Genomic DNA, 144,179 nt, shown 5'->3' with positions numbered 1-144,179 from the left:
AGCTCATATTATTATAAGAATAGAAGCCCCCATATATACGACCACATGTCAAATAGATAGTCAGTGGGAAGCTGCTGTGTATGGCCCAGGGAGCTTAGCTCAGTACTCGGTGATGACTTAAAGGGGTGGGATGGGGAAGTAGGAGGGAGATTCAAGAGGGAGGGGATGTATGTATACATATAGCTATTCACTTTGTCTATAGCAGAAACTAACACAACATTGTAAAGCAATTATATTCAAAAAAAAAAAAAAAAAAATAGAATCCCCCAGGCAAGGGAGCCTGGTAGATCAGAGTGCACACCAGGGTGATAGCCTATGAATGGTCAGGTTTTACAGCCAAAAAGGAAAAAAGGCTCCAGTGAGTTTTCTCCCCATTTTTTCAGTAAAATAATATGCTCCAAGCCTGAGACCTTTTTCCTCCTGTCTACTGCCCCAAACTCATTTCTCCAACAGAGATCTGAGCCACCATAAATCCCATCAGGGGTCAAGATGGCTGACACAATTTTAACTATAAGAGAGCACAGCATAAATGCATCATTATTATCCCCAAGGGCTGCTCTCTGCCTTTTCCAGGGGACAAAAGAAAAAGTCATATTTTTTAACCTGGAAATATATAGCATTCGCACATTTTTGAGGGACAGATCCGAGAACTCAGAAGCACAAAGGCTGTTAAAGCAATGTATGACCAGACTTAAAGGGAACAATCTTTCTGTCTTTTAAAAAAACCTCTCTATTGCCATCCCACCAAAAAATCTAGAGACACTGTTTCTGAATAAAGCCAGTTCTGTCTCCAATTGCCTCTGACTATATAGTCGTTTCTATGCCTCTATGTTCTATAACCACATCCCTTTTAGACATAGGGTACTCAGCCTCTCCGAGTCTGTTGCAGGAAAGAGGACCTCTTTCAGAGCCTGAAACTGGGCTTTTGTCTAACACTCAGAATGAATTGTCTGAGGAGATACATGTGCTGCCAAAGCAAGAGATTTTACTGGAAAGGGCGCCCGGGAGAGAGCAGGAGGGTGAGGGAACCCAGGAGAACTGCTCCGCCACGTGGCTCGCAGTCTCACATTTTATGGTGATGGGATTAGTTTCCGGGTTGTCTTTAGCCCGTCATTCTGACTCCGAGTCCTTCCTGGTGGTGCACGCCTTGTCAGCCAAGATGGATGCCAGCGAGGAGGATTCTGGGAGGGGGTCAGACATGTGGTGTCTCCTTTTAACGTTTCCCGAACTCTTCCGGTGGGTGGTGGCTTCTTAGTTCCGTGTTCCTCACCAGGACCTGCTGTCATAAAACAGCTCGTGCCAATGGTGACTGTGGTGCCTGGCCAGGGTGTGCGGTTTCAGCCAGTGTGCTCCCCCGGCAAGTCTACACACTTCCTCCCAGGGAGGTGTGATATTGCAGTGCAATTCTAATACCCACCACTCAGAGTTAGCTCCCTTCATGAGCTGAGGGCAAGTCTCCAACAAGGCTGCCCTCAATTCAGACAACAGCCGTAAGTTCAGGGGTCCCCAGGCTGCCTGTGTTTCCGACCAACTGGGTTCCCACTGCCAATGGTTCCCATAGCTCCCTCGGGTTCAATTATTCAGAATAACCCATAGAATTCAGGAAAGTGCTTTACTAACAATTCAAGTTTTATCACAAAGAATACAACTCCCCAGGCCAGATGAACATAAAATGCCTAGGCCGCGGAGGGTTCTGAAAGTGAAGTTTTTTTGTCCTCCTTGATGGAAGCAGGATGTACCATGACCTGGGCCCTCAAGTCACCCTGGCAGAGATCTCACCAGGACTGATCAGGACACACAAGAGTAAAGACTAACCCCAGTACCCAATCACCAGGAGATGAATCAAAGTGAATTTCTAATCCCCATGTTCCTCCAGTTTGTCCAGGGATCACAGAATCTGAGTAGGCAGAGCCTCAGCTGGCTTACACACCCACTATCCAAAGCAAGAATCCTTTTCAAATGGTCCCTGCTGCTGCTGTTGCTAAGTCGCTTCAGTCATGTCCGACTCTGTGCGACTCCATAGACAGCACCCCACCAGGCTCCCCCGTCCCTGGGATTTTCCAGGCAAGAACACTGGAGTGGGTTGCCATTTTTTCTCCAATGCATGAAAGTGAAAAGTGAAAGTGAAGTCGCTCAGTTGTGTCCGACTCTTCGCAACCCCATGGACTACAGCCTACCAGGCTCTTCTGTCCATGGGATTTTCCAGGCAAGAGTACTGGAGTGGGCTGCCACTGCCTTCTCCCTATGGTCCCTGACAACACTGCGTACTGCTACCGTGTGGGCAGCACAAGGCCCTGACAAACAGGGGACGGAGAAACACACAGGGAAGATGCCCAAACGTGCCAGCTCTAACTCAAAATTCCTCCAGAGCGTGGGTCAAAAACCAGGACAAAGTAACGAACACTCTTCTGCATCTTCTTCCCTCCCCCACAAGGACTCCTGTTCCCTTCCCAATGAAACTCTTAGCAACACATTTCTTCAGCCAAGCAGAAGAAACTTGACCACTCCATGATTAAAGGAGCATTTTCAAGTAGATTGTGTTCTGGGTTCTAAAGACTTCCACTTGTAAATTTCAGGCTCACAGCTTATTGGTATGAAGACTGACAATTAAACCAGGTTTGAGAAAATGTATTAGTTTCAGTTTGTTTTGTTCAAGGATCCTATCAATCGAGGTAGTGTGGCTTACACATTCTGCCAATAAAGATGGATTCACAAAGCTTCCCTTCCCTTTATAAGCTGTAAAACCTCTTTCCCTGATGGTTGCTCATCTTACAAAGAGCTGCATGCCCATCCCTTTCTGGATTCCACCCAGCGCCCTTCTGAAATGGCTTGGGAGATGTCAGGACCCCATGACCACAACATCTCGTAAGCTTCACTGCAGACTTTGGCCCCTAACTTCAGGCTTATTGGAGTATTCCCTGGTGGCTCAGACAGTAAAGAATCTGTCTGCAATGCAGGAGACCCAGGCTCAATCCCTGGGTAGGGAAAGATCCCCTGGAGAAGGGAATGGCTACCCACTCTGGTATTCTTGCCTGGAGAATTCCATGGACAGAGGAGCCTGGCAGGCTACAGTCCATAATGTCCCAAAGAGTCGGACATAACTGGGTGACGAACACTTCACTTCTCAAGAATCAGCGTGGAGAAAATGGCCATACCACCCTGAACACGTGCCATCTCATCTGATCTCAGAAGCTATGCAGGGTCAGGCCTGGTTAGTACTTGGATGAGAGAATGCCTTGCCCTGCAACACTGTAATGCATCTTTAAACTCTCTCTATGCCTTACCTTCCTCTCCCCAGGCCTTGCTATAGAATCTTAAACTCAGATTGATCTGTGATCTCGGTACAGCTTTCCATTCAGATTTCCGATGGTAGATTTTCATCCTCTTTACCTTTTTGCTCTTCTCTCCTTATCCGAAAAGAGCAATAAAAGGAATCAGAGAAGAACTCACAGTTTCTCACCTTGTCTTGCCTCAGTCTAAACAAGAAACTGTCTTATTAAAAAAAAAAGGGGGGGAGTGGGCTGGGGGGAGAGAAAGGTGATATTTAATTTTATTGGGGAGAATGGATCATTGCTGGAGAATGCCTGCGGCTAAATGAGACCATCAAACCAAGAGCAGAGCGGCGAGCCGTGCGCACAAATATGAAGTAATATCTTTCTACTCCGGGGGAAACTGACACTCAATTTCAGAAGCTTCAGGCAGGCAGCTCAGAGTTGGGTGAAATCACAGACGCCTTCTTGGAATCATTTACAAGGCTTCTACTCTCTGCAGTGAAAGCTTAAAAATGCAAATGAAATGGGGCCATTTAAAGAAAAATATCCCTGCTAACTGTGCTCTGGGAAAGAAAAAAAAAAAAAAAAAAGCCTATAGCTCAGAGGGCAATCTTAAAGTCAATGAAACTCAGCAGGGCTGGATGACGCTTCATTCTGATGGATAATGTGTGCTGTGCTTCTCCCTCATGAGTTTAGAAGTATTTAAAGAAAAGGCGGAAAATCACCCTGTTTAGGAGATTAATTTCTTTTCTGAAAGAAATGTCTGTTTTTGCTGTCACTTTGGGTTTGATGAAGAGTAAAACCAGAGCTTATTTTAAATGTTTGCTGCTGAAAACTACCGAGGTGGGAGGCCTGGGAGAGGGGGGACCCTGAAGAGGTTAAGTCCTGCCCCATCTCCCCAGGCAAATTCATGTTTAAATTATCCAAGAAACCATTACAGAAGTATTTCATCAGGAATACAGATTCTAATAATATGTGCAACACTGCTGAGCACTGAGTGCCAGTGATTGAGCTTAGCACTTTGACATGAACTATCTCATCTCCTCAACCCCCCCTCCCCACACACACACATGCAGGAGGTCGTATTACGCTAGCCGTTGTACAGGCAAGGCAACAGAGGTTACGGAGATCAGATAACTTGCTTGGAGTTTCATAGCTACAAAGTGGCTGGGCAGGATAGAATTGAAGCTCAGACCAAAGCCCAAGCCTACACAATGCTTTGTAGCCCACAATACTCTCTCATGGCCAATTCATTTCAAAACACTTGTAAGTCTCATCAAACAGTGACATTGCTACAATTTAGTAAATTATGTCTTGCTTTGAAATTTCTTTCTTTGAAGACTGCATTTGGAATATAAAGTCATCAGTACTGGATGAGCAGGCACTATAAACCCAGGGCTGAGGAACCAAGCAGCAATGGCCAGCTGATTTTGGCCTTTCCTGCCCTTTGTGTGCTGAGGATGTAATTGGAAGCCCATCTCTCTTAAACCATTGAACTCAGAAGAAGAACTTACACTGATTCGGAACCAAAATTCTTCTTGGTGCAACTCAAGTACATTTTCCCACGTGATGAGGAGATATTAGAGCCAAGCTGTCTATCTTATCACCTCTGTTATTCTTGGGTAAAGACTGTGGTCTATGAAAAGATGCTTAAATCACTAATTATTAGAGAAGTGCCAATCAAAACCACTTCACACCAGTCAGAATGGCCATCATCGAAAAGTCTATAAACAACAAACACTGCAGAGGGTGTGGAAAAAAGGGGTACCCTCCTACACTGTTGGCGGGAATGTGAATTGGTGCAGCCACTATGGAAAACAGCATGGAGATGCCTTTAAAAACTAAAAACAGAGTTGCTCTGTGATCCAGAAGTTCCAATCCTGGGCATATATCCAGACAAAAGTATAATTAAAAAAGATACATGCATTCCCATGTTTCTAGCAGCACTATTCACAGTAGTCAAGACATGGAAACACCCTAAATGTTCATCTACCGATGAATGGATAAAGAAGAGGAGGGACCATGGAATATTTCTCAGCCATAAACAGGATGAAACAATGCCATTTGCAGCAACATGGATGGACAAAGATGATCACATTAAGTGAGTGAAGTCAGAGAAAACCAAACATCATATGATATCACTTATACATGGAACTAAAAAAAAAATGATACAAATGAGCTTATTTACAAAGCAGAAATAGACTCATAGACATGGAAAACAAACTTATGGGTACCAAAAGGCAAAGGGGGAGGGATATATTTGGAATTTTGGATTAATAGACACACACGACTATATATAAAATAAACAAACAGCAAGGACCTACTGTATAGCCCAGGGGATGATATTCATGAATTCATTGTCTTGTAATAATCTATAATGGCAAAGAATTTAGAAAAGAACGTATATCACTATTTTATATATTTATATATGTATATATCACTTTGCTATATACTTGAAACACTGTAAATCAACTACACTTCAATAAAATAAAAATGAAAAAAAAAGACTGAAGTCTGAATCAGACATGTACATGAAAATATGAGAGCTGGTACACTGCTGGTGGTCACGTAGATTAATACAATCATTACGAAGGCATTATCTTGAACATTTGGGGATGTATGTAGCCTGCAACCCAGAATTTTTATTCCCAAGTACTTTCCCTAGACAGCTTCTAGTACACAAGCACGGGAAGTCACACATGACTGTTCCTAGCAGCAATGTCTATAAAATCTAAAAGCTAGAAACAGCCCAAATGTCCATTAACAGCAGAAATGATAAATAAATGGTGGCATATACACACAAGGGAACAGTCTGACCTATTGAAAGTGAATTAATTATAGCTGCGTGCCTGTATCAACATGTAAATCTTATTAGCATAATAAGCTAAAGAAAAAAGTAAAATAAAAACATGACATGCATACCATTCAAAATAGACAAAATTAAACTATGTTATTTAGGAAAGCATAATAGGTAATCATAGGGCTTCCCTGGTGGCTCAGACAGTAAAGAATCTGCCTGCAGTGCAGGAGACCCGAGTTCAATCCCTGGGTCGAGAAGATCCCCTGGAGAAGGAAATGGCAACCCACTCCAGTATTCTTGCCTGGAGAATCCCCCAGACAGAGGAGCCTGGCGGGCTACAGTCCATGGGGTCACAGAGTTGGACAGGACTGAGCAGCTAACACTTTCACTTTTCACTTTCACTTCACTTTTCAGTAGGTAATAAAGCTATTTTTAGAAAGGTAAGGAATAAGTCATCACAAAAATCTGGAGAGAAGTCATCTTAGGGAGGACAGAAGGGATGTGATTGGGAAAGGGTACCTGGCACATAAGATCCTGGCAATGTTCCAGTGTTGAAACCGGATGTGGGCTAAACGGGTATTCATTTTTAAAACATTCACTCGACAGTATATATTGAAAAGGATATTTGTTATAAAACATGGTCTTATGTTTGTATGATGTATTACATGTGAGTACTCATGCGTGTCCTTCAGTATTAAGACGGTATGCAATCTGACCCAATCTGTGTCATGGAGAGTTACAGAAGCTCTGAAATCATTGGCATTGATCCCCTAGAACCATGAAATTCCCTCTAGAATATGTGACATGAAATTGTCTAGCCCCCTGCTTGGCTACCTAGAGTTATGGGAAGCTCTGTACCTCTTACGAGAGCCCTTTCATTCTTTGTTCTTTTAGGGTTGCTTCTGTAGGCAATGGAGCTCTTAATTTGGTTTGTTTTTTGTTTTTTTTTTAACCATGGTAACTGCAGCCATGAAATTAAAAGATGCTTACTCCTTGGAAGAAAAGTTATGATCAACCTAGATAGCATATTCAAAAGGAGAGATATTACTTTGCCGACTAAGGTCCGTCTAGTCAAGGCTATGGTTTTTCCAGTAGTCATGTATGGATGTGAGAGTTGGACTGTGAAGAAGGCTGAGTGCCAAAGAATTGATGCTTTTGAACTGTGGTGTTGGAGAAGACTCTTGAGAGTCCCTTGGACTGCAAGGAGATCCAACCAGTCCATTCTGAAGGAGATCAGCCCTGGGGTTTCTTTGGAAGGAATGATGCTAAAGCTGAAGCTCCAATACTTTGGCCACCTCATGCAAAGAGTTGACTCATTGGAAAATATTCTGATGCTGGGAAGAATTGAGGGCAGGAGGAGAAGGGAACGACCGAGGATGTGATGGCTGGATGGCATCACGGACTCGATGGACGTGAGTCTGAGTGAACTCCGGGAGATGGTGATGGACAGAGAGGCCTGGCGTGCCTTTGCGTGGGGTCGCAAAGAGTCGGACACGACTGAGCGACTGAACTGAACTGAACTGAAGATATACAAAACATAACATTCACACTTAACTGTTTTTAAGTGCACAGTCCTCTGGCACTAAGCACATTCACATTGTTTTGTACCCGTCACCACTACCCATCTCTAGAAGTTTTTCGCCTTCCCAAACTGAAATTCTATTAATATTATACCCACTAAACAACTCCCAATCCTCCGTTCTCTCAGCTCCTGGCAACCACCCTTCTACTTTCTGTTTCTATGAATTTGACTACTCTATATACCTCATAAAAGCAAAATCTTACCCTATTTGCCTGTTTGTGTCTGGCTTATTTCACTTTGCATGATGTCTTCAAGGTTTATCCATGCTTTAGTGTGCATCAGGATTTCCTTCTTTTTGAAGACTGAGTAATATTTCATCGGGTGTATATACTCCATTTGTTTATCTATTCAACCATCAACGGACAATTCAGTTGCTTCCACTCTTTGAATTTGTAAATAATGCTGCTATGAACATGGGTTGGAAGCCCATTTCTTCTCAACTACCAGTAAGGGTTTCCTTAAACTCAAGTTAAACAGTTTTCTTGTAACTTTTGCCCATCAGTTTACATTTTAGTCAGGGACTTCCCTGGTGGCTCAGATGGTAAAGACTCTGCCTGCAATACGGGAGACCCAGGTTCAATCCCTGGGTCGGGAAGATCTCCTGGAGAAGGAAATGGCAACCCACTCCAGTATTCCTGCCTGGAGAATCCCAGGGACGGAGGAGCCTGGTGGGCTACAGTCCGTGGGGTCGCAAAGAGTCAGACACGACTGAGCGACTTCGCTTCACTTCACTTACATTCTAGTTAAGTTCTTATAAGGTGAACCCTCTCCCCTTTACCCACAAGGAAACCTTAAATATTGGAAGACAACCTTGACGTTTTGGTCACCTCTTCTTTAACCCAATTATTACCCCCCCCCCAAAAAAAGTGTTAGTCGTTATTCAGTCATGTCTGACTCTTTGTGATCTCATGGACTGTACCCTCCAGGCTCCTCTGTCCATGAAATTCTCTAGGCGAGAAAACTGGAGTGGGTAGCCATCCCCTTCTCCAGGGGGATCTTCCTGACCCAGGGATTGAACTCAGGTCTCCTGCATTGCAGATAGAGTCTTTGGCATCTGAGTCACCAGGGAAGTCCAGTTATTATAAGGGCTTTGTCATTTCAATCATCCCTTCACAAGAGACATTCTCCAAGGCTCTCATCAAATTAATGTGCTTGTCTGGAGTATTTCAGATAACAATAATTTTTATGGAAACCACATCCCACTGATGTTTTATCTCCTGTTTCTTGTCCAATAAAAAGCCCTTCACCTAGAAAGCCCTCTTCCTTTTGATGTTAAAATCTACAAAAGCAAGCCCTTAATTCTGCGGCTATGCAGTTGATTTTTTGTTTCAATACAACAGATCAACATTTGTATTTGGTAAATCTCATCTCCTCAAATTTGGTTCGGACTCCCAGGCTACTGGGGTCACTTTAATGTTACCCCATATGACTCTATATCATACAAAGAAATTTGAAATCATACTTATTACTGTGTTCCTTCAAAGTATTGATGTATGGATTGAACATGACATGGTTAAGGCAAAGGTAAATCGCTGACTTTCCTTCCATATTATTATTTGTTAACATTCTTTAAATATTAATACACAAACTGAACCAACTAGAAATTCACCTAACTACAATACTTCTTAATAAACCTACGGTAGTCTTATCCACCAGGAGAGCATGGAAGATTCTGTCAAATGTTGTAGAAATCAAGACGTCCTGGAACTTCACAGGTTTGTCAAAGTAGTTGCCCAAACTGGTTCAGTTTGCGGTGCCGTGCTTAGTGGCTCAGCAATGTCTGGCTCTTTGTGGACAGGCTCCTCTGTCCATGGGGTTTCTTCCGGCAAAAATACTGGTGTGGGTTGCCATACCCTCCTCCAGGGGATCTTCCCAACCCGGGAATAGAACACAGGTCTCCCACATTGCAGGCAGATTCTTTACCATCTGAGCCACAGGGAAGCCCCATTTTATGGTAGTAGTATCCATATTCGCTGCCAGAAATCACCTCATTTTCTTCTAAGTATGCATAAAGTATGAGTTTAATGTACTGTTGAAGAGTTTTATTAGATGTAATGTCAAGTTTCGTTGGAGTTAGGTTCTAAAACTACTTTTCCTCTCTTTTCGAAAATTAGAAGAATATTTTTCTATTTCTAGTATTTTCTATTTCTAGTATTCTGGGGACTCTCCCATTCTTTATGATTGCTAAAATTTGAGATTTCATCTGCAAATGTCTTTAATACATGAGGGTGAAACCACCTGGACTTGGAACCTGTGATATGGTTTTGAGTGACTGCGTGTCACTCTTTCCCCACCCACTCTTAACTCATATTTTAACATCTCTTCTTTGACTTTCCTATTCTTGATGAAGACAGTACTTAAACTCCCACTGGGCTTCCATCGCATCTCATTCATCTACTAACATTACAGTTTTCTCAAGTTCAATCCATTTCTCAATAGCTCATCCATTCCTGGAAACTAATTTTCATCATTTTTGCACTTTTAAGCCCATTTGTTGGTTAGGAAAATAAGGTTTGTGGGCCCCAGTGGATAGGAGAGGAAAAATTAGGTATCCAAATACTAAAACTTAAACCAGGCTTTGATTGGTTCTCTTATTATATAATGGAGAAGATCTTTTCACATTAGTGGTACAACTATTGTTCAAGCTGGCAGCAGGGAATAAAGGGAACTGGATCAAATCCAAGCTAGATCTGTAAATCAGCCCCGTTCATTGTCATTTTATTGACTTGGAGGATATCAGACCTTAGTAACATTATGACTTAAATCATGAGCTGGACTCAGTGTTTTAAGCAGAAGCATTCCTGCCATTTTGAACAAGGAAATTCTCAACTCTGTGGAACGTCACACCATATAGCAGGTAAGCACATGGAATGCTTAGCATCCGTAATTTCAGAACACTAAATTTAATTATGTGCCACAGTCATAGCCGTCGTGACATTCCAAAGCAACCAAATACATTTCCAAGTGCCCTGGTTGAGACTCACTGAAAGATATCTTTAAAGCCTCTTTCAGCTGTGAATTTCTGAGTCTATAATTCTTTGCAGACAGAGACATTTGAAACTCTCAAATCATCAGTAACTTTATGTTAAGTTTTAGTCAATAACACATTACACCATTGGAAGTTGTTTTCAAGATGAAATAGAAACAGTCTGTTCAATTTCAGCAGACACGTAATATTTATCCAATTTTTTTTTAATTACCGGGAGTAACTAATTACAAATCTGGACATTCAGAAAAACTAGTACACAATGAATCACTTTAAGTCAATTGGAGGAACAGCCTAGATGAACAGAAATGATGACAAGTTCTTACCAGAGTATCACAATAGAGCTAAGAAAGCTGCTAAATCTATATGTCATTTTCCTTTGTTTTAAGGGAGTGAAAGCCTAAAAAGCTTTTTACTCTCTACTGTACCTGAAAATTCTCCTGCAGATCAAAAGAGTTTCTCCCAATCCCAGAGAATTACCTCCCTGCTCAGAACTTGTCTCAGAGCAAATAATTTCGCCTATCAACATTGTGCCTTCCAAGAAGGCTTACTTTTTATCCTTCCCCTTTACGATGCCTTCCTGTACCCACCCTCGCCCCCAACACACACCAGCCCCATCCTGCACCCCCCATCATCACCACCACTGGCACAGTCAGCCTCACCACCCAAGGAGGGCCAGAGCCTTGGCCAGCTGGCTTCCCTTCAGCAGAATTGACACAACTACTCCAGTGCAATGAGGGGTCTCTGCAGCCAATATGTGCAGAGTTTTCCTCTCCAAACAGAAGGCCACATTCCTACAGAAATATCTGGCACCTTCCAAGGCTTCTAAGCTAGTCCAGACAGAGAGAGATAGTTATGAAACTGAAGACACCTTTTTTTTCTTTTTCCCTTGGTAGTGGGTAAAAAAATCGGGACGGTCAAACAATGCATTACGTCAAGGCTTCCTTTCCCTTCCCCACGGTTCTAGGATCTAGCATCAGCAAAACATGTCAGATCACGTTCTGGTGTGGAAACAAAGAGAGAAGAGTATTCACTTCACAAGGGTGGGGCTTTGAGACTCTCGGCTTCTCTTACTGTATTGCTATCTCCTTTCTTCCCAGATTTGGGGAAAAGGAAAAGACTGCGAAGGATTGGGGAACCTGCCCAGAAAAGAATGGAGGGACAGAGTGTGTGAACAGCTGAGACACACACGGCTACCATAAAGACATCGGAAGTTGAGCCCAAACCTCAAATTTAGTTTTGTTTTTCTGTTAATAGAAAGCCAGCCCTGGAGCAGCTCTCCTCCCAGCAAATGGATTCAGGTCTCCAGCCTGGATTGGAACCAGGCTTTGGACAAAGGCTGTATAATCCCCATAGCTGCTTCAGCCTCGTACAAAAGAAATGGGATGAGTTATTCTTCCTTAAGGACAGAGCCAGTGAAAACAGGTTCATACTGTGGCAGATGGGATCCAGCTTAGATAAGGAAGTTACTGGCGATGAGTCTTGCAGCAGAGGGATGTTATGGAACGTCTCATCCGAGGTCTTAATATTTGAAGTCCCTCATCTCCCTCTTGTGTTTAGCCTGGCTTTTTCAGGAGACAGTAGTTGGTAATAGCTCATGTGTCTTTCCTTCCGTTCTCTGATTCGTGATTTAGCCAACATTTCCTCCACATCTACTATGCCAGTCTCTGTGCTTGGAACTGGGTGGGGGCAGGGGGTGGGGGGAAACTTCTTTTGATTCCAATCCAGGTGATTCACACCTGTTGTCTGCATCAGTGTGGTAACAATGAGAATGGACAAAGAAGGTTGGATTTAAGACCTATTAAGGTGATGAAATTGACAGGTTCTGATGACCTAAAGAGTAAGGGGGAAGAGAAGAATCAGGGGTGACTCCTAAATTTCTTACATGAGCAACTGGGTGAAAGGTGATGCTGTTTATAGAGAAAAGGAACACAGGAGTGTTTGAGGGAACAAGTTTGGAGGGGGTGGAATACGATGAATTCAATTTTGACATATTGACTTTAAATTGCAGATGCTCAAGAGAAAGTTGGGCTAACAGGTCTTATGTTTAGGACAAAGATCTGGGCTAAAGACACAAAATAAGGGAGGCATGCCTTAAAGCAGTTTGTGAAGTAGGGAAAAAGGAAAGGATGGAGAAAATATGTGTATCTTCCCAGCCTCTAAAGAGAAGATTCAAATAGAAATATCATGAGGCTTTGGGAATTGATCACTAGCCTAGATTTCAAAGAAAGATGCTGAACTAGTGGAAAATCCCATAAGTCACTGAAGGCAGCCTTGGTTGGCCAAGAGACTCAAGCATCTTTCCACAACAGGCAAACTGATCCTTGATTCTTGGGCAGATACAGCTGGACAAAACCTCCCTTTCCACTCTGCCAGGCCCAGCCAATGATGGCATGACCTTTCAAATGACATAAGATCCAGGTAAAGAAGACTGGACAAGCAAAGCCCCCTGGGCTCAGCTGAATAGCACCACCAAACCCAGCTTCCCAAGAATGGATTCACAGGGTGGGAATTTACCAGCCCATTCAAAGGTTTTTGAAAATATTTTTCAGGGGAAGTTAACTTGGTTTTATCTCAAGAGCTTTGAGATCTTCCCAATCTGTCCTGGATTCATCTCCATCCTTGTGATGGCACCACAATAAGCAGAGTTTCTCCCCAATTCTAGCTCCGAGGTCCCCAAGGGAGCATTTTAAAGGCATAGAACCTCTGGAGGTGCCTTGAAAAGAAGGCCGTTAGTAGGTGGGGTGGGGTGGGGTGACATGGCAGGGGCCAAGCTGAGCATGGAGAAGGGAGAGGGCGGGGCACCTCAGTGCCTGACCGGAGCCAGGGCGGGGCACAGGCTGCCTGCCAAGTTAGGAGCCTCCCTCCATTCCAAGCTTAAATGTCAAACCAAGCCCACCCCTTCGGGGCTAAAGTCTGTTTATTCTTGGCTGAGGAAGATTTTAGATTTTCAAAAAAGAGTGAGGAAATGAGAAATCAGAAGAAAATCCTAAAGGTCTTATTAAATGACATTCAAATTCTTCTGTCAACATGGAAAGCACCAGAAACACACAGATTTCTTGAAATATCCCCCTAACAGCACAAACAGGTTTTTAAATTACCAGAAAGAGTTTGTTTTTGTTTGCTTATTTTTACAGAAGTGGCCTTTAAAACATTAACTGATAAAAGAAAAAAAAATAGCAAGTTCATTTTCAAGGTTGACTCAAGATACATCTCATCCCAATTTTCTCACCAAATCAAGAAAACACACCAGGAAGGGGCTCTTGGCCTTTTCTAAGGACAAGAGAGGTTTTAAGAGAGTAAGACCTGTTTTTTTTCTCTTTTTTCTTTTATTTTTGGATTTTTAGTAAACTTTTAATTTTTTCATTTTAGAATAGTTTCAGATTTATTTTCCTCCTTCTAATATCCCACATTACTATTTAAAAGAAAATCAAGTATTGCTTTATCAACTCTGATGAAGGATATCTAAGAACCACCAACAGGGCTAACCATGAGGAAACCTGGATTTCAAGGAAAAGCTTAGTCTGACACAAGATACCAGCTGCAAGATTCATATGGATGTTTGTGGCTTCTGAGTCAGTTGAAGCTAAACTCTGGGTGTCTTTATAGCTCAGAATTGATACAAAAATATTCCTGCGCTTTCAGCACTTTATGATTGACCAGAACTTCAGTTTCAGCTCACAGTTCTGCTGGGTTACCGTGCTGTGTTACGGATAGGCCCAGAGAGGCAGAGAAACTCAAGCAACACTAGAAAAGGCCAGAGCTAGGACTAAAATATGGGTTTTCTAGGTCCAAGCCCAGCTGTCATACCCCCAGGTGCTGAAGGGGTCAGGAGACCTGCATGACGGGGCAAGAAAAGAAACAAAATGGAAAGCACATGGTCTAGTGGAGCCATTCTCCTAAGCCATCAGCAGTGAGCACGTCCGCACTAGAAACACAAATCCCTCTTTGAGATGCTGTGTCTCCAGCATTTCCAAACTTGGATCCTGCAGGACCAACTGGTATCCCTTCTAGGTCCTCCTCCCTAAGCCAAGGACTAGCCACACTGTTTCACATTTCCCCTGGGTGGGGACCTCTAACGCACTGAAACATAGGAGTCTCAAGACAGAGATGTGACGCATGCTTTCAACCCACTGACCAGCCCCACGTAAGATGATGAAAGACACGATACCCACTTGGTGCTTGTGACCCCCTAGCTGTGTGTACAGACCAGTGCTTCTCAAATCTGAGGGTCTTGAGAATCTGAGGATGTGAGTTCTGATTCAGTAGGTCTTGAAGAAGACTTGAAACACTGCCTTCCTAATAAGCTCCCAGGTGCTATTGCCAGCCCAAGAGCTACATTGTGAGGGGCAAGATGGTCACACCGAGAAGGACCATTGAGCGCATCCTTCTCAGTGCTCTTCAAACTGGGTTCCTGGGAAGTTCAGATGATGTATTTTGGGGGGATGATTTGAAAGACCAGAAGGAAACAAAGAACCCCTCTGCACCCCAGCGTCAATCAGAATGACTCTGCTTCTTTGTTATAGAAAGTGAAATTCTTCGCAAGATTTCACGTGATAAAAGTGCTGCTTTGTTTTATAAATTCGAAATCTACTGCTTTACTCTGCCTACCTCACTTTACAGAACAGGAGTTTGAGAATGAGAGACAATAAGTGACTCACACAAGATGACACAGCAAATCGCTGGCCCAAGCCAAATCGGAGCCCTGGTCCCTTCTTCCCCACCCTACTCTGGCTCCCTTTGGAGGAAAACTTTTTTTTAAAAAGCCATGACTCAGTGGTTTCTCTTCTTTCTCCTGGGTTTACCAAAGTAAACCCAGCAGAATCCCACAGTGTTCTGGCTCTCAAAGCAAAGAGTCCCATCTCTCCCCACCAAGGGCTGGCTCTTTGGAGTTGCCCTGCCATCCATACCTGACAAGTCAGGGCAGTCAGCTGAAGAGGGAAGCAGCTTACTGGAGCAAGGTAAAAGTAAGGAGTGTTCCCAGAGGCAAGATGGGGGTTGGCTGCGGAATCGTTCCACAGATGGGCAGGCAAGTGCCTGCAAGACCTCAGAATTCCTTGTCTCCAAGGAGGGGCCCAGTTGACTCACCAGGGCACTTACAGACAGCTTACTTCAAGCTGATTTGCAGCAGGCATGCTAGGGCAGCAGCAGGCCACAGCTGAAAAGGAAAGTTTGTCATGGGCAGGAGCAAAGCGGGAGCTGGGGGAAGTGCGTGGAGGCAGGGGGGATAGTCTCCTACAGAAATCTGTGACACTCTGAGGCCACCGAGCTTGGGTCAGGGGGTGATTCAAGAAGACATGGTCCCTGGCTCCAAGAATCCTGCAATCTGGAGAGCTTGTGAAGAGGTAAAAGAACATCGTGAAACACCCAGACAACAATACAAAGCAACATGGAATTGAAAGCCGGATGGAAGGGTGCAGAATGTAACGGCCACAGCAGGTTGCTGCCAAAGAGATCACCATGGGTTGGAGCAGCTGGAGGAAAAAAAAAAAAAAACCATGATGGAGGCCATTCAGCAGCATATCGGAAGGGTAGAATAAGACAGGGGGAGAGAAATTAGTCAGGGATGCCGGTTCATGGGGTCAGAAGGACTGTGGGTGCTACACGCAGCATCTATAGAGCCACAGCATGAATACCTCTGTAAGAAAGCAAGGGAGGGCATGGCTGGCTTGGAATCAGAGTCCCAGCAAAACCACGACCAATCCAGCCTAGTCTAGACCAATTCAAGTCTGCCTCTCCATTTCCACAGGGTTTTCCTAATTTCTCAGGTTGTTGGGTAAGTCCAAGAGCTCTGTAGGTTACAGGCAACAGAAGAAATGCCAAGCTCCAGTTCTAGTGGTCCTGAGCCAAGTTCAAGGTCACGTGTCAAAAGAAAGGTCAATATCCATGCACTGTCTCTGGCTCTGGCTCAAGCCGCCCTCCTTGAAGACTTGGATATGCTCAAGGAACAGAATCGGATTAGCCCTAAGAAGGACATCAAGCCCAGAGATTCAGCGTGACTAAATGGTGTGCTGGAAACCACTCAGTTATGAAAGAGAAATCCATCACCTCCTTCCTCCTTCCTCCTGTCTTTGGTCTGACCCCAACTAAAGAGCGAGTCTTGTTAAAATCTCATCCCTGACTCACACACAGTCTTCCCGTATCTACATTTCTGAGGTAGGTAAGTTTGAGTGAAACCCAAAGACTCACTGCTCAATATCTAAACCTAAGGATGGAATTGCAAAGCCTTCTATTTGCTACCTCACCAGCTCACCATCCCACCACCCACCTCCAGGGCGCCATCTTCGGACCCCGACACTGTGTTCCACCAAAACAACTTAGCAGCCTGGCATTCTTCAAGCTCACTGGGATTCCCAAGAATTGTAAATAAAAAACCATGGAATCCGATCCCTTGAACTTTGTCTGGCTCTGGTGCGTTCTAGGGTCATAACCTTCCTCCTGTCCCTCAGAAACCTGATTTGGATTCTTTCCAAAGTCTATCTTCAACCTTTTGAGGAGTTAAGTTTTACATTAATAGTCATCTAAGACTGTTGCCGCTGAAGGGAACCTGAGGAGTTTGTCTTTCTACCTCCATCACTTGACATATGAGAAAACTAAGATCCAGAGATGTGAAGTGATTTGTCCAGGGCCACACAGATCCTTGAGAGCAAATGTGGGGCTGGAATCCTGGTCTTCTAACTCCCAGACCTCAGGGAGTTTGAATCACTTTATGAGAAGGTGGCATTATTGCCCAAGACCCTACCTGGCCTCCACTTAACTATATCTCTGGGGCCATTTGCAAGTGAAGACACGTGTCTGATGGCCACATGTCCCAGGGATCTTGGTGGTGAGAAGGAGAAGAGCCTGGGTCAGCTATTTGATATCATTTTTACTTCACTTTAAGACACGGCCAGAGATGGTAAGTTAAGGTGCTGACCTAGATGACACACCTTTATTGCACAGTCCCCTCAAAAAGGAAGGTAAGGCAACCGGCATCATTAAAGAGTGAACTGGCAGAGCTTTAATCGTGTGAGTAATTCAGATCCACTCCCTGATGCGTCTTTTCAGACACTCAAACCACGCATTGTCTGCAACCGTTTTCTCAAGCCCCGAGCAACAGAAATCCCACGCTCACTCCATCCTCGATTCTGCTGGAAAGAATCTGTGTGGGTCTGGCAGGCTGTCTCCAGTGAAATGAGCCCTCGGCTAAGAGCCCAGGACACCTGAGTTTACTTGTTATTCACTGAGTAACCTTGAGCAAGTGGGTTTGCCTCTCTCTGCCTTTCACCTGCGTGGGAGAGTTATGGCAAAGGCAGAGAAGAAAATAAGACAGACTTCCAAGATGCCTTTCAGTGCAAGGAAGTCTGTGACATTGGCTGATAGCAATAGCCTTCTCTGTTTCCATTTAGGGCAGAATGAGAGCATGGGAAACTAATATTTACTGGCCATTCACCATGTGTCAAGGATTACACTAGAGCTTACACCTGTGACATGGCATCAGGTAAGCCCCAGATGTGGAAGCAGTGATCAGAATGTAAAGTTGTTCACCCAAAGTAGCACAGTTAATGAACAAGGGAGGTGGGGTTTTAATAAGTGTCTCCAACCCAAAAGACCTTATTTTTGGCATTACATCACACTGCTTTCAATAAAAGATGATTTCATGTTACTGAGAGATGGAGGGGTGGGGTGGATGCAAATTGAGAGAGGGACCTCAGAGACCCAAGGATACAAATCATTCAAAAGCCATCAGTCAAGAAGGTTAAATGAGTGATGTGGACTGGAGGGTGAGTGGTAATCTCATTGCCTTCTTGAAAGGACCTGAGATTCAGTTCAGTTCAGTTGCTCAGTCGTGTTCGTGTTCGACTCTTTGTGACCCCATGAATCGCAGCACGCCAGGCCTCCCTGTCCATCACCAACTCCCGGAGTTCACTCAGACTCATGTCCATCAAGTCAGTGATGTCATCCAGACATCTCATCCTCTGTCATCCCCTTTCTCTTCCTGTCCTCAATCAAAGTATAGTAAACAAGGGCTTCCAGCCCAAAATTGACAGATTTTTTTTTTTTCAGGAGCTGAAATGTGGAATTTTATGTGCAACCACCTTATTTACATCTGTAGCCCTAACCCATTCCCAGGTTCAACCCACAGACCCCAGTTTATAAATTCTGGACGTTGAGATTAAACTCTTCACCACAGGAGTGAAAAAGACCAAATCATTTCACTTTGGGACCTTATAAAGGCCTCATCTCTGATTTCCTTTTCAGAGAAAGTGAATCTTCTGGAATGTTCAGAGCTAGGATACAAGGGCACTGTGATTCAATCAACCCCACTAAGTCGCTGGGCTCATACCAGCAATTGCTTTCTCCCTTGGGGAGTCGAGGGGAGCCATATACGCCACTAAAACCAGTACGAGTCCCCTTTTTTTCTAATAAGCAACAAATTATTTGAAGAGGACTTGGTTGAAAACTAGTTCTACCCCTATAGTTAAATCCAATTATACCATAATTACAGGGAGTCTGCACACATCAGAGCTTAGCTGGAAAAGAATAGGAACACTGCAGGTCTTCAAAACACTGGCCGGAGGTAAGCCTGTAATTTCACCTGCCGTCGGCCTGGCAGAACCTTCATGGGAAAGACACACCAGCTCTTGACTCTCCATCAGAGGAAACCCAGTGGGTGCCCTCGGCCCCTGTGCGGCCTTGGCTCTCATAGTCCAGAAAAGACAGGAGCAGGGAAGCGTTTCTATTTCCATTCAAACTGGCTGAGGAATAAGCGTAAGACACGTATCTTCAGGCCCAAACAGAAAGAAGCACTAGGCCTATGCAGAAATAGAAAAAAATCTCATTGTTAAATCATGACCATTCCCTACTTTTATTATGTTTTTTCCTTGCAGTGGAGATGAAGGGAACCCTTAAATACACAAAGAAAAAAATGAAAAATAAATAAATACATCTACAAGGAAAACCTTTGGAAGCGCCTCTTCTTCACTGCAAAAAGTCCATTTCCTTGTTCACTTTCATTCCCACATGGACCCCCCCGTCCTCACATTTAAGGGAAATGTTAAACTGCTGTCCTGGCCACAACATGATCAAGAGGCGGAAGACCTTTACTGCAGCTTAGACGGTCTGACACGGGCTCTATAACAACAGCACATTTTGTTAATAACATTCTTCCGCTGCACGTCCACAGCTGTGTGTCTCTGTGGAAACCCTTTCTGCAGTCTTCACACACACTCCAGGCTTCACTCTGCAGGGAACTTCTAGCTGAGTACCCACGGGGCGGGGGCTGGGGTGGATATGCTCAGGACTTTGCTGAGTACAAGGTTGACTCTGTAGAAGTAATACCATGCCATAATTCCTCCCTAATCCCCACCTCATTTTCATCACAAAAGATGTGACTGAGAGGAAGGAACGTTTCAGTCAATTCATCACGCAGACGTTAAACCCTGACACCGTACAGGGCATCGAGCTGGGTTCTGTGGGGAAGAGGAAAACGACATCGAAAATGTTCCCTACGAAAATGTGCTGGGAAGAGTAACGGCAAAGCCCTGGCCCCACGCCAGGAAAAATCTCTTCTCAAATCTCAGTCCTCACACTCCCCAGTTAGGTTACCTCATATGGCCTGCTGAACCTCAGTTTCCATGTCTGCACGATGCCTGTGCCGTGTGGACTAGAGGCAGGCCTGGCATAGTTATCATAAGAGACTTATTCATGGAGGGAAGAGTGTGATCAAAAGCACAGAGTTAAACAAACAGACATACGGACGGCCTCCCCTGGAAACAGGAAGCAGCCCAGGGGAACCAGAGCTTGGATCTCAGGACCACAGCTGGGCCCCCTTCAGGGCCCTCCCGTCCCTGCGCCAACGTGCTGAGCGTTACTGAGGAGAAACTAGGCCGGGAAGCTGGCCTTGGGGAAGTAACACGGAGAACCACTGAAGAGGGAAAGGTGGGGTCAGGGATGGGCTGGGAAAGGCTTGACCACCAGCGCCCAGGAGCGATTTGTAGCATGGTGTCAGTCCTCCCACTGCAGCTGATTTCAAGCGACCAACACACCCAGATGGGAAACTACTTCCTGAAATGCTAACAACTGGCTCTTACAGCTGCGGTATATCTCTAGGTCGAGTTGAAAACTGGGGAATTCCCCCTGGGTCCTCCTCGTCTAACACGGAACCAGAAACAGGGTCCACCTGGCAACTTCCTGAGTCCATACCACTCTGCCTTTCAACGCTTGGGGACCTCAGGTGTGATAAACACTCTTAATGATTCTGAATTCCTTCGTGGTTTCAGGGAAATATTCCCAGGCCTTATCCAGGCGTCACTCTTACGTCCTTTTTACAGGTCAGGAAACAAGAGTGACCTGTGATTTGGGTAAATTGCACAGTTAGGAATGAATGGAGTCTGACCCCTCTGCCCACCTCAGAGGACCTGAGACCTGGTTCAGCCCACTTCAGTAAGAATGGGTCCTTCTCCAGCTCCTCCCCATCCTGCGCTTCAAATGAGGCTGAATAGACTTAGGTCATCCATTCTCCTAGCCTTTGAAAAGTGAATCCTCGGGTTCCCAGTGGAGTTTGGGCTCTCTGCTTCCTCATCTCCCCCTCATCCGCCACCCACCGCCCCCCCCCCCCCCACCCCCAACCAAGTGTCATAAACCCTGAGCTGCTCACATGCTTCTCTCCACCGGGAAGGCACTGCAATCGCATCACCTCCACCCAATTTGATTCAGCCCTGCCACATGTTCCTGCTCATTAAATTGTAGGATTATCCCCCTCTGCTGCAGCGACAGGGCTCCCGGACTGGTTTATTGCTCTATTGCTCAGAACTGCTGAACTCAGCACTGGCGTGGGCTTCTCCAGCACTCGGCATGATAGACGAGCTGGCACCCGCCAGCTTCGGGTGAGAGCTGAGGCCTGTGCTCTGAGCCCCCAAATGACTCCCCAACCTGAAAGGTTGGTCTCTTAATTGTTTTATCTAAGAATTGCAGGTATGAGAAGAGAGACCCAAACTTGGCTCACCACACCCTCGAACAACCCAGCGAAGGTTGGAACCTTTCACAGAAAAGTTTTGCAACTGTCCAATCCTCCCCCTCTTTCTACCTCCTTCATTTTGCCCTCCTAATCGCCTTTCTGTGACTAGTACGTAAACCAGGCTAAAATGCCATGATGTTATTAATTGGCTGCAGGTACCTGTGTGCACACACACACTTATGCACACACTAACCCTTCCCAGTGCTGAGCTAAGCATTCTAGAGGCCTCAGGTCTCCCTGTCTCCATTTACCAGCTCACCAGTCAGTTTCCTTCCATTAAAATTTACCCCTCTCCTGCCAATCTTCCCTCTTTATTTAGCAGATTCTAACTGGCATCTCATGAAACATACAGAAACACGCACTGAGGCAGCCAGCGGAGATTGCCAAATTTGATTACCTGCGTCGATCCATCTCGCTGAGGTGCTGATGAAGTTCAGCTTAGATTTTTTTTCCTCCTCTACAGGGTGGGCTCTTTCAATCCCCTCCCACCCTTCACTCCAGACCCCCCAGGTAGTAAACCTGCTGTCTGGGCAGTGACCCAGGGTACAGCTTGCACTTTTTCATCTTTTACTTTAGGAGGAAGGCAACCTGCCCACGCCTGCTCGGCTCTGCTGCCCCGAGGAGTCCCCACACCAAATCCTCTCTTTTCTCCAGTTGGCACGTGTCCTCTTGCATTTCTGAGCTCACTGGGGTGGCACCTCTCTGTGACATCCTCCTGATCTGCTAGTCAGGGGCAGAGAGGCTCCTCTCTCTTGGTTGCTACTGGCTAATGCAGGGGCTCCGTCCTTGCCTCTCCCTCCTGTAGCCCAGATCACCATGCTGGCTCCCTCACTGCACTGGAAAGCCTTTGTGTCCCAGGGCTGAATCTGAGTCATCCATCAATCTCCAGCATCTGATGGAGTATCTGGCACATAGTAGGTGCACAATAAAGGTTGAGTGAAGATCTCAATTAACAAATGACACCTGTCTCTCCTCTGGTCTTCTAACCCTCTAATTCTCCAAATGGTGAGGGTCAGGAATCAAGGACAGAGGAAGATGCGAGCTCTCTCTAGCTCACTGTTTTTGGATTCCCCTGTTGGTGTCAAGGGGCTTCTCAGATGGTGCAGTGGTCAAGAATCCACTTGCCAACACAGGAGACGCAAGAGACTCAGGTTCGATCCCTGGGAGGAGAAGATCCCCTGGAGAAGGAAATGACAACCCACTCCAGTACTCTTGCCTGGAGAATTCCATGGAGGGAGGAGCCTAGAGGGCTACAGTTCATGGGGTCGCACAGAGTCGGATGTGACTGAGCACGCACCGCGCTTGGTGTTGAGTAACCTGAACCTCTTTAGCTTATCCAATCCTGTTCTATTAAGAATGCTCCCCCACCCCTCTGCTTTCCTAAAGTAGTATTCAGATGTTGACAGTAAAATAAAATCTCCAACAAGCATTCTCCAGGGAAATGGAATGTCCCCCAACCCACAAAACCTCCAGGCAAGTTGGAGAGATGATTAGGGGAACAGATAACTGTAGAAAATGTCCAGAGTGGCTGCCGTGCTGCGCTATGCTTAGTCACTCAACCGCGTCTGACTTTTTGTGGCCCCACGGACTGTAGCCCGCCATGCTCCTCTGTCCATGGGATTCTCCAGGCAAGAATCCTGGAGGGGGTTGCCACGCCCTCCTCCAGGGGATCTCCCCAACCCAGGGATCAAACCCAGCTCTCCTGCATTGCAGGCAGATTCTTCACTGTCTGAGCCACCAGGGAGACAACGACTTGGCTCTCACCTGCTATAATGTCCCCTGGGCCCCCTCTTCTGCCCAGTAGGGGTACAGGGGCAGGCCTCGAAGTCAAGTCTCTCACCTGAAGGACTAGATTAGGCCCTGGGAGGGAGGGGTCTGGGAGAGGAGACCCCACAAAAGACAGGCTTCACCCCCTCTCCAATCTCTGGAGAACACACCCACCTCCAGAAGGAGGGCCCTCCAGCCCAGAAATGGAAGAGTAGCAGCAAGCTGTCAGAGCCCCCAGAGCAGGAAAAGAGCTGGTCCTGAAACTCTGGGACCATACTGAAGTGAAATCCAATACGGTTCTGATCCATACTGGAGTGAAATGGGGGCAGGCGGGTGGGGGAGGGGTGTTAGCTCGGGACCCCAAGTCTCCCATTCAGAGCTCTCCCCTTCTTTCACTCAGTCAACAAATATTTACTGAGCACTTACCACGAGCCAGGAACTTCTACCCGCTGGCTTCCCTTTCTTTTAAGAGGTTCCTGATCTCGAGAGAGAGAAAGGCAAGAAATCAATACCCATAAGGTGACGTGTTACAGAGGCGTGCACCAGGTCACAAGATCGTGTGTGCAGAGTGGGGATGTGGCCTTAGGAAACAGCCAACATACAAAGGGCTGGCTAGTGAACAGCAACCCCAAACTACACTCCTGGGGACACACCACTGGCACCAGGCAAGTCAACTACGGAGACACAATGAAGTGGGAGGGAAAGGTATTCATGAGGGCAGAAAGAGGCCTCAACGTGATTTACGGACTTGGGTTTAGCCCTTTGGCTCCGCCTGTTCAGACGGCTGTTCTGTACCTCCTAGTGGTGTATGCAGAGCGCACGCCTCGCCCTTCCACTTTGGGGTGAGACTTTACCCTCTTCCGGGGGCTACACTGACTCCAGAACCATCGAGTTTCCTTGCTGCCTGCCTGTGCCCTCTGCGGTCTGTTTCTAAGAAGGTACTTCTGTGAGGAACTGCTGATAGGAAGAAAACGCTACCCCTCATTCTATCCCATGAGACCGCTAAGAACAAACATAAACCCCTTTTACGTGGCGTTGTCTTCAGGTATTTGAAAACAGCAATCATATCCCTCCCTCCACTCCCCAGCCATCACTCTCCCGGGCTAAATAGCCCCAGTCTCTTAATCCTTTCTCAGAGTGAAGTGACCTATTTTCAAGTCCACTCACCATTCTGATCACGTTTTTCTCACTTTCAGACTTGTACTGACCCCTCTTAACATGTGAAACCATAATCAAACCTAATAAGCCAAGTATAATCTGAGCACTACTGAGCAGAGTAGAAATATCACCTCCCTCATTTTCCACCTCGTATTTCTAATAATACAACCAAAGATAGAGCTTGCTGTTTAGGCAGCCACATAACAACGTTGAGTCCCACAAAGTGAAAGTGTTAGTTGCTCAGTTGTGTCCGACTCTTTGCAATCCCATGGACCAAAGTCCACTAGGCTCCTCTGTCCATGGGATTTTTCAGGCAAGAATACTGGAGTGGGCTGCCATTCCCTTCTCCAGGGGATCTTCTGGAACCAGGGATTGAACCCCGTCTCCTGTGTTACAGGCAGATTCTTTACCATCTGGGCCACTAGGGAAGCCCCAGCTTACCATAAACTCAAATCCTAAGTTTTGTTTTCTATCTACGTTGCTGCTAAGTCATATCTTCTCCACCCTACATTTGTGCAGTTACTTTCTGGGCCAAAGTACAGAACCAGGCAGAAGCAGGTGAGTTAGCATGTTTCCCTCTGGACTTTGGGCCCTGAGAAACCTCTCAGGGAGCCTTCCTCCTGGTTCCTCATGGCGTGGAGCAGAGCCGGAGCCCCAGAAGCAGTGGAAAGCTGGTAACGAAGGCTCCAGTCTGCAGGCAGCCCAAGGGGCACTCAGACACGGGGCTGGAGGTCAGAGCAGAGGGAAAGGTGCTGAGTTTCCAGGACCCGGAGAGGCATGTGGGGATCAAAGTCCTCCGCAGCAGACCAGCCTTGGCTCAGTGTGGGGACGGGAGACGGAGTCAGGATCGGTCCCACCAAACTGTGCGGCTCAGCTGGAGAAGGTGAGCAAACACTGTTAGAACAGCCAGCCCCTGAGTTCAGACGAGAGCCCTGTGCTCCGCACTCAACAACTCTGCCATCCCATTCCCTTCCCAATCTACCCACCAAGACTCCTGGGCGGGCAGGCAGGTAGTTCTTGAAAGGGTCTGCAGAAAGCCTCTTAGAGACACAGAACTAGACACGTTGAGGAGGGCAGATGCCTGGGGCTTTTGCCTCTCAAGGTGACTCTGGAGGAAAGAGCTAGACCCAGGAGGAGGGGACAGGAGGCTTCCCACAAAGCCACCCTGAGCTGCTTCCCACCACCTTGTTGCCCACCACACAAACCAGTGTCCACGGAGCATTCTCTATACCCTCACGAATCACGCTGACGGCTGTGGGTCCAACTCTGCGACCCCATGGACAGTCCATGGACTCTCCAGGCCAGAGCACTGGAGGGGGGAGCCTTTCCCTTCTCCAGAGGATCTTCCCAACCCAGGGTTCAAACCCAGGTCTCCCGCATTGCAGGCGGATTCTTTACCAGCTGAGACACATGGGAAGCCCAAGAATACTGGAGTGGGTAGCCTGTCCCTTCTCCAGCAGATCTTCCCAACCCAGGAATCGAACCAGGCCTGCATTGCAGGAGGATCCTTTACCAACTGAGCTGTGAGGGAAGCCCCACTGATAAAGGGCAGGGAGATTTTCTGGCCATGTCAGCTAGGTTATCGTTTGTTTCCATTTTTCTGAACAAATTTCGAGGTCAAAAATGCCACTGTGGGGGAAAGAATCTGACCGGCAGAATTTATACATATTTTCTGCCCTCCGTACCCATCCTTCCCTTCCCAACACCCCACATTTGGGGACCAGCAGCCAGCCACCTGCCTCTAGTCCTACCCGGAACCAGGGCGAGCTTCTTAACCAGAGAAGGAAGGCTCCTTCTTCATCGCTTCCATTCAAGCCAGGTCCTTACCGATCCCCTGTCTCCACCTCATCTTTTCAGAGTCAGCTCAGATGGCACCTTCTCTCTGGGACCTTCCCTGAATCTCACAGACAAAAGTTGGCAGTTTCCTTTTGCGGGTATTCATAGTATTTTTCTCAGCTTGTTATTTTCTGTCTGTCCGTGTGTGTGTCGCTAAGTTGGGAGTTCCTCAAGGGGAAGCACAGTCCCTCGCTCAGCTGGTACAGAGTTCATGCTGTTGTGGAGGGAGGAAGGGAGGGAGAGAGTGAATGAATGAAATACAGGGAGGGAGGGGTGGACAGGGCACAGGGCTGTGTCAGCTTGGTCATCTCTGCCTCTCTCTCTACATCACTAGTTGGGAAAGGGAGAGTTGAGGCTGTGATAAGGCGAACAGGGTCCAGCTGGCGGGGAGTTCAGGGGCCCTGATCGTCAAGGGGTGGAGCCCATTGACTTAAGAAAACACTCACCTGGAAAGTCTGCTCTCCCCATCCCAGCAGAGCCTTCTCTTCTTCCAGAAAGAGTGTGGAATGCTCCAGACAAATGCAAGACCCTCCAGAAATGGGGAAGACAATCACGGAGTGTCTGTTCTAAAGAGTCCATTAGTGGAAGCTGGGGGATCCAAGTAGATTTGAATCTTAACCCTACATGTGAGACAGAAATTCTCCCCTCAGAGCCTGTTTCCCCATCTGTTTGGTAAGAGGCTTGAATTGACTGATTGTCTAAGGAGATTCTGAGCTGAGAGTATTCGGGTTCTAAGAAGGGCTGTGAGACAGTGCGGCCCTGCAATATCTTATCAATCGGGCTCTTTAATTCCCCTTCCTTCCGTCTGCACCCAGAGACCTGCCTTGTGAACAAGCGGAAGTCAGGCCAGGAGGCTCCGCAAAATACACCACCTCTGCTGCTGCTGCTGCTGCTAAGTCACGTCCGACTCAGTGCGACCCCATAGACAGCAACCCACCAGGCTCCTCCATCCATGGGATTCTCCAGGCAAGAGTACTGGAGTGGGTTGCCATTGCCTTCTCCGACACCACCTCTGAGGAGACTTCAACTCTCCTAACCTTCCCAGTGTGGCAAGGGGGAGAAGAGGGGAGAAGGGAGCAGGGACCAGGGAGGGGAGCTGAGAACAATCAGGAGCTGATAGACCAGCCGCCTTCATGTTTCCCAGCGAGCTGGCTGGCTCTCCCTGCAGTTCCTCTTCTCAGCTTCTCCTGACAAGCCTGTCTCTTCCCCACTGTCTGAAATGAAAGAGAAACAGATTGCAAAGCCTCTTGGATTATAAAGCCACTTACTCCTCTCAAGGAGCAGAGCAAACTCACTCTGTACTAAATGCCAGGGGAACACACTGGGTGGGACTCCCCTCAGACTCAAGGGTCCCTGGATGGGCTGACGGACCTCTGCTGGATTCTGGGAGTGCCCTGAGTAGAGCTAGGACTCAGGGCACAGCTAAAAGCTCTAAAAGTTCCAGAGGCCAAGCAGCCCCACAACCTGTGCTTGTCCTGGAGTGCGCATGAGTGCACGCGCACGTACACACACACACACACACACACACACACACAGTCTCTCCTAGCCAGGTCTTTGGGAGCCCAGGGCTTTCACAAACAGTGCTCCGATCACCATTCTCTGCAACCCAGAGACTTCCCCTCCCTCTTCCGGTGTTTACAGAACAATAAGAAAGCCAGGGTAGGTGCAGAAAGGCCATGCCAGTCCAGGCCTCTGAGGGTGTGGGTGCCGAGAGGAGGAGCCGGCAGCCCAGACCTCTCCTCATTGGGCAGGCTCCACAGGTAACACGAAGCTCGGCCAAGCGGTGCATAAATAAAGTGGGGGACTAGCACCACCTCCTTGAAAGGGGCCGAGTCCTACCTCTTCACCCTCGCCTTAGGAAAACCAGCTCCTCTCTTTTGTATTGTCTGTGCTGAAAATCCAACTGAGCCCCGCCATAACTCCAAAATTTTTCTTTCTGGTTGATTTTGCTCCCTGGTATGCCATCTCCCCTTTCCTCTGCTATCCTATGCTTAGAGTGCCTCCTCGGGACTGAGCCCCACCTGCCCTCAGGACCCATTTCTGTTCTGCACGGGGCCTGCTCAGCTGGACACTTTATACAGTAAGTGCTTCTCATTTCTTATTCCCTGTCCTCAAAGCTTAGGAGTCAATGAGCATTGCAAGACTCAGATTCCTCTTCTTCCTTTCATGCGTGTGAGTCTCTGGGCCTATACGTTAGTCGTTCAGTCATGTCCAACTCTTCACGACCCCATAAACTAACCATCCAGGCTCCTCTGTCCACGAATTCTCCAGGCAAGAATCCTGGAGCCTCTAGCCATTTCTTTGTTTGGAATTATCTTACCAAAAATATCTATGCATTATTCTGAATCAAGCTCAAAAGGAGGCCCTGCTACCTGAAGGTACAGACACTCAGACGTTCAGGTGAGTCTGAATTCTCTGTATCTGGGGGGGGACTTTGGAAAACTAAAGCCAAGAGGCTCCATCAGGAGAATCATTGGGCAAAAGAGAAGAAAGTGAGCTGTGGAAAATGCCACAGTCACTAGAAGTTGATCATCCACTTTCTGCAGGGCTAAAGGAACTGAACCTGCCACGTTTCTACCAGATCCCCAACCAGTTCAGGGTTTTCTTGATCCCTGATTTCCAGGGATCTCAGTAAGTCTCCCTGATAATGGGAATAGGTGTGCTGAGTTGGGTACTAATCAGTTAAGTTCCGTGATTGCAGTTCTGTCTGGTTTCATGGAAATTTACCCGATTAAAGGAACAGGGGGCTGGTTGGCTTTTCAGTCCTGGGCTGGAGGGTACAGTGCTAACAGGAGATTCTTCAGTTCTTGGGTCCAAGTTGGTTTCATTAGGAAGTTATTTAAGGCACAGTCCTGAAGGCAGTTAGACAGCACAGGAGGGGAGTCAATGGATGAACATACTCTATAGCCAAATACATGTGTGGTTTGCTCCTCTGAGCAACCCCCACACTGCAAACGATCAAGGCAGAGGTCACCGGGACATCAAGTTGGTGAAGCAGTACTGGGCAGAAGAATCTTGGCTGAGGGATGGGACCCAGAGTGGGTCAAGGCTCTGGATACAGATTCTAGCTCATCTTTTCCCATCTCTATTTTGTAGCTAGAGGTCTGTAGGGGAAGGAGAGGGTGATAAGGGAAGGGCCTGCCGTTTCTGGGCTCTCTGATATCAGTGCTACCTCCTATTTGCACAGCCTTTCCCAGTTAAAGTGCTTTTACAGACTCTGTCGTCGATGGAGTAGCCACCACGGAGGTTAAGGAGCCCGTATGAGGGTGATGCTCTTTGCACACTCCGATTGAGGATTGAAGATCTGGTGGACCGTGCATGTTAGGAGGGGTAAGAGTGGGGTAAGGAGGGTCTGGAGGGAGTGGAATCATCCCTTGTGCTCTCTGGGTTGGGCTGAAATCCAGAGAGAAAGCAAAGAATCCTTCCATCCCAGAGCTATTTCCTCCCGTCTTCTGCCATCATTTAGCAGGGCCTAATAGGTCGGTCCCTTTTCTCCTTTGACTAGAAAATGGTTCAAAGGCAGTGCAGAGGGACTACATTGACTAGATCACTCACAAGCAGGGCACGCTTCTCTCTCATCATTGAGAACCCTGAGTGTTAACAAAGAAGGCGGCTGGGAGAGGATGGGTCAGCCTCCCTCCTCCCAGTACTCAGATCTGCGCTCCCAGCCCATCCCAGGGTCCCCCTGACCAAGGAAAGTCTGGCCCTGCCTGAGCAGTAGCTGGAAGCCCGGGCCCTGGTTGAAGAGCCTCTTTGAGATGCCCAGTGCCCAGGGGCTTGGATGGAGGGGGAGGGGAGCCACATTCTAAGCCGCTACCTCCCTGCTTCGGGTCAGAACAAGCCCCAGGAAGAAAGTATTTCAAACAACAGGGTGGATCTGCCCTAACTCACCCAGTCTGCAAGTCAGTGCTGAGAACAGCCTTTTACGGGCTTACACGGAGCCCGGGGCATGTCTGGACGCAGCGAGGAAAGGGGTGGGGCAGGAACTACAAGGCAACGGGCGGATGGCATTTCTTCAGGAGGACGGAGAGCTCCCAGGGTTGCCATCCCCTCGGTTTAGTTCAGTCCCTGAGAGCAGGTGACGGCCTTTGTTCCCACATCCCCGTATCCTCGAACCCCAAAAAGATGTTAGAGGTGCCATTTCCAGGCAGGTTTGGGAAAGGATGTGAGGTCACCCAAAAGTGGCCAACCTAGCTGAGTCTGTAGAAGCGAGACCAAGGACACTCGCCCTCCTGTGCCCATGCCAGCCCCCATGAGTGTGCCTAGCTGGAGCTGGCTGCTCTTCTCCCTGTTTCACGCCCACAAATGGGCCTGCAATGGGCTGTTCATGCTCTTTGGACAGTGCATTCTGGAGAGGAACACCTCCACCCCTGCTTCCACCACCTGGGTAAGCAAGAGCACAATAGATGGATTTTCTGAAGCAGGTTCAGAACACCCACCTTCTGCAGCCAGGACCAAGCTCGGCTATGGCACACGCAGCGGGACACAGACATGGGGAGGCCAGCCTGCATCCCAGCCAGGTAGACGCAGAGACGTGTCCACAGGGACTTGAGTGGAATGGCTGCTTCAAGGGAGACCAACAGCAAGGGCCGGAGCACCATCCCCACCCCTCAGCACCCTCGGTGCCGCAGGCCTGGTGGGGACGGTTCTTGGTGAGCTGGTTCTCTTGGCTCCTGGAGGAAGTGATCCTGGAGAGGGTATGAGTACTCGGGTCTCCCACACCTCCCAAGTCTGTGATTCAAAGATCCTGAAGGCTTCTGGCCAAGCAACAGCCCTGTGGGCAGAGGCTGGGGCTGCCATGTGGCCCACCCTCTGAGATCAAGACCTCAGATAGTCCATGTGTTTCTCTTGTCCTTCATTCCACCGGAGTCTGTCTCGTACCCACCCAGATTTCAGTGGAGTGAAGCTCAGGAGGCGTGGAACTGACACCGGAGCTGCCCGCAGGAGTAGGTCTGACTTGGAAAAGGAAAGGCTCAGTGAGAGGTGCAGACACCTTGTGTGTGTGCCCGGCTGCACAGGGGACTGAGCCAGCGGTGGACAGGGGAAAGCACCGCAGATGGGATCTGCCAGTTACTTCTGAAATGGACATGGGTGTTTTCTGTAACTCACAAAAATTAAAAGTTGCCTGTCTCTGCGACTCATGCTATTGCGTGCAGGTCCCCTGGCCTCCTACGTCACGTCCCCTTTGGGCTAAAACAGAGTTGTGGGCTTGAACAACTAACACAACTCCTCCCTCCAACCTCCTTGGGTTCTCCAGACAGGCGGCTGGCACTCTATTTGCAGTCAGCAAGGAACCCTACTGCCCTCAGCCTCCCTGCAGGGCCAGCAGGACCTGCAGAATGGGGTAAAAAAAAACTCTTAAGATTTTTAAAACCCATTTATATTGTAATAAAATAAATGTAAATAAGATTTAAGTGAAGGCAGATTGAAGATATTTGAGACACTATACAAGATATATCTCATAGAGTACAGATGTAAATTCTATAAAGGTTAATGCACTTAAACACATTTGACACATAAAAATGTCAGGACCAACATTAATCTTTTACCAATTGTAATTGCCTTTATATGGGTCTCTTCTCCCCAAGACACATGATTAAAACACCAGGCTTGGTGGAAATCTGGGAGGGAGGAAAAACAAATAATACTTCTCAGCTGTCAGGGTCTATGATTTGCTTTGATAGATTTAGCATTGATTTCATCGGTTTTATCATCCTGTGTAAATTTCTTTTCTCTCTCTCCTTTAAGGAAAGAGAAGGTTTTTGGGGAGGAGGGTGGGCCCCTTAGTCCAAAGGAAGCCCCACCCAGTTACTGAGGAGATGCCCACGGCTTTCTGTGACTCGCCCCTTCCTCAGCTAAATGGGGGCTTCCCAGGTGGTGCTGCTGCTGCTGCTGCTAAGTAGCTTCAGTCGTGTCCGACTCTGTGCGACCCCATAGACAACAGCCCACCAGGCTTTGTGGCGCTAGTTGTAAACAACTCGCCTGCCAATGCAGGAGGCATAAGAGATGCAGGTTCGATCCCTGGGTCAGGAAGATCCCCTGGAGGATGGCATGGCAACCCACTCCAGTATTTTTGCCTGGAGAATCCCACGGACAGAGGAGCCTGGCGGGCTACAGTCCACGAGGTCACAAAGAGTTGGACGTACCAAAGTGATTTAGCATTCACACACAGGTAAACGGCGGCTTCTCCAGGCAGCCAATCTGCTAAAGCAACAAAGTCTGAACAAAGCCTGGTTCTGACAAGACTTCAGAAAAACCGGTTTTTACCTCCAGAATGTGCTCCAGATGGTAAAAGTCAATAGATGCCCCCTGGCCTGGCTGAGTGGTGTTTTCTCAGGAGGCTGCTATCAAGGAGGCTCTGACTTTGCAGATGGGTGCTTGTCACTTGGGTATCCGAGCCCCCTCCCCCAGTCAGTGACCTCTGAGGGGAGGGGACTCTTCACCTACCTCATCGCTCCCTGGGATTCTGCTCCTCAGGAATAATGAGCTCCTAGACTGGGGGCAGGAACCAAGAGGAATAAGCATTTCTTCAAAACATTTTCCTGCTTCAAATTAAAACAGATTCAAAACCTCTTCCCTGTCACCCTCATCCCTTCATTCTGAGGTCCACAGACAAAAAAAGGGCCAGGAGGCCAAGCCACAGGCAGTTTTTGAAAACGTGTTTACCCGTAAAATTACACAGTGACTGGGGGTGGGGACGGGGTCAGAAGACTCAAGGCTAATGAACCAGCAAATATCTTCCATTCAAGGCTCTGAAAGAAAAAGAGCACAAAGCCAGAGTGATGAGGCATTTTCATTTGCAGCTTGGTTTGAGCCCTACCACCTGGAATGCCTTTTAAAGGAAGAAAGATGGGGGGGTGTGGGTGTGTGCACGCACGTGCATAGGGTCAACTGTAAATGGTGTATGTGTGTGTGCGAATGCACATGCAGGCCCAGAGGGTCAACTGTCAACCACCAGCCAGGGCTCAGCGCTGTAGCTCTGTGTAATGCACTGCTGGCTTCCTACAACCCAAGCCGCACTCCAACACCATCTTTGTTGCAGCCAGGCAGGGTCTGAACTGCCCTCACCGCCGCCCTCCCCCCTCCCCCATCCGTGCAGCACCAGCTAGATACCGATTCCCGTTCAGGAGGCTGAGCCAGCCCGGAGCAGCCTGCCAGGGAAGCCAGTGTGTGCTGTGAGCCTGCATGAACCACCCCATCCATCTTCCTCATCCACCCCCCACTATTTTATGTCCTGTATCTTCACTGCAAAGCATGGCTCGCCACGATACAGCACAGAGAAAATGATTCAATCAAAATTCCCTTGCAACAACAACAAATAATATTGCCCTGCTTGCTTTATTCATGATCTTTTATTGAGGTGAAAGGCAAATATCATTGAGCCAAACAGGAACAGACAAATATATACAACATGGGTAATTTCCTATTCCGTGCTAATGGTATACACTGTAGATACAACCTGAGAGGAGTAAATTACAAGCCTATCAATAATACATCGCACCCGGGCTCCAGTTTCCCAATTCACGAGAAAATGTGTATTGGCAGAGGACTCTCCAAATAGTAATAGCCATGCATATAATGAGACGGAAGCTACACGCTCCCCTAGGATGGTAGTCTGGTCTTTATCAAGGTCCTTTATGGAAGAAATTCCCCACGTTGAAATATCCTAAAGCCAGGGCCAGACAAGTTGTCCGGGTGAAGCTTCAATCTCAGAATAAGCTACAATCTGGGCCTCTGTTTGCCAGATGGCTCAGAGACCTGCATCCATTTGGATGCCTTGGGTCTATGGTAAATGTCCAGGGTCTGTGGGGGTGACCTACGACAATGGCTAGAGGTCCCCAGTGCAGGCGGCAGTGTCAGAGAGAGAAGTCACCTGGCTTCAGAGCTCTCACGCTGACCCTAACCCTGACCCTGTGTGTGGTCCCCCAAAAGAAAGGAAGAAGGAAGGGAGGAGGAAGACAGCAGGCAAGGAGCCAACCACCTGCAAAAGATATGAGATTTATCCTGCAATCTTAAATGTCCCCAGTTCCTAAAAGTCAGTGAATCCAAATTCCCTTCTTCCTCCCTGTTTGCTACCACCCGTGGAAGGAAATGACAATTTTATTTGAAAGCAAGGAGGAACTTTCTGTCAAAGTAATACTACTATTATAGACAAATTAGATTACTGTTTACGAGAGGGCTAGCCCGTGCTGCAGTCACACACTAATTCCCATCTTTGACCTCCCCTGATTAAGGAAATAGCAAGGGATCAGACCAGATGGGTCAATCAGGTCCGTACCTCCTTTATCTCTCTCTCTTTTTAAAATCAAACCCTGAAGGAAAGAGCCCACAAAGGGATGAGAGCCTGTCAGTGACTCAGGCAAGACGAAAGCAGTGCAGCCAGCAGCCTCAAACTCAAGCTCAGAAATGGGAAGGGCTGGACAGACACCAGTTCATTAGTGGAAATAAAAGCTACCTAAACTGCAGGGAACTGACAAGGCTTTCTGGAGAGAGACACTTAGGCATCAAAGAAAAACAATGCAAAAGATTCCCTTTGTCTGGAGGCAAGGAGCAGTTTCTAGAAGACCTGTCACAGTCTCCCCCCTCCTCCCCGCAACGCCTCTGTGGTCAGTCACTCAGTCGCGTCCGACTCCTTGAGACCCCATGGACTGTAGCCCTCCAGGCTCCTCTCTCTGTCCACGGAATTTTCCAGGCAAGAGTACTGGAGTGGGCTGCCACGTTCTCCTCCAGAGGATCTTCCTGACCCAGGGATAGAACCCGTGATTCCTGAGCCTTTTGCATTGGAAGGTGGATCCTCCTCCACTGCATCGCCTGGGAAGCCCTCCATCCCTCTTCAATTCCTTTTCCCCATCCAGAGGGGTGAAGCAGGCCATTTCTCCTTCATACATTTCAGATAGCAGGGCTGGGTGGGACACCCGGTGGGGAACAGGGGAATTACACCCAGCCTGGCTCTCAAGCATTGCTAGGTCTGGGGAGACTTGTGCACCCTCTGAGATCATGGGAAATAACAAGGCAAGCAGCTCCCCAGGGTATGCGGTCCTGAAGTGGACTTTAAATATAGTAGCAGCGGGGTAGAAACCCACCTACATTTCTGCTATGTTCAACCGTATCAGGGAAGAATTTGGCTCGGAATAAATATAAGTACCTGGAATCTATAAACAAACATACACTATGATGTGCAATACAACTCCCTCATTATTTAAACTTCATTATTTAAAAAGTCATGTTTAAAGGAGATATCATCCCAGAGGCCTCATCGTGCTGAACAGCTGGGAGAAGTTCCCCAAAAGATAATCGATGGATGAGAAACTCTCACCAAAGATAATCCAACATTGTTTGCTCAGGCTAATACGATTTCTTATTTGCACCCAAGTGCATTGCCTGACCAGAGAAGGCAATGGCACCCCACTCCAGTACTCTTGCCTGGGAAATCCCATGGACGGAGAAGCCTGGTGGGCTGCAGTCCATGGGGTTGCTAAGAGTTGGACACGACTGAGCGACTTCACTTTCCCTTTTCACGTTCATGCATTGGAGAAGGCAATGGCAACCCACTCCAGTGTTCTTGCCTGGAGAATCCCAGGGACGGCGGAGCCTGGTGGGCTGCCGTCTATGGGGCCGCACAGAGTCGGGCACGACTGGAGCGACTTAGCAGCAGCAGCAGCATTGCCTGGCAACAGGCAGCAGTTTGCCAGTGTGTGAACTAGTTAAGAGGGGTCAGATTAGATCCAGTGCCAAGTTGATCTGGCCAGGGGACTTCAAGCCAGTCACTTAACCTCTCTAAGACCCAATTTCCCTATCTGTCAAGTGGAAATAATAGTAATAATGGCAAGTACTTACTAAGGGCCAGGCACTGCATGCTTGGTGTGTATTAAATCATTTAACATTTCTAAGCATAAGTTATGATTGATATTTTAGTTTTTATCATCATAAAACTGAAACAGAGAGAAGGTAAGGGACTTGCCCAAGGCTACCAGTTGGTGAGCAGCAGAGATGAGCTCCAAGCCAGGCTCCCTGGCCCTGAAGCCCACATACAGGATTCTGTTTCTCTCTCCCGTATCTTAGAGCTGGAGTGAAGATGAGATAGGATAACACATGCAAAGCCTTTAGCAAGTGTCCAGTAGAACCTAAAGAATCAAAAACAGTGTTCATTATTGTCATAACAAGACAATAATGATATCAAGACAAGTACCTTTGAGACGCTTACCCAGTGTTCACCAACCAGGAATAAGTAACTAGAGCATCTTTAGCTGCCAGCAACCCAGTGTTGAGTTTCCTGTGCAATTTAGTCTCAACTACGATCCACCTCAGCTTCTAGAACATTTCTCTCTTCCTCCTATCACCTTCATTTTTGGGGAGTTTTCCCTTTTTAGCTTCATATTCAGTGCACGTGTCGTACCATAGGGACCTTGAAGATTTTTCTATTTTGCAAAATAGGCGTGGCATAAATCAGAAGGAAGTAGCCATTTTTCCAGGTTAAGTGCCATTTCAGATGTTCACTCTATTTTCCCAAGGGCAGGTGCAAGGTACAAGGGAGGAAGAAACTGGTGAAGACCGAATAAAGAAAAAAACGGTTTTAACTCCCAAGAAAGTGGAGCATTCAAGAGATGAATCCAGAAAGAAATCAGGAAAGAGCAAACAGATCGTCAGCGAGGGGACTGCAATGGCTCTGAACTCAGTACCCTGAAGCCAGAGGCTGAGGTTTAAGGAGTGGCTTCGAGCAGAAGCCAGGCCGTGGAGATCGCGGGAAAGAGACTGCAGCTCTAACAGAAAGTGTGCCATGTCCGCCCCCACCTCCCCACCCCACCAGGCAACTGGGCTCCTTCCCCAAGGGTTTTCAGAGATGAAGTGGGGCTGTTTCGCCATTCAGACCGGACCTGTCAGGCGCTTGGCTCTCAGATCACCACACCCTTCTAGGTTGCCATGTCCTTCTCCAGGGTATCTTCCCCACCCAGAGGCTGAACCTGCATCTCCTGGGTCTCCTGCATTGTAGGCAGATTCTTTACCCACTGAAGCACCTGAGAAGCCTCCCAGAGGGCCCAGCTGACCTCAGAGGATGAGGGTCCTGGCTGGAGACTGCCTACCTGGTAGGTGCCAGCAGTGGGAAGGGTCTCACCTGCAGCTAGACAAAGGACAGGCTAAAAGAGAAATGGAAATGTTTACCGAAGGAGTTCCTCTTGTCTCCTTACCTTCCCCCAGATCGTTTGCTTTCTAAGAAAGAGAGCCAGGAACAAAGAAAATGTCCCTTTTTATAACATAACCATATCAATTACATTTCATTGCTACACCATTATGGCGCATTGTGTTATAATCCAACGGTTAATGGCCTCACCTCAAAAGCCTCCTGCACTCCCCTTTGCCCTCCTGACAACCTGGCTTTCAGCTAAGTCAGTTTATCTACTGCAATTTGGTCCACAGTCCTTCCTTCTTCAGTCAAGCCCATGCCAATAATGGCAGCAACTTTCCTGGGCCCCCCCAAAGGGCTCGATTAAACAAGTCCTGCGTCTTGGAGGTTAACTTTCAATGTTTCTGTGGATTAATAAACCAGCAGTGCTTCTTTAACCTGAGTGTGTACACAAGTCTCTGGGAATCTTGTCAAAATGATTCAGCAGATGCGGGGTAGGGTCTGAGAGTCTGCACTTTTAACAAGCTCCCGGGATTCTGCTGTGGCACCAGGACTACACTTTGAGTAGCAAAGAACCAGAGGGCTTGAGAGGCAAAGCCAGTTCCCTCCACAACATGCCTGCCCTCGGTGCAGCAGAGGGCTAGGACCTCTGGTCTTTCTTTGAAGTCACTGGCACCTTAGCCACTCTGGGGAGATGTGAGAGGCACAGAGGGCAAGATGGTGGTTCGGGCTTATCACGGCACCCCAGGGTCTGACATGTGATGAGGAAGTCGGTGTCTTTTCTGGGCATAAGAATGGCCCACGTGATCCCAATTTGAAGAACTCACCGCAGTTCAGAATAGCAATCACACCTCCAATGTCTAATATAGGGGCTTTCCAAGTGGCGCTAGTGGTAAAGAATCTGCCTGCCAGTGGAGGAGGACATGGGTGGGGAAGATTCCTTGGAGGAGGGCATGGCAGCCCACTCCAGTATTGTTGCCTGGAGAATCCCATGGACAGAGGAGCCTGGTGGGCTGCAGTCCATAGGGTTGCAAAGAGTCAGACATGACTGGAGCGACTTAGCATGCAATGCCTAATACATAAGGTACATTGTTAGAAATAAAATTTTTGTGACTCAGGAACCACAAGGAAGCGATTTCGAGGATCTTGGCCAGCGACCACTGACCTGGAACCATGGAACCTGGAACCATACTTTGGCTGCCAGAAAACTCAGAGCTAAACTTAGTGAGCAGTTTTGAAGATGGAAGAAGAGAGAATTCAGGTAACTTACCAAAGATCAAGACTCTTGGCCAGGCCTTGAATTGACCTAATCATCCTGCCTCGTAGACTAGTATTACTTCCATCAAGCTACTCTATTGCTGTGTTAAGAACCATTGCTGACTTACCATGTAGACTTAGCAACACCCCGAACCTCAATGTCTCAATACAGTTTTTTTTGTAATATGGAGACCATAGAGCTGATAAAATTCAGAAAGGAAATATTTAATATCATATATATTTATAAATGTATACCTATAATATTGAGCTATGTTCTCACTGTTTACTGGAGAAAATAATACCACAGATAAATGACCATTCTGAGCAGTACTATGTTGGCTCATGAAGTTAACGACTGGGTGGAAAGAACTCAAGCTGAAGCAGGACAGATATGGGTTCAAATCCAGAGTCTGGGCTTCCCTGGTGGCTCAGATGGTAAAGAATCCACCTGCAATGCAGGAGACCCGGGTTCAATCCCTGGGTCAGGAAGACCCCCTGGAGAAGGGAATGGCTACCCCACTCCAATATTCTTGCCTGGAGAATCCCATGGACAGAGGAGCCTGGTGGGGTACTGTCAATGGGGTTGCAAAGAGTTGGACACGACTGAGCAACAAACACTTTCACACCAGCGTCTGGGACCTTAATAAAATAGTAAACCTATTTGTGCTTCAACGGACAAAATAAAATTACAAAGTAAATCATGTTCTTTATCCCTCAAGATCATTGTAGGTACAAAAAACACTCAGTGAATGATAAATAAGAATAAGAGTATTTTTTTTTAATCCCACTGGTTGTAAGTCACAGAGAGAGTGAAAGACAGCAGGACCAGGAGAGCTGAGGAGAAGCAGCGAGGCCATAGCCAGAGGAAATTAAAGACAGAAAAAGTAGGAGCCTGAAACCCAACGGGCAGAGAGGCAAGTGTGGATTCCCGACGGCAAGTCGGATCCAGATGGATGGTGGAGAAGGATCTCAGCAGAGGGAAGACACACCAGGACCAATCATGAGAACAAAGTCGTGGTTCAGCAGACCAGGCGCACACAACGTAGGGGTTCAGGAGCCAAAGTGAGACAGTGAGTCGGAGAGCCAGACAGGTTGGTGGGAAACAGACACACCCACCCCTAGAAACACGCACAGGTGTCTGGGGTTGGCCTTGCTGGAGGCAAGTGTCTGGTCCAGTCAAGAGCCCCTCAGTGCTTTCCGTGAGGGCGTAGACAGCTCCAAGCCGGCAGATAAGGGCAGTGAAGTAGCAGAAGTCACCACATCTGGCTGGGCTGCAAGGAGAATATTGGGGCAGCCACTGACAGCGGATTCTGACACAGAACCACTAACATACTCCTGACCCACATTCATTTTGTCCAAAGATGCCCTTCCAAATTGAGTCTTTCATTGAGAAGACGTGCTCCCAGATCTGATTTGAGTAGGGAACATAGCTGCCTGCAAACTAAGAGGTTAGAGAGGACCTGTTTTACACCTTCACTCTACACTGAGAAGCAAAGCATCCTACTTTGTATTCACATTCTGCGTTTCGGATAAACTGTCAGGTACCTCTGCCAGATTTTTATGGATAATTAGAAGGTTGCAAGAAGCAGATGTTATGAAACTATCTATGACTAGTCCTTAATGGTGGATGACAAGAACTCAGCACCCTTTCTTAATTACATAAGACATAGTGAGGAGCATAGGGAAAAAATAGAGGGAGAAGTTGTCAAAGCCTGACAAGGTATCAAATGGTTAATCACCCACATTGAACCTGAACACTTCTTTACTATGTAATTCAGAACACAGATCCCCCCACCCTTTAGCTGAATAATTCTATAAGGTGTGCATTCTCCTATGTGTTAATGACTAAAATGCCATTTCAGGTTTTAGTAACTAGAATATGAACTCCTGCATAAAATGGGTGAATTTTCTGCTTAAAACTTCCCTGAGAAGAACATTTGCATTTTATTAAATAGAGACAGAGTTTTGCTGCCTCAGATCACATTCAGTGGGATAAAAAGACACAGGGCCTAGAAAAGCAGGCGCTTGTCCCGTGAGGATGATGGCTACAGTGAGAACGCTTTTGAGCTCTCGCTCTGTAGTGAGCGTAGAATAAGCTTATGGCCAGGCAGCCTCTCAGCTCTCAGTCACCGTTGCTCATTGTTCAGTCACGAAGTCATGTCTCACTCTTTGCGACCCCATGGACTGCAGCACGATAGGCTTCTCTGGCTCAAACTCATGTCCATTGTGTTGAAGATGCCATCCAACCACCTCAACCCTCAGTAGGTGGGCATTTTGTTAGCTCCGTTGTTTAGAAAAGGAAACTAGTAATAATAATAACAATGACAACCACACCAGCTACAACTGTTGGCGGTTATCAGGTATGTATAATGTCTTCACGTTACACGCATCGTCTTATTTAATAGGGCTAGTGCCATAGTGATTTTTTTATTCCACTTAATAGAGAAAGAAACTGGGACTCCAAGAGATTGAAGGACATACCCAAGTGATTGTAAGTGTAAAGTCAGAATTTCAACCTTAATCTTCCTGACTCTTAAATGTATATTTAATCTCTGGGCTAGGCTGTTTCCATCTGGCTGGGTGACTGTTATGGGCTGAATAATATTCCCCAAAATTCATATTTTGAAGTCTTAACCCTTAGTTTCTCAGCGTGTGACTGTATTTGGAAAGAGAACCCTTAAAGGGCCAATGAAGGTAAAATCAGGTCATATGGAAGGGGCCCTAATCCATTATTACTATAAGAAGAGGGGATTAGGGCAGAGACAGGTCCAGTGGGAAAGTCATGTGAAGACTCAGGGAAGTGAGGGAGGGATGGATTGGGAGTTTGGGATTCAGTTCAGTTCAGTTCATTGACTCAGGGTCTTTTCCAATGAGTCAGTTCTTCGCATCAGGTGGCCAAAGTATTGGAGTTTCAGCTCCAGCATCAGTCCTTCCAATGAATATTCAGGACTGATTTCTCTTAGGATGGATGGGTTGGATCTCCTTGCAGTCCAAGGAACTCTCAAGAGTCTTCTCCAGCACCACAGTTCAAAAGCATCAATTCTTCGGTCCTCAGCTTTCTTTATAGTCCAACTCTCACATCCATACATGACCACTGGAAAAACCATAGCTTTGACTAGACAGACCTTTGTTGGCAAAGTAATGTCTCTGCTTTTTAATATGCTGTCTAGATTGGTCATAACTTTCCTTCCAAGGAGTAAGCATCTTTTAATTTCATGGCTGCAGTCACCATCTGCAGTAATTTTGGAGCCCAAATAAAGTCTGTTGCTGTTTCCACTGTTTCCCCATCTGTTTGCCATGAAGTGATGGGACCAGATGCCATGATCTTAGTTTTTTGAATGCTGGGTTTTAAGCCAACTTTTTCACTCTCCTCTTTCACTTTCACCAAGAGACTTTTTAGTTCTTCTTTGCTTTCTGCCATAAGGGTAGTGTCAGACGGGGAGAGGGTGGTAGGGCTCTTCTAATTTGCAGTCAGCTGGGCACACATGTGGTTCACCTGGGCACACCATCTATGGCTCAGCTGAAGTTGGGGGCATTCTTTTGGGACTGAGCCCTTGACCAGTGGGGTCTGCACTAACACGCAGTGCAGATACTGTCTTCCCATATCCCTGCCGAGAAAGGGCCTACCAGCTGGGAAGACAATATCTCCTGCTGCCTCCCCAGCCCCTCAGGGCTTGGCACCAGGACAGAGGGTAACAGAGGGGCCTGCGCCCTCTGTCTCCCCCCAGAGCCCCTCCCACTGTCACCAGGAGCACCCGCCCAGGCCGAGCCTGGGGCCTCTCACTCCTCTGTCAGGAACAGATCTCAGCCCACAGGTCAGCTCTCCCTTCTTTCCAAGTGATACCGATTTGCTGCCTCCAGCTGTGACCTCATCTGGAACTGGATCTCTTAAGTGTCTGACTGGCCTTCAAACTCCTCCCTGAGCACGAATTCCCAACCAGATATACCCTCTTCCTCCAGAGAAATTCCCTCTCCCAACTTGCTGAATTCTTTATGTGTGTTCATCAAGTGCATATTGAATTCTCAATACGTGCAAAGCATAGCCCTAGATGTTGGAGGTACAATAAAAGAATAGGACCCAGTCCCTGCAAAGAGCTTATAATCTAGTTGAAAATGTGTGTGGCTGAGCTCAATGAAGGAGTTGACAATGAAAGCAGTGGTCTTGGTGTCCTGCGCTATCCATCTACAAGGCCCACCGCACATAGCACGAGGGAAACGCTCCGGGAAGGGAACAAAATGCAAAATCAAATGAAGGACTGCAAAGCCTACTGAGGCGAAGGGGGCAGGGCACAACCTTTAAAAGAATGACAGCCTCTGAAGACACGACAGAAACCGGGCAGAACCAACTAGGCCCAGGACAGCGGACAGTTGACCTCCACTAGAACTTGCCTCTCCGTATATGCTCCTTGTACTCCATTAGCATGCTAAGTGACACGCCCGCAGGTGCCGAGACAGTTCTGAGGCCTACAGTCAAAGGTCAAAAACTGGGTGGCAGTCTGATTCCTGGAAATCCCCAGCCCTTCCCCAAAATAGCTGGAAGAATCCTCCCACTCATTAGTCTATGAAATTATTACCCACTGTATAAAATCTAGTTGTGAAAGTAAAAAAGCAATATTGCATAGGAATCTGGAATGTTAGATTCATGAGTCAAGGTCGGTTGGAAGTTGTCAAGCAGGAGGCTTCCCAGGTGGTGCAAGCGGTAAAGAACCCACCTACAGCTGCAGGAGACATGAGACCAGGGCTCAATCCCTGGGTCAGGAAGATCCCCTGAGGAAGGACATGGCAACCCACTCCAATATTCTTGCCTGGAGAACCCCACAGACAGAGGAACTTGGTGGGCTACAGTCCACGGGGGTTGCAAAGAGTTGGACAGGACTGAAGCAACTTAGCACAAGCAGGAGATGGCAAGAGTAAGCATCTATGCCTTAGGAATCAGTGAGCTGAAATGGACGGGAATGGGCGATTTTGATTCAGATGACCATCATATCTACTACTGTGGACAAGAATCCCTTAGAAGAATTGGAAGAGCCCTCATAGTCAACAAAAGAGTCTGAAAAGCAGTACTTAGAAGCAGTCTCAAAAATGACAGAAGAAGCTGCAGCTGACTGGTTCTATGAAGACCTGCAACACATTCTAAAACAAACACACACACAAAATGTCCTTTTCATCATGGAGGTGGGGGGGGGCACAATAAAGGACAGAATCAGTAAGGACCTGACAAAGGCAGAAGCAATTAAGAAGAGGTGGCAAGAATACACAAAACTGTACCAAAAAAGTCTTAATGACCCAAATAATCAAGACAGTGTGATCACTCACCTAAAACCAGACATCCTGGAGTGTGAAGTCAAGCGGGCCTTAGGAAGCATTACTATGAACAAAGCTAGTGGAGGTGGCGGAATTCCAGCTGAGCTATTTAAAATCCTAAAAGATGATCTGTTAAAGCACAGAACTCAATATGCCAGCAAAATTGGAAAACTCAGCAGTGGCCATGAGACTGGAAAAGGACAGTTTTCATTCCAATCCCAAAGAAGGGCAGTGCCAAAGATGTTCGAACTGCTGTACAACTGTGCTCATCTCACAAAGTTATGTTCAATCTTTCAAGCTAGGCTTTAGCAGTACATGAACTAAGAACTTCAATATGTACAAGCTGGCTTTAAGAAAGGCAGAGGAACAAGACACCAAATTGCCAATGTTTGTTGGCTCATACAGGAAGCAAGGGAATGTAAGAAAAAAAGCCACTTCTGCTTCATTGATTACACTAAAGCCTTTGACTATGTGGATCTCAAAAAACTTGAAAATTCTTAAAGAGTTGGAAATACCAGACTACCTTACCTGTCTCATGAGCAACCTATATGCAGGTCAAGAATCACTAGTTAAAATTGGACATGGGACAACTGACTGGTTCCAAATTGGGAAAGGAGTATGACAAGGCTGTATATTGTCATCCTGCTGATTTAACTTCAATGCAAAGTATATCATGAGAAATGCCAGGCTGGATGAATCACAAGCTGGAATCAAGATTTCTAGGAGAAATATCAATAACCTTAGATATGCAGATGATACCACTCTAATGACAGAAAATGAAGAGGAACTGAAGAGCCTCTTGATGAGGGTGAAAGAGGAGAGTGAAAAAGCTGGCTTGAAACTGAACATTTAAAATGCTAAGATCATGGCATCCAGTTCCATCACTTCATGGCAAATAGAAGAGGAAATAGTGACAGATTTTATTTTCTGGGGCTCCAGAATTACTGCAGATGGTGACTGGAGCCATGAAATTAAAAGGCATTTGCTCCTTGGAAGGAAAGCTGTGACAAACCTAGTTAGAATATTAAAAAGCAGAGACATTACTTTGCCAACAAAGATCTGCATAGCTGAAAACTATGGTTTTTCCAGTGGTCATGTATGGATGTGAGAGTTGGACCATAAGGAAGGCTGTGCACCAAAGAATTGATGTTTTTGAACTGCGGTGTTGGAGAAGACTCGAGAGCCCCTTGGACTGCAAGGAGATCAAACCAGTCCATCCTAAAGGACATCAGTCCTAAATATTCATTGGAAGGACTGATGCTGAAGCTGAAGTCCTTTGGCCACCTGATGCAAACAGCCAACTCATTGAAAAAGACCCTGGCACTGGAAAAGATTCAAGGGAGGAGGAGAAGGGGACGACAGAGGATGAGATGGTTAGATGGCATCACCAACTCAATGGACATAAATCTGGGCATACTCTGCGAGACAGTGAAGGACAGGGGAGCCTGGCATACTACAGTCCATGGGGTCACAAAGAGGCAGCCACAGTTTAGCGAATGAACGATGACAACAATGAAAATTGGTGACTCAGTACCCTGGAGCCTCTCACTTTCTGAGACGGCCCTCAATGGAGTGTGGATCTCCCTGAATAAACCTTTCACTTTGCCATGGTTTATTCTCGAATTCTTCCTTGTGAGAAGCCACAAACCGGTGCCCTGTCCCAGGGACTGGCCTGAGACCTAGGGTGTGACCGTCCTCTTGCACCACCCCTTTCTCTCCCGCAGCACTCCTTGATCTCCAGGGGCAACAGGACCACGAGTGTAAAGCACCTCTCTCTCTGTGGATGCCTCTTTGCAATTTCAGGTGTGGGCTTGGGGATTTCCTGCAAATACCGTTCCCTTTCTCTGGGTGACTCAAAGGTAATAACTGACTTTTCCTTTTTCCAGTTACAGCACTCTGCTCATAACATCACGATCAAGCTTTTAGAGACAGAACAGCTAAAAACTACTCCCAGTAAATGGACACTGATGAGTCAGAAACCCTTAAAAGCTGTGATCAGAGGCCAGTGTGAGGCATCGAGTTGGGCAAGCAGGAGTCACCTACAGGAAAGGATAAGGATTATTCCCATCAGCATGAATGTCGGTTCACTCCCCCCTCCCACCCACACTCCCCACACAGCACCTGGCTTCCCGTTAATTTACCTGTGACATGTTGCTACACTTAATTGCATTTGACAATTAGTAACATTTCAACACCTCTTTTAGTGGAACAATTAAGAGAGTGCTTGTCGTGGTTGCAAGAAAATATATGAGCTGATTTTTCAGAGGAAAAGGAAAGAAAATACTAAACATAAACCCCGAGCGGTGATTCGGTTATAGACAGCTTTGAAGTAGGCCCTTTCCCTTTTTGTGCATTTTGCAAGAATTATGGGCCAGCACGCCTTTTCGTGTTTGTTTGTGTGTTGCTTGGTTTCCCTGAATGAGCATTTCTCCACCAGACAGCTCCAGGCTGTTCTCGCAGCCAGCAGCCACGTGATGTTAATTACAAGGAAGAATGGATGCTAAGCGGTTGCTGTTCCTCATTTCTCACTCTGTTGTTGCATCGATTGCTTGGGAAAGCAGATGCCCTGAAGGCAGAACCTCTCACAGTCAGTGTGGGTGTGGGCCCCAGGGAGGGCTGAGAAGATCTCTGAGCCTTTGTCTTGGTTTCCAGGTCTCTCCAAATAACAAAGTCCTGGGGAAGTGTAGCCCCCGTGAAGTCCCTGGAAAAACCTAAAAACTGCTATTTTTTATTATCCAGCACCTCCCCCCTCCACCACACACACACTTGCATTATTAACACAGAAAAATTATGCTGCTCTGTGACTACAAAACTTACCTTACAGCAGTAGTTTACAAATCTTTGGACTCACCAATAATGCAATATTGTCACTGTAAACAAGCCCACTAGGAGTGTAATGCTGGAAACCTCATCTAATATGAGCTGAGAAGGGCACAGTATTAAATGTCACTTGCACGGGTTCACGCATTTCATTTTCCAAACAACCCTTTAGCCAAGCAGATGGAATGGATCACTGACATGGTTTCTGTTAGAAAAAGTCCCAAGAATATGATGGACACGCTGGCTGAGGCTTCCGTTGTTGCCCAGTGCTAACCAAACTCAAGAGCAGATCCCGCCTTTAAAGTCCACCACCATCCTGGTTCTAGACGAATCAGATGCCCACTACCCATGATGTGACCACAACTCTCCTGCAACCATGTGGCCGCCTTCCGTTCCCTCCTGCCTGCAATGCTCTCCTCTGCTTGCCCCAAACCCACCCTTCCTCAAGACAGAGCACACATACCATGTTCTTCACGAAGCTTTCCCTGGTCCTCACCCCTTTTCTCTCAGACCCCTCACTGCCTGGCTGCCTCCTGTATCACTCATTCTTGCTTTGTCTTAGCAGCATCAGGACCATCTGCTCATGGCTGAATAGACTGCAAACTCTGGGGCCAGGAATCCTATATGATTCTTTTTTAAATAATCTATACACTCCAGTACAGTAGATGCTTATTTATATTCAGTTCAGTTCAGTCGCTCAGTTGTGTCCAACTCTTTGCGACCCCATGGACTGCAGCACGTCAGGCTTTCCTTGTCCTGAAAGGGAAACTGTCAGGACACCAACTCCTGGAGCTTGCTCAAACTCATGTCCATCACGTCGGTGATGTCATCCAACCATTTCATCCTCTGTCATCCCCTTCTCTGGCCTTCAGTCTTTCCCAGTATCAGGGTCTTTTCCAATGAGTCAGGTGGCCAAAGTATTGGAGTTTCAGCTTCAGCATAAGTCCTTCCAATGAATATTCAGGACTGTTGTAATAATGTAATTAGTTGCATTATGTAAATAATAATGTAATAATGTGACTGTTTACATTATTAATGATAATTATGATAATTAGGTGTTCTTCAACAAGCATTTGTTGAATTAAATTGTATTGAATTGTCAGAAACGGAGTCTCACTTTTACAAAAAACTGGTTTGATTGTCAGTTGCCTTTTTTACCCTACCCATGGCCCAAAAGCACCTGTACAGGTGAAAGGCTGGGAAAACAAAGAAGACCATTTCTTCTCCTCTGGGTTCGATTTTAACACCCCTCCATCAGCTTAGGTTGGTGCATCACCCAGACTGGAGTGGCTGGGTGTTTGTAACCGAGCGCAGCCACAATGTCCCCCGAGGCAGAGATGCAATCAGAAGAGCAATAATGACTGTCTGTGAGCTGGAATGAACAACTTCATCTCTCAGGTCACAGGGGCAGCCGTCTTCTGAGATCCAGCGCAGGTTTATCACCATTCTTTCTGTTCCTTTCCACCCTGATATTCCCTTTTCTCTTGCCCCTCACACTGCAGTTTGTAGCCAAGGGCCCCCGACTGGACTGTCTGAGCATCTATATAGAACTTTCACAGGCCCCATCCCTCTCCTGGATCAGGAAAGAAGGGGGTCACTGGTTCAAAAGATGGGCTTAGTTTCTTCTTGCCCTGAAATCCTCATCACTCGTGTCTTCCCAAAACACACACCCACACACAGCTAACTGCACATGTTAATGCTACATCTTGCTAATTGTGTTACCCTTGCTGGTTATGATTAAGGTCTTGCTTTCAGGACATAGAGAGAAGCAACCACGTAATGATCAAGGAGACAAATGGAGCGTATCACTGCAGCCACCATGCAACGATAATGAGTTACATAAATCAAAAGTTCGGTAATTTACCTATCAGATGGAACAGTGAATAGGGATTTTTCAGTTATTGTGATTGTTTTGTGATAGATTTTTTTAATAACTCTTGTACATAGATGTTCTGGAAACTGGAAATGTGTTTCCCTAAGGGAGGCAAGCAGAACGCTGTGCAAAGAACATGGTGGCTCGATGAGTCCAGAGACTCGAGCTAATTTTAGGTCTGGCACTTTGGGGAGAGAAGCCAGATCCTTTCTCTGGCTTTCAAATTCTTCCATCAAATACTGTAGAAGGGCCTTTGATCTCCTGAGGGTCTCTTTCTCACGGAGATTCTAGGTACCACACTCCCCAGACAAAATGCAATATGGCATCTCCTGCCTTCCACTTTCCAGAGAGCTGCAGATTTAGTGAAAGCTGACCAGTCCTTCGTTAACTAACGAAACATGAGTTTTCCCTTACTGTGTGTGCATTCCTTTCCTCTGTAGACCCTACACCAAACCAAGGGATGGTATAAGGCTCTTCCTCTTTTTACACTTGGTGAAATGGTTTGTCTACATGTGTTACTGGATGATGTCATCCACGATAATTTGTCCTGGTTTAGAGCACAAATTGTTTGCACGATAAACTATTTTGTTTTGTTGTTATTTGAGGGTTAATACTTAGAAACTTTGAGGAACTGAGGAACTTTTGGACCCAGGGGATTAATAACTCATTTTGTTCCAATTTCCCAATGGAATAAACTTCAGGGAATAGGATATCTCCTGAGTCACACCCAGACTAAGGCAACAAAAGCCCCAGCAAGATTGCTAGATTCAGAAAGGGGTCTAAGAACAAGGTTCCTTTCGAGGGGTGGTGGCCAGGAGCACATGTATGTACATGCATGAGTGTATAAACATGTGTGTCTATACATGTATGTTTGGATGTGTGTGCCTGTGCATACATACATGTATGTTTCTCTGTATGTATATGTGTGTGCATATAAACATGTATACACATGTGTGTCTTCTGTGTGTGGTGCACTGTATGTTTATATGTACGTGTGCTCATGTGTCTGGGTACATGTGTGTCATGCCTGCATGTGTGTACATGTGCACATGTATACATGTGTATGCTTCTCTGTCTGTGTGTATCTATATATGTGTGTATCTGTGTGTACCTGTATGTGTGTGTAAGTGTGTGTGTACATACATGTGTATGTAGAATGGGGCATTGATGTCTCCTGGTTTAAGTCCTTGGATCAAATGATGGTTACATTTATGATAAAGAGGATGAGTTTGCCATAATCTCATCCCTCCCCAAACTACCAGGCTCTACCTCCCTTTCCAAACAAGGATACTTTCAAACTCCAACCGCAAGAAGAAAATAATAATCTCGTCTGCATGGAAAGAGACTCGCCAAGCATGAAGCAAGTTGGCGCTGGCTCCATTAGAAATGAACAGATAAACAAACAAATGGGAGCTTGGAAGGAAGAGATGGTTTATGAATAAAACAATGTTTTATTAAGTTGCTATTAAATTTCAATTGAACAGTGCTTGGGATACATAGGCACAGACGTATTCCTGAAACTAATTGGTTTTCCACATCTGCCTTGCTGCCTAATTGGACTAATTACCACACTGTAGGATAATGTTCGTCGTACTACAGAAAGCAGGAAACCTTGATTTACAGTGAGAGGAGCAGCAATTAGAAGGAATTAATTCATAAAGCAACATCTAAATAAATCATAGTAGGAGAAGACAGCACTGTAATTATTGTGACTGGTGGGTCCCTGGTGGGGGAACATCAAACTCAAACCTCAAACCAAGCAGCTGAATCCTCCTCGGATCGCTGTAGCGCCTCCAATTTCATCAAGCATGCTCTACCTATTCTTTAAGGCCTAATTGAGGCTCCATGTCAAAAACAATATGGCCCGACACTGCTCTTTTCTAGTGGCCGCGGAAAAAAACATCAAGTTCTCACCACCTCATATTTGTCCTTTGTCAGAATTAAACATGAGTTCAGCACAACATGGATAATGGGTTATGGCTGCAGCTTCAAAATGGGATTCTCTGCAAACTTAAGTGTCATTATGAATCTTCTCTTGACATCCCGTGGCATTTTTGGGGTTGTAGCTAACGGTGCTTATTTGTAAGAATAGCATGTTAAACTTCAGAGTTTCAATAATTCATCTCCCCTTGCTAAGGAGTCACAGGTTAAGGTCCTGTTTGACAGGAAAGGTTCTAAAGGCCCCACAATATTTACACCATGCCCTCCCCTTTGACAGTAGAGATACTCTATTTCCCTTTTTGGTTTTTTTTTTTTTTTTCTGTCTTTTTGTTTTATTTTTTCTCCTTCTTCCTACTGTCATTCAGACTGAACCTGGGAACTCATGAACAGCCTCCAGAATAAATCTTTTGAGCCTCAGTCTCCCCATCCATTAAAAATTCAGTGATTTTCTCCTAACTAACCTGCCACCTGTGATATGCTCTAAATAGAGTTTTCTCACTTTTTCATATCAAGGTACAGGTATAAAATGATGTCTATACAACACAAGGGAACTCAGAGAGGTTGTTTGTGGCCCAAAGTCATCTGGGGCTCTGGATTCAGGCTCTGGCCATCCTCAAACCTACCTTCCTAGTACTGAGGGAATCGGGGTCCTGGAACTCCTATGATCTGCTGGTGCCATGAACCAGTGGGGAACTCTTCCCCTAAGAAGCTTCATTCCCTACTTCGAAGGAACATTGCACTCAGGGCCTGGAGTAGCCCCGTCCTGCAGCCCTCGGCTTCACAATAGGCCACTACTCTCTGCAGGTACCCACGTGCTCACTGTCTGCTGTGGTCCTTTAATGGACTGGAACCTGGCAGTTTGGAGTCGATGATAAGAAAGTAAAAGAGAGAGAGAGAGAGAGAAAAAAAGAAAGACAGGGGACCCAAACTCTGATGGAGCAAGGGTGTTTTATTAGCAGAAATGCAGGCTTATATATTTTTAGTAAGATGATTACTTAGCTATTACACAGGATGAAATTTTATCAATAGCCACAATATGGATAGTCTAATACATACAAGGTCGCTGAGCTGAAAAGAGTCACTGCGTGTCTCATCCTATGACCTCAGTCCTGAGAACTGCGTGCAGCTCTACTCGTTCACGGAATACGAACTGACAAGGAACCAAGAATCCTTGAGAAATAGAAAACAGCATGCAGGAATCCTCCTGTTAAATGCTCCCTGACAACTGTCTGCGAGGAGGCATTGCCTTTGCTCTCCTGTATCTGCCGGTAAGGAGGTGGGGACCAGTCAGAGGAAGACACTGTGGGAAAATAACCTCCATGTATCCACACGAGTGCAAGGGCTCTGAACTTCCCTTGGAAGGGGGACTTCTTCCCTGCCTATTGTCAGGAAGTCAAGAGTTTAGCAGGGGTCAGAGAATTCTTGCAAGGAATGTCTTTGGCTTCCAGGACTAATTGTTAAGAATGAGTGCCTTTAGAATCAAAAAGACTTGGATTTAAACCTATTCTGTGATGTCTAAGCTTGAATACACTATTTCACCTCTGTATCTCAGAGTTCTCATCCTCAAAATGTTAGTAATAACACCTGCTTCATGAAGTTGTTATGAGGATCAAGTAATAGAATGTGTGTAAAGTATTTAGCTCCTTCCTAGGCCTGGAGAAGGGAAAGTCTACCCACTCCAGTATTTTGCCCTAGAGAATTCTATGAACAGTATAGTCCATGGGATCGCAAACAGTCAGACACGACTGAAGGACTTTCACTTCACTAGGCCTAGATAAGTTTCAAAAATTAAAATTTGCCATTATTATCACTATAATCATTATTTTGCCCCCGTCTAATTCTTCTGGCCATTCTAAAGTAGCTTCACCAAATCGCCGCCCATCTGAACGCCTCTGAGAAAGGGGATTTACTTTGTTCTGAGTCAGTCCATTCACTTTTCAAGCAGTCACATAGCTCCTGATTCCTACTTCTGGATCTACATCATGTCAGACTGTCATTTCAAAATGATTCTTTTTGCCCAAATCGAATCATTTGGCATCATTTCCAAGTAGCTAAGTGAACTCTTTTTTCCCCATTAGGACTTGATCTTAGGAGAACGTTCAACTGGGGGTTGTCTACAGAGGCTCACTTTGGGGATAATTATTCAAATACTGTTTTAGATTCTTCAAATCCAAAGCAATATCTACTCTGATCTCATGAAAATAATTGTACCCAAATTTAGAAAAACAATTGTCAATAGAGAACTGCTTCATGTCAAAAAAAGAAGCTAATTTTATTTCTATTTATCTCCAAGCATTTCCTTAGAATGCAGATCTAAAAGAATAAATTTCCTTGTAGCTCATGCCACGTTCCCAGACCCATCTGGATTCTATGAGATGATATAGGTAATGAGCTAATGTAAAGCTGAATAAATGTGAACAGGTACACATGAAACGCAATGGCCTTGAACAACACAGGAAGCAGAGGATGACAAATAGACCAACTGGAATTGTCTGTGTAAGACGAGGGCTCCAGCAATACCAGCAAGCCCCATCAGCGTGAAGGCCCTCTTGGGTGGGACCTCGATAGGTGCTCACGGGGGGCCTTAACTCTACAAAGTGGCCAGAGTACAGCTGGCCCCCAGCAGAAGCACCCACCACCTCCGTCTGCTCTCTGTTTTGTGGGGTGAGGGTGGGAGCAGCTTCGTAAGGGGAGACGCACATTTGGAGCTCAAACATCTAGCAGTCTAAGCTTAGGTGCTGGCTCTCGGGGGATGCTGAAAACACAGCTGGCTGCTGCTGTCTGGGATGCTTGTGGTGCTCAGAACCACCAGGAAGCTAAGTTTTGGCATTGCCCCTCCCTCTGCGGAAGGGGAAGCCCTTGATCCCAGCTAGCTCAGTATCAGGCAATCCAGGCTTCCGAGCTCATGCACAGACATCCCTCTTGTTTCTCCAGACTCCCAGCTCCCCATCTTAACAGCCAAGTGATTTTAAGAAAGCAACTTGGACTCTCTGAGTCCTCACTGCCTCATTAGCAAAACGTGAGTGCTACTCAAGCTTATCCTGCAAGATTATGGCGTGAGGAGTAAATGAGATGCTGTGCATAAAAAGCTCTTAGTCAGCAGTAGTGATGCCCTGGGCTCTCAGGTGTTTTAGGACAATCCATTTGGGAACGTCTTCCCTTCCAGGAATAGGAGGCTGGGCAGTTAAATCCAGTCCCATCTTTTTCTTTGATATTTCATAGTCATATCATATTAAGCTGTGTCAAATCACCTTCGTATGATGGAGAAGAATTAGCATAATATGATGTTGGAGGGCATGTTGCTACTCGATACACCATAAATTCCTCCATTCAAAAGCAAAGCTGCGCAGCCTACTCTTTAACAAAATTTTCATCCAGCACGTGCCAGAAAGATGAGGGGTGTTTCCGGCAAGCAGACAAGGATCCATCCTGATTTGTGATGCTTAATGACACAGCAAGGAGACCTTGCAATTGGCTCCCCAGCTAATGTGAAAAGTGTAGAGAGATAATGTCACTTCAGAAAGATATGAACTTGGAGGGGCAGAGATCTGTTCATCATCGTTTGCCCTTTTCTCTGTCTCTCTTTCTCTCTCTGTATCTATCTTTATCTCTGTCTGTATCATCATCTTTCTATCTCTCTATTTCCTCACCCATAGAATCTAGCCACCACAGCTTGAGGGGAGCCAGGTACATTCAGAGGCCTCACATGTGGGTTTCAGCCCGCAGCCCTGGTGCAGATCTCAGCAAATGGCCAGCATCAACCACTACATGTGCAAGAGGGACAAGGCTGCAGTGATTCCAGCTCCCAGACTAAGGTCTTCCAGCTGAGACCCCAGACATTGCGGAGCATAGAAAATACCCCCATCGAAATCCCTGACCCATAGAATCCAGGAGCATAACAAGTGGTTCTTTTATACTACTAAGTTTTAGGGTAGTTTATTATGTATCCATAGTAACTAGAATATCATCTTAATAACAGAGCTTTAAAGCTTTTCATATTCACTACTCACTTAATCCCCACTGGGGAACATATTATTACTCTCTTAATTTTATAGAAAGGCAAAGTTCCTTGATTAATAGACAGAGCTAGCAGATGGTGGAGCTAACATTAAAACCAAAATCTTCTGGCTCCATATCTTGGGGTTCTTTCCCTACGCTACCTTTACTGGGTCACACACTGCACTTTGGTGAACAAGAGACAGCCTCAGTCAGACCTGGGATTTTCAGTTGCTTCTAGTGGCAGTGTAGCATGTTACGTGTAGTCGTACTGGGATCGATTTGCTGGGATTCAGTTCCTGACTCTGCCCCCCAGGAGCTGTACAGTCATTGATCAGGACTCTTTGAGGTCTTCCCAGGACAGATCCCTCCCCCATATCTTCTGCTGTAGCTCCTCCCTGAAGTACCCAGATGATAGTATCCCATGCATATTTACTGAGTTTTTTAGATGCTAAAACCTATCATCAAATGGAAGATAACTCCTTGATCATCTTGAGTATGTAGACCCCAGACCTACTGGTATCTAAGGACTGATGTTAACCACCCTACTACCTTAAGCTAGTCAGAGAATTGTGCACAAGCTGGTCACAGACCCTAGGAAGCCCCTCCCTCACCTTGCTGAAATGCTCACCTTTTAAAACACTTTGCTGAAACCTCTGGGGAGTTCAGGGCTTTTTGGCCACAAGCTTCCCATTCTTCTTGCTAAGCCCTGCAATAAAACCTTTCTCTGCTCCAAACTCCATCACCTTGGTTTGGCCTCGCTGTGCAACAGGCACACGAATTTGTGTTCAGTAACAGTATGATTTGGGCAAATTAAGAGACTTGCTGAGTTTCTTCATTAGTAAAAAATTTGCAGTGATGCCTGGCACATCAGTGTTGCTCAGTCAACGCTGATCATGATTATGGTTTATAGAATCGCTCTCAGTCTCGGGAAGAGGGACCCCTGTCCTAGGCATCCCACTTTAGTAGGATGCACTTTGACCCATATCTCCAGTCATGCCCTACCCAGAGGGTGAGAGCACCTGGAACCAGAAGGACAGAGCATCCTCACCCCTGTCCTTCCCTCTAGAGTGTTCTCTGGGAATCCTGGGAATCCCTGCGCACAAGCTACAAGCCCACTTCCATGGCACAATTACCCTCTTTGATTCTTCCTCCTAACTGCAGACTGTGGTTTTGTCCTATTCACCCAAGGCTGAAAGGTGGCCAAAGCTTGGCTGCTTGCATGGGATGTGGATAAATCTTACATGTGCCAACTCAGAATTCTCACATGTATGTGCAACACACTCTCACATAATTCTTCTGTTATGAGCAGAGTCAGGGATGGGAAGACAAGAGGGTGTGGATGATGAGCTGGGGCCCAAGATCTACTTCTTCCTGTTCCACCTTATCCCATCAAGTAACTCAGGCGTCTGAAAATTTGAAACTTGATCTGGGCTTTCAGGTTATTATGAAGGTCTGTTTCTTCAGACAGGAAGCCAGAATGTATTCTGCTTAATTTTTTTTTTTTTTTTTTTAGGTTTTAATGATTTAGGATTGACAAGTTGATCAGGAAAGAGACTCAAGTCAAGGAGCCTAGCTGCAGAGACCTTACAGGCATTCAGATGACAAATGAAAGACCAGAGTAGAGGTGAGGAGCTTTAAAAAGAGTAAACAGAAGTGAGAGACATTTCAGCAATAGAAATGATCAGCCTCACCCATGGGATGATGGGCTTAAGAACAATCCCAGTGACTCCTCAGATTTCTCTAGTTAGTCCATGGATATAGGAAGGGATGATGCAGCCTATTGGGGAAGGGAAGGGAATATAGTGAGTTTGGGTCCGTGCATGCCGAGTTTAAGATGCTGGCAAGCTGTCCACATGGTGAGGACTGTAGCTTGAGATGCATGGATTAGATTTGACGTATGTTAAGGCGTGATGCAGGTGACTAGAATGGTAGAAAAGCACTGAGCATCACCTCGGAGGGAAAAAAGCCAGATAATATGCTGTATCAGTCAGGATAAGCTAAAGTGACAGATGGCCCCCAAACCTCTGAAGGTTAGAGCATCAGAGGTTTATTTCTCACCCACATATGCGTTGTGGGTTACTTCATGGCTCTGCCCTGTGTTTCCTAACCAGGACCCACAAAATCAGGTGAGAGAGCGTAAGCATGACTGGTGGGACTGCAGAGAGAAAATAGATCATGGCAATTCACGCACTGGCTCTTCATACTCCTTGGAAAGAACACATGATGCTCGCATTTCATTGGGCAAAGCAAGTCACATGGTCAAGCCAGCCATCACCACAGTAGGGAAATACAATTTCTCTCAAGAAGAGGCAGTGATTATTTTTGAACAGTAATATAGTCAATGACATGCCATCCCAGAAGCAAGGGAAAAGCAACAAATAACATATAAAGGAATCCCCACAGGGCTATCAGGTGATTTTTCAGCATAAATACTACAGGCCAGAAGGGAATGGTAGGACATATTTAAAGCGATGAAAAGGAAACACCTACAGCCAAGATTATTCTACCCAGTAAGGATCTCATTCACATTTGATATAGAAATAAAAAACCTTATAGACAAGCAAAAGCTAAGAGAATTCAGCACCATCAAACCAGCTTTACAACAAATGCTAGAAGAACTTAAAACCCCCACAAAAATAAACCAAAAACAATTAAGAAAATTATAAAAGAAACATATGTATCAATAATTACCTCAAATATAAATGGATCAAATGCTCCACCCAAAAGACACAGACCTGGCTGAATGGATACAAAAGCAAGACCTGTATATATGCTATCTATAAAAAACCCACTTCGGACCTAGGGACACATACAGACTGAAAATGAGGGGATGGAAAAACATATTCCATGCAAATAGAAATCAGAAGAAAGCTGGAGTAGCAATACTCATATCAGACAAAATAGACTTTAAAATAAGACTGTCATGAGAGACAAGGAAGGACCCTATATAAAGATCAAGGGATTAACCCAAGAAGAAGACATAAAAACTGTAAATATTTATGCCCCCGATGTATAGAAGCACTTCAGTATATAAGGGAAATGCTAACAGCCTTAAAAGGGGGACATCAACAGCAACACAGTAATAGGCAGGGACTTTACCACTCCACCTACATGAATGGACAGATCATCCAGATAGAAAAGTAACAAGAAAACACAAGCCTTAAATGACACATTAGACCAGATAGATTTAACTGTTATTTATAGGATATTCCATTCAAAAGCAGCAGAACACTGTTCCTCTCAACTGTATGTGGGACACTCTCTAGGTCAGATCACACCTTGGGTCACAAATCAAGCCTTCGTAAATTAAGAAAATTGAAATTGTATCAAGCATCTTTTCTGACCATGATGCTATGAGATTAGAAATCAATTACAAGAAAAATAACTGTAATAACCACAAACACATGGAGGCAAAATAATACTAAATAACCAAGAGATCACTGAGGAATTCAAAGAGGAAATGACATGCTATCCCAGAAAATGTCTTTTTACCCTTACTTTTTTAAACTTCATAACTGGAGCTGTTTAGCTTGGGAGTGGCGTGCAGGACTGCTTTTCAAATAATTAATAGTAGTTAATCAAGTTATGTGGTAAGGAAGGGATTCAGTTCAGTTCAGTCGCTCAGTCATGTCCCACTCTCTGCGATCCCATGGACAGCAGCACCCCAGGCCTCCCTGTCCATTACCAACTCCCAGAGTTTACCCAAACTCGTGTCCTTTGAGTCAGTGATGCCATCCAACCATTTCATCCTCTGTTGTCCCCTTCTCCTCCCGTCTTCAATCTTTCCCAGCATCAAGGTCTTTTCCAATGAGTCAGTTCTTCACATCAGGCAGCCAAAATATTGGAGTTTCAGCTTCAACACCAGTCCTTCCAATAAATATTCAGGACTGATTTCCTTTAGGATGGACTGGTTGGATCTCCTTGCAGTCCAAGGGACTCTCAAGAGTCTTCTCCAACACCACAGTTCAAAAGCATCAATTCTTCGGTGCTCCGCTTTCTTTATAGTTCAACTCTCATATCCATACATGACCACTGGAAAAACCATACATAGCCTTGACTAGATGGACCTTTGTTGGCCAAGAGAGGATTAAGGTACTGATTCCAAATGGGAGCAAAAGCACATACAAACTTATAGAGATGAAACAGAGCATCAGTTCACTCCGTGAGCACTTACTTATCATCTAGTGATAAAGAATCCACCTGCCAATGCAGGAGACTTGAGTTCAATTCCTGGGTCAGGAAGATCCCTTGGAGATGGAAATAGCAACCCACTCCAGTATTCTTGCCTGGGAAATCCCATGGACAGAGGAGCCTGGCGGGCTACAGTCCGTGGGGTCCCAAAATAGTCGTATAGGACTTAGCAACTAAACAACAACAGCAAATACCTTGTACTAGGGAAAGATCTTCCCACAAACCCAGGGAATGGTCTAACATACCCAGTAAAACTGAGGTATAGCCATAAGGAGAACAAACTTTTTTAGAGAGTAGTTTCTAATTGCTTTATGTTCACTTACTGTCCCTCCACAGTAACTCAGTACAGTGATACTGTTACTGTCAGTTCATAGATGAACTTTCCCCCGGCTTACACAGCTGTGTATGGTTAGAGGCTGGATTCTAACCCACTCCCAACTCTATCTCCCATTGAACTATCTTCAGCATTCAGAAGTCTGCCCCAAGTAAGAAGGAATTCGGGCACAGAGAGTACGGAACAAAGGCTAGAAAGAAACTGGGGAGCTAGTTAATAGGCCACACCAATTCACTTTAGATGGCATCAAAAAGAATAAGCACAGGCCCAAAATGGTGTCACTTGTGCTAAAACCCACGATGCTTTATTAAATAAAATCACATTTGGATTTAATACATAACCTACTTACAATGTAGACTTTTGCCAGAAACGTAACTTTAATCAACCAGTCTGGAATTTTCCGGTCAGCAGCAGTAAGGTAATCTGTCTTTGGACTCTCTCCATCCCCCAGAGGCAATCTGCATGAATCCCTTGCCTTTCCCTCTCCCCAAAAAGAAGATATCCTGGCCTAGGAGTAATCCTTTCTCTTCTTTTTCAAATAGCTCTCTTACCCCACTCTTCTTTCTGTACAAACCTTCCATTTTGTACAACCCCTCAGAGTGCCCTTCTACTGGCAGGCCAGAGAGCAAGCTGCCCGATTCATGAATCACTGAATAAAGCAAGCCTATTAGATCTTCAAAGGCACTGAGTTGAAATTTGTTTTTGAACAATGGTGACATTTATTCCTGGTGGACTCCTGGAGGGAGAGATATTTTAACTAAAGACTGTTTTAAAAAAAAAGAAATCAATTGAGTTAACTGTCTAAAAACAAAGCAGTCACAATGTGAAAGTTCTAAGTCGTTTTCTTTGGGGCTAAATGAGGACTGTAGCCCGGGAGGCAGCGTTTCAGATGGCTCAGAGAAACTGCTCCAAAGCGGCGAGGGAAAAGTCAGCATCACGTATGACTTTAGAGAAGGGAGGAGGGGATGCACGCAGTTAAGCACATGCTTGGCAGAGGCTTACTGCTAGTCAGAAGAGCAGATGTCACCGTTCATGGTCTTAGTGCTTCCCTAGATATGCGGAGATACAAGGAGTGGGTTCATAAAATCTCCTGGAAATATCTAACTATCTGAAGACCTGTTCTGCCGGTTCTTCCCACAGCACAAAGTGCCTCCTTCCTGATCACCACCCTGAACTCCCTTCAGGGTGTGTTGAAGGTGAGCAGCTGCAGCAGCTCAGGGTTTAATCCTTGTAGAAGTAGCTGGCAAGTGCCAGTTTGTATTAATAGTTGGCAAAATGTTAAAGATCTTATTGGTTTTATTGAACAATTCATGAATTGGGCAGCACCCCCGTCGAGCAACTACAAAGGAGCTCTGAGGAGCTGCACAAAGTATAAGACTTATATGTAGGAGGGATCAGGACAAGGAATGTATCCCTGCTAAAAGTGGATTGCTTGTGACAAGGTCATCTTCCTATAGGCAACAGTAGGGATCTATCCGTTAGATGACGTCATTAGTGTCCGACCAGGTAATTCCGGGTTGACTGGTTTAAGATTTCATACCTGGGAGAGGCTGAAGTGAAGCAAAAGTAAAGTGAACGTCGTTCAGTCATGTCCGACTCTTTCTTACCCTATAGATAGTCCATGGGATTTTCCAGGCCAGAATACTGGAATGGGTAGCCTTTCTCTTCTCCAGGGATCTTCCCAACCCAGGGATTGAACCCAGGTCTCCTGTACTGCAGGTGGATTCTTTACCAGCTGAGCCACAAGGAAGCCCAAGAATCCTGGAGTGGGTGGCCTATCCCTTCTCCAGCAGATCATGCCGACCCAGGAATCGAACCAGGGTCTCCTGCATTGCAGGATTCTTTACCAACTGAGCTATCAGGGAAGCCCGGGAAAGGCTGAAACTGTCATTAAATTAAGCATTAAGTCTTGGTTTGATGATGTTTGGTGACAAGTGACTTCATTTTGGGGTCTGTTGTCTTGTTTTTAACATGAAGGACTGTCAAATATGGAAAACCAACATTGAGCAAAGCAACTAGTCTGAGACTGTGAGGTGAGTAAGGAGAGTGGGGGCAGTGGAGAATTGATTTGCTGGAGAGATCATATCAGCTTTGGAGCTCCAGACGAATAACCACCTCCTCTCCCTGTCTTTCCTATCTCCCAAGCAGGTTCAGACTATCTCATGAAGCATTTTGCATCTCTCTGCAAGCAGCATATTCTAGCTTCTATTACACATTCATCCACCTTATCTTCCATCCGAGACTGTAAACTTCCTAACAGCTGCAACAGTGTCCTATTCATCTTGTTTCCCAGTGCTTGGTATTTAGTAGCATCTCAGTGTGTCTGCCCAATTGAGGACTGTTCCTCAAATAAGTCCCCCTGTGGGAAAGGAGAGTTGCCCTTGATTGGCGAAACTTTAATGGCTGTATTTTGAAGAGGGGTAAGGGAGACTTCTCCTGGGATGGGTGTAATTGGAGAGAAGGAAAGATTATTTCCAGAACATTAGGGGTTGCAGTTATTTGAAGGATCAAAGACAGTCTTCTCTGTCAACTCAGGATGCTCCTTTGCATTTAAAAGCAACGCCATTTACGTACAAATTGCAGTGTTTTTGATGCAAATGAGCCGCTTCTGGACAGTTTCCTGTCCCCCAGATGAGCTAAGAAACATGGGGAAATTGACCAGGGATGCAGAATGCTGAGCCCGACCTGAGGCCTATTAAAATAAAACCTCTATTTAATTATTCCTCTTTCTGAAGAAAGAGACAATTAGAACCCAGTGAAGTGGCAGGAGGGGCCCACTTCAGGACTTTGTCAGAGCTGGCCCAATATTTTGCTTTTATCACGTGGACTCTGGGTCTGGAGGTGGCCGGCAGGGCACACTTGACCAGACACTGTAGGAAAATCGCTGAGAGCAGAGGCCTGTCCCGGGCCAGATCCAACCCAGACTCGCAGAAGAATTGTGGCGAATTACTGAACCCCTTTGGCCTTCAGTTTCTCTGTTAAACAGGAAGACCCTTCCCTGCCCTCTTTATATTCATGGTGAGAGAATATTAATCTAGTGGCTGCTATTCAACAATGTACAATTTATAAAGTGGTTCTGCATCCATTATCTCATTTGATCCCTGCAAGACCCCATGAGGTGGGAATTAGCATTATTTGCATTTCCAATAGGAAAACTAGGCCTGGTAGGTTAAACTGTGCAAGTCACAAGGTCAGTGATGGAACATGCTGCTTCTGACCCCATTTGACACTTCCTCCTCCCTCTTAGATAAAACAATGATGAAAAGTGTAGAGGAGGAAAATCTGTTTTTTCTTTACCCATCTTAGGTTCTCCAGCAGGAATCCTGTAAATGAGACTGGCCAAAGCCAGATTAACAAGAGAGAAATAAGTAGAAGTTCATTAACATGGGCAGTGAGTAACTTGGAGTGGTTTGAATTTGGGCTTATATATCATCTCAGGCCAAACAAAGGGAAAAGGGTTTGGGGCTCTTGGGGAGAAGACGGGGATGAGAAGACAAGTCGTGGAAAGGTGGCCAGGAAAATTACAATAAACTTGTTTTTTAGTAAAATGATGTTTAGTAAATTTTGCTATGCAGATTTGCATTGGTGATAAGAATTGTTACGAGTCCTCCTCTTCCTGGGATGGGCAAGAAAGCACACATGTGTGTTCTCACTCACTCAGTTGTGTCCAACTCTTTGTGACCCTATCAACTGGAGCTCACCAGGCTCCTCTGTCCATGGGATTCTCCAGGCAAGCATACTGGAGTGGGTTGCCATTTTCTCCTCCAGGGGATCCTCCCAACCCAGGGATTGAACCCATGTCTCTTGTGTCTCCTGCACTGGCAGGCATATTCTTTACCACTGAGTCATCTGGGAAGACCATGAGCAAGAGAGACATCTCCACAAATGAAAATTTCCTTTGTGAAAAGAAAACTTGTGCCCTTCTTTAAGAGTTCTTCCTGCTGGTTTTCAATTGCTCTTCAACTCAAAATAACCCAAATGCCGAAGACGTATATTTGGGGGCAGCATCTTCTGGTACCCTTCAGAAGATAAGCCACACCTAATAATAATACTTCTTAAGAACTAAAGAGCCTCTTGATGAAAGTTAAAGAGGAGAGTGAAAAAGTTGCCTTGAAGCTCAACATTCAGAAAACTAAGACCATGGCATCTGGTCCCATCACTTCATGGCAAACAGATGGGGAAACAGTGAAAACAGTGGCTGGCTTTATTTTGGAGGGGCTCCAAAATCACTGTAGATGGTGATTACAGCCATGAAATTAAAAGACACTTACTCCTTGGAAGGAAAGTTATGACCAACCTAGATAGCATATTCAAAAGCAGAGACATTACTTTGTCAGCAAAAGTCTGTCTAGTTAAGGCTGTGTTTTTTTCAGTAGTCATGTATGGATGTGAGAGTTGGACTATAAAGAAAGCTGAGGGCTGAAGAATTGATGCTTTTGAACTATGATGTTGGAGAAGATTCTTGAGAGTTCCTTGGACTGCAAGGAGATCCAACCAGTCCATCCTAAAGGAGATCAGTCCTGAGTGTTCATTGGAAGGACTGATGTTGAAGCTGAAACTCCAATACTTTGGCCATCTGATGCAAAGAGCTGACTCGTTGGAAAAGACCTTGATGCTGGGAAAGATTGAGGGCAGGAGGAGAAGGGGATGACAGAGGATGAGACGGTTGTCCACCGACTCAATGGACATGAGTTTGGGTATACTCCGTGAGTTGGTGATGGCCAGGGAGGCCTGGTGTGCTGAGGTTCATGGGATCGCGAAGAGTCGGACACGACTGAGCTACTGAACTGAACTGAACTAAGAGTCATACATATACTAATTTATTTAATCTTCCCAACAACCCAATAAGGCAGGTACTATTATCATTTTCACTTACAGATGAGGAAAATGAGACACAGACAGGCCATGATCACACAGCTAAGGGTTAAGAGAACTGAGATTAGAATTTAGAAAGACTGGTCCTAGAACACGTGTTCTTATGCCCTGAGCAATGATTTTTCCCATTTCCTGTGGCAGAGCAGAAGGACTCTGAGTAATTACAAGTATAATATTCCTTGAAAAATGAAAGCACATATACACTCCTATTTCCCCTCTCTTCGCCCTGAAGTCTTTCCTCCTAACCATCACATTGCCAGGAACTCTACCATTAGCAATCATTTCTCTAGACAGCGGTATTAGTTCTCCTTGCTTAAAGGCTCTTGCCTCCTTCCCCATCCCCCTACAGACACATGCATGCACACAGAATAGTCTAAAACTCCAGCAGCCTGTTGTCCATGACTTTGATCACTTGCCTCTGCCCCACCCCGCCTCTTCCTCACACCCTGCCTTCCCAACTCACCATACCTTTGGAACTTACTTAAAGGGGCCACGATCTCCTGTCTTGCAGTGCAACTTCCAAGCTTCCCACTTGGCTAGTGGTAAAGAACCTGCTTGCCAATGCAGGAGACATAAGAGATGCCAGTTCGATCCCTGGGTCTGGAAGGTCCCCTGGAAGAGGACATGGCAACCCACACCCTTCTCCTTGCCTGGAGAATCCCATGAACAGAGGAGCCTGAAAGATCATGGTCCATAGGGGCGCAAACAGCTGGACCCTAGTGCAGTGACTCAGCACATACACACACACTCGTCTTTCAGTTTGGTGCTCTCCTCCTTGCGGCCCGTTGGACGCCTCTTTTTTAAAGTTCATTGCTGCTCTCCCAGTTCACCTTCAGGGCATGTCCTCGGTGCTCCCGTAGCAACTTGAGCATTTTTTTTTTTCCAGTGGGGGAATAACGGTTTGAGCAAATTAACTACGAAAAGGTTATTTTTCTTTATCTTTGTATTACCTGTCAGTTCCTGTTCCTTAGTAATGAAAGGATTCAAAACGAGTCTCCCTAAAATGCACCACTTTGGCATGTGGGTTAATTTGAGGTGAAATCAATCAAAGTCCAAAAGATATAAGAAGAGATTGTTACTTTTCCCTTTACTCCCCAAAGACGCTAGATTGAGCATCTGGCCCAGAAAGAAAGATATCATCAAAAGTAGCTTCAAAGAATATGGACAAGTTCTGATAAACTGGGGTTGGGGGAAGTAGGCAGGGTCTAGAGACTAAATTCTTTCTCTGCGTCCCATGGTCTCTGTGTGGCAGGGCAAACATTTGTTTACCAAACACTTGCCCATCTTCCTGTACGTTTTCTTCCTCGCCTTTGTAGCCCCCGTCCCCTATCTCCTTCTTAGTTCAGAATGGCATATTAACTAACTGCCTGTGGGCCTCGTATTCTTATGGGGTTCCTGTACAGACATAATCAAATTTGTTTCTCTCCTGTTACTCTGTCTTATCTCAATTTAATTATTAGAATGGGCAAATGAACCTAGAACAGCAGAGGACATTTTTTTCTGTCTCAACAGTTGGTGACCCAGATGGGACTGACTTTTCTTGCTGGACACTGCTCACTCTGAGGCTACCGCAGCTGAGAAAACTTGGGACTGCTGACAACAAGCCAGCAGAAGGGGGAAATTCTCACCATGTCAGTCTTCTAGCCTGCAAGGTCCACTGGAAGCGAGAGTGGTGAGAGTCTTCTCTTACTTTTCTACACTTAAATTAGCACGAAAAAAATATCCGTGAAACTAGTTTCTTAGGTAGAGCAGCTCTGGTAAAGATCTGGTGTGGGCTGCTGCTGCTGCTGCTAAGTCACTCCAGTCGTGTCCGACTCTGTGCGACCCCATAGATGGCAGCCCACCAGGCTCCCCCATCCCTGGGATTCTCCAGGCAAGAACACTGGAGTGGGGTGCCATTGCCTTCCCCAATGCAGCAAAGTGAAAAGTGAAAGTGCAGTCGCTCAGTCATGTCCAACTCTTAGCGACCCCATAGACGGCAGCCTCCCAGGCTCCTCCATCCATGGGATTTTCCAGGCAAGAGCACTGGAGTGGGGGGCCATTGCTGTTGTTGGCACTCTTGCTCTTTTATTGGTCCTTTCCCTCCCAGAGATGACCACTGTTTCTCTCTCCCTCTTCTGTCATTTCTCATAAGATGGAAAACCGTAGAGTAGAATAGAGGCGTAGACCCTCGGAGCCTGAAATTTGAGTCAGCCTCTCAGTCCGGTGAGTTCATGACTCACCAGACCAGGGCCTATCCTGACCAATTATCCCCAGGTCTTTTGATTACTTTACTAAATGAAGTCTTCTCGGCATTAAAGGAGCGTGGTTTTCGTCAGAACTGTACAAATTTCTATGTTTGCCTTTGAAATCTTCTTGTCATTTTGTTTAAATGCATAATTAAGTATTGTTTCATAATGATCTGTGATTCTATTTAGTTGTATTCAAAACTTTTGATATTTTTAACAAATTTCCCCAAATCAAATTTTAAATGAAGATTTTTTGTAACCCACAAGTAACTGTGGGATTTTCCAGAGGGCCTCTGAAACATCTTAAAAGTTTTATTCTCTCTCCTTATAAAAAGAAAGATGTTAAAATAATTAGCTTTGTTTAATAAGTTCATGAAGAATTACCAAATAAGTGATGCTAAACCTTAGATTATATTTATATAGATATTTGTTATTAATGTGAGTGCTCCAAAAATTGTATGAAATATTTAAAATTCTGATATGGCCTGTATGCTGTTAATTAGTCATAATTACAGTTATTATCCTAAAATGTTTTATGTCATAGAAATAAGTAAGTTTCCTCATCAATTACATTATAATAAATGCTTGTCAAATCTTTAAAAATGGACATCTTAAAGTATTTCATCATTTACTCTGTAATTGTTTTACTCTGATGCTTTTGCCAAAGTGTTTTTGCAAAACTTCATCTTCAGAGAGATTCATGGAAAAGACTTTTACAAGTATTCTAGAATACAACTTCCTGATAATTTTAATTTTAATATCATTTAACTAAACTGAGTAAAAATTTTCAGGACTAGTGGGAAAACTAGATTTGAGCATAACAAATGTTAAGTTCATTGGACTGAATGAATTGATAAAGGATGATAATAATTTTTTATGACTTTTTCTTTGAAACACTGCTGGTTCTTTTGTTTTATTTTTCCCAGAGTGGAGCAACCTTTTTTCTCTTTTCTCTCTGCTGCCTACATAGTTGTGGTTTAGTCACTCCGTCCTGTCCAACTCTTTGTGACCCCATGGACTGCAGCCTGCCAGGCTCCTCTGTCTATGGGATTTCCCAGGCAAGAAAAAGGAATGGGTTGCAATCCTCTTCCAGGAGATACTACCTATGACTTAGAGCAATTTGGTAAAATATATCTTTGTGAACAAAAATGAAACACATTTTTCCCTGCCTGATCCCTCCAGAATTCAGAAATTGTCAGGGAGTATTCTTATTTTCATAGCAATTATTTGCACAAGTTCACTAAGAACCTGTTCTCCCTGTAACAGGACACAATTAGAAACCCTGGTTATATTACCAAGGCTTTGAATGAAATGTTGCATTTGAGAGGAAGGTATACAGACTAGTATATGACCAGACAGGTTTAAGGAACTAAGGTTGACTTTCTGGAACCAATAAAGCCCATTGCACAAATAAGCCTGGACAACTTGACATCAACTGTAGAGAAGTCACTGGAACAGTTCACGTACGGACAATTTTTGTGCCTGTGGCTGTGTGGCTACTCAGAAAGGTCACCAGAGACATTCAAATTGCAAACCAATAAATATATCAAACTGACATTGCCGTCCCTCATACCATCTGAAGATGCCTTGGGCTGGACATCTGGAAATCTCCAATGACTGAGTCAGCTCCAATCATTAACCCCTGTTTTATTTTGTCTCCATGGACATGCTGCTTATTAAGTACCTGACTGCTTGCAACAGAGGCCTCACTTTTGGAACCCACCTGACTCACACCTCTTAAAATGAGACACAATTGTTTAACCAAATTAATCTATTTTCAGACTAAGGGACTGGTTCAGTAAGATAGAGCAATCTACTAACTCAATTTCTGGGCTATAAAATTTCTTGACTAAATTTTAAAGGCAGGCCTGGAGGGTTAGAGAAAGATTCTCCCCCAAATGTGTCCTTTTGGCATGGGGATTAATTTGAGCTGAAGACCATCAAGGCCCAAAAGACTCAGGAATAACTTTTTGCCTTTCTCCTTAAGAGCTATCACCAAAGACAGCTGAAAGAATATGGACTGGGTGTGGTAAATTGGGGTAGGGGGAAGGTAGGCAGGGCCTAGAGACTCAATTCCTGTGTCCCATTGTCTCTGTGTGGCAGGACAAACATTTGTGTACCCACTGCTTGCTTTTCCTAGCTTCCTGTAAACCGTCTTCCTTCCCTTTGAAGCCCTAAACACCCTCCTCCCTTCTCCTTAGCTCAGGATGGCATGTAAGTCTCAACTGCCTGACTTTCTATGGGTCTCCTATATTCCTATGGGGCTCCTGTATATGTATAATTAAATTTGTTTTTCTCCTGTTAATCTGTCTTATCTCAATTTAATTATTAGACCAGGCAAATGAGCGTGGACGAGTAGAGGAATTTTTTTCTTCCCCAACAGCAGATATTTGATAAAGTTGCTCTAGGCCAATGCTGTTCAACACTCTATTATAAGCTAGTTTATCAGTATCTTTCTTCCATAATAGAAATTTTTTTCCTGATTATTAAAGGAAAGCATTCTCATTGTAAACATTTCCCATTATTACAAGAAAATGAAAAGGAGAAAACAAACATCACTGATAACACAGCCACCAGAAATATCCTTTAGCTAGTTTTCTACAGTAGCAGCTAGCTGAAAAAGGATGACACCTGTGACAAGTTCATTCAACATGAACAGGGGCAAGAGAGAAGGAGAGACCTAAATCATAGGGCAATGCCCTGGCAAGGCACTCCTGAGTTAAACACTTCACTGGATATGTTCCAGACCAGCAGGGAAAAGCATGAGGTCACTGGTTACTGAAGAAAGAGCACATGAGAAATAGGACAGCAAATCTATAGCAAGAGAATAAAGGACGAGGCTTTTCTGCTGCCTTCAGAGAGCAGAACCAGGGAACGTGTAGAAAATCTGCAGGAAATCCATCTTTGACTCAATTTAAATAACTTCCTAATGATCAGAAAGATCTACAAAAACACCACATTGCCTTCTGAGCTAGTAAGCAGCCTGTCCCTATCCCTGCAGATATCCAGATAGCTGCTGATGCAAAAGAAAAGTTACTCATGGCACTCAACAAAAGATGGTAAGGCAGACTATATTCAAAGGGATGGATGGTTACTACAAAGGGGTTTTACAGTAGGAAAGAGAGATGAGATTCAACTCCAAGTACAAGGAAAAGTGTAAATTTACAGCCAAGGAGCAGAGGGGGAGTCAGAGGATTAAAACTTCCTAAGAGGAAACATCAACAACAGAATGCGAAAGACAAGAGATCTCTTGAAGAAATTTTGAGATACCAAGGGACCATTTCATGCAAAGATGGGCTCGATAAAGGACAGAAATGGTATGGACCAAACAGAAGCAGAAGATATTAAGAAGAGGAGGCAAGAATACACAGAAGAACTGTACAAAAAAGAGCTTCACCACCCAGATAATCATGATGATGTGATCACTCACCTAGAGCCACACATCCTGGAATGTGAAGTCAAGTGGGCCTTAGAAAGCATCACTATGAACAAAGCTAGTGGAGGTGATGGAATTCCAGTTGAGCTATTTCAAATCCTGAAAGATGATGCTGTGAAAGTGCTGCATTCAATACGCCAGCAAATTTGGAAAACTCAGCAATGGCCACAGGACTGGAAAAGGTCAGTTTTCATTCCAATCCCAAAGAAAGGCAATGCCAAAGAATGCTCAAACTACTGCACAATTGCACTCATCTCACACCCTAGTAAAGTAATGCTCAAAATTCTCCAAGCCAGGCTTCAGCAATAAGTGAACCATGAATTTCCAGATATTCAAGCTGGTTTTAGAAAAGGCAGAGGAACCAGAGATCAAATTGCCAACATCTGCTGGATCATCAGAAAAGCAAGAGAGTTCCAGAAAAACATCTACTTCTGCTTTATTGACTATGCCAAATCCTTTGACTGTGTGGATCACAATAAACGGTGGAAAATTCTGAAAGAGATGAGCATATCAGACCACCTGACCAGCCTCTTGAGAAACCTATATGCAGGTCAGGAAGCAACATTTAGAACTGGACATGGAAGAACAGACTGGTTCCAAATAGGAAAAGGAGTACATCAAGGCTGTATATTGTCACCCTGCTTATTTAACTTCTATGCAGAGTACATCATGAGAAATGCTGGGCTGGAAGAAGCACAAGCTGGAATCAAGATTGCTGGGAGAAATATCAATAACCTCAGATATGCAGATGACACCACTCTTATGGCAGAAAGTGAAGAGGAGCTAAAAAGCCTCTTGATGAAAGTGAAAGAGGAGAGTGAAAATGTTGGCTTAAAGCTCAACATTCAGAAAACTAAGATCATGGCATCTGGTCCCATCACTTCATGAGAAATAGATGGGGAAACAGTGGAAACAGTGTCAGACTTTATTTTTGGGGGGCTCCAAAATCACTGCAGATGGTGATTGCAGCCATGAAGTTAAAAGACGCTTACTCCTTGGAAGGAAAGTTATGACCAACCTAGATAGCATATTGAAAAGCAGAGATATTACTTTGCCAACAAAGGTCTGTCTAGTCAAGGCTATGGTTTTTCCAGTGGTCATGTATTGATATGAGAGCTGGACTGTATGGATGTGAGAGTTGGACTGTGAAGAAAGCTGAGCACTGAAGAATTGATGCTTTTGAACTGTGGTGTTGGAGAAGACTCTTGGGAGTCCCTTGGACTGCAAGGAGATCCAACCAGTCCATCCTAAAGGAGATCAGTCCTGGGTGTTCATTGGAAGGACTGATGCTGAATCTGAAACTCCAATACTTTGGCCACCTGATGCGAAGAGTTGACTCATTTGAAAAGACCCGGATGCTGGGAGGGATTGGGGGTAGGAGGAGAAGGGGACAACAGAGGATGAGATGGCTGGATGGCATCACCGACTCGATGGACAAGAGTTTGGGTGAACTCTGGGAGTTGGTGATGGACAGGGAGGCCTGGTGTGCTGTGATTCATGGGGCCGCAAAGAGTCGGACACGACTGAGTGACTGAACTGAACTGAAGAGGAAACATCAGGGCTAAGAGGATTCTGATTAAATTAACCTAATGGGATTCTTGCTGAAGGCATGCCAAGGTGATTCCAGGGTGATTAGACATCACCTGGGAAATAGTGGTGAATGAAGAACTTAATCAGATATTAAAGGTAGAGGATTTTGGTTAAACTGATTTAGCAGAATTCCTGCTAAAATTGGACAAAGAAAAGTTTAACACAGAAACCTAAAAGTCACAGCTTAGTTGAGAAGACAGTTCAGAGGTGCCCAGTGTGGATTTTGATCAAGAAGAGAATCTTTGTTACTGAGAGAGATGCATTCATTTACTCAGTTAGTCAGTAATTCCATCAATATTTATTGATCATCTGCTATTTGACAAATGATGTTCTAGGTGTGGGGAACCGAAGTAAAATGAGACCTGGGGGGCCTTGTCCTCAAAAGGCCATCCATCAATGAGAGGGTATTGCTAAAACAGGTGTGATTTCTGAGATGCTGTCTACCTACAACATCCAATGAATCTTACTTCTAAGAAGTCTTGTCCCAGCAAATCTCACAAATACATTCCAACTTGAATGTGAGTAGAGAAGATGGGAGGGTTTCCTGTGATACCCTTCTGTCTCCTCTCCTAGAGGGTATTGCTTCTCCTCTAAGGGAAGACCTAAGGAGTAGCTGCATTTCTAGTTGCTGCTGCTGCTGCTAAGTCACTTCAGTCGTGTCTGACTCTGTGTGACCCCATAGACGGCAGCCCACCAGGCTCCCCTGTCCCTGGGATGCTCCAGGCAAGAACACTGGAGTGGGTTGCCATTTCCTTCTCCAATGCATGAAAGTGAAAAGTGAAAGTGAAGTCGCTCAGTCATGTCTGACTCTTAGCGACCCCATGGACTGCAGCCTACCGGGCTCCTCCATGCATGGGATTTTCCAGGCAAGGGTAGTGGAGTGGGGTGCCATTGCCTTCTCCAGCATTTCTAGTTAGGCTTAGGAAAATCCACTTTCCAAAATGGTTTGGATTTTTACACGATTTTATCTAAGATCCAACACGGGGCAAACCTGGCTCATGACCGAGGGATTCTTCATTTCATAAAATAGCCTGCACTTGTGTTCTTCACAATGCAAGTGCTCCTCATGACTTTAGGACTGGATTTAATCTCACCAAAAAATAATCCTATCAACTTTGAGGAGGTTACCTATTTGAGAAATCAAGCCTCAGGTGTTTTAACTCCCTGGGCCTTTGTTTACTCAGACAGGTACACCAGCTCCTCCCCATCTTGCTCTCCATGCTGCGTGCTCAAAATCCCTTTCCACCGTTACAGTTGATCTGGGACCTCTGCAGAAAGACAGCTTCATGGAGCACCTATATGATGATAGAGAAAAGACTGGCAAGTCCTTGGAGTTTTGGCTGACGAGGACTGCAGGGGCACACAAGATGGTCCCTTCACGTGAACTGAATATCAGGTACTTTTCACCAGGACTTCCCTGGTGGCTCAGACAGTAAAGAGTCTGCCTGCAATGCAGGAGACCAGGTTCGATCCCTGGGTTGGAAAGATCCCCTTGAGAAGGAAATGTCTATTTATTCCAGTATTCTTGCCTGGAGAATTCCATGGACAGAGGAGCCTGGCAGGCTACAGTCCATGGGGTTGCAAAGAGTCAGACACGACTGAGCGGCTAATACTGTCACTTTTCACCTGGCAAAGATCTTACTCTATCCTACATCCTAGAAACTCAATTAGTGGCCCCATAGTAGTTCTCTCTGCCCAATGGTCTGGAGCCCCAACTTGGCCGTTTTACTCCAACAAGATCCCGGAACCAGATTCTCCTCCTTTTTGCTTTTTTCTCAGCCTCTTCTCATTTGCAGAACATGCTTGCATTACCCTCAACCCAAAAGCTTTATTTTGTTTTTCTTTTTCATTAGACCCCTGAGTGCAATTTTAATGACTCCTAAATATTTAACATGCATGCCTGTGCACACACGCACACACACACATATGCATGCACACACAATAGATGTTCCTTTGGCTTTATGGCAGGAGGGTCTGGTCTTCAGAAGCACAGTTACTAGTGGGAAAATGTTTGTATTTTATCCAAGAGAAGGTCACCTTCCTGTTCATAAGAGAAATTGACTTTTAATTCAACAAAGTAAAAGCCAAAAGTAAGTTGAGTTGTTGACATGAAAAAAGAAAAAAGAAAAAGTGGATTGTACTTTAGTATTCTGATATGTGTCCGTGGAAGCTCTAGCCAAAGCAGCTTAATGACTCCTGGCTCAGATGGGTTGGAAGCACTCCAAGACTGGCCAGGAAAACAGTGGAAGAAACCAGGAAGATGGCAGATGGCACGAGAAGAAATGATGCCTGGAGTGGGCCCCGCCTGACTGTCAGCCTCAGCAGAGCTTCCCCAGCCTCTGCTGCTTGTTTCTATGTCCTTCCTAGATTGAGTGGTCCAGGTAGGGTGAAGCTGTGGCAGGAGTTCTGTCAAAAGTCCCAGATAGGCAGTGGGGTAAGTTGTCCGAGTGTTTTTAGCAGATAATTCCTTGAAGGAATTGCTTCAAAGAGCAGAAGAAGGAGGAAAGAGAAGTAAATGGCAAGCTTTTGTGATAGAAAGCCTCCTTATGAAGTTGTGATTTGAATTCCCATCAGCAGAGCAGCTGTGTGTGGGTATGTACATTATTCTCTGCGAAAATGAGAAAAAAACAACAGCCTAAAGGATCAGTTCAGTTGCGCAGTCGTGCCCGACTCTTGGTGACTCGGTGGACTGCAGCGTGCCAGACTTCTCTGTCCATCACCAACTCCTGGAGTTTGCTCAAACTCATGTCCATTTAGTCGGTGATGCCATCCAACCAGCTCATCCTCTGTCATCCCCTTCTCCTCCCACCTGCAATCTTTCGTAGTATCAGGGTCTTTTCCAATGAGTCAGCTCTTCGCATCAGGTGGCCAAAGTATTGGAGTTTCAGCTTCAGCATGAGTCCAGTGAATATTCAGGACTGATTTCCTTCAGGATGGACTGGTGCAGTCCAAGGGATTCTCAAGAGTCTTCTCCAACACCACAGTTCAAAAGCATCAGTTCTTCAGTGCTCAGCTTTCTTTATAGTCCAACTCTCAGTGAAAGTCGCTCAGTCATGTCCAACTCTTCGCAATCCCATGGATAGTCCTTGGAATTCTCCATGCCAGAATGCTGGAGTGGGTAGCCTTTCCCTTCTCCAGGGTATCTTCCCAACCCAGGGATTGAACCCAGGTCTCGCACATTGCAGGTGGATTCTTTACCAGCTGAGCTATCGGGGGCTAAAGGAGAAGTTGAGGCTAAAGTCTGGGCCTGGCACAAGGCTACATTTACCCAGAATAGGCATCTTTTCTCAGCCCCATAAAGGCACTGAATATCTTAGCTTGTCTTCATAACCATCATAGTCCACAGTCTGTTTCCCTGCCTGGAGAGAACTGGAAGCAGCAGGACAAAACCCTGGATCATCACCATGTCTACATCCTCCCATCACCCCCTGTACTCCTCTTTATGGACAGGGGCATTGAAGGCAGCTTCAACGGGAGAACGCATGAAGGGCTGAGGTGTCCGGGGAATCTGTTTCTTGTTCAGTGACTGCCTCCCAACTGCATACTGTGGACAAGTCACCTAATCTCCTTGGATCTTGGTTTCTTCATTCCTAAAATGACATCGCTCACACGTCCTAACCGCCTTGAAGCTTACTGGGACAAGGAAGCAGATTTCCTGCCTCTCAGCCTTGCGCTCTGCCCCTCGCCCACCAGACTTCAAGTAAGTGAGAGAACTCTATTTGCTGTACCCAGAGTCTGCTTCTGAAAGTGCTGCAGAGTATTTTCCCAGGGAAAATGTCCTTGGGGGCTTGCAGGCATGGCCCCGAGCAGTCACAGACCCTGGACCATTTTCTATCTCTGCGGCATTCTTTCAGAGAGGGAGGGTGTGAAGGTGCTTATCAAATTTGCGCAAATAACTCTGAGCCGCTGAATATGATGCTACCCACCTGTGTTCCCTCCAGCCCTCCACCTGCTGCTCTCTGCTCAGGCCCTCCCCTGAGATGATTGGGGAAAGGCTGAAGTCCTCTTAAGCCAGTGTGGTGTCATCATCACCATGCAAAAGGTAGGTCTCTTTGCCCTTCAACCCAGCACGCCTTGTGGAGCAAAGCCTCTGTTGAGATCATCTGCTTGAAACTTCAGCTGCCAGGTGGATGCTTCCAAAGCTCTCCATCCAGCAACCCTTGGCACTGGAGATTTAGTAGCCAATCAGGCATGAGGGCTTCCAATTTACGGTTCAGAGAAAAGAAACCCTATTAATCTGGGACCTTTTATTCTACCGTAAATCCCGGCCATATTTAACTCAGCCACTATCAAGGTTCTCCCCTATCTGCCAACAGCACAGCCATAATATAAAGCTTGTCAATTCAAGGAGAAATTAAGATCCTGCTTAGTATTCAAAGAATGGTCGCTTTCACTAGCTTCCCCTCCAAAGCTAGGCATGCCCATCTAGGCGGGAGAGGAGCACCTCCATGCTAACTTAGGAAAGCCCTTTAGGCCCTGTGGCTGGGGAAAAAGAGGCCTAGTTTCCTTCCACCTGGTAAACAGGAAATTCAGACTGTCTGTGCCGCTGACCTGTTGCCACTCATTTCCCCTCACAAAGCCCAGAGAGCAAAAATGACCCCAAGGCCATGGGCTCCTAAGTGGCAGAGCTACAGCCAGAGGGAGGAGGAGGGGAGTTCTTTTAATTAATTAACAATTGCTTTTGTCAGCATCTCTTATGTTCAAGGCAGGTTTTTTTTTTTTAATTGAAGTACAGTTGAGTTAAATGTTGTGTTAGAGTCAGGTGTGCAGCAGAATGATTCAGTTATACATTACATATATATATTCTTTTTCATGTTCTTTCCCATTATGGTTTATTACCAGATATTGACTAGAGTTTCCTGTGCCATACAGTAAGACCTGCTGTTTATCTATTTTATATACACTAATATGTATCTGTTAATCTCAAACTCCTAATTTATCCTTCCCCCATCTCCTTGCCCCTTTGGTATCCATGTTTGTTTTCTATTCTGTGAGTCTTTCTGTTTTGTAAATAAGTTTGTACCATTTTTAAGATCCCACGTAAAGGTGATATTTGTCTTTCTCTGTCTGCCTCTTACGTATTCTTTCCTATGAAATACTTACAGCTCTGGAAAGTCAATGTTACACAATCTCTACTCAATAAATGAAGAAACTGAGGCTCTGATCACCCAGCTCTAAAAGCAGTTCTTTCTGAGTCGTCATATATTTCCTGAGGGCCTGCTTCATGCCCAGAACTATACTAAAAGCAGGAAATTTTAAAGCGAACAAGAGATTTTGTCTTCTAGCCTAATAGAAACAAAAATCAAGAAATGGAGAGGAAAAATATCAGAGTGCTGAGTGCTCTGTAGAAAATGAAAATAGGATCATGTTATAGGGACAAATAGTAGATTGAGTAGTTAGGGAAGGCCTCCCTGAGGAGGTGACATTTAAGGAGGGATCTGAGAGCAAGAAAGAGCCAGCTCCTACAAAATGAGAAGAAAAGAGAATCTGAGTAGACATGGTCACTGAAAAGGGCCCAAAGTGGGGCTGGTTTGCATGAGATGAACAGGAAGAAGGTCAGTGTGGCAGACACCGAGCACATGAGGTGAGCCCAGGGCTGCAGGCAAGGACCAGAGTAAAGTGCTTGGAGTTTGGGTATAATGAGAACCCACCGGAAGGCTTTCAGTGGGAGACTGACATCATTTGTATAACTGGCACCCTGCAGCCTGAGATGCAATTGTTTACCTGGTTAAGAATCTCTCAAAAGGCCCAGTGGGTCAGATCCTTGGGTCAGATCCTCTATGCTGTTATCTGAGGCGCCAGCCCCTGTCAAGGTTCCCAAAATTCTTGTTCGTAAAGAATTATTTTCTGGCAAAGAAGATAGCAAACCTCTTGAAAATAAAAACATGAAGGGGTCAGGGCAGGAACCTCAGAATCAACTGAACAGACAGCTCATTCCTGGGTCATGGACCTGAGGTACCAGACCCTGGATGTGCCAATGAGAGCAGGCATGGCTGAAAAGAGACTCAGATGAGGGGCTGGGCCAGGAGTCCCTCAAAACCTAATAGTGTGAACAGCCTGTTTAGCTCCCCCAAAACTAACATGAACTCAGAGGGCCGACTTCCAATCCAATCCCTACTCCTTACATGCCCCATGATTTGGCCAAATCACTAAATGTCTATCTCTATTTTCTCAGCTCTAAAAAAGAAATGATTCTATTCCTCTCTGCCTTCACTAGGGCTCTTGGGGGCAAATAACAAGTTCAAACTAACATGTTTAAAAACTATGGGGAAGTTGAATAGGCAACTTCCCATCTCTTGATGCTGATGGCATCACCGACTCAATGGACCTGAGTCTGAGCAAACTCTGGGAGATAGTGAAAGACAGGGAAGCCTGGTGTGCTGCAGTCCATGGGATCGCAAAAAGTCAGACACGACTTAGTGATTGGATAACAACATCTCTTGATACACACTGGCAGCGGTAGAGCCTAAGTCTCCAAAGGGTGATGGAAGGTAGGGTTCTCCACCAACCGCAAGCATGGAGTGAGCCAGCCCTCTTCATCTCCTCCTAGGGATGTCAGAGGCGATACCTGGACCACCGGTCCTTCTGCACTAGAATGACATGGAGCATCTAGGGTTGCTTGGAGGTGATACCTGGACCACCAGTCCATCCGCACTAGAATGACATGGCGCACCACTGATTCTCTGGCAGAGCCTGGAAATGTGAATTTTTCAAGTATGGCAGTATTCTGCTCTCACTGATGTTTGTAGACTGCTGGAGGCCCCAGCGGGTCACCTCCTATTGGCTACAGATAGAACGCTGATGGAGAGGACTTCAGGACATCACACAGCTCATCTCCTGCTTAGAACAGGTCACAGCTCTACCCTTCTCAAAACAAAGAGTCATCTTATTTGCCCTCAAAAGCCCTAGTGAAGGCAAGAAGGGATAGAATCACTTCTTTTTTAGAGGTGAGAAAAGAGAGACAGACGTTTAGTGGTTTGGCCAAATCATGGGGCATGTAAGGAGTAGCGATTGGATTGGAATCCAGCCCTCTGAGTTCAAACTCTGTTGGTTCAGATGATAGAAACCATCGGTCCCAGAGCTGAGGAGAGACACCCCATCCTTGCAGCGCTGGGAGGAGGCTGCCGAGACCCCGGTGGCAGAGCTGCTGTCGGGAAGGCACGGAACAGAAAAAGAAACGCTGTGTTCTGAGGGGAACTTAATTGATCTGATTTATCTCGAGATGGATGAGGAGCAACCAAGGTCCTCAGAGTACAGGGAGTCCTGGTTTACTGCCCTCTCCCTGCGGCAGGATTTTTACAGGGATAAACGCCTGGACTTGTACCTCGTGATGCCCACCTGGTGGATGAATCCGTTTCGCGCTCACACCCGCCCCCTTCTCCACCGGCACAGGGAAGGGAGGGGCCGGCACTGTTTCTCGAGGTGGGGAGGAGGCGAGCGGGTGAAGATGGGGATTTGGGGTGAAATTTCTGTTTGTTCCTGAGCCAAGCATACTTGTCCCACTCTAAGCCCTTCAGGGAAGGGAGAGGAATTAGTTCGAAGGGGCTTCAAAGAAAAATCATGACTGGCTGGCACTTCTGAATCCTGCCCAAGTTGGAGTGAGTCACGGGGGCGGGGCGGAGCGGGGCGGAGCGGAGGGGGGGGGGGGGAGAGGGCGGGGAGGGGAGTAGGCGGGGACAGTTTTTTAACCCTTTCTGGGGAGATGTGTCTGACCAGCCTAAACCAAAGGTCTTCGAGCCTTAAAGAATCACATTGGATTTTATTTAAAATGCAGATTCCTAGGGCCAGCTCCCAAAGACTCTGATTCAGGAGGCCAAGTTCCTGAATCAGTGATGGGTCCCATTTTCAGAAACTTCTGAGCGTGTTAAGAAGCATAGGCGGGGAACACAGCAAAGCTGTGTCACTCATACAAGGGAACCAAACCCACGGCCTTGACCTCATTAGTGCTCTATTGTCATCAGCTGAACACAACCCATAATCTTGATGGAGTGCCTAAGTGGAGACCCTCCCATGGTGAAACTCAATATTCTTTTCTTTAACCAATATTCTTGCAGTGCTTCCTAGGTCCAAGACCCCCACAAGAGTTTGATGACAAACAACTCAGACTAAGTCCCAGTTTGCCTGGAAGATAATTATTCAAACAAGCTACAATACTAAAGTAGTAAGATGTTAGGATAGGGACCATGCTATAAGAATAGATGTAATGAAAATCAAATCGCAGTATCCCTGTCATCAATGCCCTGTGGCCTGAATAACCCTGGCAAGCCTTTTGCATGTGTGTGAGTCTCAGCTTTGTCTTCCATATAAAGACACCTCTCCCTTAAGAATCTTTGAGACAGTGTATCTGTAGCATTCTATAAAAATGCATGTTCTTTCCCAAAGGTGAGAAAGTATTCCTGAGATTCCCAATCTGTCTTCCCTTCCAAAGGCCCCATCATGGTGAATGGTGAGAGGACTTCCTGATGGCCTTGAGTTTTCCCCACGTCAACAGTGCCAGTGTCCATTTCTGGCTGAGCCCCAGGCAGGCAGGAACCGTTAGCTGGAGGATTCTGCAAGTCTCATTCTGAATCCCAGCTGTGTGCACTCCTAGATACGCCTTCCACTCCTTGACTATGCCTACCCTATCCATACCTTCCTGACACTCATCATTATGGATGACAGAGCATACCACAATCTTTTCTATGTTACCCAAAAGTATGATCTGAGTACCAGCAGCATCAGTATCCACTGGGTGCTTGTTAAATGTAGAATCATGGCCCCTAACCTACACCTCTTGAATCAGAATCTAAATTTTAGCCCAATTTCCAAATGGTTTAACATGCCTTAAAATTTGGGGCACCCTGGCTCAGAATATAAGTTGATTTCCACCCAGCTGTATAATTCTTTTATTTTAAGAAATAATGGCTCTACACCTACAATGTGCTGGCACTGTGCTAGATGCTAGATTTACCCTGTTGAATACCCCCCAACAGTGGAGAAAATGGTTATCTGAAATCTTTCAGGAATGAGGCACATTATAGGTTAATAAGAAGTGGCAGTGACTGACACCCAGACAAATCTACGTGACAGAATCTAAGAACCTCTCTGATACAGATGACACAGGGTGGGCACATGGGAAGAGTAAGCTGGTGTGGATAGTTGAGAAAGACTTCGTGACGGTGGATGCAAGATTGAAGGATGAGTAAGAGCTGGTCGCTGGACAGGTGGAACAACAAGAGGATCAAATTCCTGGCCAAGAGATGGGGATTACGGACGTCAAAGCAAGAGGAGTCCTGTTCAGCTCTTGGCCGAGGCCCAAGCTCAGCTCTCACCCTGGGAAAGCTCGCCTCCACTTGGTGCTCTGCCAACAATCACTGCAGGGCCTTGGGCAAACTACCACTCCTCTCTGGGCGCCGTCTTCACCTAAAACTTGGGGGTCAGATTACCACTTGACAGTTCTCAAGAGGAAAAACATTCCTGCAACCTTTAACAGTGGCCAAAGGGAAAGGAAAAGAGGCAGGACTCTGGGCCAGCCACCAGAGCAGCTGCCAATCATGCAGGCAGCCTTCTAGATCCACGGATTCAGCCAACTGATTCTGATCATGGTGCAGAGGACTGACCTACCCTGTTTTATAGAAAGGACAAGAGCATCCACAGACTTTGGTATCTGTGGGAGTGAGGAGAGGACATAGTGATTCTGAAACCAGGCTTCACCACGCAAACCCTGCCCTTTAAACGCTGAGGACTCTTGCATTTGTTTGCCATGATGGACTCCACTTAGCTTTTTATAAAAGGACATGTTGGGAACTCCCTGGGGGTCCAGTGGTTGGGACTCTGCACTTTCACTGCTGAGGCCCCAGGTTCAAACCCTGGTGGGGAAAAATAAGATCCCACAAGCCACGCAAAAAAAAAGGACAAGTTAAGGTCGAGTGAGATTTCACATATTTAACGTGTGTCTCAGGCCAATGTTAACACTGAATGAATGCTTACTCAGCTCTCTAGCACCTCTCCGAGTCACTACCCGCTTGAACTATCAACCTTACGAGCAGAAGACTCCTCTCACTATGTCTTAGAGATGTAATTTCCTCTCTTCCGTCTCTCTTTTTTAAAGCAGAACTCCTTTCCTAAATGAAATCATGTAAGAAAAACACAACATGAAGAAGATATCAAAGGAATAAAGAAAGCTCTGGGCAGATTACATCTTTATTGTTCAGCGATACTCTTTTGTATGAAATCTCCTTGCCTTTATCACCAACACACCTCCAGCCCTTCTGTAGACCCCAGGATTGAAAGTAAACAGCAATGACTGTAAGGAAAGGGTTCAAGCTGAGATGAAGGTTGTGGTAAATCCTGGAACTATGAAAGCAGAGAGCTTTCCTACAGGAAGGTATAGACTGGGGGGTGGGGGATTGGGGTGGGGGGGACTGGGAGCAGCAGCTTAATGGAGGTTGCTGCTGCTGCTGCTAAGTCGCGTCAGTTGTGTCTGACTCTGTGCAACCCCATAGACGGCAGCCCAACAGGCTCCTCTGTCCCTGGGATACTCCAGGCAAGAACACTGGAATGGGTTGCCATTTCCTTCTCCAGTGCATGAAAGTGAAGTCGCTCAGTTGTGTCCAGCTCTTAGCGACCCCATGGACTATATAGCCTACCAGGCTCCTCCGTCCATGAGATTTTCCAGGCAAGAGTGCTGGAGTGGGGCACCATTGCCTTCTCCGTTAATGGAGGTTGGGGAATGGGAAAAGGAAAAAGCAGAGGAACAGATGAAAGAAGAAACAGAAACAAAAACAAAAGACAGGGACAGAAAGAGAGCTCCCCCAAAGGCCAATTTAGTGATCTGAGGCAAACTCTATGAATGCCTAAATGCCTGCTGTGTACACAGCCACCTTTTAAAGAAAGGGGCCCTGATCCATCCTTCCCCACTTGCTGTGATGGGCTGACTTGTATCCCCCAAATGATATGCTGAAGTTCTAACCCCCAGCGCCTCGGAACATAACCTTGTTGGGAAATAAGGTCACTGTGGATGTAATTAGTTAAGAGGAGGTCATCCTGGACAGGGTGGACCCTCATCCAATTTGACTGGTATCCTTATAGAGATAAGAGAGAGAGAGATACACGGGATAAACACAGTCATGGCAGCAGAGGCAGAGACTGAGGTGCGGCAGCTGCAAGCCAAGCATCACTGGCCGCCGCCGGAAGCCAGGGCTTCCCTGGTGGCTCAGACTGTAAAGAATCCGCCTGCAAAGCAGGAGACCCGCGTTCAGTCCCTGGATTGGGAAGATTCCCTGGAGAAGGGAACAGCTACCCACTCCAGTATTCTTGCCTGGAGAATTCCATGGACAGAAGAGCCTGGCAGGCTATAATCCATGAAGTCACTAAGAGTCAGACATGACTGAAAGACTTTCACTTCACCAGAAACTAGGAAGAGCAAGGAATGACTCTCCCCTTCTGGTTTCAGAAGAAAATTGGCACCTTGATCTTGGACTTCTAGCCTCCACTATTGTGAGACAGTAAGATTTTGCTCTTTTTAGCCACTCTAAGGTGGTGGTAACTTTATTAAGGTGGCCCTAGGAAAACAACACACTTGCTTTGAAACTAGCCGTGGGTTTTGCTAGAGAAATCATCCTTGCTACTTAGCAGATCAGTTGGGCATGGATGTAGACACAGAGTCCAGGGTGCCTTGGAGCCAGCCTGGCGCTCTCTGTCTAGTTGGGTCCTTCTCATTCATTGGTGACCAAACAAAAGAATGATCAAGCATTCCAGATTACCCAGGACTGGGGAGGGGGGGGGGGGGGCGGTTTCCTGGGACACAGGAATTTCAGCCTGAAAATGGAGGTAATCCCAGGCCAACAAGGATGAGTTGGCCATCTAATGAGAGGGAGTCGAGAGAGGGGAGGAAGAGGAAAGGTTTGTGTGATGGGAGAAGTTGTCAGCCCCCAGAATGTGGAACAGATCCAGATCAGTCCTGAGCAGGCTGTGGCTCAGCCAGATGGGCCTCTTTGTCAGTCCAGGGGAACCGGTACTCAGGATTCAATCAGGACCTCTACTCTGACCAACGACTCTTGGGAAGGGGGTGGTGGGGAACGGGATCATCCCCCTCTGCAATCCGGAAGACTCCGCTCTGTCCAGGAAGGCTCCAAGGGTAGGAGCCCTTCACACCGAACTTGCCATCACATCCCACTCAGCAGAACTGGTCCACCATATTCCACCAGTCCCGCAGGGAGCCTCATAAGGGAGGGAGCCCATTTCGCTTCTCGCCTTTTTCACTCCACCACAGCCACAAATCTTCGCTGGGATGTTCTCAAGGATGTGTAAAAAGTGTCATTTATCAGTTTATCCCCTGCAGGTGAGAGAAGTCCTCTTGCTTATGTTTCTCTTTTCTCCCAGATATACACCTATTGTAGCACTTTTCAGAACGTAACTCAGTCATGACTGATTTTATAGGCATCCTCCTCTCCTTGAAACAGTTTCCTTCACAGCGGAGCCCACATCTTGCGCATCTCTGAGACCCTGAGGACCTGGGAAAAAGCTTGGCAGGGAGGAGGTCCTCTTACGTCATCTGACAAGTGACCTAATTAATAAATTCATGAGTTGGTTAGTGTAGATCAGCACGATCTTTCACCTGGAGTCAGGTATTTATGACCTGACACTGTCTGGATCTGTGATGTGCTGGTCATGAAGCTGTTTGCATGTGTCTAAAATAAAAGAGGGGAAGGGAGGAAACCCATCGGAGCCCTGCAGCCTCAGAGGGCTCGCCTAAGTGAGGAGTCGCTGTGGCCAACCCCCAGGGCAAGTCTAGGTCTTATGCTGGGGCAGTGACATGTGCTCAGGAAGTGGGGGTAGATCCCTGGGCCCACTACGATGGGTTCTTCCCTAATCCTGCTTCGTCCACTCTCATCTGATGACCATGAAAAGGAAACCGAGCTAGGGAAAAGCCCAACTGCTGAGCTCCAGACAGCAGCTCGATGAAAGACAAACGGGATGGATGGACTAAGAGAACGCTTGGCTTGAACACCCTAGAACGTGAATCACAGCTCAGAAGGACGGCCCCGGATGATGGGGCAGTGGGCCCACCTTCTGCTCTCCGTTGCCCTGCTGTGTGCATCCAGTCCTGTGGTCTAGCCTCTCTGAGCCTCCATTATCCCATTTCTACGCTCAGCTAATCATCCATCTGCCCCCGGTCCATTGGGGGGACATTGAATCAAGAAATGCCAGACATCTTGAACTCTTCTCAAGAGGAGACCTAGAGCAATTTAAAGCAGAGAATTTTCTCTGCCTTAAAATGACTCCCAGAGCTCCAAGGGCAGTTATTTTAGAAAGCCTACTGATGGATTAAAGTTTATGAACCTGAAAGCTAATGTACCTTTCTCTATGAAGAGCAGGGCACTGCTGGATTTTTGGCTGCATAGAAACTCAAACACTCACCCAAGAAGCCTATTAGTAAATAAGGCTTATCCTTTGTAATGTGGAAGCAGTCTACTTCTAAAACAGCACTGTTCAAAATTCTTCTGTTCTGAATTTTATTTAAAAGAAAAGATAGGCCTAATGTTTCACTGACCTCCTGTGGGCATAATAAAGAAGTACATTCATTTCACAGATCTTCCTGGCGTGGGCTAAGGAAGAACTTCTTAAATCTAGCCATCTGATGGAAAATTCACACTGCGTTTACAGACCTTCTGAGAATGAGATTCCTCATGCTGTTTCATCTTCCCACAAGATCCTGCAGGTCCTTGTAGGCAGTTCTCCCTGATAACGGTACCCAAGTCCATTTCATAGCTGCAGACAGTGGCAGACCGGGCGGTGGACAATGAGCATCATTCAGGAAATGACTGAAGGACAGATTCCTAAGCTCCACTCAGAGATTCAGATCCTGTGAGACCGGGGTGGTCCTGGGAATCTGCATTATATTCCTAAGCACCTGGCTGATTCTGACGTAACTATTTCTTTAGATCTCACTTTGACAAGTTCCATCCTGGAACTTCCTGTTGAATGTGAAAAATGGAAGTCAGACAAATAATCACACAAATACGTGTACAATTACCAATTGGAGAGAACGAGAAGCTTGACGCATAATGTGAGACTAGAACGCTTGGTCACAGGTGGAGGGGTGGGTAGTCTGGATTGAGGGGATCAAGGAGAGCTTTCTCAAGGAAGTAAAATTTCATTAAGTTCAAAGTGAACTAAAGGAAAAATGGGAGAAGGATGCCAGCGGGCACTCAACGTAAGCATATTTCTGCAAGAGGACAGAAACCGGTCAGTGATATGAAAGGCTAGCATAGCTAGAACTCAACAGGCCAGGGAGGGTATACGCCGAGTTCCCCCTCCTAGAATGTCCTCTCCACTTCTCCCCTCCAAAGTTTGCCCTTGGGGCTCACTGCCTCTCGCCTCTCTAAACCCTTACCTACCCAACCCTCCTCTCGCTCCCCTTGTTCAGTTCTAGACCACCTAGTCCCAACACCTTGCAATTTCAATCAGTTATGTATCACACTGTACTATTCCAAGAGTTTAAAATTTTTCTTTCTCCATAGTAGAAATTCTCTGAGGAAAGGAACTATAGCGAGTTACATCCTTGCACATCTGTTAACATGCACGACGTACAGCAGACGTTTAAAAGATAGTTTGGTCCCTGGGCTGGGAAGATCCCCTGGAGAAGAGAAAGGCTACCCACTCAGCATTCTGGTCTGGAGAATTCCATGGACTGCATAGCCCACGCGGTTGCAAAGAGTCAGACACGACTGAGCGACTTTCACTTTCACTGTAGTTGAAAAAATGGCCGTGAAACCAATGGTAAAAAATTATAGGACTGGAAATCTATCTGCACACATGACTGCCCTCTCTTTCAAATGCACATATGAATACACACACACGTCTATCTGCAGTGCAGGCTCTAAAAGTGGGGTTGGTAGAAAGGACAACGGAAAATCTGGTCATTTTAGACCACCTCAGGTGATTTTAATCCATTCAAAGGGAAAAAATACTTCTAAATTCTTATGACAGATTAGACACATAGTTTAGACACACATTTCTTCTTTCCCAAAATCTCACTTGTATTACTGCAAAAGGATTTAAAACCTAAACGCTCAAACACAAACAAGCAACAACATTTTAGAAGCTGGAAAACACATGAAAAAGAATAACTTAGTGACTTAGCAAACTTGAAAAATTTAAACTCAAGCTGATGGTAGAGAAATCCAACAAGTAAAGGTATGCATCCATGCATGATTTTCTAACAGTATGCTCTGGTCATTTGGAAAATAGTTTTGTTCATTGATTTATGCAGATCCTCCAATTGTTGACACAGTTCATTATATAACATTCCCAAAAAAGTCGCAACGATTAATACCACCATCAATCTCAAAATCTTAAGAACTGGGGAGCTATCAAACTTACAGTGGTAGTTAGAATTTCTTCAAAAGTCTGATTTTCACTTGAAAGCTCAGTTTTCTTTTTGTCAACAATATTGTCAGTTGTTCTCCCTGAATTGACTGGCCCATGTCATGCCTTTTTTAGAAAATACCTGCTAAATACCCAAGTATGAATAATGGCATTTTGCCTATCAGCCATTCTTTCAGGTAAACATGGCGTTCTGTGGGGAAAGCTCACAGCTGCTTTTCCACAGATGTTCATGGTACTTTGACATACGGCAGAGTGCTTTATGGACACTTCTTATTTTGCCATGCAAAATATTTTGAAGAACCCAATGAAGGTTTCTTAAGGAAACCCAAAGTTTTATTTTTCCCTTCAGCAAATGTGTTGTGATGAAAAACAGGATTCCTAGTACGTTTGGTGCCGCGGCTTGAGTCCTGCTAAGGTGCCAGCCGACTCGCCCATCACTGCTTTGTCAGAACCAGTGCAAATGTCAACACGGTGGGAAAGGAAAATAATATTTTAGTATTTGCATGAACACTGTCTTTTTTTACATTTGGAATTTTAATTTTTAACTCAGTGATCAAGTTTTTAAAACTGCTCTTTTATTGTTTTAAGTTAAGAATTTTTTGAACTAGTCTAGTCAAGGCTATGGTTTTTCCAGTGATCATGTATGGATGTGAGAGTTGAACTGTGAAGAAGGCTGAGTGCTGAAGAGTTGATGCTTTTGAACTGTGGTGTTGGAGAAGACTCTTGAGAGTCCCTTGGACTGCAAGGAGATCCAACCAGTCCATCCTAAAGGAGATCAGCCCTGGGATTTCTTTGGAGAGAATGATGCTGAAGCTGAAACTCCAGTACTTTGGCCACCTCATGTGAAGAGTTGACTCATTGGAAAAGACTCTGATGCTGGGAGGGATTGTGGGCAGGAGGAGAAGGGGATGACAGAGGATGAGATGGCTGGATGGCCTCACTGACTCGATAGACGTGAGTCTGAGTGAACTCCAGGAGTTGGTGATGGACAGGGAGGCCTGGCGTGCTGCGATTCATGGGGTCGCAGAGTCGGACACGACTGAGCGACTGAACTGAACTGAACTGAAGACTAGAGAGTGTCATAGTTCATTAATTTTTACATAAAACATTTATCCACAAGAAAATTGCTTTTCATGAAGTAGACACATTATATCAACACCTTTCTCTGCTTTTTGTAAATTTATCCTCCAGGATTTTTTGGGTGGTATTCATGTGAAATTAGAGCAGACTCCTTAGCAATTTCCCATGGCTGTTTTTTTATTTTCAGTACTTCTAATTGGATATGGTTACTATGACTCCATGAAATATAATGGAAATGTGAATAAAGAATTTGCTACATCAAAGATTTTAAGCATTTGGTATTTTTAAAAAATCTTTTGTGAATGTGATAGAAACTAGTAGTGTGGAGCAGTATGAATATTTGAGGCAATGATTTGTGAAGTAGCCCAGTACTGCCTTAAATAAAATCATGTTTCACTTCTTGTTTTATACATGTAAAAAAAAAAAATGTGGTTTGATCTCCTAGATATCCTGAAAGAGTCCTAGGGACATCCAGGGATTCAAACACTGCACTTTGAGAACACTCTCCTAAGGCTTCGCTCACTTACCTGTCCTCACCTCCTGCTGTGTGGCCTGGTTCGTAACAGGCCATGGACCCATACTGGTCTGTGACTCAGGTGTTGGGGACCTCTGCCATGAAGGACCCAGCTGGGCTTGTGAGGTCCTGGTCTCCATGGAACACCTCAGGCTCCAGAAGTTTTATAAGAAATTGAAGGTCTGATGCCAGTAGATATCGCCTCTGTTTTACATTGTGCTGCGGGAGTTAGTTCCTAAGCAGAGAGAAGAGAGAAGCTCCAGTAAGCGCAAGGTCTGGATTCTCTGACCCATTCGGTCTGACCCGTTGCAGTGGGAAATGGCCATCCCATCAAATCCTCCCAGAAGCAGCCAAGCAAGGGCGCTCCTGGCCAAAGGCGGTGGACTTCCCGCAGGCCAAGGGAGAGACCTGGGCTCAGCACCACTGCCAGGCGGACAGTGTGACTTCCACACAGAGAAGTCACTGGGCGAGACGCCAAAGCCACTCCCTGAAGGGAAAATTGGTTCAGAAATCAGCTGTGCCCCTGTCCCACCACCTGCTGCTGAGCAAGAGGAAATTAAAATGCAGGGGCCACCTGTTGACAAGTGAATAGCATCGCTAAAATCTGGAAGGGGTGAGTGGGAAACAGTCCATCATTCATGCAGAACAGAGAACAGATCTGTCTTAGGGCACAGGGCATTCTGGGTTTGAAACCTCCCTCTGCTCCTGGCATAAACATGCAAGCCCATGTGAGGTGTCCAGCTTATCTGTGTGCACTTCTAGCACAGTTCCTCACACACAATTAGCATTCAACTAATAATGCAGACTATCGTTATCCTGTTAACACTGCTGTTAGATTGTTATTAAACAGATAAACGGATACTTTCAGGGCAATATGAATGTACTAGATGCCCGTACACAATTACCGTTCAGTTACTGATGCTGATTATCAGGAAAGGCACCAACATAAAAGGAAATGGAAGGGAAACAGAGAAAGAACAGTGAAGGAGCTCAACCTCCCTGATACGGTGGGCTTGCAGGAGAGATTTTGCTCACATCTGCTTTTTCCTTATTCGATGAGTCCCGGAGAGACCAGTGGGCAGGATCAGCCACATCAAGCTTTAGGTATCAATCACAGGGACGTTGCTTCAGCCTTGAAGCCCCTGAACCTGGACACTTTGGAAATGCAGTTCAGCTAAGTGGAGCTCAAACAGTCTGGCTCAGAATCTATCTTCCTTTTGCTCCGGGAGGTGAATTCAGATGCTCAGCCAAGCTTCCACCAAGACAGGGCCATGCAGGGGGCAAGATGAGTATAAATCCCACCCCAGGCGCAGCCCCCTAAGAGCAGGGACAGAGGGACATCAGTTTCAGGGCTACTGGCTGAGCATTTAGCTGGATGACTGAGGTGGGGTGACAGGAGGGGCCAGGAAAAGCATCCTGCCTGGTCTCCCATCCCAAAACACGCCCTGATAAATTGGCAATGGCTCCCCACTGCCAGTTTCCACAGAACACACTCCTGGGTGTCTTACAGTGTCTTTTCGCCCCATCTTTCTGGCCTCACCTTGACACGCCCTCCCCAGCTCGCCCTTTCCTCTGCTGCTGCTGCTGCTGCTACTGCTAAGTCGCTTCAGTCGTGTCTGACTCTGTGCGACCCCATAGACGGCAGCCCACCAGGCTCCCTCATCCCTGGGATTCGCCAGGCAAGAACACTGGAGTGGATTGCCATTTCCTTCTCCAATGCATGAAAGTGAAAAGTGAAACTGAAGTCGCTCGGTCGTGTCTGACTCTTAGCGACCCCACGGACTGCAGCCCACCAGGCTCCTCCGCCTATGGGATTTTCCAGGCAAGAACACTGGAGTGGGGTGCCATTGCCTTCTCCCCCTTTCCTCTAGCCACACGGAACTTGCCCCCTCTCCGGACCGTTTGAGCTCTGCGCGTTGGGTTCCGTCAGCTGTGGCAGGCCCTCTCTTCCTTTCCTCTCAGAACAATTTCAATATACCTGTCAAAGGCTGGCTCTGAGAACTCACGCCTTTATGGCCCCTTTGCTCTTTGCTCCCTACAGGATATTCACCTTGCACTGAAAGTATCTAACAGCGTAATGCTCAGCATCATCAACTAAATGCTACTGATGTTCTAGGCACCTCGTACATTCATATTACATTTTTTGATCCTGTAGTCACTAAGTCATGTCCAACTCTTTGCAGCCCCATGGACTGTAGCCTTCCAGGCTCCTCCATCCATGGACTTCTCCAGACAAGAATACTGGAGTGGGTTGCCATGCCCTTCTCCAAGGGATCTTCCTGACCTAAGGATCAAACCTGGGTCTCCTGCATCGCAGGCGGATTCTTCACTGTCTGAGCCACCAGGGAAGCCCCATATTGCCCTGAATACTCTTAATAATAATCTAAGAGTAATGATAATACAGTAATGGTAATCAGCATCACTGATTGAGTGATAATTTTGTTTGAGGTGCTGGACTAGACATTGTGTAGGCTTGACACTATTGAACCAATAGCAGAGGCAGGATTCAATCCCAGGATGAGCAGTGCCATGAGATAGAACTCCTCAGTGAGAGAGACTGTGCTTTTTTCACTCCTTGACACTTAGATTATATCAGGCTCTCAAATAAATACTCATAAAAGGAAGAAGTAAGGACATCTGGGAACTTTATCCTCATGTTAATTGCTAGCACCAGCTGAATGTTTAACAATGGCCAGGCACCATGTATAGTACTTTACTTGCCTTCATTTCATTTAATTTTTGCCAAAATACTAATGAGGTCACCACTATGATTATCAGCATCCATCCTAGTACCTGGCACATAATAGATGCCTAACTAATACAGGTTGACTATGGGTTCATCTCTATTTAAAGATATGGTAACAGTAACTGAGGCTTAGAAATAGTGAGTATTTGGAACATATAGGGTTGGAAATAGCAGAGTTGAGATGGGAATCCAAGTGTATCTTTCTCCAGGCTCACAGAAGAAGGCAAATAAGAAGGGTCTCGTCCTTTAACACTAGTTTGAATGAAATGCAGTTTTTGACATTTCCAAATGGGCTATGGGGGAGTTTACTGAGGTGAGCATTTTCTCTGTGGTATTCTTCAAAACTGATACATGGCAGGAATCAGTCCTGGACTGTTTGGGAAGCCTGAATTCTGGTCCTGGCTTTTGTGCCGAATAGGAAAATAGCCTCGATGAGTCAAATGACCTCTCTGAGCTCAGTTTCAGCACCATCAAAGCAGGTTTGTTTATAGGCCTAAATGCCAATACAGAGAGAAATAGAAAGTGGGTTTAAATATAAAATTAGGACACTTTCGATTAAGATGAATCCAATAGTGACTGCAATAACTAGCGTGACTAAGGCCTGATGAAGCCTGTGGGCTCACTGATTCTCAGGCAAGATAAACAACAGCCCAGGGAGCCAGCAGTTCCCTCGCCACCCCCTCCGAAAGGCACCTTCGGGAGAGTCTGATTAGCAGCCTTGCACCTCGCCTGGTCCCAGGCAGCTCTGGGTCCCTAGAGAAGCTGCTGTCATCTCTCTCCCTCTGATTTTATTAGGACCATAATTGTACATTTCTCCGCTTACCTGTCATGATGAAAGAGCATCATTGTTTCCATAATGCACCATTTGGGAGTGAGGCTAGGGCTCCACACATCACTTCTCATTGCAGTGAAGCGGCACCAAAAAAGCCATCCTTCATCATGTAAAAAACACTCTCCATACCGCAGTGTCTCTATTTGCAACAGCCTCTGAGATATTCATGTGATAGATCATACATTTGCCTGAATCAATATTTCCCTGACACTGGGAAGCCCGCCATCCATCCGTCCCATTTCATTTGATAAAGCCTTTCTGTAGCACCCTTACGCAGGCTGACGGCATCACAGTCCCCCCTCCCCCACCTGATGGATGATGCCCAGATGAGTGACTGCTTCATAAATTACTCTCTTGGGAGCAGAGCCCCCAGAACTCAGGCAAGTCTTCCAAGCAGTGGAGCAGACAAAAAGGAGACACGGCATGAAGGGCAAAGGCTCAGAGAACTCAAGCTGGAAATGCTTCATTCAATGTCCTAATATAACAGAAGAGGAAACGGAGGCTTGGAGTGGCTAAGTAAGCTTTCCAAAGTCAGACACCTAGTTATTAGTAAGCATTTAGCTTCCCAGAGAACGTGATCACTGGAGCACTCCGTCAGAGGTAAAATCTCTGCCCTGGAAAGCCCCACTCCTCGTCCTGTGGCTTGAAGACATCAGGTGACAAACAAAGAACCCACAGACTAAGCCTGTGAGTGCAATGTGCTCCACCATCCCTGGACCGATCTCTCCTTCCCTCTCAAAGCCTGAGACAGAGACGCCTCCTGGAGAAAGCAGTCCCCTGGTCAGCCTGTCCTTCCCATCGCTCCACACCCCACATCCCTCACGGGCAGAACTTGCCGGCGACTGTCTCAGACCAGAAACCCTCACACCATTCCTTGGCCTTGCCCTTTGCACTCCATCTGTGCAACTGCCCAGTTCTTCCCAGCATCTCTGCTGCCCAGTGGTGGCTGGTAAATGTTTAAACAACAAGCAACACCCTCTCAAAGAAAACCCCGGATTTATGGACTTGATTGCTATAACTACCCCACTGTGGACAATTTCAAGGTACCAATATGATGTCAGTGAACCTTGGGATAAGACCTACATCAGTGCCCCATCACATGGCCTTTCCACCATATAGAAAACCAGATGAAGTAGCCTCAAGAGCACAGATATCAGCAAAAAGCAGTCAAACAACCCAGAAGCTATGAATTTCGAGTATTGTATTAACTTTGTGTGTGTGTGTGTGTGCGTGCACACATGCTAAGTCGCTTCACTTGTGTCTGACTCTGCTAGGAGATCTTCTCAACCCAGGGATCGAACCTGTGTCTGTTATGAATCCTGCATTGGCAGGTGGGTTCTTTACCACTAGTGCTACCTGTTTGGGTATTTTCCATTGAAGTATAGTTGATTTACAAAGCTGTGTTAATTTCAGTTATATGTGTACACACACACACACTTTTTCACATATGTACATACATATATATGGGGCTTCCCTGTGGCTCAGTGGTAACAAATTTGCCTGGAACACAGGAGACTTGGATTCCCTCCCTAGATTGGGAAGACTCCTGGAGGAGGGCGTGGCAACCCACTCCAGTATTCTTGCCTGGAAAATCCCATGGACAGAAGAGCCTGCGACCCCGTAGGGTCGCAAAGAGTCAGACATGACTGAAGCAACTGAGCATGGACGTACATACCTACCTATTTCCAGATTCTTTTCCATTATAAATTATCACAAGATATTGAATACAATTCCCCGTGATATATGGTAGGACCTTGTTATTTATTTTACAAATAGTTTGTATCTGCTAATCCCAAACCCCTAATTTATTCCTTCCTGCCTTTCCCCCTTGGTAGCCATACATTTATTTTCTAAGTCTGTGAATCTATTTCTGTTTTGTAAATAAGGTTATTTGTGTCACTCTTTTTAGATTCCACATATAAGTAATACATGATATTTGTCTTTGTCTGACTTCACTTAGAATGATAATCTCTAGGTTCATCCATGTTGCTGCAAACGGCGTCACTTCATTTCTTCTAAGGCTGAGTAATGTCTCACTGCATATAAGTCCCACATCTTCTTTATCCATTCATCCATTCATCTGTCAGTGAGCATTACGGCTGATTCCGTGTCTTGGCTGTTGTAATTGGTGCTGCTGTGAAATTTAAGGTGCATGTATGTTTTCAAATTAGTGTTTTCTCTGGATATACACCCCAGGAGTGATATTCCTGGATCATATGATATTATCTTTGCTTTTAATATGAATTTAAAATTTTTGAGTTTATGCAAGGGAGTTGGTGATGGCCAGGGAGGCCTGGCATGCTGCGATTTATGGGGTCTCAAAGAGTCGGACACGACTGAGCGATTGAACTGAACTGAACTGAATTTAAGTTATAATAAAGGCAATGTTTAACACATGACTGAAAATTTAATAACTGGCTCTCATGAGCTGGCACAAGCTGGCCTGAGCACAGCTCTGCATATCTGTGCTGCTTCTGAGGTGACTTGTGACCTCTTCAGTTTTGCCCTCTATATCCTTCAACTGGACAGTTTTAATGGCCTCCAAACCCATCTCCCAGCTTCTGGACCCTTACTCCAAAACTATCCAGCTCTGTCTTTCTAGTCTTCCCTACTCATGGGTGGCAGCTCCCCCATGCCTTCTAACGAAGCATAAACTTGTGTTCTGAGCAGTCGAGGTTCTAAACAGTAAGAGCCCCAAACTTTCCACTGCAGTTGTTTCCCCCAAGCAGTGCACTGCAGTTCCCAAGGCATGCAGAAGCTGACAGGCCTGGGTTTGGCATTTATTTTTGCAGCTTATTAGCTGGGTAACCTGGGGCAAGTTACTTAACTTCTCTGACCTTTAGTTACCCCATATGAAAAGTGGAGAACTCATAGAGTGGTTGGGAGGATTAAATCAGATCACACATAATATTCCTAAGGTCGTGATCAACCCATTTTAGGCAGCCAGTAACAGCAATCTCATCAGTTTCTGTATGAGCTTAGCCTGTCTGTAAACACTGGTTCTTTATTGCATCTTGTCTTCTTGCTATCCCCATTTGATAGATAAATAGAGATGTCTGGCAGTTATCTCTGCTAAATCCAGATCCGCATCTCCTACATAAATGCTACCCTCCAGCCAATCAGTTTTATTTCCCACTCTTGACTAGCATTCACCTTTTTCCATATGGAAGCTTTTGTTACTAAACTCTGCCTCTCAAAAACTCATTCATTCACTCCATAATAAAAAGACATAGAATCCAATTAAGATGGGCAAAGAATTTGAATAAACATTTCTTCCCCTAAACCCCCATATAAACGGACAATAAGCACATGAACAGATGCTCAGCATCATCAGTATTTAGGGAAATGTAAATCAAAACCCCAATAAGATACCATGTCATAGCCACCAGGATGTCTATTATTAAAAAGACAGACAATAACAAGTATAAGGAGAAGTTGGAATCCTCATTGTTGCTGATGGGGATGAAATAAGTAGCAATCACTTTGGAAAACAGTTTGGCAGTTTCTCAAAAAGTTCCATGTAAGAGGTAACATATGACATAGTAATTCTTCTCCTAGGTACATATCCAAGATAAATACGTTCATACAAAAACCTGTACCTAAATGTTCATTGCACCATTACTCACAGTAGCCAAAATTTGGAAATAACTCAAATGTCCTACAACTGGTGACTGGATAAACAAAATGTGGCATACAATGGAGTATTATCCAGCCATAAAAAATTGAAATACTGATACATGCTACAACATGGATGAACCTTGAAATCATGCTAAGTGAAAGAAGCCAGCCACAAAAGACCACATATTATATAATGCCATTAACATAAAATACCTAGAGTACAGAAATCTACAGAGACACAATGTAGATTACTGGTTGTCTAGGATTGAGAAGTGGTGGGAAACAGGAATGATTGCTTATTTGTGCTGGCTTTCTTTCTGCAACAGTGACAAAATGTTTTAAATTTGGATTGCTGTGATGATTGCTTACCTCCGTGAATATATAACACTTATTGCACTGTACACCTTAAATAGATGAATTTTGTAGTATTTGAAGTATATCTCAATAAAAACATTAAAAAGATACCTTGTAGTAAACAATCACGTTTACAATTGCATCAAAAAAGAATAAAATACCTAGGAATAAATTTAGCCACGGAGAGGAATAATCTGTACACTGAAAACCACGTGACACTGAGGAAACAAACTGAAGGAGAGACAAATACATGGAGACGTTCCAAACCATGGAAAGAAGAATTGATATTGTTAAAATGTCCATAGCGCCCCAAACAGTCTATAGATTCAATGCAACATCTATCAAAATTTCAATGCCATTTTTCACAGAAATGTTAAAAAATATCCTAAAACTTATATAGAACCACAAAAGACCTTGAACAACCAAAGTAATCTTGAGAAAAAAGAACAAAGCTGAAGACATCACACTTCCCTATTTAAAACTATTTACCAAGCTGTAGTAATAAAAACAGACAACTAAAGAGAATGGAGAACCCAGAAATACACATAGGCATATATGGTCAGTTACTGTGTGACAAAGGAGTCAAGAATATACAATCATGAAGCATAGTCTTTTCAGTAAAGGGTGCTGGGAAAACTGACAGCCTCGTGCAAAAGAGTAACCCTACCTCATATCATACAGAAGAATCTATTCAAAAATGGGTTAAAGATTTGAATGTAAGATCCGAAACCATGAAACTCTGGGGGAAAAAACATATATAAGAGGACAGCTCCTTGACATCGGTCTTGGCAATGGTTATTTGGGGTATGTCATCAAAAGCAAAGACAGAAGTAAGCAAGTGAGACTACAAAAAATAAAACACTACTAAACAGCAAAGAAAACCATAAAAAACCGACTGAACAGGAGAAAATATTTTCAAATCATATACTGATAAAGAACTAATACCCAAAACATATACAGAAAGCATACAGCTAAAGTAAGAAAAATAGAAGGAAACCCAAGCAATCTAATTTTAAAATGAGTGGAGCAACCAAACAGACATTTTCCAAAGAAGATAAACAAATGTCCAACAGCTACTTAAAACGAGCTCAACGTCCCTAGTCATCAGGGAAACGCAAACCAAAGCCACAATGAGGTATCACCTCACATCTGCTAAAACGGTTTCATCAAACAAGGCAAGAGAAAAGTGTTGGTGAGGACGTGGCAAAAAGGGACACCTTGTGCACTCTTGGTGGGAATTTAAACGTGTGTAGCCGCTATGAAAATAGCACAGAGAGTCTCAAAAAACTAAAAGGAGAACCACCATATAACTCAGCAATCCCACTTCGGGGTATACGTCCAAAGGAAATAAAATGACTATCTCGAAGAAGGAGCTGCACTCACGTGCTCACTGCAGCCTTATTCGCAACAGTCAACACATGGAAAAGACCCGCTGTCCATCCACAGAGGAGTAGATAAAGAATAAGACACACGCAGGCACGCATACACCGCACGCACACTCATATATACCTAGTGGAACATTATTCAGGCAGGAAAAGGAGGAAACCTTGCCACCTGCAACAACATGGATGGATTCGGGGGTATTATGCTAAGCAAAATAATCCAGACACCGAAAGACAAAAAGCATTTGATCTCGCTTACAAGTGGAATCCAAAAATGTCAAACTCATAAAAGCAAAGAGTGAAAAGGTGATTACCAGGAGCTAGGGGTGTCTAAATAGGGAGAGGTTGGTCGAAGGGCACAAACTTTCATAAGATAAGCAGGTCTGAGGATCTGTTCTAAAACATGATGACTATAGTTGGTAACAATTGTTTGAAATTTGCTTAGAGAGAACTTAAATGTTCTCATTTAAAAATACAAATGAAAAAGATAAACATGAGAGGTGATAGATGTGCTGATTAACTACGTGGTGAGAATCCTTTCACAATCTATACATAGATCAAACCGTCACAATAAACATTTTAAATAACTTACAAATTCATTTGTCAGCTATACATCAATAAAGCTAAAAAAAATATATCCCTTGAAATCGTTCATTCATCCATCAAAGCTTATCTCAGGGGAGGGCCCTTTCCCAGTGCCCATGCCCCTGCTCTCAGCTGCGTCACTCCCATCTCCTAAAGCCCCAGAATTCACCATGTGCTGTATCTTATTTTCTATATTCTGCTTCCTACCCTAGTTATCTTTGTACCATTTTTATCTATTAGACTAAATAGCTTCAACTCCTGTAAATGTGTAAAATGGGGCAGATTCAACAGTATTCCTGCAAGATGGCTCACATTTGTATTCTTTTATCTTTTTTCAGACAAGGAAGAAAAGAATGGCATTCCAGCCCACTCAGGGGTTCATTGTGCCTGATGTGGGCCCACTCTTGGCCATGCAGCTTACGTGAGCGTCACCCGGCACAGTAGTATCTGTATTTGTGCGGATGGGTGACTAGTGCATCTCAAATTGGGTAAAAGAAACTGCAGAGCAAAGGCTGAGTTTTACAAACCGGGTCTCTTTGTGGCTCCAGGCCTAGTACTTTGCCTTAGGGAGGAATCCGAGGAATATGGGTGAAACTCTTCCCTAGACACACAGAGCGAGACTATAACCAACAGAAAATTAAGCAAAGTTGCTGACAGGGTGGCCACCAAGGACAGAACGGAGTTTATTCTCCAGCACTTTTAAGTATGTCTTTCACCAAGAGGCATTTTCCTTCAGAATCACACTTTGTCTTTGTTTTGACTTATAAACCAAAATTGGCAGTGAGTCAGACAAAGACAAATATCATATGATATTGCTTATAAGTGAACTATAAAAGGTGATCCAAATGAACTTATTTACAAAACAGAAACAGACTCATAGACCTCGAAAACAAATTTACAGTTACCAAAGGGGAGAGGGTGGGAAGGGATAAATTAGGAGGTTCAGATTAACATCTATGCACTAGAATATGTAAAACGGATAACCAGCAAGGACCTACTGTATGGCACGGGGAACGGTACTCAATATCTTGTAATAATGTATAGTATCTTACAAAGAACACACACACACACATAACAACATTGTAAATCAACTATATTTCAATTAAAAAGACAAAACTAAAAATGTGTGCTGCCCCCTCCACCCACCCCCAGGGCGAGAGGACTCCAGTACAACCTGGATGAACAGAGAAAGGCTGATTTTGTTCCTCTGACTTTGGGGACTCCGCGGAAGCTGGTACCAGCCCTGTGCTTAGGTGGGAAGCTGATGAGCAGTGTGGTCAAGACCCAGAGAGAGAAGAGCAGGATGGGGAGAAGCCTCCACTGGCCACCCAACTATAGCATCAAGACAGAGAAGTGGAGCTGGGAAGGAATACCGCCTGTCTGGGGCAAATGGACTAGGAGGCCTTTTCAAACCGGGAGAAAAATCAGCATCTTCTAGGGAAATGAGCTTGTTCCAAAGAGGGTTGCCATGGAGCGCTCCTCGAAATCTAATTTAAGGCTTTTCCCTCAGCAAGGATCAAGCAGAGAAGACAGAGGCAATCCATTTTCACAGAGTGCGGCCCCGCGTGGTCAGTTGCTGCCAGAGTGTTCCTGCGGCCTCATTTGCTGGTCACCGACACTGAAGCAGAACACACGCAGATAGGCAAGCGTGCGCATGCACGCGCACGCCCACACGTTCACCTAAGGGCACACAGCCCTCGCGTGCCGCCGGCACGTGGGGATGCTAAAACTGTTCTGTCTACTCAGAGGTACGGGTGAGTTAGTTGCTTGTGAGCCTGCTGCTGCTGCTGCTGCTAAGTCACTTTAGTCGTGTCCGACTCTGCGACCCCAGAGACTGCGGCCCACCAGGCTCCCCCGTCCCTGGGATTCTCCAGGCAAGAACACTGGAGTGGGTGCTTGTGAGCCTAGGATTAGGGTTAAAGACAAACCCAAGGCACTCCTCTTTGGGGACAAGGAAAAAAAAAACAAAAACCATTCGTACATCGCCACCTAATGGTACTTTTACCTCATTACAGTCTTGGATTTGTTCAAGATCAACAGGTCAGTTCAGTTCAGTCTCTCAGTTGTGTCCGACTCTTTGTGACCCCATGAACTGAAGCAAGCCAGGCTTCACTGTCCTTCACCAACTCCCGAGCTTGCTCAAACTCATGTCCATCGACTCAGTGATGCCATCCAACCATCTCATTCTCTATTATCCCCTTGTTCTCCTGCCTTCAATCTTTCCCAGCATCAGGGTCTTTTCCAAGGAGTCAACTCTTCGCATCAGGTGGCCAAAGTATTGGAGTTTCAGCTTCAGCATCCGTCCTTCCAGTGGATATTCAGGACTGATTTCCTTTAAGATTGAGAGTCCTTGAGAGTCCAAGGGACTCTCAAGAATCTTCTCCAACACCACACTTCAAAAGCATCAATTCTTCAGTGCTCAGCTTTCTTTATAGTCCAACTCTCACATCCATACATGACCACTGGAAAAACCATAGCCTCGACTAGACAGACCTTTGTTGGCAAAATAATGTCTCTGCTTTTTAATATGCTGTCTAGTTTAGTCATGGCTTTTCTTCCAAGGAGCATGTGACTTTTAATTTCATGGTTGCAGTCACCATCTGCTGTGATTTTGGAGCCCAAGAAAATAGTCTCTCATTGTTTCCATTGTTTCCCCATCTAATTGCCATGAAGTGATGGGACCGGATGCCATGATCTTAGTTTTTTGAATGTTGAATTTTAAGCCAACTTTTTCACTCTCCTCTTTCACTTTCATCAAGAGGCTCTTTAGTTCCTCTTCACTTTCTGCCATAAGGGTGGTGTCATCTGCATATCTGAGGTTATTGATATTTTTCCCTGCAAACTTGATTCCAGCTTGTGCTTCCTCCAGCCCAGCGTTTCTCATGATGTACTCTGCATGTAAGTTAAATAAGCAGGGTGACGATATACAGCCTTAACACACTCCTTTCCCAATTTGGAACAGTCTGTTGTTCCATGTCCAGTTCTAACTGTTGCTTCTTGACCTTCGTACAGAATTTTTTTTTATCTCCTTACAGTCTTGGATCTGTTCAAGATCAACAGATAGGTGGGTTCAAAGGGTAAGCAGGACTCATCGTGAAAGATGTAAACTTGGACTTCGTCTCCCATGTGTGTACCCCAACTTTCCAGCTGTAGCTCCTGGAGTTGTATGCAGTCCTGGTTACCTGCCCCAATGCCCCATTCCAGTTCCTGAACGTTCAGAGGCTCCCAGCTTTTCACCCTGGGGTTCCCAGGGCCTGTGTTAGCACAGGGTTTTGATGTCTTTTGGCATACCTTCCTGAGGACTGTAACTCCCAGCTGTAATCAGTCGCTTTTCCAGATGCAGGCTCCAAGGATAGGTTCCATCTTCTGCACAACGTTTACCTGAGGTTGACCTGCCACACCCGCCTCATGTTATGCTCCAGGCTTCAGCCTGTCTTCGTGGATAAACACTGGGTCAATGGGATTTGAAAACCAACAAGCACTTCATTTTGGCCTCAACACCCTTTTAAACTGAGCTTAGAAACAACTTCAGAATCCATTTTAGCAAGTACTCCAGGCGACCATCCAACTAGCCCTGGCTGGCATGTGAGATAAAACTTTGTTTTGAGGCCCGGGGGTCTGTCGTTAGTATTTCACGTGCTCATCTGTTGCACTTTCCAGAACAGCAAAGACAGTGATTTCAATCCTTTCACCTAACCAGTAGCCCCACATACAGTCCTATTCCCAAAGAAGGGCTCAGACAAAGAAATGTCTGCATACCGTGTTAAGATGGTAATAACTAACGTTTACATAACACTTAGTTACCAAGTACATGTGGTACCACATTTAATCAATTCACACAACAACCCAGGGAAATGGGTGTGATTGTGGTCCCCAGTTCAGACCAGACAGTGAGCTTCTGAAGAATGAGACAGTTTCTTATTGGCCCCTGTGGGGCTCCGCTCAGAGTTTGCGGTCAATTCTGCAGAATGGAAGTGTGAGTTCTGAGGATGACTCACACAAGGACTGTGAGGGCCTGTAACTTGTACCAACCGGGTCACCCACTGGCCAGCTGGGGCTGTCTTAGAAGGGCGCTCAGGCTCTCGAGCACCGAATTCTTGGCTTCTCCACGTATGAATTCCGGTGTCACTGACTTTTCTTCCTTCCTGGTAATGAGGCGAAACCTGGTGGGTTAATTAATCCTTCTTGATGTTGGGCAGGAGTGATAGGAGTAAGAAGAAAGCCTTCCTCCTGCTGAACTCCCAGGGGTGCCTTGGCAGGAGAGCGTGAGGAGATGGAACGCAGCCTTCAGTCTGTTAATTGTTCAAGAGCAAATCATCTGTCAGAAGGAAATAGAAAAGAAAGACACCACTGAATTCAGAGTCAGAACGATAAATAACATTCGGCAGTACACCCTGGAGAAAAATAAAGCTGCCGACATTCCGCTTTGCAGGAGAAACAAAAATGCTCAATGTTTCTGCAAACCTGTGGACTGCAAGTGTGATGCGGTAGAAATACCACAACCAGAGCACATCAGCTGTCTCTTTCATCAACGCAGAAGCCATCGACCTCTGCTCCACACTCAGCACACCTACCCTGGGGAGGCAGAGGCAGGCAGCAAGGAAAAAATGATCCTGTAAATAGGAAAATGTATTTCCTAATAGGAAATCTTTCTGGAGGAGGGAGATAGAGGGACATATTGAAATCGCCCCACACCAGTCTCCCTGTACTTCCAAAGCCACTCTAAGTGGTTCCCCAGAACCTTAAAAGATAAAACCAGACTCCGTGATCTGGCTTCTCTGCAGTCACGCATCTCCAGCTTCAGCAGCATCCAAATGCTCCTGGTACCGCCCTCAGGACACTGGGCCACTCTGAGCCTCTGTTTCTTCTTTCCTCTCCATCAGGAGTGCCTTTTCCTCCAACTGGCTAAATCCTCCTCCGTCCTTAAGGATCATCTCATCTAGTGGCTCCCCATCCCTACCTCCAGCCTATGCCGCCAGAGCCTCGGGGACTCCCTACCATCATACCTAGAGCAACAGTTCAGTGTGTGGTCAAGCAAACAACTCCTGAGTCACATCACCCAGGTATGTCTGATCCCTGCCAGGGACTGTCTCTGTGATCTTGGGTGAGTTTCTTGACCATGAGTGCCCCAGTTCCTCACATAAAATGGAGAGGATATAATAACAGTACATCACAGAGTTGCATGAGGATTAAATTACTTAATACGTGTAAATTACTTACAACAGTGCTCGTTATGAGCTATTAAAGCCATTAATTATATTTCCCTGCAATCATGTCAGGTCCATCTTCCTCTCTAAACTGTAAGTTCATTGAGAGACAAGCCCATATCATGTCCATTCTTTTATGCCTAGCACTTAGCGTACTGTCCCCTCCCCATTGCTGTGACTTGCAGCATTCTCCTAAGAGAAAAGTCGTCTCCATGCCCATTGACAGCACCCAGGATCATGTTTGGGGTTTCCCAGGTGGTCGGTGGGAAAGAACCCGCCTGTCAATGCAGGAGACGCAGGTTCGATCCCTCGGTTGGGAAGATCTCCTGGAGGAGGAAATGGCAATCCATTCCAGTATTCTTGCCTGGGAAATCCCATGGACAGAGGAGCCTGGCAGGCTACAGTCCATGGGGTCGTGGAGAGTCAGACCCGACTAAGTGACTAAACAACAACAACGTGATCGTGTGGCTTGTTTTTTGGCCAATGCGATGTGAGGGGGTAGTGATGGTCAACAGTGCCAGAAAGCAACTTCAGAAAGCATTGCATGCTGTGACAGCTCCCATCCCGCCTCTGCTATAAGAATGGCAAGGCCCAGAGAGAGGTTGCTCCTTCATCGTGGATCCTGGAAGCCAGAACAGAACTACAACCATAGCTGACCTGCAACCAGTATAGAATATGAAGCAGAAGTAGCTATTCGGTTGTATGCCACTGAGGTTTTGCGTATGTTTCTTATCACATCATAACCTGGTGAAAGCTGATTAAAACAGACCCGACAGAGGCTTGTTGAATAAATGCAAGCACCAATAAAAGAATGAATAAGTGAGTGAGTTATCTTTTGCACAATTTCTAGCTAGGAGGATGGTTCTATATGGGCATCACCAAATCAGGTAATTTAAGCAAGTGTTTTTTAAATAGTAAATGTGTTTTTCGACATTTATTTTGAATAGAATTCTTTGTAAATAAAAAAGTGAGATTCTGTAGTCATTCAGACACATTCAGAATATCTCTCTCCAGGCCCAGATAAAAGTAAAAGCAGCAAGAGTAATATCTCTTTGGCAGCTAATATGTTTTAAGCACTTTCCATCTACTGATCCAGCAGAACCTTTCAACAGTCCTAGGAACAAGCTATGTTTCCAGATGTGCAAACCGGAGGCTCAGAAACTGTGAAGGTCACCAGAGATAACAAGGGACGATCCAGATGTGGACCTGAATCTATTTGAGCACAAACCCCTTCTCTCTCCATGAAAGCATGCTGCAACCGTGAAAGCATCTGAAGACCACCCAGGTGATTTGGCTATCCAATAAGACTCCCCCTGTAACCTAATATTCTTCCTTTTTCTCTGGCACAGGACCCAAAAGTTGAACAGAGATCCAAGTGAAACCATTTGAAAATGCAATCACCCTGCTGGGATTAAGCAAACAATCAGCCATTTACTCTCAGTAAATGGATTTGCTTAATCAGATTGTTTTCTGATCACAAAATTAAAATCTGTCCAAGAAAAGAGAAAATGCTAGTTTGGGTGCAATGGCGAAGGGGGAAAGTGGAAAGAGTAATTTCCATCAAGGGCTCCAAACTTCAATGCCTACAGGACCAAGCATGGTAAGGTAAAAAATGGAGGAGGCTGGGTGGGCTCTTGGCTCGTGTGCATGGTCTAAAAGGGACAGCGCTGCTCTCTTCCAGTCAATTGCTATCATGGAGGAATGCCAGGCTTCTAAGAGCTAGAAATTTGGATTTATGTGACATCTCCAAATGTTTAAATGTTGGCATCAAATTCAGGTTGCGTTTTCAATACTGTATATTCTGCCCACCCCCCTCCCCAAGTTGTCACTAGAGTTCTGACCTATGTGTCATCCTTTTGTGATGCAGAGGACACTGGAGAGAATTATAGACTTAGAGGACCCAAGCTTGGAAGGCAATCAAGGAAAAAAGGAAGTCAGATTCTCAGGCTTACACTTTGGAGAGAGAGAGGAAGAGCAGAGGGTGGGCAAAGAAGGTCACAGAAAACAAACTTCTTTTAATACAGTTGTCTTGGGCTGACCTGGTCCTTTGCATTTCAAGGCTGCCTTGAGTAAAAACAAACTCTGACAAGCAAAAGCCATTTGTTCCCGAATAAACTTCATTACTCTGCTAAATATCTTTACTGGATTTCGTTTGAACCCAGTCATTCTCAATTCAATGCTGCACTCGGCCAACTTAACCTTTTAAAAAGAGTTTTATTGATGGTGTGTTATGCAGGCATTAACATTTCTCAAAAAAAATTATTTTTTTAATGGAAGGAATTGAATTGCTTTGCTTAGCGATCTTAATTATCTCGAATAATTAGCTCCAGTCAGTTCTCCAACAAGAGCTCCCTGGAGAAATCAATGTTTGGGGAAAGGGAAAGAAAGGGGGAGCCAAGCTTGGGACAAAAGCAGGCGTTTGGCTAGTTAGTTGGAAATATCTAATTAACCCCAAGAGTGAGGCTGACAATCAAAGCCACCTCCTTAGTGCTTAATTATTAAAGGCAAATAAAGAAAGTAAACACTCAGGGAGCTACTCTGTTGGGCACTGGCGAGTAGGAGCCACTTCGAGCCAAAGTCCTCAGCAATCCCAAATATACAGGCAGCTGTGTGCATTTCCATGCTTTTGCTCCTGCAGATCTCTGCTTGGGACACTCCCCCATCCGTCTCAGCTCAAAACTCCTATAAGTCTTCTGTGAAGTCTTCTCTGACCATCTCCCTCCCCAACCAAAGAAAATCGTTCCCTCCTGTGTGCCTCCATAGCCTTCTGTACATAAAAATGATTCTGTTGGGTACTCATTAGGTACTTGTCTGCCTCCCTAAATCATAAGCTTTGCAAAGATTGAGTAAATGCTTATTTGCCTTCATATCCTCAGTGTCTGGTATATTTGGAACAGAGTAAGTGCTTCATAAATGGAGGTCAAGTAAACCTATCGAGCACCAGCTTTTTGTATAAAGTCTGCTCTATGCGTGCTCAGTCGTGTCTGCGATTCTATGAACTATAGCCCACCAGGTGCCTCTGTCCACGGGATTTTTCAGGCAAGAATACTGGAGTGGGATGCCATTTCCTCCTCCAGGGGATCTTCCCAACTCAGAGATCGAACCTGAGTCACTTGCCGCTCCTGCTCTGGCAGGCAGATTCTTTACCGCTGCACCACCAAAGTCTCGTCCATAGTAGAAACTGAACGAATCCTTGCTTCTTCCTTTTTCCTTCTTTCTCCCCTTCTCCTCCTTCCTTCCTTCATTTCTCCCTTTTTATTTTTATTTCACTTTAGATTCTACAATTAATGGTATTGATTCCAGAGCTGCTGGGCCAAGCATCGGTGTTCCTTTATGTGAGTCTGTCATTTGGACTAAGTATTGACTTTCAATAAGCCAATGCAGGGGCTTCCCAGGTGGCCCAGTGGTAAAGGATCGCCCTGCTAATGCAGGAGACATGGGTTCAATCCCTAGGCTGGTAAGATTCCCCCGGAGAAGGAAACGACACCCCACTCCAGTATTCTTGCCTGGGAAATCCCATGGACAGAAGGCTGCAAAAGAGTCAGACATTACTTAGCAGCTGAAAACAAGCCGATGCAAACCACCGCACTGACCGAGAAATCCCAGGGCAAGGGCCGCGTGGCGACCCCGCCATGCAGAGCGCGGTTGGGAGGGAAACTCCTTGATTTGAGGTCACTACTCTTAGGCTTGCTGTGCTTGAAACTTCAGGACCTAAAAGAAGACTTGATGGACTCCTAGAGGAGGAGGGAAGGGAAAGTGGGGAGAGGAAAACCCGATGATACACAAGACGTTCGTTGATGTGACTTGGTGTGATTCGTCAAAGCCAGCTGCATATCTGCCTTGCAGACTGTGGACATCCTGGGGCTATTTGTAGAGTTGATTTAGATATTTGCCCCTGAACCTAAAGCTGAGTCTTGAGAGCTGTGTAAGAATTAACTGAGTGAAGAAAGTAGAAAATTCCATCTCCTGAATGGACGGAACAGCATAAACGAAGGCACGGGTATGGGATATCATGGTGAGAATCGAGGCCAAGCAACTGGATTTTCCTTACAGTAGTGCTACTCTGCTTAAACATGCAAATAGGCAGTAGGGAGATGTAAGACCGGGTAGGTCAGGAAGAGACATATATCAGCCAGTCAGTCAGTTCAGTCGCTCAGTCGTGTCCAACTCTTTGCAACCCCATGAATCACACCACGCCAGGCCTCTCTGTCCATCACCAACTCCCGGAGTTTATAGAGAAAGTGAAGTGAAGTCGCTCAATCGTGTCCGACTCTTTGTGACCCTGTGGACTATAGCCCACCAGGCTCCTCCATCCATGGGATTCTCCAGGCAAGAATACTGAAGTAGGTTGCCATTTCCTTCTCCAGGGGATCTTCCTGACCCAGGGATCAAACCCAGGTCTCCCGCATTGCAGGCAGACACTTTAACCTCTGAGCTACCAGGGAAGCCCATATAGTCATTGCTAATTTCTGGTCTTGGATGTGGCCAAGAAGTGATGGTTTCCAAACTTGATCTCCTCCTTAATTTCAGTTTCAAAATACAACCCCCGCTGGACATTTATCCTCACTTGGGTGTCCAGGAAGCACCTCAAACTCAACATGCAGAGCCATCAATACTTTGTATCTTTCCATAAACTTCTTCCACTTGACACTCACTGGTGTTAATTGCACCATCACTTTCCTATTTATCTGAGTCAAAATCTTGGATATCATCCTTGATCCTCTTTCCCTCCTTTCTACACTCAACCAGCAAGTCCTGGAAACTTGGCCTCCTAATGCTTCCTGAATCTCTGCCTTCTCCTCTATTCCTACCCTCTTTCCCTCTGAATAACAGCCACCCAAGAGGTCCCCTTACTCCCAGTCTCTTTTACTTCAGTTCCAAGCTTTCTATCTATTGCTCTTCTGCCAGGAGGTCTTGATTGGATCCTTAGAATGTACAGGAAAAAGTCCAAACTCCCAGGCATGCTTACACACCACATCTGAGACCTGACCCTGCCTACCTTTTTCACTTGGTATCCACCCACTTCTGTATCACACTTTCCACTCTGGGGACTCTCCCAAGCACTCCATGCTCTTTCTCACCTCTGTGGCTTTACTCCTGCTCTCCGCTCGTCCCTGACACGCTTGCCACCCTTCCTCCTCTGGCTCTTATTCACCTTTCAGCATTAAGTTCTGTCATCTTCTCTCCCAGAAAATCTTCCTTCAAAGCCTAGGCTCCCCAGTCCCCCTCCTCTGTGCTCCTGTAGCTCCCCAGGCACGCCTCTGCCCTTCAACATTTATTATTACGCCCACATTATCAGAGTACATGGAACTTGTCTCTCTAGGCTCTGGTTTCCTCAAGGGCAGCCGCCACCACCTCCTATTCATCTTAGTAAGTCCAGATCTCAGTGCGGCATTTGGCACTCAGCAGTCACACATATGTTTGCTGAGCTGTAACTCCAGGCTCTGCCCCCTGAGATGGCTCTTTTGGCAAACAGAGGAGCTCAGCCTGAGCCAAACTGTGCCTGCTTCCCTACATAACAGAGGAAGGTCAAAACAGCTGAGAGCTCCTGAGAGCTCTGAGACATGGCTGTTGTTGTTTAGGTAAATCTGAAAAGGGGGAAGAGCATATACTATGGACTTCAGACACGGAATCCAAATACATTCAGTTGAAATCTTAGCTAACACAACCTTGGGAGAGAAGTTTAATCTCTTTGTGTCTCAAGTGACTTGTCTATAAAATTATGAATAATGATGAGCTTAAATGGAAAAAACATTTTGTAAAACCTCTAGTGAGTAGCTGGTACAAAGTTAAGTGCCCAATAAACGTTAGTTTCAAGTACCTTGAAATAGACTGATGCTGGTTATCTGAAACACAAGATCTTCTGGTTTTTTGCATAACTTAAAAATGTATCATCTATCATGTCTAACTGTAATTATTACTACTAGTTGACTTTCACCTCCTAAGTGTCTATCATATGCCAGGGACTATGCAAGATCCGTAAGATTCAGTTTCTCAGTTAGTTCTCATGATGGTGTCAATGGTGATGATGACGAAAATAATAACTAACTTCTTACGGAGTTCTTACTATGTGTTAAACACTGTTCTGAGTCCTGTCCAAGTATTTAGTCTTCAGAGTAACCTTTTGAGATAGGAAGAATATCCACATTTTACAGATGAGGAAACTGAATCTGAGAGTTGTTAAGCAATGTGCCCAGGGTACATATTATGAAGTAATGCTGGGATTAGAATTCAAGTCTTCCTGACGCTTAACTTCTTAAAAGTGAATGTGATCGTTTTATGTTATTTTTAACACCCTTCCTCGTAATGCCTTCTCCCTTTTTGGTCACTTTATATTGCTCAGCAAATACTGTACTAGGTAAAAGAAACACGATAATTTTCAGCCTGAAACTATTCAATGAGATCAGAGGAGTCACTAATGGTGACCTTTGAGAGATAATATTTTGTAGACTGTCTCCACAAAGATCACCTGCTTGTGTTATTATAGACCATTTCTTTGGAAATTGTGGCAACATGTAATAGTCAATAAGTGGCTTATCCTTACCATACTATATTGTACTTGAATGTACATAGATGGGATTTTGAGTTATAGATTTGCTTTAATAAGAGCTGACTCTTTGATCTAGAGAAACTTAAAGAACTAGAGTTAATTGCTCATTCACTCAATTCACTGGGTCCTTGATAAATCCTTAGGATTCAGAGATGATTAAATCGTGGTTTCTGTTTCCAATGTACCCACCGTCTTCTGGGAAAGACACCCAAGAGAATGTATGCCACATAGGATGACAAGTAGGATGATCCAAAGTGGAATTCCAGCATTTTGAAAGAGTTCTCTGTGCAGTGTCTAGAACTCCCTTCTTCATTCAATCCTCAAAAGTGAATTGGCCTACAACTATGGAAAACAGTATGGAGGTTCCTCAGAAAACTAAAATAAAATTAAAACTAAAACTAAAATTGCCATGTGATCCAACAGTCCCACTACTGGGCATATATCCAAACAAAATTATACTTTAAAAAAATACATGGGCCCCAGTGTTCATAGTAGAGCCATTCACAAATAGCCAAGACACGGACACAATGTAAATGCCCATCAACAGATGAATGGATAAGGAAGATATGGTGCATATACACAGTGGATTATTGCTCGGTCTTAAAAAAATAATGAAATAATGCCATTTGTAGCAACATGAATGGACCCAGAGATTATCATACTACATGAAAGCAGTATGATCAGAAAGAGAAAATACCATATGATATCACTTATATGTGGAATCCAAAATATGACAGGAATAAAATAGAAGCAGAGAAATGGATTTGGGAGTGTGGGATTAGCAGGTGAAAACTATAATATAGAGAGTGGATGAACAGTAAGGTCCTACATGCAGAAGCCCACAAATACTGGAGTGGGTAGCCTATCCCTTCTCCAGCGGATCTTCCCGACCCAGGAATCAAGCTGGGGTCTCCTACACTGCAGGCAGATTCGTTACCAACTGAACTATCCGGGAAGCCCCACTTACAGAACAGGGAACTGTATTCAAAATCCGGGAAGGAACCATGTGAAAAGAATATGAAAAAGAATGGATATGCATACATATGTATATTTATATTTACACATGTATAACTGAATCACTTTGCTGTACAGGATAAACCCCTCCCAATCAACAGTTGTGCCATCCTCCTCCCCAATTCCAGCTCTCTGCTCAGTCTTTCCCCCACAAGCTCCCAAGCACAGCACTGATGCTCAGGGTGGACAAGAAGGCCCTGAGCAAACATTGACTCTTGAAAAGTTAATACTTTACAAATTAACTGCTGCTGATAAAAAAAAAAAATCAGGGCCTGTGCTGCAGGGATTTAGCCTTGATATTCATGCAACCAGCTTTCTCCAGTGGTGAATAAATCAGCAGGGCCAGCCAGGTGGTTCCTTTAATAAAAGGCTTAGAGAGGTAAGTAAGACTCCTATCCTCTCCTATTGTAACCACAGAAGTTCTGGGGAGCATGAGTGGTTGCTCAAACTACAAATATGTACTACATCAACAGAAGTCCTTTGAGATACACGTGCAGTAGTCTTTCATGGTGCCATCTTGATAGGGTCCGCTCTTCATTCCAGGAAGGGCACCCAGGATTTTTTTTTCAACAGTGTATGCCTGTTCTTCTATGCCGCTGGCTTTGCAAATAACTTCTCTACCGAGAGACATCGACCCTCCCTGGAGAGGCAGACATCTCTAATGCCTAATAGAGAGACGGACACAAAGTCCCCTTTCTTAAGCTGTTTGAGAAAACAAGGGGCTTCAGTGGGCATACAGAGGAATGCGCGAAGAGAAAGTGGAGAAAGAGAAAGCATTTACAATGGAGCAGTCCATGCCTTTGCAAGCTGGAAAAGGGAGCTCAAAGGAGCACACAGAATCAGAATTATTTTGCCTAGAAAAGAGGTGGCTAGGAAGAGATGGCTCTATTCAGCCTACGGATTATCATATAAAGAAATCTATAGAGGAAGTTGAAGAGGATGAAATAAACTTATGCTGCAGTAAATAAGCTACTGGATGAAACTGTTGTTGTGATGCAGAAGAGGTATTTTTCTTCCCTGCTCTAGTAGACTGTCTGGGATGGCACATAGAGAAGACAGGTTAACAAAACAGTGCACTTGGTAATTTTAGTAACGTTCTCGGGTGGAGAACAAGAAAAACATCTCACATAATAGCCTGTAAAAGCTATGCTAAAAAGAAGCCCTTCTGACATAAGGTTCAGACTGGCTGTTGATTATGATCTCCTCACCCCACTGCCCTGCCCAAAGCAGAATCCAGGGAAGCAGACAGATAATCACACTCACACACACACAGCACACACACACACACACACTCAGCCACATTCCCACATCTGCTCACATGTGCACATTCACACAGCCATACATAACCACAGTCACACATGCTTATACTTGCACTCACAAGTGTTCAGAGGTGCACACACACACATACACAGTCAGACACAAGCTCATCTGGACAAGACGTGTTCTGAGGAATGCCTTTCTGAGGGATTGGCCTGAAAAACCTCAGCCTGGAGGGTGGAGGGACAGGGTGGTCTTGGGCAGAGCAGACTCTCAGTGTCGTCAAAGGGCACCAAGGGGCCTGGGAACTCCTTCCACCGCCCAAAGGAGGTCTTAGCAGCCATGATTCTGAGGATAGTTCCTCTGGCCAGAGCTGATGAGTTTGGGGACTGAACTCCTGACACTCAGCTAAGTTAATCATATCATGTCTCTTGGAAGTTGAAGTTTGGACCAGAAAGACAAAGACGCGTTGGCACTGAATCATACTGTCAGTGGGCCTCTCAAGAGAAGGATCACACGCTCCACTCCTGAGGGCCCTGGGTATCTCTGCATCTACCCGGCCTGAGACGTATTTGCTGAGTCCTTCCTTAGATTCTGTGAGATACCACGGCTGACTCCCTGTGAACATCTAAAGCTAGATTAGCTCTGATTTATTTTACTTGCAAAACATAAAACACACACACCATCCATTCTAATCCTATTCAAACACCTACTCCTGCCTACGCCTCCAGTTAGAAGCCATCTTTTCATCCTCAGCACACCCACAGGATGTTTATGTCTCTATTTTCTTCTTTGTACCATCTCTTTCTCTTTTACATTCAGTTCTAGACTGTAAGTTCCTTGAAGGTGGAAGGCATTTCTTATTCATCCTTTCAGCCCCTGCAGCGCCCTGCACACAACAGCTCTGGATAAGCATTTGTTGGACAACTAAGCAAGCGCATGATTGAACAAGTGAATAAACAAATAAACAAGTTCAAGGGCCCTTAGCCCTGATGCTAAGTATTTCTTCTATTTTTCCCCAGGAATTCATGAGATCGTGATCCTCGAATCTAGACATCTTTGTAGGTGAATCAGCTCATCTTCTTCCATTTTACAAATTCGCTGATGCACAGCCATGTGCCAGGCCCAGCAGATACAAAGATGAACAAGATATGGATTCTGTACCTAAGACCCTGTGATTTCACTGGACTGAGGAAACGAGGCAAAGGAACACAGCTCCCCACCCTGGGACACAACGCTGCACACCCCATTCCCGGGAGGTGTAGAAGTGGGAAGTCACATACTGCCCATCCACCCAGTCTTCCAATAAGACCATATTAAAGCCATTTTTCAAGCCTGAGTAAGATGTTTATGACCTGATAGGCGATAGCTGGCAAACTCACTCCGTCATAAATATCACAGCAGATAATATGCTTCAGTATAAGTGAGGCATCTGCCTATGCAGGCGTCCTCAGAGTGACTAATGCTTCTCCAATGTGGGCTTCTTACAGATAAACAAATCACGGGCTGTAATTATCAGACGGCTTGATTTTCTTTTTTATGAGCTTTTCTTCACCCCAATCACATTCAAAATGGGGAAATGGAAGCTACAACTGGGACCTCAAGAAGGGAAGAAAAAGGATCTGCTCCCTCAGCAGCGAAGCGGCTGTCAGATAGCCATCTAAAGAAGGAGCTGGCATTTCCATGGCTCTGGAAAGAGAGACCCAGAAACGGGAAGATGTGTAGAGAGTAGAGAAATCGAAGATGCCTAAGAAATAAAGAAATTATATGTCTCTCAGTCTCTCTCTCTCTCTCACACACACAATGCAGATAAATTCATCTCCAAACTGCCTCCACTGCAGACTTGCACATTCTCTAGCCCACTGTGACTCTTGAATATAACCCTCCTTTCTGGAAGCAGCCTTTCTTGTATCCCCTCCAAAGGTTTACAACTTCAATATTACAAACACCCCACATTCTTCACCTCCTTATAGACTCTTATCTGCTCTCATCAATTATTCCACCAAAATGTTTCTTTTTTGATTTCTGAAAAAAATCTTATGAAAGGGACCAGATTCTATTGGATTACTCTCTTCTCCTGAGAAACCGGAGAAATACTTCAAGGTGGAAAGGAAATATGTCATTAAAAAGTAATCAACACATTAGAGGGTCACAGTGTAGTGTGAGAATAACCTTTGAATTAGACGTCAGAATATCTGGGTTTAATTAAGACCATTTCTTAGCATGTGACATTCCTTCACTACTCTTCAAGTCTGGTTTTTCCTCACTTAAAAATGGGAATCACCCATCTGCAAGTTACTTTGAAGGTTTGATGTAATAGTATTTTTTAAAGTCCCTATCACCTTCCGAATATTCAATAAATATTTATTTCATCCCAGCATCCTAAGTCTGGACAATAAAGGGCTATATAACATGCACAGCATCCTACACTGTACTATTGAAGGTTCTTTCCTGTTAAGAACATTCTCCAGAGGCAGACGAGACCAAAATGGTTTTCTTAATTTATTGATGAAGACATTGGAGCACAGAGCGGTTAAGATACTTGCCCCAAGGCCACGTGGAGATTTAAAACTCAGATTCTTGAATCTTTCTGTCTTTTTGAAGAAAGCATACTCACTTGGGAAGATCAGGTCAAAGGAGGTTCCCTTCATGAAATATTTACAAACCCTGACACTTCTGAGAAGAGAAGCAAGCCACAGAGCTGCTGAGCTGTGAGTCTAGCAGAGGTGAGCTTTGCCCTCAGAGAGAAAGAGCCAGCTGATACCAGGAATGCAGTGGATGAGGTTAATAGCCTGGGTCTGAAATAAATGAGGCTGTGAATGGGGAAAGAAGGAGTCCAGAACCTAGAGATAAATGTACTAGTTTCCTAGTTCTACAAACAGAATGGCTTCAAACAACATATTCTCCCACAATTCTGGAGGCTAGAGATACAAAGTCAGGGCAAAGGCGAGGCCATGCTTTTTGAAGGGGAGGGAGGAGCCCTCCCTTGCCTCTCCCTGGCTTCCGACTGTGGCCAGCTGTCCCTGGCGTTCCTTGACTTGGCGATGCATCATCTCCTGAGTGTGCCTCCATCGCCACACAGGTTCTCCCTGGGCTTGTCTGTTTCAGAGCCTCTCCTCTCCTTACCAAGACAGCATCATATGGGAGCAAGGGTCCACCCTTCTCCTGTACGGTCTCATTGTAACTTAGCTAATTTCACTTGCTGCTGCTGCTGCTGCTAAGTCGCTTCAGTCATATCCGACCCCATAGACGGCAGCCCACCAGGCTCCCCCGTCCCTGGGATTCTCCAGGCAAGAGTACTGGAGTGGGGTGCCATCGCCTTCACTTAGGACAATCTTATTTCTGAGTAAGTTCACATTATGAAGTTCTAGGTAGAATGTGAATCTGGGGCAGGGACTGTTACTATTGAAGCAAGTTCGATAAGGAAAGAAGAGCCAGGCAGAGGAGAAAGACTGAGCAACTAGAAGAGAGAAAACAAGAGGGAAGAGAAGGGAGGGAGAAGGAGGAGGAGGAGAAAAAACAGCAGGAGGAGAAAGGTGGGAAGGAGGGCAAGAGGTGGAGAGGACAGAGGAGGCCAAAGCAGGAGATGAAACAGAGAAGCAGAAGGAGTCAGAACTTGAGACAAAGAGATGAGCCTCAGAAGGAAGAGGAAGTAGAATATAAAGGTGCTAGTGAAGGAAAGAAACACACACAACTCCTGCACATAAAGCATGAGAAACAGGGAGGAACATTTCTGTATTTAAAGAATTACCCCCGAATATGCACCTTCTTTCTAACTAGATCTCTAAGGAACAGCCCTAAAGCTGTTAATGGGGCCTGAACTGCCTCCTGGAAAATGATCCAGCCATTCACTGGGGTTAATAGTGGACTCCAGTAAGAGAGGTCAGCTAGATGGGCTCCTGGGAATCCTGGGTGGTTTCCATGTTATTACTCACCTCTATGACTGTGGCTCCAGGGACTCTCAATTTTAAAGTTGAGAACCTGGGTGATGGTCAAAAATAGCTTTTTTCCAGAAAGCCAGTTCCAGGGAGGTCTTGTGTTCATTCACTTCCTACTGAGAAGAAAATGAGCCACCCAGGAGACGTGATGACACTTTCCCTTAAGGAGCATATGGTCCTGGTCTCTGGCAAGCTGCAAGACATCCCTCTTTACCTATTATTCATCCAACCAGATGTTATCCACTGTTATTTTTCAGACCCCGTGTCCTGATCTTTTCCAACTTCCTGGAGTTTCCCAAGATCTCCAGAGGGAGACAGTCACTTCAGCATCAGCCAAAACAGACACCAGGCAAGAAGAATCACAAATTAACAGCAGGAAGGCAGTCTTGGGGCTGACGGGGGAACACCAGTGTGTACGTATGCATGCACATGTGTGTGTCTGTGTGTGTCTCTGTGTGTCGGGGGGTGTGTGCTAAGGCAGGCTTTCATGGAGAAGAAAGTGGAGTCAGAGGAAGCCAGTCCATAGAGACCTAGCCGTTTCCAATCTTTGGGACTCTAGAATCCTCTGTCATCAAACAGTTACTCACAATGAAAAGTCTCATAAAACAAGCAGAGTTTAGGAACTAGTGTCTCCCCTTGCCTTTTTTTTTTTTTTTTTTTTTTTTTTTGCCATATTGAAAACTGAGTTCGGCTTTCAGAGTAAAAACTCCCCATTTCTTCCCCCATCATAAAAATTCTTACCTTAGAAGGGAGAAGCACAGGCTTGCATGTATCCCCAAGGAAATTTCTCACAGCAGCTTGACCTGGCTGCTACTTTGAATGGAGAGATACAGGTCAAAGGCAGAAAGGCAGACTCAAGTTAACACAGTGCCATCTTTGGCCACTGAGCCATCCCTTTGGAGTAGCAAAGAGAAAGAGCCATCTCCTTGCATTTTCTGCATTTTGAAGCCTCTAAGTTTCTGGCCTTCTCATCTTCTTCCTTCCTACAGCAGCAAATGTCATAAAATATACACACTCATCTCTAGGATTGGAGAAGGAGATAGCAACCTACTCCAACATCCTTGCCTGGAAAATCTCATGGATAGAGGAGCCTGGCAGCCTACAGTCCATGAGGTCGCAAAGAGTCGGGCACAGCTGCGTGACTAACATTTCATCTCAAGAACACTGGAGTGGGTTGCCATTTCCTTCTCCAATGCATGAAAGTGAAAAGGGAAAGTGAAGTCGCTCAGTCGTGTCTAACTCTAGCGACCCCATGGACTGCAGCCTACCAGGCTCCTCCGTCCATGGGATTTTCCAGGCAAAGGCACTGGAGTGGGGTGCCATTGCCTTCTCTATCATCTCTAGGAAGAGCCACAGAAAAGGAAGTTTAAGTCATTTATCTCACTTGGCCACACAATGGAGAGGCTATTATTCATTCTTTCATTCTCTTATTTATTCATTAATTATTTTTTCTTCTTCATCACACTTATATTGGACTATGTTAAGCACTGGAGGTACCACTATAAAAAGGAAAAAAAAATCAAATTCAGTCTCCAGTTTTGACTCAGGGCAAATCAAAATCTTATTCAGAGCAAAACAAGGAAAAGGAACCCTGGAAGCTGAGGTCTTGGGGTCATGAATTATATTACCGTTATTATATGGTTCTACCTGAGGGCAGGCCTTTGCCATCTCCCCCTGGGGCTGGGGTCGCTCTAAGTGAAACCACAGACAACTCTTTGGAGCCTCTTCCAGCCCTGGGCCACTCCTCCACAGGCTGTATAGCCACTCCCTGATGACCTACTGGCTTAACTCATTCTCATGAGCTATGGCACTCCAACCACTTAATGGGAAAAACCACAGGGCCAAGAAGCTTAGAAGTCTAGAAAAGACTGGAAACTTGGCTATTTGAGAAGAGAAGTGGTTCCCACGTGGTGCTAGTGGTAAAGAACCCACCTGCCAATGCAGGGGACATAAGAGACACAGGGTTGATCCCTGGGTTAGGACGATCCCCTGGAGGAGAGCATGGCAACCCGCACTAGTATTCTTGCCTAGAGAATCCCCGTGGACAGAGGAGTCTGTCTGGCTGCAGTCCATAGGGTCACATAGAGTCGGACAGGACTAAAGCAACTGAACACACACACAGGCATGCACATGATTATTACTGGTTCTCTATCACAATAGAGACTGCCCCAGGGTTCCAGACTGAAAGAGAAAAGGCAGAGCCCAACAGTAAAATGAACGGACATGGCTGCTCACAGTACTGAATAAAGTCTGGGATGACACTATGTACCTATAGCTTTCCTGCTGGGAGAACATTCAACGTAAGAAATACTCACCCTGTAGATTTTAATATCCAGTGTATTTTTGTATTTCACTTGGAGATGTTCGCTTAGCATCTTATCAGCAACACTTTTATTTGAAAGCGACGGAGATGAAAACAGCAAACTTGTCATTTGTGTGTTATCTCCTATATCCATCCTCTGCCCTCCCCTTGCTCCGTCCTGTTTGGCAGGGATTGACAAGGCTCCCTTGCAGCTGGCCTCCGGGTAAGTTCTGCCAGTAGTGCCTGGAGGAAAGGAGGAGGGAAAAGTCAGGGTGTTTTTTCCTGTCTTGCTTTGCCTCAGGCCATGTCTCTGATTCTAGCTGTGTCTCCTTAGCTTCACCTCCCACAAGACAGGCTGATTCAAATTCGCACTGGTTAGCTCAGCCTCTGGGATCTGAAAACATGTGTGCTACTGTGACTCCGTTCCTAGGAGAGGCAGCACCTTTCTGCAGCTGCTCATCTTTGGGTCACCTCGACATTCCTTGTTTGGTTTTTTGTTTCTCCATTACTCTGTATTTAGTTCCTAATGTTAAATACCCTTAGGTGAAAAGCCTAGAGTGGTTTCTTTTTCCTATCAGAAATGTGATACCTTCTTATTAGTCTGAATCAGACTAATTTTTCCAGTGGTCATGTATGGATGTGAGAGTTCGGCTGTGAAGAATGCTGAGCACCGAAGAATTGATGCTTTTGAACTGTGGTGTTGGAGAAGACTCTTGAGAGTCCCTTGGACTGCAAGGAGATCCAACCAGTCCATTCTGAAGGAGATCAGCCCTGGGATTTCTTTGGAAGGAATGATGCTGAAGCTGAAACTCCAGTACTCTGGCCACCTCATGCAAAGAGTTGACTCATTGGAAAAGACTCTGATGCTGGGAGGGATTGGGGGCAGGAGGAGAAGGGGATGACAGAGGATGAGATGGCTGGATGGCATCAGTGACTTGATGGACGTGAGTCTGAGTGAACTCCAGGAGTTGGTGATGGACAGGGAGGCCTGGCATGCTGCAATTCATGGGGTTGCAAAGAGTCGGACACGACTGAGCGACTGAACTGAACTGAACTGATTAGTCTGAATAGAAAAGTAATTTATTAGGAGAATGATGGGTCATTTTTAGAACTGCCAGAAATGAGAGAAGCTACATAACAAGACCCGTTCAGTTCAGTTCTTTCAGTTCAGTCGTTCAGTCGTGTCTGACTCTTTGCAACCCCATGGACTGCAGCACGCCAGACCTCCCTGTCTATCACCAGTTCCTGGAGTTTACTCAGACTCATGCCCATTGAGTCGGTGATGCCATCTAACCATCTCATCCTCTGTCCTCCCCTTCTCCTCCGGCCTTCAATCTTTCCCAGCATCAAGGTCTTCGCAAATGAGTCAGCTCTTTGCATCAGGTGGCCAAAGTATAGGAGTTCCAGCTTCAACACCAGTCTTTCCAATGAATATTCAGGACTGATCTCCTTTAGGATGGACTGGCTGGATCTCCTTGCAGTCCAAGGGACTCTCAAGAGTCTTCTCCAACACCACAGTTCAAAAGCATCACTTCTTCAGCACTCAGCTTTCTTTATAGTCCAACTCTCACATCCATACACGACTACTGGAAAAACCAACAAGACCCATAGCCAAATTCAATCCACAGAACCACAGTGAGCAGTCTTGAATAGCTATTGCTGAATGCAGAAACTAAGGGCCACACTCCCAACATCTGTACTGGCACAGGACACCAGCCCTCCCCTCTACTGCCCTTAGAAACTAGCTCCCAAGCAAAGTCCAGGTGGCTTTATGTCATTTATCCCACTTTATGTCATGTATCCCACTTCTAACTATAGAAGACTGGAAATTGAGTATTTAAACTTTGTAGCAGAGTCATGATCTGTTTTTTTCAGTAAGAATTCTAGGGTCAAGAATTCTTCCAAATATGAGAAAGGCAATGAGATGTAGGTCTGGGACAGAAGACTGCTGAGTTCCAGGCTGAGCAGCTGGAGTCCATCCCCGGTGGACAGATGCTCCACAGCAGCAGAACGGAGGAGAAGCAGAGCCTTGCTCAGATAAGAGATTAAAGACAGCACATATTCCCCGTTCTCAAAGTCAAGGAGACCTTTCTGACTCTACACACACAGAAAGGTTTCTTGGAAGTCAGAATGGGAGGGGGCGCCACCCCATAGTAGGTGATGTCAACCTACCCATAGGCCTCTTGACTAGAATCCATCTTGGCTGAGAGATACTCATGCATGTAGGAAGACCCTGAGATATACCACATACAGACTCAGAATTAGGTAAAACAAGATAACTGGCCAAAGGAAACCTGGAAGAAATGTTCCATATGAATGACTCAAACTGATTTGGAATGCAGGCAGCTGTGGTTCAGGTGGGAAAGTATCCCCTCCCACGCAGGAAAGGGGGGTTCAATCCCTGGGTCGGGAAGATCCCCTGGAGAAGGGAATGGCTACCCACTTCAGTATTCTTGCCTGAAGAATTCCATGGACAGAGGAGCCTGAGGGGCTACAGTCCATGGGATCACAAAGAGTTGGACACGACTGAGCAACTAACACTTTACATTACCAGTAAGCAGCAGCTTGCAAGAGGCAGTGAACAGTAGTTGGAAGAAGATTTTGTTCCCAGACCAGAGTCCTAACCACTAGACCTCAAGGGCAAGCAGTTAGGGCCACAGTCCCCAGTTCTCGCCCACCTTGTCAAGAAAGAACTCAAGTGAGGAGGCAGAAGATAAAGAGAAGAGCAAAAATTTTATTGGAAAAGAAAAGGACGTGCAGAAAGATACATGGAAGAACTCAGAGCGAGAATATCATCATTGGAAAGTTTAAATCCTGGGGTTTTGTCTTCTTTTTGGTGAATCATATTGTTTTGGTCCCATGGCTAAACAGATGGATCCCCCCATAAAGGCTTCTGGGAGGGGAGAGCCGGACTCACTATGGTTTGGCATCTCCTGTCATTTTGACCTCCTGAAGGCTTTTGCACTTGTATAGTGCCTCCCTTGCCCCAAGGATAGGAAGTATGTGACCTCTTGATCTTTTAGCAAGGTTTAGTCCCACTCTATATGAAAATGCCCAAAGTCCATTGTTCACCTTTACTCCTCTGTTGGTTTTTATATCAAAATGTAGATTTCAAAATATAGACAGGAGTTTGAATACAGATATGTAGTCCTGGGGTCCGTTTTTCTCTTGCTTCCAAAAACGTAAACAGATGGCTGATGATAAATGTCCAACAGGGAGTTCATCTTCTCACCCGAGAGGGTGTGAACAGGAGCCCAGTTGTAAATGCCTGGCCTGGAGCCCTCCTATCTCCTGTCTCCAAATGACCAGGAGGGCACAGCTCTCTCTCAGCCCACCTGTGTGTCTATCCCCACTATTCTTTTCCTCCTAATAAACTCATAACTTGTTGCACTCCTTTTGTCTCTGTATGGAAATTTATTTCTCCACAGCTCACCGGCCAGGGCCTTGCCACTGGCCCCTGGTCTCTGGTGGCCTAGTGGTTAAGATTCAGAGCTCTCACTGCCTTGGCTCAGAGACCGCAGTCTGCTCCAAGTTGCTGTAGGCTGAGACCACCTGAAACCAGGACAGCCAAAAAAAGGGAAAATATTTATCACTGGACTAAGACCAGAATTTGAGGGTTGAGTGGCAATGCTAGGGTTAGCGTGTAAAGAGTCTCTCTAGGATGAGTGGGCTGATGGTGCTAGTATAAAATGAAAATACCTCCTGCCATTGTAACAAACAAGAAACATCACAGCCATCAGTGATTTCTGGCCTCCAAATGTGAATGAGCGCTCCCCAAACTTTGAGCTGATTGCTGAGGAGCTGGGGGAATACAAAAAACTAGGTGAACAACTGACCTCAGATAGCTGAGATGCAAATGAAAGAAATGAATTCAGTGAGCCCAGAGGCTTGCATCCTCCCATACATAGAATGCTAAATTCCTTAACTTGATAACCTCATCTTTGCTGTTCTGACTGCCTGTGCCCTTTGTTGCAAACTTGTATATAGCCTGACTTCCCCTCCTGCCTCCTTGCAGCCCTTTTCTTAGAGCTACTGAAATGCTGTCTCCTGGACGCAGAGTCCTAAACATTCCCACCAAATACAATAACTCTCTGCTTTCAGGTTGTGACTATATTTTTTAGCCAACAGCAGAAAGTCTAGAACTCTTTGTGGGAGCCTTCAACTATCTAGCTCTTTTCTGCCCAAGCGTTGCCAGCCAGATCAGGGACTGAATCCTACTCCCAACCCTTACTGCTTGTGTGAGCTTGGTGTGGTTATATTGCTTATATTTTTAGAGACTGAGATTTCTTGAGTGTTTCTCAAAACTTAGTATGTAAGTACATAAGTATCTGCCATCTTAGTGAGTTCGTTAAAAGGACAGATTCCTTCTTGACACCCCTTAGAGATTCAGTTCATTAGATATGGAGTGATTCTGTGGTAGAGGGTCCACAGCCTGTTGTCAAATGCAAGTTCCCCATGCTGGATGCACAGTGAGGCCAAACAAACCGAAATGTCAAGAGTTTGGAGTAGAGAAAGGTTTATTGCAGGATCAAGCAAAGAAAATGGGTGGCTCGTGGCCAAAATCAAACCAAACACCCCAATGATTCGGGGGCAGATGTTTTTAATAAGCAAAACTTGGGGTGAGAGCTATGGAGTATGTAACTTTATTCTGTTTGGTTTGTGGTGAGTTAACAGGGCAGTTACCTCCAAAACAGGCTCCAAAATCACTGCAGATGGTGACTGCAGCTGTGAAATTAAAAGACGCTCATTCCTTGGAAGAAAAGTTATGACCAACCTAGACAGCATATTAAAATACAGAGACATTACCTTGCCAACAAAGGTCCATCTAGTCAAAGCTATGGTTTCCCAGCAGTCATGTACAGATGTGAGAGTTGGACCATAAAGCTGAACACCAAAGAATTGATGCTTCTGAACTGTGGTGGTGGAGAAGACTCTAGAGTCCCTTGGACTGCAAGGAGATCCAACCAATCAATCCTAAGGGAAATCAGTCCTGAATATTCATTGGAAGGACTGATGCTGAAACTGAAACTCCAATTCTTTGGCCACCTGATGTAAAGAATTGACCCATTTGAAAAGACCCTGATGCTGGGAAAGATTGAAGGCAAGAGGAGAAGGGGACGACAGAGGATGAGATGGTTGGATGGCATCACTGATTCGATGGACGTGAGTTTGAACAAACTTCAGGAGTTGGTGATGGACAGGGAGGCCTGGCGTGCTGCAGTCCATGGGGTCGCAAAGAGTCAGACACGACTGAGCTACTGAACTGAACTGAACAGGGCAGTGCTCCAGGAATCTTGTGCTCAGCCTGAAGTTGCCCTCTTCCAGCTGGGTGAAAGCTCTAGAGTCTGCAGGAAAAATTCAAAGACACTGTTATGAATATCCCTTGAGGAAGATCCAGGATCCCGCTTTAATCGCCGCTCCATCTTTCTTGACTGCTCCTCCTTTGATTCTGCCTTCCCTTACTTCCCTGATTAGCAAGTGCTTGAACCTGCCCTGTGGTACTCAGGGAAGGTCTGGGCAGACAAAGCCTTTTCCCTACAAATGAGCAATGGGGACGCATAAAGGATCTGGACCCAGGAGGGCCTCACAGGGCCCTGCTCAGTTTCAAGACCACACTTTGAGAAACACCCACCGACCCAGTTTCTAGGTCCTGGCTATTCTTGACATGGTTCCTTCCTTCATTCTGTCAGCACTTCCCAGGTTTCAAGTGGGCTTGGGATTTGGGTTTGGATGAAACCGTGTCTTCTTATGATCCAAGTGGAGACGTGCGCCTTAGTCCAAGCTCCACCCCGACCTACTGTATCAGAATCTCAGAGCAGAAATTGAGCTGACATAAACAGTTCACGAAGTCCCACACGTGTCTGTTGTGCAAACCCTGGGCTCACCGCCTCAGTACCGCACACGACTCCAGCCCTTTTCTCCCTGTTCCCAGCTCCACTGATGCCTTAACTTCCTGCAGGGTTTCCTGGAGGATGAGGCACCTCTTGGTAGATGTTGCTTCCAGCTCCCTGTCAAAAAATCCATCTCTTCATTTTCTAAGACTTTATCCATATCCATTTGGCAGGAGACTACATTTCATTACGATCATCACCCATACGGAGAAGCAGCCAAGATTTAATGTCTGTTGGTAAATAATTGCTTTCCTCACTAATAGCTCCTGATGGCCATCCAGAGAGAAGCCAGACCTTCTCAACCACCTAGTCCCCTTTGCTGGCACGCACGCATACAAAAGCCAGAATCTGAAGCCCACACACCCTTAGGACTCCAGTTCGAGCCTCTGTAGCCAGGATGGGGAAATGACAGAGGGCTGACTGCTCCAGCCTCACTGTCCAATCCACACCCCACCTCCTCTGTGGAGCCTTGTCCGGCTGCTTTCTCGTCTCTGATTTCCTACCACCTGTCACGTCACACAGCTTAGCACTGCACTGTGTCCTTCTTTGGAATGCTGTCTATCTGCCTTGCTTGCATACTTGCTACTATCCAGCAATTCTGCAGGCTCTCTGAGAGCAGGACCCAGGTTTGAGACCTCTTCTGATGAAGCAGGGATGTAAAAAGAGGGACAGATCTAGGATCAGCTCAAGAACCTCACCCTGGGGCTTCCCTAATGGCTCAGTGGTAAAGAATCCACCCGCCAAGGCAGGAGACATGGGTTCGATCCCTGATCCAGGAAGATCCCACACGCCTTGGAGCAACTAAGCCCGTGAGCCATAACTACTGAGCCTGTGCTCTAGAGCCCAGAACTACAACTATGGAGCCTATTCCCACCACTGCTGAAGCCCACGTACCCTAGAGCCCGCGCTTCGCAACAAGAGACACCACCACGGTGAGAAGCACCACAGCTAGAGCGGAGCCCAAGAAGGAACGAAGACCCAGCACAGTGAAGAGCGAGTAGATAAAACTATGTATGTATGTGTGTGTGTGTGTGTCTAAAAAGAACCTCACTCTGAAGTGAGATAGGAGCTGAAGATGCTGCAGCAGAGCCGAGTCTGGAAGCATCTCCCTGCCAAGGTGAAGGCGAGGGACAGAGTTCAAGGCTGTTGTCACCCCAGACATGTTTCAGGTCACAGGTGCTAAAGGGAGATCCGCCTGTTGGGGAGGGAGAGGACCAAAGTCATAGCACAAGGCGAAGGACCCAAGTATCAGTTGATATTTAGGACTCATACAAGAGGAAACAGTCACCACCCAAAGAATGTCGGTTGCCAGGCAGGCCCCAAGCAATGGGGCAGCGGGGACGATCCATCAGTCCTGCCCATCCAGGGAGAGGCGGGACTGACCCCCCAAAGGGCCAGGATGGGACTCAAGTCAGGTAACCAATTGGACTTGTGGAAAGAAAATTGACCAAAGACAAATGGAGGTCAATCAGACAGAAAAGAGACCTGCCTGCAGGGACTGACTTGGCCCGGAAGTCCTAGCAGCTCCTCTGCCCTCCTCCACCACCTCAGGGGACGTCTCCAGGCTGAGAACTGGTTTCCTCTCTCTCCTTACCACAGTTCTGTGGACAGTCCTCTTTGAAGCTGGTCCCAGACATCTGCCTCACTCTGTGAATTAATTCTTGACTCCCAAGGTTTCATCATCCAAGACTGACTGTGTTCGTCTTTGACTCAAGTGGCAGAGAATTGTGGAACTCAGGTCCTGGTTGATAATTTTCAAGCCCACAGTCACTGGAATTGTGTTAAGTATGTACTTGATGCCCATCTGCTCCAATACATCAAGTAAACTCAGCTCACTCAAGTGCATGCTGGGAGGGTGTAGGCAACTCCCTGCTGGTAATGGCAGGCCAGCTTCAGAATCCATCGAACCTTCCTTATTATCCTCTCTGTCACTCCCTACTTTATCGTTTTCTTAAGATCAAGGAGAAAAGTGAAAGTTGCTCAGTCGTGTCTGACTCTTTGCAACCCCCCATGGACTACACTGTCCATGGAATTCTCCAGGCCAGAATACTGCAGTGGGTAGCCTATCCCTTCTGCAGTGGATCTTCCCAACCCAGGGATCAAACCCAGGTCTCCCGCATTGCAAGAGGATTCTTTACCAGCTGAGCCACCAGGGAAGCCCAGGGTCAAGGAGACCTGGGTACAAATCCATCACTCAGTAGTTCAGAACCTTCTGTAAGATAATTAACATCCCCCAAAGATGGAGATAACAAATTCTGTGGATCAGAGGCCTCTGCCCCCAATCACTGGATGCCAACTGGCCAGCCTGCTCCTCCTTTCCCTCACATGTCAAAAAGTAGGACCTGAGAATTGGTACTCAGTGAACACATTGACTTGACTGGACTAAGGATATCAAGCTGTAGGCAAGGTCCCACTTACAGCAAGTGGGAGGCCCACCAACACAGTGCTTCTGGGTCCCAGAGGTGTCACAAGTCAGTGCTTGGGGGAAGAGCTGATGAGATGTAAACTGCTAGACCGTTTGCAAGGCTAGACACAGACTCTCTTGAAAGATGAAGCACCATATAAACATGTAACATCATAACAGCATTAAGGCATGAGTCAGTATTCTTGCCTAGAGAATCCCAGGGACAGAGGAGCCTGGTGGGCTGCCGTCTATGGGGTCGCACAGAGTCGGACATGACGGAAGCAACTTAGCAGCAGCAGCAGCAGCAGCAGCAGCAACATGTTCAAAAGATGGATGAAAGGATTGGGGATGGTGGGGGTGGGGGGCATCAAAGAGGCAGAATGATGGCATGATGTAGAAGCAAGGATCTTTCTGCTCAGGCTACTGCCCCATGCTCTGTTTCAAGGTTTTAGTATGTGTTTAATCACTTTACTACTAATTATGCGAACCAATGGCAGGTGCCTGGTGGAAGAAGAAAATAATGGTTCAGGCATGAGAGTCATTTTCCTATTGATTTCCTTTCTTTTCATTTCCTCTTGACCTCACTAGGGACGGCACAAGTCTCACTATTCAAAGAAACCATAACTCAGTCCTCACTGATGGACTTTAAAAAAGTGCTTAATATTTTTCTCCTTATGTCCCAGGGAACCACATTTCAGGTGTTTAATCAATTTTACAGCCTCCAAATATTTAGGATTTATGGAAAGCTTTTAAACTCAGTGGAAAAAATAAAAACAGAACGTCCTAAATTTAGGATAAATTTCTAGTCTCGTTATGGGTGTTAATTTACGATTTGACAATGATTTCAGGAATTTTCTTCAGATCCTCTGTGGCTTATATTTTCTTATTATTCAACCTAGTTTTATTCTCAGTGTCAAATGAGTCACACATTCAGTCACAGAGAGGATAATGCCCATCATTCCATACATAGAGCCAGAGTATTAGTCAATGGAATTATGACCCCCCTGGGAAGAAGACCGAGGCAGTCCTTGTGGTGTTTAATCACCGCTGGTGATGAAAATGCCTAATCCTTCAAAAGACCGACTTGTGGGAGACAATGCCCCTGGGAGCTGAGCCTGAGGTCAGAGTGTCTCAACTGCCCTAAATGAGGCTCCAGCCTCAGCAATAACACAAAGCCTTCTTCCAAAGCAATAAAGCGGTTTCCAGAAGCATCCATCCATCTGACACTCACTGAAGTGGCTTTGTTTCTTGGTGGATCCTTCACTCCCGCTTCCAAGGGGGGAAGAAGGAGCTGGGATTTGGCTCCTGTGCTTTAGGAATCGCATTTTTTCCCCCTCAGGTGCGAGACAAGCAGAGGGGTTAAAACTGAGCAGGGAGGTAGAGACTCTGATTGTGGACCACAGGGAAAATCTTACCACATCGTCATGGCTCCTGTGCGGGGCTGGGAGACATTTCTGCAGCTGCCGTCTCAAAGCACAGCTCAATCTCCGTGCCCACCCTAGCTTTGAACCTTCAACATCTTCAACTCTGATTTCCTTGGATGCTGTCCACTGGTCTTCCCGCCTGACTCCGCTTTTCTGATTTGCCCTTTCAAACTGATGACTTGTTTCAAAGGTCTATATAGATTTGGGATCCAGCTACTCCCCCAAGGTGTTCCCTTCAGTCCCATATTCCTCACCTGTAGGCAGGTAATGCCTTCATCTTCACACTATACCCGGCGCCTCCGGTTCCCCCAGGTCCCTATTTGCCCAGAAGGGAAGCTGGACAGCCTGTGTGATGAACCTTCTCCCAGGGAGAGCGATGTGTCTCCCAGGCGGTTCTGGGGTTCCTGCCCTGTGTCTCCCATCTCCAGTCCAGCATATACCCACAGGGAGCCTGCTCTCCCAGAACAGGGTGGAGCTCTAGCTTTCTCCCCCACGTTCCCCATCAGAGTCCTGCTTAACGTGTCCCAATAAGGCCTGGCCAGGTCTTGTGATATGCAGATTTCTGATCAGGTGAAGACAGAAGTAAGTTTTCCAAAGCCTATTTAAGGGAGAGTGCCTTAGCACAAAGAATGAAAGAGAGAGAATTATAGAACTTCACCTAGACGGATGAAGGGATTTCTTTGGGAGAATCACTCAGTGCTATTGCTCCAATAAATTACATAGGATAAAAAAATGCTTTTATCTTTGGCTATGCTGGGCCCTTGGAGCTGCTTGGGCTTTTCTCTAGTTGCAGCAAGCAGGGGCTATTCTCTAGTTGCGGTGTACAAGCTTCTCATTGCAGCGGCTTCCTGTGCAGCAGGGCACAGGCTCTAGGGCGCACGGGCTTCAGGACTTGCAGCGTGTGGGCTCAGTCGGTGCAGCTCCTGCGTTCTCGAGCACAGGCTCAGCAGTTGCGGCACACGGGCTTAGATGCTCATGGCATGTGGGGTCATCCCAGACCAGGGATTGAACTCGAGTCTCCTGCATCAGCAGGTGAATTCTTTACCACTGAGACACCAGGGAAGTCCTCAGGCACATTTTAAGTTCTCATTTTCCACACTCGTATCTGGTGAGAGAGGCCAGGATCAAGAGGCCGGGGAGGTCCTCAGCCACAGTCCTGGCTCTGTCATCAAAAGCTATGGGGCCTTTGGCAAGCACCTCAGCTTTCCTGGGACTGCTTCGGTGTCTCAAAAATGCCCTGCTGCTCGCTCAGTCATGTCCAACTCTTTGGGACCCCGTGGACTATATAGCCCACCAGGCTTCCCTGTCTGTTGAATTTCCCAGGCAAGTCTATTGGAGTGGCTTGCTACAGAGAAGAAGTAAACTAACATTTATTTGATACCTACTATGTGCCATGGACTTCCCCGGTGGCTTAGACAGTAAAGCGTCTGCCTACAAAGAGGGAGGCCCTGGTTCAATCCCTGGGCCAGGAAGATCTCCTAGAGAAGGTAATGGCACCCCACTCCAGTATCCTTGCCTGGAAAATCCCATGGACAGAGGACCCTGGTGGGCTACAGTCCACGGGGTCACGATGGACTCTTCTTCATATAGTATTTTATCTTTTCCTGCAAACGACTTCCCAAAAGATTGTCTTACTTTTACAAAAAGAAAACTGAAGTGGAAAGATTTAAGATAATTAAGCCATGCTACTCAGCTAGTAAATTGCAGAACTAAGATTCAAACCTGCATCTATACTTTCCCTAAATTCAAGAATATTCTATTTCAGCACATTTCCCATGGTTGGCCTTTGCCTTCTGGAAGACACTTGTCTTGATGTTTGTATTCTTTCCTGAGCAGGAACAGGCAGTGGTGGGCATGACTCACTTTTCTTCATCCTCACTCACTTCTGACCCCAACAGCACCTGATGTCCCAATGAAAGATAAAGGTTTTGCCAGCCACACTGGTTCTTGCCCCCACGCCCATTAGGGGGCAGGTTGACCTGCCACACTGCCCCCTCATGACCTTGGGACAAGGTACTTCCTACTCTCAGAGACCCCAGAACCTCTCCAGGGTCCTGTCTTTCTCTTGACTCTGCAGAGCTGCTCCTTGGAGGTGACATTGCAGAAAGGAAGGATCCGGGTTTGAGCCCCGTGGAAGTCCCCACTAGACTACTATGGCTCCAACTTAATTCATCTGGAAAGTGGAGCCAATTCTTCTCCACCTTCCTATCCATCTGGGGAAGGACATTGCAGAGGTCATGGAGAGCGGAGAGTCTTCTAAGTTGGTAACAGTTCTGCTTCTTAGGATGAACAGGATCCTTTCAGGGGCAAGGAAACTATCAGTTCAGGGTCAAGCTGACACTTGAAATGCTTAAATGCTTAAGAGATAGGAAAACAGCCAGATGATCCTCTTAATAAACCAGTGTTAGTCAAACGGCCTCATATAAGCCTGGAAGCCCCAACAAAGCCAGATGACTTTCTTCCCAGCCCCAGAGGTCATTCATTTACTTATTTATGATTCAAAGACTGTCCCTGGGCACGCAGTCTCTCCCATCCTGATCACCACGCCTCTAAACAACTGGCTTCAAGAACTGCTAGTGAAAGAGCTGCCGAGAGTCATTCACAGCAGCGCCGAGAGGATAACCTCTCTCTAACTCCATCACTTTGCTTCTCGTTAATACAAGAACTCCTGAGACCCTCAGGACTCAGGACTCATGTGGTGTCTAGGTATTAAAAGTCTCCCTTCCTCAAATCTAATCCAATCTCTGTCTCTCTCTGGCTGAGCTGAGGGGCAGGTGTGAGTCAAAAGACCTAAAAGGTGAAGTGAAGTAGAGAGCTGCTAAAATTAATAGGGGGAGAAAAGCACAGCACAGTGTTCTCCCCCAAAAAGAAGCAAAAAAGGCTTCTTCCTTAGAGTCTTCAGAAAAAGCCTAGCCTTGCTGACACTTTAATTTCAGACTTTCACCCTCCAGAACTCTGAGAAAATAAGTTTCTGTTGTTTTAAGCCACCTAGTTTGTAGTAATTTGTTATGGTGGTGCTAGGAAACTAATATATACACCATGGGGGTAAAATGGCAAAATGATATTGAAAAAGAAAATCATGAAAGAAATGCAAATACAATTTTAAAATGTAAACAATGTTCAACCTCAATGGTAATAAAAGAAATGCGACTTAAAACAATGATATGCCCTTCTCACTTTTCAGATGGCAAAAATTAAAAAGAATTATAATGCCTGGAGCCAGCAAGTAGTGGGGAATGACATCTATATGCTGCTATAGGGAATAAGTAGGAACAAATTTTCCAGAGAGTAACATGGTAATATACATCAGAAGCTGCGAAATCATTATATTCGAGGAAATAATTAGGTAGGTGTGCCAAGATCTATGCAGAACACTGTTTTCATTAAAGCATTGTTTATAATAGTAGAATAAAAAAGGAAAGAAGTTTAAACTTCAAACAATAGGGAATTGTTAAATAATTTATGCTTCTTTCACACAATAAAATTATTACGAAGTCATTAAAAATGAGGATGTTGATACATATTTTTTTACCAGCCATCTTTTGTCGGGTGTTAATTCTCAACTAGCCTATGAAAGGATTCAGGGGGGCCAGGCAATGGAGGTCATGGTAAGGGATGCACAGGGCACCCTCCAAGCTTCAGAGGTATTTGCGTGGCTGCTCACGTTTGAGCTCCTTTGTGAGAAAGGCAATAGTTGGAAACCGTGTAAGCTGCCAGACCAGAAAAACCCACTTACAGCTTTTTTTCTCACTAGACATACCTGTTGTAGAACCGGTAGTAACTGCTTTGAGATGCTCCAACAGTGTCTCTGGGGTGAAATCCCACATCCATATCCTGCTTGGCAGCTCCCCTATTTTGAGATCTGTGAGTTTCCTCCCCTTCACTGGAATGGCCGCCACCATCTGGGAGTCCTGCAGTCTGCGGTCAATATCAATCTGTATTTATAAACAAAGGAGATGTTTGATTGTATTGCCAAATGAGAAAAGGAAAACATAGCTGAATAAAATTGTGTGTGTGTGTGTGTGTGTGTTGAGAGAAAGAGAGAGGGGTAGTGGGAGACCCAGGCTACACTGAGCTAACTGGCTGCTAAACTTATGAATCATTCGCTGTTTCAATTCTCTAACTTTTCTAAAATGAAAATAAAGAGATGCTTCAAAGGAATGAAATGATCACTTCTTGTCCATGTCCATGGAGGAGAGGACCAGGGCAGAGCCTTCCCAAAGCCCTGTGTTCAGCACCGGGCCTCAGCTGTTCAGAGAAGGCCTGGGTGCAGGGTGGGCCCAGGACAGGCAGCCCTCATCCCCTTGCTTCTGCCCTTGGCTCTAAAGCCTTGAGCACACTCTCCCAGAGCTTCCTGTTTTAACTCTAAATTAATCAGTTCTTCCTTCCATTCAGTTCAGTCACTCAGTCATGTCCAACTCTTTGCAACTGCGTGGACTGCAGCATGCCAGGCTGCCCTGTCCATCACCATCTCCCAGAGCTTGCTCAAACTCATGTCCATCAGGTCAGTGATACCATCAAGCCATCTCCTCCTCTGTCGTCCCCTTCTCCTCCTGCCCTCAATCTTTCCCAGCATCAGGGTCTTTTCCAATGAGTCAGTTCTTTGCATCTGATGGCCAGAGTATTGGAGTTTCAGCTTTAACATCAGTCCTTCCAATGAATATTCAGGACTGATTTCCTTTAAGATTGACTGGTTTGATCTCCTTGCAGTTCAAGAGACTCTCATGAATCTTCTCCAACACCACAATTCAAAAGCATCAATTTTCAGCATTCAGCTTTCTTTAGAGTCCAACTCTCATATGCATACGTGACCACTGGAAAAACCATACCTTTGACTAGATAGACCCTTGTTGGCAAAGTAATGTCTCTGTTCTTTAATAAGCTTTCTAGGTTGGTCATAGTTTTTCTTCCAAGAAGAACACATCTTTCAATTTTAAGACTGCAGTCACGATCTGTAGTGATTTGGGAGCCCAAGAAAATAAAGTCTGTCACTGTTTCCATTGTTTCCCCACCTATTTGCCATGAAGTGATGAGACCAGATACCATCATCTTCATTTTTTGAATGTTGAGTTTTAAACCAAATTTTTCACTCATCTCTTTCACTTTTATCAAGAGACTCTTTAGTTCCTCTTCACTTTCTGCCATAAGGGTGGTATATCATCTGTGTATCTGAGGTTATTGATATTTCTCCCAGCAATCTTGATCCCAGCTTGTGCTTCATCCAGCCCAGCGTTTCTCATGATGTACTCTGCATACAAGTTAAACAAGCAGGGTGACAGTATACAGCCTTGACGTACTCCTTTTCCTATTGGAACCAGTCTGTTGTTCCATGTCCAGTTCTAACTGTTGCTTCCTGACAGGTTTCTCAAGAGGTGGGTCAGGTGGTCTGGTATTTCCATCTTTTAAAGAATTTTCCACAGTTTGTTGTGATGTACACAGAAGGCTTTGGTGTAATCAATAAAGCAGAAGTAGATGTTTTATTGGAATTCTTTTGCTTTTTCTATGATACAACAGATGCTGGCAATTTGATCTCTGGTTCCTCTGCCTTTTCTAAATCCAGCTTGAACACCTGGAAGTTCACAGTTCACATACTGTTGAAGCCTGGCTTGGAGAATTTTGAGCATTTCTTTGCTAGCGTGTGAGATGAGTGCAATTGTGCGGTAGTTTGAGAATTCTTTGGCATTTTCCTTCTTTGGGATTGAAATTAAAACTGACCTTTTCCAGTCCTGTGACCCCTGTTGTCTTTTCCAAATTTGCTAGCATATTGAGTGCAGCACTTTGGCAGCATCATCTTTCAGGATTTGAAATATCTCAACTGGAATTCCATCCCTCCACTAGCTTTGTTTGTAATGATGCTTCCTAAGGCCCACTTGACTTCGCATTCCAGGATGTCTGGCTCTAGGGGAGTAATCACACCATCATGGTTATCTGGGTCGTGAAGATTGTTTTTGTACAGTTTTTCTGTGTATTCTTGCCACCTCTTCTTAATCTCTTCTTTTGATATGTTCCTACCACTTCTGTCCTTTATTTAGCCCATCTTTGCATGAAATGTTCCTTTAGTATCTCTAATTTTCTTGACGAGATCTCTAGTCTTTCCCATTTCATTGTTTTCCTTTATTTCTTTGCATTGATCACTGAGGGAAGGCTTTGTTATCTCTCCTTGCTATTCTTTGGAACTCTGCATTCAAATGGGTATATCTTTCCTTTTCTCCTTTGCCTTTAGCTTCTCTTCTTTTCTCAGCTATTTGTAAGACTTCCTCAGACAACCATTTTGCCTTTTTGCATTTCTTTTTCTTGGGGATGGTCTTGATCCCTGCCTCATGTACAATGTTATGAACCTCCATCCATAGTCCTTCAGGCACTCTGTCTATCAGATCTAATCCCTTAAATCTATTTGTCACTTCCACTGTATAATCGTAAGGGATTTTATTCAGGTCAAACCTGAATGGTCTAGTGGTTTTCCCTACTTTCTTCAATTTAAGTCTGAATTTGGTAAGAAGGAGTTCATGATCTGAGCCACAGTCAGCTCCCAGTCTTGTTTTTGCTGACTGTATAGAGCTTCTCCATCTTTGACTGCAAAGAATATAATCAATCTGATTTCAGTGTTGACCATCTGGTGATGTCCATGTGTAGAGTCTTCTCTTGTGTTATTGGAAGAGGGTGTTTGCTATGACCAGTGGGTTCTCTTGGCAAAATTCTGTTAGCCTTTGCCCTGCTTCATTCTGTATTCCAAAGCCAAATTTGCCCATTATTCCAGGTATCCCTTGACTTCCTACTTTTGCTTTCCAGTCCCCTATGATGAAAAGGACATCTTTTTTGGGTGTTAGTTCTAGAAGGTCTTATAGATCTTCATAAAACTGTTCAAATTCAGCTTCTTCAGCATTACTGGTCAGGGCATAGACTTGGATTACCGTGACATTTAATGGTTCGCCTTGGAAACAAACAGAGATCCTTCTGACATTTTTGAGATTGCACCCAAGGACTGCATTTAGGACTCTTTTGTTGACTTTTTTTGTTTTCCTTCAGTTCCCAGTTTTGAGATTTTCCACTTCTCTTCACTAGGTCACCCTAAACTTTAATCTGGGCCTACCAACAAATCAGTGCTTTCTCTTCCTTTCACACTGTAGCCCACCTGCTTGTAGAAATTCCTGTCTTCCCTCCTATAGTGTGAGTCCCTTGAAGAAAGGGCATTCGGTCCTCTTGCTCCTCCAGGAGGGCCCAGCACCATGCCTGACCCATGTATGTTTGTTGGATGGGATCTTACAAAGTCTAGAACTTCTAGAACTCAAAGGGACTTGGCAATCAATCACAATTAACTTCTTCATTTTACAGATAAGGCAATAAAAGGCCCAGAAAACCAAAATAACTTCTCAGCAGCTAAGTCAGACAAGAAGCCAGACCTCCTGGCTCCTAGACGTTGTTCTTTTCATGACATCACACTGATTTTCTAAAGAAGTAACGGTCCTTTAGGCTTCAGTCACTGGACCCACCCCCAACTCCAATGCCCACCACAGTTCACTGGAAACTGATCAACCCTCTCAGAAACTTCTGGAAGCCTGGCCTCTTCACTGGAGCCCTCCCCACTTCTGCATCCCACGTGTCTGAATGTCAGGTCCTCTGTGTGGGAACAAGCCTCTTTTTTCGGGTGCCTTTCCCCGAGTCCTGGCTCTGCCCTTTCCAGCCCTTCCCCTGACCTCCCCATTGGTTTCTGCAGGACTCACAGGGTCCTGTCCTCCTGCCTTCTGAGCACACGTCTCAGCACCCCTCCACCACTCCAGCCTTCACTTCAACTGCCCCCCGCCCAGCCCTCCATGTCCAGGGAGCCCTGGGAAACTGGACTGTCCACTGTTGTCCCTTCAAGCCTCATGTTGCACCTTCCAAACTCATTGACTGGACTCATTCACTTCCTCAGTCCTGTCTGACTCTTTGGGACCCTATGGACTATAGCCCACCAGGCTCCTCTGTCCACGGGATTCTCCAGGAAAGCATACTGGAGAGGGTTACCATTTCCTCCTCCAGGGAATCTTTTCAACCCAGGGACTGAACCCGGGTCTCCTGTATCTCCAGCATTGTAGATGGATTCTTTACTACTGAGCCATCACACTTAAATACGTCCCGTTAGATCTGGTGGGTACTCAGCTTTCCCCGCTGGTGACGGCTCCTATGGCATCTGCTTCAGCCCAGCTGTGGGTGTCCTGACCCTCTCCATGGACTGCCATCCTAACACCCACATGCACAGACACCCTCTTGACCCTGCCCTTCCCTCACGGTGGCCAGGCACATCACAGCCAACCTCACCTCTCTCCCCACAAGGAAGGCCCACTTCATTGGCTCCAGGGCCCCAGCGAGGGCCTTGCTTTTATCTGCTAAGACATTAGTCCTTCATTTCTCAGAAAGCTCACCAGGGCTCTTAGTGGGCAACCGTGCCTCCGTTACCGCTAGTAATACTGCAGTTTAGTTTCCGTTTCAATGCCTGGTCCTGTATGTGGGGGAGAAAGGTGGTCAGGACAGACTCCAGCATGGGACCAAAGGCAAGTGTACATAGGGGAACAGGGATATTGGTTTTCCCACAAAGGCAAGTGTCTCGCGGTCCCTGTGAGGTGGGGAGGACAGGGTGGGCTGTCAGGGCAGACAGCCTTGTCCGTCTTCACCCAGAGCAGCTCCTCACTTACTTCTTTTATGTATTTGAAACACCTTCAGATTGTATTTCAAAAATGGACATGATTATTAAAATAAAAGTTTTTTTTAAAAAACCACACACTGAACTGGGGCACTAGAGGAAGACTGGGTCTCAGGACTAGGGCGAGGGTTCAGTTTCCATGACTGGAACACACAGTCAACAAATGCTCTGAGTCACTACTGTTTACCCAGGGGTCAGGCTGACCTGACTTACCGCATAGACAAACAGTCTGACATTCAAGTTGGGACTGTTTCTAAAAATTGGGAGCCTGCCTTGCCTGTGATCCAGTTATTGAACAAACCTTCTCACATACAAGGCTGAAAACAGCAACCATCGCTTATTTTGCTCACAAATGTGCTTTGGGGGCAGGGCTCAGGGAGCACAGTTCCTTTCTGCTCCGTGCAGAGAATCACATCCACACAGCCGGTGTTTAATTCTGGCCATCGGCTGGGCTCTCAGCTGAACAACCTAAATGTGGCTGTCCAGGCACCTTCTTGCTTCCTTGCACTGCGATGGCTGGATTTGAAGAAGGAGCAACCCAAGAGAGAGGCATGGAAGTGGCCAGTTTCTTAATCCCTGGGCCCAGAAGCTACCATATATTGCTACTTACCCTATATTCTATTGGTGAAAAAGTCACAGATCTAAGAAAAGGGGACAAAGTTTCCATCTATTGATGAGAGGAGAGTCGAAGATTTGGGGATCATGTTTTAAAACTGCTGCAGACTTCAGTTCAGTTCAGTCACTGAGTCGTGTCCAACTCTTTGTGACCTCATGGACTGCAGCATGCCAGGCCTCCCTGTCCGTCACCAACTCCCAGAGTTTACTCAAACTCACGTCCATCGAGTCAGTGATGCCATCCAACCATCTCATCCTCTGTCGTCCCCTTCTCCACCTGCCTTCAATCTTTCCCACCATCAGGGTCTTTTCCAATGAAAAGGTGGTCAAAGTATTGGAGTTTCAGCTTCAGCATCAGTTCTTCCAATGCATATTCAGGACTGAGTTCCTTTACGATTAAAGGGTTTGATTTCCTTGCAGTTCCAGGGACTCTCAAGAGTCTTCTCCAACACCACAGTTCAAAAGCATCAGTTCTTTGGTACTCAGCTTTCTTCATCTGCAGACTTCAAGTTGGGAAAAAATGGCTTCAGCTATGGGGAGAATGGTAAGTGCTGTAAACCCAGCAAATCCCTCACCTTCCTTCTACAAAGTATAACGGATAAAAATGTGGGTTATGGTGCTGTCACTCCTGGACATTTGCACTGATTTGTAGAGCAACACGGGATATGCTACAGCAGCTCTCATAGATTGAATGATGGCCACCATACCCAGTCCCCAGTCCCAAGAATTGCCAGGGCTCCAGACAAAGTATTCTCGATTCCTTCATCTCTTCCTTGACCGATTTGATTTCTAGCACTACGCCCCGCCCCCCCCCCCATCCCCACCAACCGCACTGACCAGCATCCACAGGGAATGTCTACTTGTCAGTGTTACAACGTCCTTGTAAAATGCTACCTTTCCCTCAGTACTTGCGTTCCTCACCAGCACCAAGTATCACAGTGTCATCCCTTGATCAAACAAGGCACAATTTGGCATCTCCAGCCATCTCTTGGTTCTGTTAACACAAAGATTTCTCTCCTGTGTTGCTATTAAACTCTGGCCTCTCATTCAGAACAATGCAATTACACAATTTTTAGGAGGATAATCTGTACTTCAATCTTTCCCAGTATCAGAAGAAAGATTGGGGGCAAAAGGCAAAGAGGGCAGCTGAGGATGAGATGGTTGGATGGCATCACCAACTCAATGGACATGAGTTTGAGCAAACTCTGGGAGATAATGAAGGACAGGAAGCCTGGCCTGCTGCAATCCATGGGGTTGCAAAGAATCGGACATGACTTAGCGACTAGACGACCGCAATAGCCTGTGCTTAGGCAGCAGACAATAGGGATGAAATCGTGGGATTTCACGTTACCCGCAGGAAGGAGAAGTCTCAATATACATTAGAATTTTCCTCTCTCACAGGCCCCTTAGCTAAAGGGTCCTGTGGCCTGAAGTCTGGAGGGAGCACAGGCAGGGACCAAGATATGACCTACACAGTGATTTTCGCTGAGTTTAAAAATCCACGAGAGGACCACGAGAGCATCTCGAGAGACGCCAACGTCTGATTTCACTTCTCCACCCAAACCAGCCCTCCTACTCCTTCCCAAGGAAGAGAGGGCACATCCAGGGGAAGGTTTGGCTCTGAGACTGACAGGTGGTGGCACAGAGCTAGGTTTATTTGGAAACACCTCATTAAGCTCCAGGGCAAACCAGTCATCAAGGTGTTTAATTGGCAGCATGTGAGTATTAGAAGCTAATTAAGTTGCTCCCTCGTACTTTAATTAATGTTTGTTATTTGGCCACTGCATGGCTGGTGCAAGTTTCAGGAAGACAGAAGGGCTCAGTGGCCAGCACTTAGGGCGTGCCCTCGCTGTCCCCGCACCAGGACGGAGCTGAGCAGAGGGACAGCGTGCGGGGCTGTGCAGCTCAATCTGCGGCCCGAGTCCCAGAAGCCACTTTGCATTCACTTAATGACAGTTACTGAGGCTCTACTCCGTGCCAGCCAGCCAGACGGAGAGGACAGTGGAATCTCAGTAAGACGTTATTCAAATCCCACCTCTGCCTTTTACTGGTTGCATAACCACGCACCACCCGGACTTTGCAAATTTCCATGTTTTTATCTGTAGAATGAAAACAAAAATCAGCTCTACCTCATACAGCTCTTATTTTAAAATAAAAGTCAGATATCCTCAATCCTGTGTTCAAAACCTTCAGGGTCTTCCCATCCCAGAAGGAAAACTGAAGCCCGCGCAGTGATAGGAAGCGCTTTCCATGGTCCTTCTCTTTCCCCTGTCCCCCTGCCCGCTCAGCTCCCACCTTCTCCTCCTCCTTTCTTCTCCCTCTCCTCACTCAGGCTTATTCCTTGGACCCCAAGTCCCCTCTTTTCTCAGGGCCTTGGCACTTGCCGCCCCTCTACCTATACAATTGACTGTTGAACAACACAGGGGTTAGGGTGCCAGTTCTCCTTGGTGGAATATCCATGTGTAACCCTGATGCTGGGAAAGACTGTAGGCAGGAGGAGAAGGGGACGACAGAGAATGAGATGGTTGGATGGCATCACCAACTCGATGGACATGAGTTTGAGCAAGCTCCAGGAGTTGGTGATGGACAGGGAGGCCTGGTGTGCTGCGGTCCATGGGGTTGCAGAGTCGGACACGACTGAGCGACTGAACTGAACTGAACTGAACTGACATTCAGCCCTCCATATTCATGGTTCTTCTGTATCTGCAGTTCTGCCTCCATGGAGTCAATCAACCTCAGATCCTGTAGTGTTTATTTATTTAGAATGCCTGCCCATTTCAACATATAGAGTAAACTCAATGATAGCAGGAGATGTTTTGTCTGTTTTGCTCCCAGCTATACTTACCGTGTCTAGAACAATGCCTGGTCCATAGCAGGCACTTCATAACTGTTGAAAAATATACATATAAGTGACCCCTGCAGCTCAAACCTGTGTTTTTGAAGGTCAACTGTAATGTTCTCACCAAATATCCACATAGTTCACCCCCTCAGTCTTTGCTCAAACCACCTTTTCAGAGAGGCATCCTCTGACCTCTCAATCTAAAATTCTAAGAATTCCCCACCATCAAAAATTAAAAGCTGGCAAGTATCATGTCTGCCTTATTTTCCCCCTGATCATTTATGATCTTATCTATACAATATATTGGGCTTCCCTGTGGCTCAGTGGTAAAGAATCCACCTGTCAATGAGGGAGATGTGGGTTCAATCCCTGGGTGGGGAAGATCCTCAGGAGAAGGAAATGACAACCCACTCCAGTATTCTTGCCTGGGAAATCCCATGGACAGGAGAGCCTGGTGGGCTATAGTTTATGGGGTAGCAAGAGTGGAACATGACTTAGCAACTAAAACAACAACAAAACACAATATATTGTGCTTATTTATTTAGAATGCCTGCCCATTTCAACATATAAAGTAAACTCAATGATAGCAGGAAATGTTTTGTCTGTTTTGCTGCCAACTATACTTACGGTGTCTAGAACAATGCCTGGTCCATAGTAGGCACTTCATAACTGTTGAATAAATGAATGAGTATTAAATGAGATAAGGCATCCAAAGGAAACAGCACATGCAAGGTGCATACTGGTGCCCATAAATATTCATTTCCTTCTCTTGACACTGCACTTAGAACTAGTTTCTCTGCCTTTAAAGACCTCAAATCCACAAGAGGGACAGCTACCCACACACTCCTGCTGTACAAATAATCCTCCACTCGTACCCCAAAAGCAAGAGCAGAGGGAGGATGGACAGGAGACCCCAACGACAAGCCTGACCTGTTGCTTCAGGAATGCAGAGGATTTGCCGGCTATATGACAAGTGTCTGCTCCGCGCCATGGAGATTCAAACAAGAACGGCACATCTTGCCACCTAAGCAGCTTATAGTCCAGAGTTCAGCAAATGTTCCTATAAGGGACAAGATACTAAATATTTTTTTTTAATTTTTATTTTTTAACACCAAAAACATTTTGTACTGGTATATGGCCGATTAACAATGTTGTGGTAGTTTCAGGTAAATAGTGAAGGGATTCAGCCATACATATACATGCATCTGTTCTCCCCCAAACCCCTTTCCAGGTACTAAGTATTTTTCACTTTATGGATCAAACAATCTCTAATAACTACTCAGCTTTGCCACTGTGGCCTAAAAGCAGCCATAGGGAATATACAAATGAATGGGTGTGGCTGTCTTCCAATAAAACTCTATTTACAAACACTAAAATTTGAGTTTCACATCACTTTCATGTATTATAAAATGGTATTCTTCCTTTGACTTTTTTTCAATCATTTAAAAATGTGAAAACTATTCTTAGCTCAAGCGAAAGTGGAAGTCGGCCAGTCGTGTCCGACTCTTTGCCACCCCATGGACTACACAGTCCATGGAATTCTCTAGGCCAGAATACTGGAGTGGGTAGCCTTTCCCTTCTCCAGGGGACCTTCCCAACTCAGGGATCGAACCTAGGTCTCCCGCACTGCAGGAGCTGAGCCCCCAGTGAACCCTTAACTTAGAGCCCACAAAAGAATAGACCAGATTTGGCCGTTGTGCTCTAGTTCGCCATTCCCTTGTCTAGATGAGGAAAAAGAAGACAGAATCGCTTCTAACTAAGGTTTAAAACATGATGCTACAGACTAAATCTCGTAAATGATCGTGGAAGAGGGTGGTAACTAGAGAAGGACCAGAACCATCAGGGGGTGCTTTGGGGAAGAGGTAAGACTTAGGGCAAGCAGTGGGATACGGTTAGGACCAGGTAGGCTAGGTGGTGGACTGAGAGCTTCCCTGGCATGGAAACTAACCTTGGTAGTAATAATAACAATAGTCTAGAGATAACTATAGTATTGAGAATGCAGCAGGCCCAGCTCTCAGCATTTTATAAGCATTGTTCAATTTCATTCTCAAGTAAATTTACTCCCTTTTCAAATGAGGAGACCAAGGCTCAGAGGGTTAATAATTTGCCCAAATATACAAAGTCAGCAGCCAGAGTCAGACTCCCAGCCAAGGCTGTCTGCCTCCAAAGCCCCCCCTCCCTCCCACTAAATTCCACACTTTGATCTAGGTTCCCTCCCATTTCCTGTGATCAGATACTGCCATGTCCCTGATGTGCCCGTATTCATGTAAATAACCATTTCTTAAATACACTCAATGAAAAATCAATTACATAGCAAAGTGGCTGAGGTTTGGATAAACAATCTAATTGTTCCCTCTGGGGCTGCTGACTGAGCAATGCCTGCTGAGAGAAGAAAGAGAGTTAACATTTATTAAGAGCTCTGCCTCAGGCACTGAATATGCATCTCCTTCCTCCTGGACCATATGGGTCTGAGCTCCTGTGGCCAAGCCCCCACTTCACCCCAGGGAACCTGCTGGTCTTAACCATTGCGTGCAAAATGTATCTACAGTGAGGACCCCACGATCAAGGCAGATCTCTAACTAAGGCAGACTCGAGGACTTGACCTCTAGGCGTACCTTCCAGGTTCCTTACTCAAAGAGGAAAACCTAGCTGCCTGCTACATGACAAGTGTTTTGATGTGATTGTATCTTTCCTGGAAGGCCATTCTGCTTACACCCCTAGTTGTCCCTCAGGAGTTCTGATCATTATACTTAGACTTTTTTCCTTTTTCAAGTCAGGACACTGTTCTTGGTTGATATGCAAAGATCCGCAAAAGGTGTATTCCATCAAACCTTATCAATCATTAACACCTTACTGTGAATTAGTTTTCAAAACTTTTCAACCAGACAGGTAATTAAAATTGAGCAATTGGCTAGAGACCACATAAAAGCCAGGGTTAAGGCATAGAGAAGGAAGGTTGAAGAAGTGATTTTTGACAAGAAAGACTCTGAAAAAAAGTTATGGTATTCCAAAGGAGTGAATTGGCATGGGCTCTTTCTTTCTTTCCCTGTTAGCTATTATCATGAGTTGTTTATGGTGAGCCGGGCAAGGTATGTGGCTGATGATGCTTGAAGAAAGAAGATACAGTTCCTTACCTGAGATTCACAGATAATTACAACAGCATAGAATAAGCACTGCAGGAGCGCATCTGGAGTAAAGAGCGCCAAGTCCTGGCCATCCGACTATGGAAGCCGTGGGCTACCTGAAGGCGCCCGGAACAGGAAGTTGAGAGATAAAATTTCTAATCTTCGTTCAGCCGTGTGTGTATTTGCTCTATGACCTTGCATGAGGACCTGCTCCTCTCTGAGCCTTGGGTGACTCATTCATTCATATTAATTCACTCAAATTTGTGCCAGGGCTGTGCTAAGCTTTGGGGATGGATATCGCGTTAACATAATAGGTACTATGACTGCTCTCATAGGTTTTACAGTCTCATGGGGTAAACAGACATGAAAGAAATAATTTCACAGACAATTTTCCTGTAATACGATGAAGCAAGTCTAGACCACATATTTGCAAACTGGCTACAGAGTAGAATTAACTGGGAAGAAAGACTTAGGGAAAAAAAAAGATGAATATTTGGGCATTATCCCCAAAGATTATAATTCAAACTAGTAGGACTCAAGCATAAATATTTTTATAAATTCCCCCAACTGATTCTAACATGCTACCACAGTTGAGAACCACTGAGCTAAATAGTTTCTAAATTTTCTTCCTGCTCTAAGCCTATCAGTCATTTATAGTCTGTGGATGATCTAAGACATAGCTGCACAGATATATAAATTTCTGTATACTTATATGTGTGTTGAGAGACAAAGATAAATGGAAATACAGAATGTGTGTGAGAGAGAGAAAACAGAAAAAGATCATGCAGCCTGTAAGACAAAACATTGGAGACCAGTGAGGAATCAGTTCACACCAACATTTCCTAAACTTAGCCCTGAGCTTTGTTTGGCTGGATGTTTGTATAGAGACTGTTTGCCTTCTTGACATTTTTTCTTCCTTTCCTCTTTAGCTATAACGCTCTGACTTAGGTGTGAGAGAGGCTCAAGAGGGAGGGGACATATGTATACTTATGCACAATTCCCCTTGATGTATGGCAGAAACAAACACAGCATTGTAAAGCAGTTATCCCTCAATTAAAAAAGAAAAAATCTTCTGATTTA

Source organism: Budorcas taxicolor, chromosome 16 (assembly GCF_023091745.1).
Source record: "Budorcas taxicolor isolate Tak-1 chromosome 16, Takin1.1, whole genome shotgun sequence".
NCBI lineage: Eukaryota > Metazoa > Chordata > Mammalia > Artiodactyla > Bovidae > Budorcas > Budorcas taxicolor.
This window is presented reverse-complemented; position numbering follows the sequence as displayed.